The following is a 144,179-nucleotide window of genomic DNA, read 5'->3' as shown; positions in this document are numbered from 1 at the left end:
CTACATAGAACCTTGATTGTGTGAGAAAACTAAGGGTGAACCATATTAGCAAAATCAATATATATTTGAGATGGGGAAGAGCGGTGTTTAAGGAAATATATCTGGTGACGGGAAATTAAAAGTCAATTTTACTCGACAACTAAAATCCCTTGGACACAATATGCGATGCATGTTCTTAAGATAGGTGTTGATAGTCATGCGTCGATGGTCATGTGTTGGAATGATAATGCGTTAACGAATGTATTCGATGACCATACGTCCTGTCACAAGTTTTCTTGCGTTCACGCTAAGTATAACGTGAACGCAAGTTTCTTGGGTGATCCGAGGTCGAACTCAGGGACTTGTAACAAAATGAATGCGGTAATATGCATGCGACGGTTTAAATAAAAGAATGTTGGAGGGGTTGCTAAGTTAATCCTACTCCTACTCCTATCTAACAGACAACGCAATGAGAATATGCATGAGAGGTAGAGCACGACACTCTTGACATGAAACAAATGAATGGAAAAATAGATAAAATGTGGAGATGTATTTATTGCAACCCTTAAGAGTGACCACAAGGGCAACCTTAGTCAACGAAATCCATACAATCATGCTACACACACGTGAACCTAACTCTAGAAGGTATGTGGTGGATCTGCGATAGTGCCGAAAAGCCTATGCCTGCCTAGACCTCCATAACCCGCTCACTAGCTCTCGCCGCATGAGCGTGCTAGCCACATACCACCTAATCCTACTTCCTGGACACATGCAATATCCTATCTGTAGGGTGCATACGCTGTGTGATAGCAAATGGAGCTTATCTCTAAGTTCCCCGTTCTTCCCTATGCGTTCCAATCCGCTTTCTCGAGTCTTAGATTTGGATTTTAGACTAATTTCTCAAGTATGCCTAAATGATGAATAATGCGCTCATAGGACAAGGTAACCGCATGAACTTGGCTGACCTAAGATTATTCCTATCTCTAGTGAACAATGACTTACATTGCTTAATGCGATCAACCACTTACCCTCTCGGGCAGTTAGTTGTTGCTGACTTTACTCATAGACAAGCTTTGCATTAGCCTATAGACAAGCGTTGTCGCAGCTCCACACTAAGCAAATAAGGTTACTCTCACACTCACGCAACGCACACCTCTCGGTAGGTTGCTACATGCTTCATATCCATAATCCACATGACTAAGTATGCGAAACCCAAGTAATCTCACTAAGTGTTGCAATGAAAGTAAAGATGCTAAGCAAAAAAGATGGAGATGGAGTTGAAAGAAATAGAGAAATGCATTGAAAACAAATTGTATTAATTCCTTAATCACAAAATGTCATACAATACAATATAAGAAAAAAACAGGAAAATGAAATGACCGGCTAGAAGCAAAGACTTGCTTCCAGCGGATGTGCGTAAAGGCTGTCGGTGGAGCCATGGATGAGCGGTGGAGCTGACTCTCTTGAGATCTAGCTCCGGTCGAAGGCTCTGGTCATCACTCAGAATGGATGAAGGAGGTGAAGAACTCTCAAGCGTCTTCTTATGTATTTTGTCTGGATCACAGGGAAAACCCTGAGTTGCAGGGGTAATCCCCAGACATGTTGAATTTCTGCTCATCGGCTTCTATTTATAGAGCTTGGATCGCCGACAGCATTAATGGACTACTCTGAGTATGAAATTCGATGCGTTAATCCTTTTCTGAACCTCTGCAGCTAACAGCGTGGTAGGTGAAATATCAACATCATCTTTTGATTCTCACAAGGTAGATGCGTTGATGCGTTCATTCCACTAACCTTGCGTTGATCTCTTTATCATGCGTTATCGCGTAGCAGCAATCATTCAGTGACCGCATTCGCTTAATACTGCAACTCTACATGATGACCACAATCGCTTGATGAATGCAACTCCCATTCGATGGACGCATACGACTAATTACCGCAACATCCATGTGTTGCTTGATGCGTTCGCCTTTGCGATGGAGTGTTTCTCCGCATGTGGTCGTCTATGCGGTGGTCCGGTTTCCATGTTTGCATCCATTTCTTGTATTAGCTACAAAAATAGGACATTGAACGCATAATAACGTATAATAACGGATTAGCCGAGATTCATCATGCTGATCGACGCAAGCTCCTTTTCTCATGAATTCCTATCATGATTGCCGCATATTCTTCTTAACAACCTTCATAATTCTAAGTAAAAGACCTAATATGACATGCATTTCTGCATGTCATCACACCCCTAAACTTAAAATCATGCTTGTCCTCAAGCATGCGTTATACTCAAGAAATTCTAACTCACCTTCTTGCTTTCCTTTACGATGACCAACTTCTCAAAATATAATTTACACACACCTCTGACCATCACCGTAATGCTCTCCTCCCCTTTGGCTGCTTATTCAAAAAGATATTTTCCAAGTTTATTTCCAGCAAGCCTTTGCTCAAAAACCTTTTACTCATTCACCGCAAATTTGTGTTTAGCTTTTGAGAATGCGTTCGTTCAAAACAATTAAAAAATTTGCGATGACTTATTCAAATGCGATGTTGAACCTGGTTACGCCCTTCGTTTTGGCTTATCCTCACGTGTGTCATGCGGGTATCCAACTTTGGTTGCATTCCATATTCAACTCAACTCTTTCCTTGCTTGATTGGGCTTGCGCCCGACGGAGGAGTTGCGCTAATGCGCTGATCTGGTGACTTGCCTTTGTTTTGACTTGCCCTCACGTGTGTCATGCGGACATCCAACTTCGAGCAAGTGCCTTTCACAGCTTAACTCTTATCAACATGGGTTTCCCCATTGCATTGATAGTGGAGTTATTATTCTCAAAAACTCGCTTCACTTTTTTTTTTTTCAAATGATCGCAATGCAATGAACACAATTCTCCGAGACCGCTGCTACCCCCAAACTTAGAGATTGGCAGCATTCTCATTGGAAAGCTAAAAACAAAATTACAAGAATATGGTAATAAATGTTTGAGCAGAGGTTTGCACAAAATAAAATGTAAGATTTTCAAACTTTGAAGAAGTTAAAAAGTATAGAGTGCCTTGCGTTGATTAGTTAGAAGATGCGGTGAATTATACGTACCATCATAGAAACATCGCAAAACAACGCAATCGAGAAAGAAAGAATTTCAAAAGGATAATGCATACAAGATAACAGGAAAAGACCTTAGGTAGAACAATGCATGCAATCATGCGTTGGAATTCACGCGATTGAAGCCATGCGTTGAAGGATGAAAGGAATTCTTCCGTTGTAATGCGAACCGAGGAGACTTATTGTTGCACTACAAGAGCAAATGTACCACACCCAAGGAAGCAACCATATATCCAAAATAACAATGAAAATAAAAATAACCTATACTAAGAAAGCAAGTTAAAGATAGAGTAGAAGGCGTCCCTGGAAAAATTGGAGTGTTGTCACTGCAAGAAGTCTTCCATGCAGGAGATTGCTCTCAACTAATCGGGTCAAGTTGCCTTGACCATTGGAACTTCGGCAATTGTTGGGCGCATGCGGTCGTCATGTGCTTAGTACCTTCAGTTCTTTTGCAAATGATTGCCCTTCTACTTTGGGGTCAACACTGGTTTTCAGCGCATCGCCTACACTTCAATATTGTTTACAACCTGGTCACACAAGCTGCAATACTCCTAAGATAAAAAGTTTGCTTGCAGAGACACAAAACTTAACAAACAATTAGCTGCCAAGTCCCCGGCAACGACACCAAAAACTTAGTGATGCAAAATTAAAAGTCAATTTTACTCCACAACTAAAATCCCTAAGACACAATATGCGATGCATGTTCTTAAGATATACGTTGATAGTCATGTGTCGATGGTCATGCGTTGGAATGATAATGCATTAACGAATGTATGCGATGACCATGTGTCCTGTCACAAGTTTTCTTGCGTTCACATCAAGTATAATGCGTACGCAAGTTTCTCAGGTGATCCGAGGTCAAACTCAGGGACTTGTAGACAAATGAATATGGTAATGTGCATGCAGTGGTTTAAATAAAAAAATATTAGAGGGGTTGCTAAGTTAATCCTACTTCTACTTCTATCTAATAGACAACGCAATGAGAATATGCATGAGAGGTAGAGACACAACACTCTAGACATGAAACAAATGAATGGAAAAATAGATAAAATGCGGAGATGTCTTCATTGCAACCCTTAAGAGTAATCGCAAGGGCAACCTTAGTCAACGCAAGCCATGCAATCATGCTACACACACATGAACCTAACTCTAGGATGCATGCAGTGGATCTGCGATAGTGCCGAGAAGCCTATGCCAGCCTAGACCTTTATAACCCGCTCATTAGCTCTTGTCGCATGAGCCTGCTAGCCGCATACCACCTTATCCTACTTCCTGGACGCATGCAATATCCTATCTGTAGGGCGCATACACTGTGTGATAGCAAACAGAGCTTATCTCTAACTTCCCCGTTCTTGCCTATGCATTCCAATCCGCTCTCTTGAGTCTTAGATTTGGGTTTTAGACTACTATCTCAAGTATGCGTAAATGATGAATGATGCACTTATTGGACAAGGTAACCGCATGAACTTGGCTGACCTAAGATTATTCGTATCTCTAGTGAACAATGACTTACATTGCTTAATGCGACCAACCACTTACCCTCTCGGATAGTTAGTTGTTGCTTACTTTACTCATAGACAAGCTTTGTGTTAGCCTATAGACAGGCATTGCCGTAGCTTCACACTAAGATAATAAGGTTACTCTCACACTCACGCAACGTACACCTCTCGGTGGATTGCTACATGCTTCATATCCATAATCCACATGACTAAGTATGTGATACCCAAACAATCTCACTAAGTGTTGCAATGAAAGTAAAGATGCTAAGCAAAGAAGATGGAAATAGAGTCGAAGGAAACAGAGAAATGCATTGAAAATAAATTGTATTAAATCCTTAATCACAAAATGTCATACAATACAATATAAAAAAAAAAAGGAAAATGAAATGACCGGCTGGAAGCAAAGACTTGCTTCCAACGGATGTGCGTCAAGGCTGCCGGTGGTGCCATGGATGGGCAGTGGAGCTGACTCTCTCGACATCTAGCTCCGGTCGAAAGCTCCGATTGTCACTCGAAATGGATGAAGGAAATGAAGAACTCTCAAGTGTCTTCTCACACATTTTGTCTGGATCGCAGGGAAAACCTTGGGTTGCAGGGGTAATCCCTAGACCAGTTGAATTTCTGCTCATCGGCTTCTATTTATAAAGCTTGGATCGCCGACAGCATTAATGGACTTCTCTGAGTCTGACATTCGGCGCGTTAGTCCTTTTCTGAACCTCTATAGCTAACGGCGTGGTAGGTGAAATGTCACATCATCTTTTGATTTTCCCAAGGTATATGCATTGATGCGTTCATTCCACAACGTTATCGCATAGCCGCAATCATTTAGTGACCGCATTCGCTTAATACCGCAACTCTACACGATGACCGCAATCGCTTGACGAGCGTAACTCTCATACGATGGACGCATACGGCTGATTACCACAACATCCATACGTTGATCGACGCATTCGCCTTTGCAATGGAGTGTTTCTTCATATGCAGTTGTCTATGCGATGGTCCGATTTCCACGTTTGCGTCCACTTCCTGTATTAGCTAAAAAAATAGAACATTGAACGCATAATAACAGGTTAGCCAAGATTCATCATGCTAATCGATGCAAGCTCCTTTTCTCATGAATTCCTAGCATGAATGCCGCATATTCTACTTAATAACCTTTATAATTCTAGGTAAAAGACCTAAAATGACATGCATATTCAGGTAAACTGTGAGTAATCATCAATGAATAAAACAAAGTAGCGATAACCATTGACAGTGGACATAGGAGCGGATCCCCAAATATAGAGTGAATTAAGTCAAAAGAACTATCACTTATAGAACTAGACTGGGAAAAAGACAATGCGGGTTGTTTTGAAAGTTTGCAATTTAAACAGTCAAAAGATACAAACTTGGAGACATTATTCAAATTGTGACTAGATATTGGATGACGCAGTTTTTCAGAAAAGCATGACCGAGACGGAGATGCCACTGATAAATAGCAGAGTCGGTGACAGGGGAAAAAAGAGAACAAACAGGAAGCCAAAGAGATGTGATCTCAAACAATCTTCCCACTTTGCAGCCGTACCAATTGTCTGTCCCGTCCAGAATCCTGAACCTAATATCAAATGGAAGAAAAAGACACGGTTAAACCAAGGTCATATAATTGCTCGATGGAGACAAGATTAAAGAACATATTTGGAACACAATAAGTATTGGAAAGCTGTAACAGAGAAGTGTCAACGGAGCCAACATGAGATATGGTCATACAATTACCATCAATAGCATAAATGAGAGGAAGAGATTTGGTAGGAGTAGGTGCAGTCAGAAGAGAAAAATTAGACGTCATATAGTTGTAACAAGAGAAATCAAGAAGCCATCTATTACTTAGGGAAACCGCAAGCGCAGAGGAATTGGATAATATCACCTATTTAAGCAAGTCTTGTAGGTCACTCAGTTGAAAAGTAGACGGGGAAGGTTTAAAGTTAGCAGAAGAGGTAGCAACAATAGTAGAAGCAGAGATAAGACTGGGTTTAAAAGATCGAGAATTGGAAGTATGTCCCGGTGGTCGCAGTGGTTTTGTAGGATAATTGTTTAGAATATGTCCGCTTTTGTAACAGTATCTGCACTCGACTTTTGGATAGTCAGCAAACTTGTGCCCAGTAAGCTTACAATTTTTACAAAAGGAAGCTCCAGAAGTACCAGACATATGAACGCTAATGAGTACAAACTCCAATTTTCGAGAAGAAGTGATGCTAAGACATTTTTCTTCAAACAAAATTTCCTTAATTGTTGCATTTAGAGACAAAAGGGGACTACGATGGAGCAAAGCAGCATGAATCGACTCATTATCTGGACAAAGCCCCATAAGAACTTTAATAAAGCGTAGGTGATCAGTACTAATTTTAGCTTAATCTAATTGTGTCCAGACTGGCTGAAGTGAAGCCAAGTAGTCATTAACAGATTGCCTCATCTCTTGGGTAAGATTAATTAGAGTGTTGTGCAGTTGATAGTAGTGAGCTAAGCCAATGGACTGAAACCAGGTAGATAGAAGATCCCACAAACTCTTGGCATCATCAAACACATCAAACTGAACGTGAATGGTCGGTATAAATGTATTTCCAAGATAAGTGATGATCTGATGGTTTTTACTGTCCAATCCTCTAATCGATCGATGAATTTAGTATCATCCTTAGTGGATATCTTGACTGGTTAAGAAATATCACCAGTGGCAATGCACCATAATTTACGTCCAATTAGAAAACTCTTCATTTGATTGGCCCAAGTAATGTAATTGATCCCATCAAGAATAGTACTAATGGGGCGAAATACATGATCTTTTTTCATGTGACTTGGCAGCTTGGGAAGAGAAGAAATTAGTTTAACTGTTTGGCTTGACTGAAAATGACTCAGTGGCTTGGCTTTGACGGAATCGGCTCGACTCAGTCAACATAGATTAGCTCAGTCAACATAGATCGACTCAGCTCGGCTCGACAGATCGACTCAGCTTGTCTTAATCGAATTGGCTCGGTTTGGCCTAATTGAATCGGCTCGGCTCGACCTAATCGGATCGGCTTGACTCGCGTAAAATCTAAAGCACATCGTATCTGGAAGATTTGACCAGATCTTGACCGGATATGGAATTTCGGAGCTGGAAGGCTTGACCGGACAGGCGAGCTTCGAGTAGATTGATTACGCAGGCGACGGCGACGGCGATTTGCACAGGGCTTTACTGGACGAACGAAGAGCTTCGAATAGAGGAATCGATCGAGCGAGGAGCTTTGGACAGGTGAGCGGTTTGGAAATAAAGGAGCGTCCATGATGAAATTTTGACCGAAGCGATTTGCGCAGGCGAGGACCTTTGAACATGCGAGCAGTTTGTGCAGGCGATGGATTGACTGGAGCTGGAGTTTCAGATTGCACAGGCGGTAGATTTGACCAGATCTGAAACAGAGGAGCGTCGAAGCTTGACAGACTGGCAGGTAAACTCGCGTCGAAGCTTGATCGAACTGGTGAAACAAAGAGGAGTCGATGCTCAACGAATCTAGAAGTGCACAGAAATGAGCTGACTCGCCAGATTTAAGGAGACGTCCATTAGAAAAATTGAAGCCGGATATCTTTGAAGCGAGGGGGAGTTATGGAAGAAAGAGCTCTGATACCAAGTTGAAGACGTATATTTCAAGTGTATTTCTACAAGGAACTTTATAGGGGTATAAATATTGTACTAGCACCCTAAGAATAGAGCCTAACCATATCCTAAAGACCGTCCAAATAAGATTAAGTACAAGGAGACCTAGTATACATTTACAAAACCAATACGATATATAAGAGATCGAATCATTAATCTTTACAACGGTATTTACTATTTTATGCAATGAGATATATTTGAATTGTTTAGTTGTATTGTTATTAAATAGGTTGTTCAATTTACAAATGTTACTTTTGGTCAAATGATACATAACCTAATAGGTTGGTGTTGAGATTTGTGTTTTAGAACCTCATAATTAATGTGTGATTTGTAAATTATTTAACTACTTCATTCTTAATATTATATTTAGAAATCAAGATTATTAGTGTAATCTTGAATATTGTTTAGTAACATATAGGTGAATCATATTCAATAAAGATTGTAAAGAGTGTATAGAATATGGATAGGATTGTTTTATCCACGTGACACTATGGATGATGACACTTTGTAATTGTTGCAAAGGATTTGGTTTAAATCGTTCATGTGGAGACATTCAAGTAAGGGTATCATATATAATGAATTTGTATAAGATTCAACAGCAAAATTTTTAATCTATTTTTCTCTTACTTTTTTTTTATATAAATTTCTATTTTCTCTTTCAAATTTCTCAGGTTGCATGAATTGGTTGATCATGAGGGGACGTGACCGTTGGAGTCGACCTATCCACAGACCAGCACAATATTTTTTACTTTTTCTTAGGCAAGTTTGCATAGAGAAAAGTTCCTAAATCAACCTTTGAAGATCAAAAATATATTTTTTTTCCAATTTTGCATTCGACAAACTAACAACAAAATAAATCAAGCCTACAACATAAAGTTCTAGATCTGACTACTTTTAGTTATTAACAGTCGGATTCTACTACCATTTGGTTCTTAGTTTCTGAAATTTTATGTATTGATTTCATTCAAATAAGTTCTTATATCCTTGGAAAAAATGTAAAATGTTGAAAGCAGGATTTAAAAAGTCAATGTCGATTGAAATATTGAGATTTTAATTTTATGGTAATGTCGATGTCGATGAATATTTTTGGAAAAATTATAAAAAAAATGAAAAAAAATTAAATTAGCAAGTAAACATTTTTTTTAATTTCTAAACAAGTTAACATGTTTATTATTTATATAATAATTATATAAGTGACATTTTGTTGCTTATATTTTATGTTTCATGAATTTTTCTACAATACATAGGAAATGTCAATTCATCCTTCATGACAATGTTGAATCCATGGAAACATGGTAATATCGATGGAAATATCAACATGTTGATGAAAATTTAATACTATGATTAAAAGTAATTAATAATATGATGATGTAATGTCAAACAAATATCAGTTGAGTTTAAGAATATGATCTTTTAATTTGGTGAAATAGCCATTTCAACGATAACAAAATTAAAAAAAAAAATTGCTTGTTTAATTTAGGATTGGTTTCAAATATAGAAAAATGAGTCAACTTATTTACAAATATAGTAAAATGTCTTTGTCTAGCCCCTGAATGGGAAGAAGTGTTTCTAGCTGCAAGTCATTGATGATCGAGTCACACAACTTGCAAATTCCATGCAGAAACCAAAGAGTACACCAAAGTTGTTCATCGCCAATACTACTGAGGTTGACTTCCTTGAGAAATGCTATCCATTCAGCAATAATGAGGATGCGTACCCCTGCCCTGCTAAGAACAAGTATGTCCGGTTAAATATGAACCCGAGCTTCATCTCGAAAAGCCTCGATGATAGAGTTAGAGGATAAGCCTCATCCTATACTTCCCTCTGACATCTCTATAATTTTTTAATATAGCACATCTTATTCTCAAGATTCTATCGAGTCTTTAAATTTTGTTGAGTCAATTGAGTCTTTCTCTTTATTTTCTTTTCCAAAAACGAAAAAAAATACAAAAAAATATCGAACCATGAAAGAAGAAAGCCATGTCTTTAGATCCCTTGAGTACTTTAAAAGCTTTCTTACCTTAGTGGAATTCAAGAAAGAAATAGGACGAGAAATATAAGAATTTTTGCGTAGCTTGATAGGAAAATAACGTCAAGCAATCAATTGTAAAAATTTGCATATCTTGGAGGAAGCCAAGTAAATTTTTATATTTTTCTTTATTACTTTCTAGCTTAGCTTCTTGTTTCTCTTTTGTAGGTTCCTCCTTGACCTTAGAAGAGAAAGAGGATATGTGAAAAGGTGAACGATGTCAAGAGGGAAGAGAATCTCTAAGGAGTTTTATGGGCTTTTAGGTTTTTTGGAAGAGAGAGAAATTGATAGGAGAAAAGAGAAAAGGTCTATTCTTTTTCAGTAGATTTCTTGTAGAGAGATCGTTCTGTAATCTCTCTGGCCATCCAATTTTATAAAGAATGCTCAATTCTCACAACCACCTCCCTTACACGTAGTGAGTTGAATGAAACTAGGGGAGGGAAGTTATTTCCCTTTCACTAATTCCAAAATTAAAATTAAAAAAAAATAAAAATAATTTAAATTTAAATAAGACTATTATATATATATATAAATTACATGATATAAAACATATAACCTATGGTTTAATATTGTATTAAATACAATATAACCTATATTTTTGCTTCTCTCATCAATGGTATTTAATATAAATCTCATTTATATTAAATTTAATTATATGAATCAAATTCATCCAATTAATATTTGAATCATATTCAAATATTTATTTCCTCTCAAATAAACTTTATCTTATAATGTATCTTATACATTATAGTAATTATATCAAATATAATTAAATTAAATTAATTATATCACATATAATTAATTCCTTTATTGAATTTGAACAATTTAAATTAATCCAAAATTAGTTCTCATTTAATCCCTATTGAGCTACAGAGAGGACGACATGAACCTGTAGCTTGAAGTTCCAATGGTACTTGAATAATTAATTAAAAATAATTAATTAAACTCCTTTAGTTATATTATTCAACATCCATCAACTATCGAGCACTTCATTAAAGACTGACAGTTGCACTCTTCACACTATAGATATATTTATCGTAAACAATCAATAATGTGATGACCCTTTACAAATTGCTCGTAAGTTCAACTAGACCAAAATAGCTATTTTGCCCCTATAATTACATCTAACCCCTTAAGTATCACTGATTCTTTTAATGAACAATAAGTCATAGTCCAACAATGACCAAACCCCTCTCAGGCCAGGAGACGGTGTGGTGCCACATTATTCAAGTCTTGAAATAATCCCTTAAGGGTGCAATTTATCTACTTACCCCGACGTTGGGGAAGAAGTAAATTCCATATTGTGTAGCTGCATTGCCAGCTTCCCCAATAAGATGAATCCCCAAAATGGTAGGCCTATTAAGTCAGCGATCTGGCCACTCTCACCTATACAAGTCAAAGGACTGCCTTCATAGGCAGACGTTCACAACTCACTTAGGTTTCAAGTCATGTCACCTATGGTCATCCTGATGAAATGTAAATCTTTATTATGAACGGCGTTATATAATGAGACTAGTCATTTTATAGTCCAATCTTATATAAACTCCTTTGTATAGAATACCTCCGTTCATATGACTTCACATGAATTATCAGGATCAGATCATTTGTAGCACTTTACACTAATTGTAACATCAACAAAGTGGGTCGTACTTGTAGTGTCACAAGGATAAAATATTCAGCCTTATCCATCTACTATAAACCATTTAGGTTATCACTTAAACATGATCCACCTATATGTTTCTACATACATGTTTAAGCTACAGACAGATGATAACCTTGGATGTTAGTTTATTCGTTTGTGGGTTTAAAGATACTAAATGTCAAATAAAGCATCTTATATTTTATTAAATAAATAAATATTTGTACAATACAATTACAAACTACAGAGCCCTGCGAGATTTAGGGCATCAACCTCAACAATCTCCTACTTGTCCTAACGCTAGTGAGGTGTATAATATAAGAGTCATAATAATATACAAGTAGACAAATCAATAAACTAGAGCATAACACGAGCCCAGTAAAAGATCTCCCACTTGCCTTAGACTATATGTGGTCTGTCCCGTAGACCCATACTCTGTAGATGACCCCGAAACACCTTAGCCGCGAGGGGCCTTTGTAAATGAATTAGCAACGTTGTGCTCCGAAGCTATCTGTGTGACGATCACGTCCCCTCGATGCACAATCTCTCGGATGAGATGATACTTTCGCTCTATATACTTCCCGCGCTTGTGACTCTGAGGCTCTCGGGAATTAGCCACAACACCACTATTAATATAATAAACGGTGATGGGCTTTGACATGTCTGGAACCATTTCTAGATCAATCAAAAATATCCTGAGACACACAACTTCCTTAGCAGCTTCATAAGTCGCTACGTAACCAGCCTCCATGGTGGAGTCAACAATGCACAGTTGCTTGGTGCTCCTCCAGACTACTGCTTCTTCGTTAAGAGTAAACACTGATCCTAATGTGGATTTTTGAGAATCCTTATCACTTTGGAAATCATAGTTCGTGTATCTTGTAAGGATCAAATCCTTAACCATACATGAGCATGTAGTCCCTCATTTTTCGTAGATAATTGAGGATGTTCTTAACGGCGGTCCAGTGATCATATCCTTTATTAGATTAATATCTACTGACTATCCTCACCGCATAGCAGATGTCATGTCTAATACATAACACAGCATACATCAGGCTGCCAACAGTCGATGCATAGAGGATCCATCTTATTTCCTCAACCTCTTGAGGTGTCTTAGGACACTGTTCCTTACACAATATAACTCCATGCCTGAAAGGGAGTAAATTCCTCTTGGAGTTCTACATCGAAAATTTGACAAGTATTTTGTTAATATACGACGCGTAAGACAAGGCTAGCATTTTGTTTTTTTTTTTTTTTTTTTATCTCTAAAGATTTGAATGCCCAAAACAAACTTCTCCTCTCCCAAATCTTTTCACTAGCCAATTCTTAATTTCAGTCAGTAGACCTACATCATTCCTAATGAGTAGGATATCGTCTATATATAGCACTAGAAAAGCTAGTGAGCTGTCGATGATTCTCTTGTAAACACAAGGCTCATCAACATTCTAATCAAAGCCATAAAATTTGATTGCAGTATCAAATCTTCTATTCTAGGATCGAGAAGCTTACTTCAATCCATAAATGGACCGATTAAGCTTGCAAACCTTTTGCTCTTGACCTTGGATTATGAATCCCTCGGGTTGCTCCATATAAATGGTCTCCTCAAGATTACCATTCAGAAAGGCAGTCTTGATGTCTATTTTCTAGATCCTACATCATATATGAGACAATGGATAGGAGGATCCAGATAGACTTCAACATGGCAACCGGTAAGAAAGTCTCCTCATAGTCAACTCCCTAAACTTGGGTATAATCCTTTGCCATAAGTCTAGCCTTGAAGGTTTGTACCTTCCCATCAAAGCCTCATTTTCTTTTGTAGATCCATTTTCAACCTATATGTTTTACGTAAAAAATTTGACAAGTATTTTGTTAATATACGACGCCTAAGAAAAGGCTAGCATTTTGTTTGTTTTTTTTTTATCTCTAGAGATTTGAATGCCCAAAACAAACTTTTCCTCTCCCAAATCTTTCATTTGGAATTGGGTCGCTAGCCAATTCTTAATTTCAGTCAGTAGACCTACATCATTCCTAATGAGTAGGATATCGTCTATATATAGCACTAGCATAGCTAGTGAACTATCGATGATTCTCTTGTAAACACAAGGCTCATCAACATTCTAATCAAAGCCATAAAATTTGATTGCAGTATTAAATCTTCTATTCTAAGATCGGGAAGCTTACTTCAATCCATAAATGGACCGATTAAGCTTGCAAACCTTTTGCTCTTGACCTTGGATTATGAATCCCTCGGGTTGCTCTATATAAATGGTCTCCTCAAGATTACCATTCAGAAAGGCAATCTTGATGTCTATTTTCTAGATCCTATATCATAATATGAGGCAATGGATAGGAGGATCCAGATAGACTTCAACATGGCAATCGGTAAGAAAGTCTCCTCATAGTCAACTCCCTAAACTTGGGTATAATCCTTTGCCACAAGTTTAGCCTTGAAGGTTTGTACCTTCCCATCAAAGCATCATTTTCTTTTGTAGATCCATTTTCAACCAATATGTTTTATCCCATTAGGTTGATCTATAAGATCCCAGATAGAATTGAAGATATAGACTCCATTTAGAGATCCATAGCTTTGATATTCATCTTTCTCAACATCCTCCATTGCCTTATTATAAGACAATGGATCCTCATCATTTTCGTTAGCTACCATAACTAGGATTTTTGTTAAACCCATGTAACGGACAGGCGGTTTCGCAACCTTCCCATTTTTTCCAGGTTTCCTCAACACTTGAGGTGGACATGACCTACTAGATGAACAACCTTCAACTACTCTTGTTGAGGTGTTGGGTTCTTCAATAACTCTTGTTGAAGGTTCAGTAGTTTCCTTGGAAAGTTCATTCAACATAATCATACTACGGGGCTTATGTTCCCTAGTCTGGTCCTCCTTTAGAAATGTAGAATTTGTCGGCACAAACACTTTATTTTCTTTAGGATTGTAAAAATAACCACATCTTGTTCCTTTAGGGTACCTACAGATAGGCACAATTTTAAACAAGGTTCTAGTTTCTTAGGATTTTCTTAAAGCACATGTGCTGGGCAGCCCCAGATCTTGAAATGGCGTAAAATACCTTTACAACCATTCTATAATTTCGAAGGTGTTCTAGTAACACTCTTGGATAAAACACGGTTCAAAATATATGTTGCAGTCTGTACTGCAGAATCCCAAAATGAGTCTGGTAGGGATGCATAATTGATCATAGACCAAATGATGTCGAACAGGGTTTGATTTCTCCTTTATGATACACCATTTTGTGAGGTGTACCAGCTACTGAGAGTCGTGATACAATTACTTGTTCTATCAAATAGTTTTGGAATGTAAGATCCAAAAACTCTCCACCTCGATCAGATTGAAATGTTTTAATCATTTTATTTAATACATTTTCAACTTTGGCCTTAAACTCTTTGAACTTTTCAAATGCTTCAAACTTTTGTTGCATTAAATAAACATACCCATTTCTTGAGTAATCACTAGTAAAAGTGATAAAATATTCAAACCTTCCTCTTTCTTTCACATTCATAGGACCACAGAGGTCTGAATATACAAGCACTAATGATTCTTTGGTCTTATGACCTTTTCCAGTAAAAGATCTTTTAGTCATTTTGCCTTCAAGGCATGACTCACACAAGTAAAAAAATTTCTTCTAACTTACTTAGAAGTCCATTCTTCACCAATCTCTCAATCTTATTCAGATTTATGTGTCCTATTCTTAGGTACCAAAGACGAGCATTTTCTTTAGGAGAAATTTTAAGTCTTTTATTTTGATTTACCGTAGTTTTAAATATTTCAGTGTTAAGAAGGGCTTTAGTTGCTAATGGTCTTAGCACATACAAATTATCTTCAAGATTAGCACAACAAATTAATACTCCATTCTTGTAAAAAAAACACTTTATTTACTTGAAAGTTAAGAGAATATTATTATTCAAGAAGACATTTTACAGAAGTCAGATTCCTTTTCAAGCCTGAAACCACATATACATTATCTAATAGAATATAAGATTTCTATAAGCAGAGTCTAAGCCCTCCCATTGCCATATCTGAGATAACAAGCCTAGTTCCAACACGCATCGTCATCTCCCCAGCTTCCAGTTGCCACTAGAAACTAATTCCCTGAAATGAAAAACAAACATGATTAGTGGCACCTGAATCAATTATCCAGGCTGAATCATCATTTTCTACTAAACAAGTCTCCAATACAAGTAAATCAAATTTACCTTGCATGGCCTTCTTCTTTTCTACCAATTATTTGGGACAGTTCCTCTTCTAATGTCTCTCATGGTTGCAACGGAAATAGATTCCCTTTGCAGCCTTGGTCTTCTTACCCTTCAGGGCAGCAGCTGGTGGGTTAGCGCCCTTTCCACCTTTCTTCTTCTTCCACTTTTTGGTGCCGAAAGAAGAAGGCACAAACTTAGTTATAGAGGACGATCCTTTGTAGAACTTCTTTGAGAATGAGACAATATTTTCCTCTCCTTTTTGTTCCTTTCTTTTCATCAAGGATTGAAAAATCTGAAGCTCATTGAGCAAGGTGGCCAGGTTGTAGTCAATTCTGTTCATAATAACATTGCTACGAAACTGTAGGAAACTTTCAAGTAAAGATTCCAAAATGAAGCTAACGTGACTGGCTTCATCAATGACAGATCTATTCATCTCCACCACGTTGAAGTGGACAATCATATTGATAACATGTTCTCTAACAGATGCCTTCTCTTATATACGGGCATTGAAGATGTGTTTTAAAGCATCATGCCTGAGTGGTGCAGACGGTTGTCCGAACATCCCCCGTAGGGACTCCATGATCTCATAAGCAGTGATCATAGGCTCATGCTTCTTGGCCAAGACTTTAGAAAGGCTAGCCAAGATATACACTCGGGCCTTTTCATTTTCCCTTATCCAGCACTTGTATGCCTCTCGAACATTTCGAACGACATTTTGAGCAGAAATAGGAGGAAAATCCTTCATAAGGACAAAACGCAGGTCATTAATGATCGGTATTATGTTGATTGTGTTTTTCCATGTTGTATAATTTTTGCCGGTAAGTTTGTCGGCAGCGAGTAAGCTAAGCGTCACATAAGTCATAATTTTAGTTTGCTGAAACCATACAATTTATTTATATTAGTAATCTATGCATTAACCCATTTGCAAAAACCCAATCAAATTTAGCAAAATAATCTAATGCACACTAAGTGACATCTATTTCGCAGTGATGTTTCAGTGAGACAAGATAAAAGCCACCATAGGATGATCAGGTATCCTTTCACTGAAATGAGACTATCTCAATCAATAGAAAGAACAACTCCTTTTTACTGTAACTATCAATCACCATCGTTCGGTCCAGAAATTGTTAAACTCACTTAACATTTCTCGTAAGTGTAACCCCTCATTTTAGATTCTAGAGTTCCACCTCAATGAGTCAACCGTAGGAAAAAATAGATTGAGGCAAAAACTAAAGTAATCCTATCAATTTCTGGAGTTTTGAGGTAAAGAATCATGAAAATGCCAAGAGGGACACAAGCAAAGGTGCCTCAAGGACGAGCATGAAACTTTACTACAAACTAATGGGTGAGATCGTGGGATGTGTTGAAACACATCTCGCTCCCACTTACTATAAACACTCTCTTGATTCACCTTGTCATTGACCTATACAAACACCATCCGTAGGGGGACACAAGCAAAGGTGCCTCGAGGCCAAGTATAGATTTCACGGTGTGAACTTTTATAGAGATACATGAAAAGATAAAATGAAATATCATATACCTCTTTTTTTTTTCACTAAGTGTTATACCTAGGGTTATTTATCTTAGGAAAATCCGACTACTGATTTTTAGCTAAGTGTTTGTTTAATTTTCCCAAAAGTAACACTTACTTTGGATGGTTAAACAACTTTCATTAATGTTTATTATACACTTTAATAAACCTCAATCAACCATTGCATGCTTGTAACAAATCCATCTAATTCACCTTTCTAGGTAAGTTCCCAAGTAGGGTTGTTATGTTTCCATCAAATTAAATACCCCAACTTAGACAGAACTGACCTTAGACAAAAGGTCCTTTATAGATAAATTTGTTACAAATTTAATCTTTTAATTAAGAATCAATTTAATCATATTAAACTAATTAAAAAATTAAACTTAATTTCTAATCTTATTAGAAAAGTGAACTTAGGTCTATATGAATCATGTTTTAAAACTCTTTTAAAAAATGATTTTAACCTAAGGTTTGTATGCAATTATGAATTATTTATTTTAATTTCTAAATTCATTTAATTATAGCTTTTATTAAATAAATGAAATAAATTAAAATCATACAATTACATTCATTGACATACTTAGTAAATTATAACAATTATAAATTACCTAAGGTAGTATCATGCTTCAAGCAATTTCATTTAATTAATAACCATATATAACATTTATATAATAAGGTAATGAAATAATTAATAACATCCATCCATCCATACATAAAACTATATATTATAATACTTATAATATAAAGGATGCACGACTATGTTATTAATGCATGCAACATATACTATAACACTATATTATATGATGCATGAGTATGCTATAAAAATTAAATCATGCAACTATATATATTATAACATTTATAATATAAATAATGATGCATGAATAATGTATAACTTATGGTGGGATTTTCACCATATGACATATATTACAACATATATAATATTAAAATAAATCATACATCAAATGCATATTTGCTTGTATTTCCACTCTTGGTTGTAATTGTTCTTCGCGGGCTTTTAGGTTCTCGAGTTAGGGTTTTTCCCTGCTTTGATATGGTTTCACTTTTATTACGCGGATGTTTTTGTGTTGTTTCTGCACTACGCTCGCAAATTTTGATATGGGTTCTCGTTATTTTTACCTGCATCATCGAAAATATTGGAGTATGATATTTGTTAATTGTCGTCTTCAGTTTGATTATTGTTAATTTTATTTAATATTACCTGTTTTGATTTGGTCGGTTAACTGTCATGAGTTTTTTATCAGTGTTCGATTACGAAAAAGACTCATGCCTAAGTAGATTGTGTCAAGAGATTTTGTTGACGATTGTTAATATCAATTGTTTTGTTTGAGCCTTATTTTTCTAATAAATTTGAACTGTTTTGTGTTTATATCTTGTTTTCTCTCTACACAGAGGTGTGGGATTAACAATGTTATGTTTAATTAGTGAAGAAGTCAGGGGTCGGTTGAAGAGAGAAGTTTTTCATTTATCCTTTGGGTTTTCCTTCTCTGTCCCTGTATGATTGGAATGTTATGTTTTGTTTTTGTTTCAAGGGTTGTCTTGCAAATCGGATATTTGGTTTCATTGTGGTTCACTTGACTGTGGTTTTTTCCCCTTTCTCATTCTTACAATTGTCTCAGGTACTTAAAAACTTGGACACAATTAGACACAATATTCTCTCTGTAAATTAGCTATTTCAGATGTGTTAAAATCAATATGGCTTCTTTAAGTGTCAAAACTATTTGAAGGACTAAACTGTCAAATTCCAACCACTTTACGAGAAATTCACAAAAGAGAAAACCTTGTTTAGATCAATCAATTAATAAGGTTATCCATCTACCCACTCATCCTTGTGTAGTCTTGTAGACTTTATATCTCGTTTTTTTGTTTTTAAGACAAATGCAAATATAGACATTAGATCCAATGTATTAGTAAATATAACATAATGTTAAAAAAATTGCAAATATGGTCAAATTTAAATTGATAGACCATATTATTGATAGAGTCTATCAGTCATAGACCATATCACTAGTAAGAGTCTATCAACGATAGAAGTCTATTGCTGATAGACTTGTCTATATTTAAAATTTTTCACTTGGTTATTATTCTTAAAAAGGCTACCAATTGTAATTACCCTTGTTTTTAGTTCTTGATAGATTTTATTTTTCTTCAATTTCTTCCTTTAATTTCTAAAGTTTGGAATTTTTTTGGAGTTGTTTAGAATAGATTCGAAGTGCCTGAATTTTAAGTTATTCTGTTAAGTTCTAATGATTTATGAATATATGCCGTGACTGTGTCCTTTGGAATGAACATTGGACGTAACTTGAAGCTCATGAAGCAAGACAATAGTTACATTGAATTAGAGGAGGATCTTAATCCCTCTTTTTTGTTGTTATGCTTTCAAACGTAGATTCATTTCGGGCTTCTTGAGAGCTTCTGTTGATAATTTCTTGTTTTATTGTTTCTATTTTCAGCCTCAACTAGAGTATAAAAATTACATTATGAGGAAATCCAATAGGTACGAACCATCATGCAGTGTGTGTTCATCTTTCTAGATCTTGTGTACATGTTCTTTATGCCACTCTCGTTTTTTCTTTAAGTTTTAGGACTTTGTAGGTGCTAAAAGCGACGAGTTCAAGGTGGACTACGTTATTCTTGTGGAGGTAGGAGCATAGTGAGCGAGATTTGACTAGGATTACTTCATATGGGATTGATAGGTGTAGTTTTTTTTATTGTTCATAGAAGGGATGAGGGTTGACTGTACAATAGAAAATATGTACATATGGGGTTGATAGTTGTTATACTTTTGAAATTGTTCATATGGGATTGATTATAATGTTAGAATTGTTCATTTGGGGTTTTCCATATCCTTTTAACTTAGAAATGCTTCACAAGGTTGTAATATTGACAATGTTAAAGAAGTGAAATTTTGATAAAGATATTAGTGAAAATTCGGTTGATATATAATATTTAAAATGTGTGTATTATTTATTTGATTGATGATCGAATGTATGTCATATATATACTAAATGTGGTTGTTGGATCAAAATACAAGAGCAATTATAGGTACAAACATCAACATTATAGATTTTTCTAAAAAAATCACAAGCAGGCTTGACATGTTTAACAAGTCAAGAACTCCCATATTCTTGACATTTCTAACATGTCAAATAAGATAAATTTTGACCTTTTTCATTTTCAAGTTAAAAAATTTCTTGACGTTTTTCTCTTGTCAAGAATGCTCATATTCTTCACATTTCAAACATATCGAGTATCAGTGTTTCTTGAAATTTTCTAAATGTCAAGTGCCACTTTTCTTGACGTTTTAAAATCAACATTCTTGACACTGGCTTCCTTGACGTTTTTAAAAAGTCAAGAAAAGTCATTCTTGACATTTAAAAAACGTCAAGAAACACTGTTTTTGTAGTAGTGGATAAAGAAAGCAGTAAATTTTATTACCTGGCTCTCTCCAGGAAGGACAAATTTTTAACATCTGTTGCTCAACGTAACCTATCCCCTTTCAAGGCATATAGAAATTCTTGTATTTCTCTCCTCCCTTCTTAGATGAGTTGATATAGCCCGGTAAGGCTATAAGGCTCTTCATCTTTTGAAGAGAGCTAGACCAGTCCAATTTGGTGTTTTTCATATTAGTAAATAAAAGGGAAAAAGAAAGAATCAAAAGACTCAAGCGACCCAAAAGAGTCGAAATAAAGAAAAGACTCGATAAACTCTTAAGAAAAAGAATAACAAAACTAAAAAATAAATGATATACCACAGGGTGAACGAGATCTTTCAACGTCAAAATCCATCACATGGAGATAGACGGTTTTAGGCTTAGGTTCTTCATTGTCCTCATAAATTGGCTCTAGACATGGCATGCTATCTTCCAGCTCATCTTCAATGTCGACATAGGTTACCTTATCGTGGCTTGCCTCGATAGTGTTATAGGATGTGAGTGGCAGGGATTCGCGTCCTCTCTCAACTAAATTAGAAGATTGAATGATTGAGTCTCTTGAACTCTGAATATCAGTTCCAACCTTAGTCTGAAAACTAAAGCTCTCCTACTAGAGGTTGTGGATCTCCTGCTAAAACATAAGATTGTTATCAGAAAGCTTTCTTATCACATCTTCTAATGACATACCTGAGTCAGTGGTGTGAGCTTGCATCGATATGTTGGACGTGTCAGGGTAAAGATCGTAGTGGCACTGGTCCCATCCTAGGTTTCCATAACCATAGGACTCCTCCAATTTAGGCCGATGGAAATCTTCATCTATATAACTAGGATAGCTTCCCATGGAGTAATCTCATGGCATAAAGCTCCACTGCAAACTTGGGCATGCTTTCTCAGGGTGATTAATCTTATATGCTTGCACCTATTGCGGTTTACCTACAACCAATCGAATAACCAAAGAAGTTAACTCAGAAAGTTGACCTTGAAGGTCACTAACCTCGTCATTAGGTCCGATGCTCCAGTCGATTGTCCCCATCCGTGTTGATGACATCCTACCATGCTTAGAATATTGACACAAAAAGGAAAACAAGTCAAAAGAAAAAGAATGCTCTAACTATAAATTTAACTAACGAAATGTAAATGTTTCCTTGGCAACGGCACCATTTTTTATCACGTCTTTTTGGTGTCGCTCCCAAAAGACTTAAAATCAAAAGAAAATTTATAATACTGAACTACTCCTATCACTATAATGACGTAACAATAGTGGAAAGTGCAGGTCGATCTGCAGGGCAGATCTATTTGTTTTGTTAAGCCAATTTTCTAACTAGAGCGGTAATAGGAGGTTTTGATGTGAAAATGATAAACCTGCAAGAAATTAAAATAAAAGAAGATAAATGTAAATTAAGGATAGGAATTATCTAGTTTCAAGAGCGAAAGAGATCCAATGTAATTTCAATCATCGAAATCCAAGAATTTTGGATTTTAATGCCAGTTGAAAAAGTGAAATCGAATGCATAATCTCAGTTTAAAAAAAAATGAATCCTTAATGTTGACTTTTAACCAACATTGAAGATGGACTACAATGTCGGTTTAAAACCGACATTAAAGGCCTCTCATTTATTTTTATTTTTTTAACTTTATTAAAAAATATCCTCTTCATTTCATATCAAATCTTCTCTCTCATTTCACTTCTCTCTTACCAAACCCTCTCTTATCAAACCCTTTCTTCTCCTTAGCTTGGTCGTGCGAATCACTTCTGATCTTCGTCGTCATCGGTGTTGATTGGATCTCCGTCGTCGTGGGCATTCTTCCAGTGGTGAGTCATCGTCGTGGTTGTGATCCGGTGGTTTTTCATCTTCGTGGACGTTCTTCCGATTGTTCTACTAGTTGTTCTTCCGGTGGGTCAGCTCGCTGTTCGTCCAGCTTGTTCCGGTCATAGAGGCAGGTCACTAGCGTGGATTTATAGATTTAGTTGTGGGTTTTCCCGATCCGGTCGTCTATTTGCCCGATCTACTTGTGGGTCTTCCGATTTGGTCATCAGCATTGTACTTTTGTCAAAACTGCTGTCTCAACTTTGTTCACAAGGTCGGTGCTCATCGGCGTTCCAATCTTCGAGCTCTAGTTCAGATCTCTTCAAGTTTATAGGTTGTTTAAGTCATTTGCTTGGAAAGGTAAAATTTTATTTTCATATGAATTTTCAATTTAGTAATTTAAAGTTATCACATTCATTTTATTTTTATGTTAATAATTAAGCTTATTGAAATTTTGAAATGTTAGAATTAAATTACTTGAAGAATATATGCTTGGTTGGTAGTCTTGCTTGGTGTAGTTTAAGTGTATATCAAAATCTTTTTGTTTCAAGTATATATAAACTAATTTAGTCTTATTTGGTTGATTAGTAAGTTTATCGATTTAAATTAAATCTTTTATTCTAATATGTTTATGCTAATTCAATATGTATGTTCATGTAGAATATATCGAGTGATCCTTCTTATCGGGCGACTTTATGGAAAGAAGCACGAAAAGGAAAAAATAATGAATACTTTGATGAAGACACTCGGGAATGTGCCAATCGAATTGTAAGTTTATATTGTGCAAGGTTTAAGATGACATATACATAATGTCTGAAACTTGTGAAAACATAAATATTGTGTGAAAATTATAATATGTTTTACAGGATAAATTAGCTAAAGTCTATGAAGGTGAAAATGTTTTGACCAAAGCATTGCGTACATATGAACATTGGGGACGTGTTAGAGGAGTGGGTGATTTTTTTTCCCATTCCCAATATTTTAAATCAGTAAAACCAAAGTCCACAATAAGCCAAGAAATTGAAGGAGACTAATGAAAAAAATGTTCGACGTGTTAAAGTGTCAAGAGAAAAGACTCATAGGAAACAATCTCATCAAACCAAATCATCTGTTGGAAGTGTCGCACTTAGCGTATCTGAAGAAGATGATACTGAGAAGATGCCTAAAGAAGATTTGAAGGTAATTTATTTGTTGTGACTTTTAAATTTTAATCATATTGTGCTTAACCATGCATGACATTAGTTCTTTTAAATTTGTTAAGGGGATACCATGCCACTTGGCTATAGGAACTCTAGATAATATTGTTGCAGTAGCCACAACGTTTGATGATGATCAGTCATGCTTAACAGTTAAAGTACTGATTGACATTGTCATGGGAGAAGATTTGCCAATACCAATTCCTGTGATGGGAAAAATAGTCTTTAAATCAAACAATGGGCAACTTCATAACATGGCCTCGTGAATTTGTAATTATTGTTGACAAGAAAAAAGTATGTCTCTTTTTCAGTATATGAGTTTGGTTATTTATTATTTTTCATACTTTGAATTTTTGTAACTTTGGTTATGTTAGGACCATTCGACAATTAAGAGTGACGCCTAATCCTCCAAATATACGAACACCAATGGCACCATTAAACTCTTGAACGGACATGTCATACACAATATGAACAATGTAGACATGATCCATATCAATCTGAACGAGCATATATTTGGAAGAGGCAAATTTCTTTATATAGGCCACGATAATCTTATCCAATATTGCAATATGGTTGAAATTGGTTACATGTGTATTTTGACATACATTGCATAAGTATTACTCATCTAAATTCACAATCTTCATATATATTTTGTTTCATGTTTAAATAATAACTTTTACTTTGTTTAGGCATCTTTGGGATGAATGTGGCCGTGATATTACGAAGAAGTTTTTTATAATTGATCGAGCAAAAATATCGCCACATGTGAAGTCTCTAGATCTTTGATCTAGAAATTTAGCCAACCAACTAGAATTGGCTAATTTGGACCAATTAGTTCTTATTCCTTACAACACAGGATAAGTAAATACAAGTTCTTTAGTTATTTTTAATTTTTATTATACGTGAACTAATATTTCAAAATTGTTGTTTATTATAGTTATCATTGGATATTGATTGGAATCAATCTACAAATTGTGTTTATGTTTTGGACTCTATTCGAAGTAAGATTTAAGAGGATTTTCATGGAGTTATAAATATGTAAGTGTAACTGAACTTTCTTAGCTCTTAATTGAAATATTTATGTTTAACTAATGTTTCCAAATTATTTAGTGGATTGAGAGCATGGCAAACCAAGCACGATCTCCAACACCATCGGTCTTCTCCAAAATGGAAACCTGTAAAGATAAATTTATATTCATTTTTTAACAATTTATGTTCATTCAAACATAAGAATAATTATTTTTAACTTCTTTATATGCAGTGCCCCCATCAATTAGATTCTGTAAGATCCAGGTACTATGTGCAAAAGTATATACACAAAATAGTGCACAATCCTACTACTCCCATTACTAGCCTTGTATGTAAATTATTTATTTTTTATATACTAGCTTTAATTTAATAAATTATGTAAATTTATGTTGAGTTTATCTTTTTTTTTTTCCTTTCTTTTTATAGTTCAATACAAAAAATGCATATACCCAAGGAGAGATTGACGTAATTCAAACCCAATGGACAAGTTTTGTTGGCCAATTTATCTAAGGATGTACTTATTTTTTTTCCCCTTCCAATAGAATGTAAATGCTAGCTCAGAATGAATCTTGACGAGTTTTGAGTAAAATATGCAAGTTTAGAATGAATCCGAAGTACTAATCATTGGTTTGTAGATAGACGAATTATTATCTAACCATTATCTGTTTATTGGAAGATTTATGTATAAATTTTTTTGTTTATGGGGTATTTGGTGTAAGTATTCATGGAAGTACTAATTGATATTTGTGAATGGGAGAAATGATTATTAATATTATAGAGGTGGTCGATAATTATAATTATTGTTCTATGAAAGTGTGTTATCGATATAAAAATGTTGGTTAGTGTGTTTATTTCATATTTATGAGTACTTATAGAATGGATTGAAAATATTAATTCTTGTTTGTTGATAAATTATTATGAAATGTGCTTCATTGCAGGTAACTTAGTATTTAGTTTTGTACTAGAGTATATTGTCCTGTCTATTGTTATATTTCAGGTTTGAGTTCAGTGAATTCATAGGTGGAAGACAAATATTGTTGGCTTGCCATGCAGAATATAACAAGCACGTATTACAATGAATATTTTTTTTATATTTTTTAAGAAAAAACAATGAAGGACATTTCCTGACCCAACACGAGACATATACTGTCGTTTTTAACTTTTTTACTGACATTAAAAATGGATTCGACAACGAAATTTTAAAAAATGGACAATAATTGAAAAAAAAAAGGGACATGGATTCTGAGCTTCAATGTCGGTTTAAAACCGACATTAGAAGGCTTTAATATTGGCTAACAACCGACATTAAAGGGATTTAATGTCGGTTGCCAACCGATATTGAAGATAGTGTTCTTAAAGCCCTTTAATGTCGGTTGCCTTTAATGTCGGATTTAAACCGACATTGTACACCCTTTTCAATGTCGGTTTAAAAGACAACCGACATTAAAGGGCTTTAATAACACTATCTTTAATGTCGGTTTTCAACCAAAATTAAAGCCCATAATTCTTGTAGTGTGAGTTCCACGTGAAAGAGCTTCAATCTTCAAGTAGATCACTACCAAGATCTTCTCTACTATTCTCTTGCAAGGATTGTATGGTGGAAACACTAAACTGAGCTGGATGTATATAACATTTGAAGAGGGTTTGGAGGTTTCTGTAGAATTCTTTTAAGATGTTCTTATAAGCATGAATCCATTATTCAGCTTAGCACTTCAATTTATGAGCTTTTATCATGCAAATTCATGGCTTGCATGAAGGCCAACTCCTACTTCATGGAGAAAATGGAATTGAGTGAATAAGGTGGTTAAAATCATAGTGGAGATTTCCAACTTTTAGAAATATCCATTTTGATTTTGATTTTCAAAAATATTTTTCAAAAATGTTTTCCAAAATCATTTTCTAAATTAAACTTATTTAATTTGATTTATTAGTTTTATAAAAATTAATTTAATTAATTAATTTTTAAATAAAACTAATTAATTAAACCTTTTAATTAATTTTTGTAATTTAATATCTAATATTAAAATTCATAAAAAACCAATTCCATCATAATGAAATTAATATTATACAATTAATATTTAAATCATATTTTAAACATTAATTGTTTCCCCAATTTCGTTTAATTTTGATAAAATTAAACATTTTAATTATATCGAGTAAAATAATTAGAAACCCTAATTGAATTTGAACATTTCAAATTCTAAACACCAATTTCAAATCTTATAAAGATTACTCAATTTACTAATCCAATTACGAGCTGGTAGATGGACATTATGAACCTACAGATCATGGGCTCCAACAATCCGAAACTAATTGGCTAAACACTTTACACTGAATTAACCCTCATTCATTGACTACTGGGTCACTCCACTAAAGCCAGAATTGCACTCCCCTCACTGTAGATATATTATGTCCACTCGATATAACCATGATTAGTTAGTTAACCCTTCACAGGTTGTTCATAATAGCGGTTGGGTCAAATGGTTGTTTTACCCCCGAGATTACCTCTTGTTCCTTAAATCTCACTGATCCTCTAATGAACAATTGGTTTATGATCTGATCAACAAACCGAGTCTCTCTCAGGCCAATGAGAGGGTGGGACTTCTTATTCAAGACCTAGAGTCAGCACTTAAGGGAATAATCTCTCTACTATTCCTGAAAGCGAGTAGGAGTGAATTTCATTTTGCACTCTATGTCCCCAGCTATCTACCCAGTCTCACCCCTGAAATGGAGGTTTATTAAGTCGGCGTTGTTGAGCCAATCCTCACCTATGCAAATCTAAGGATAATCCCGAATAAATAGGAATTCATAGTTAGTTCAGGATTAAGGTCAAGTTACCTAGGTCATCATTTTGAAATAGTCAGTCTTAAACAGTAAATTGCATTATAAAGTAAGAGTAACTAATTTTGTGATTCAATCTTGTGCAAGCTCATTGCACAGGACGCCCCCATTTCTTATGTCATAACATGTATGATTTAGGATCACTTTGTCTGAAACACTTTACAATCCTTGTAATAACTACAGAGTGGGTTACATCCGATAGTGTTACTCGAAGAAGGCACCCAACCTTATTCATATACTATAGACCATTTTGACTCTTTACTCGAACCTGATCCACTTTTATGTCTCCACGAAAAGTTCAAGTATTAATAGTCACGAATCTTTTAGTTTATTGGATTTATTTCTAAAATGAAATAAGCAACTCATATATTCAATGACAGTTTATTGAATTTTTAGAATAAGTTTTTATTATTTACAAACCACGAGTTTTAGGACATAAAACCCAACATTTAAGATAGTCAGTTTTAATAGTAAACGATTGTTATAAAGAAAAATGACTATTTCGAGGTTTGGTCTAATGCAAGCTCATTGCACAGGATGCCCCTACTCACATGTCTCTACACGAATGATTTTTGGATTACAGCATTTCTATCAGTATACAAAATGGGCCACATCTAATAGTGTCATCAGGATGAGGTACCCAATCTCATCTATATACTTATAGATCATTTTAGCTACATACTAAAACTTGATCCATTTTTATGTCACCACATAAAGTTAAAGCAGTCAGGTTATAGCCATGGATTCGTTTATTAGATTTTCATAGAAGGAAGCAATATCAATAGTAATTTATTGAATAAAAAACTCAACAATATTTTTATTGATAAATAGAATATGTTAACAACATTTACGAACTACGAGTTTAGGTCATTCCCAACAATCTCCCACTTTACAATGTTGAGAAATAAATATAGAAAAAAACTAGGGCTTCCAAAATACCCTTTGACATTCTCCCACTTGTCTAGATTATGTTGCTCATAGTCCTAGTCCAACCAGGTGGCCCTCAAACACTTTAGTCGAGAGGGCCTTTGTAAACGGATCAGCAAGGTTATCTTCTGAGCTATCTGCATGACTATCACGTCTCCTCGGTGTACAATCTCTCTGATGAGATGGTACTTTCTTTCGATATATTTTCCATGTTTGTGATTTCTAGGTTCCTTGGAATTAGCAACTGCACCACTATTTTCACAATACAGAGTAATGGGTAGGTGCAGATTTGGAACAGCTTCCAAATCTGTCAGGAACTTGCGAAGCCACACTGTTTCTTTAGTTGCTTCGGATGTAGCTACATATTCCGCTTCTATCGTGGAATCAACTATACAACTTTGTTTAATGACTCTCTAAACTATAGCTCCTCTGTTAAGAGTGAAAACTAATCCAGAGGTAGATTTCCTGGAATCTACGTCAGTCTGAAAATCAAAATCAGTGTATCCTGTTAGAATCAAATCCTTAGGTCTATACACAAGCGTATAGTTCCTCATTCCCCTGAGATACTTGAGGATGTTTTTTACAGTCGTTCAATGACTGTGACTTGGGTTAGATTGGAACCTGTTGACGATTCCGACTACTGATGTATATAGAATTCTTTTCATTTCCTCAACTTCTTGAGGTGTCTTAGGAGACTGCTACTTTGACAGATGAATTCCATGTCTAAAAGGTAACATACCCTTTTTGGAATTTTGCATGTTATATCTTGACACCATTTTGTCAATATAAGATGCCTGAGATAGTGTTAAGGTTCTATTCTTTCGACATCGAAAAATCTGAATCCCAAGAACATATTGAGCATCTCTCAAATCTTTCATTTGGAATTGTGATGTGAACCATCTCTTTACGTCAGCAAAGTAACTTGTCTCATTCCTAATGAGCAAGAACTTATCAACATAAAAGACCAAGAATGCTAAAATTTTGTTGACCATCATTTTGTATACACAAGGTTCGTCAACATTCTGTTCAAAGTCATAAGATTTAATCGTAGTGTCAAATCTTATATTCCAGGATCTAGAAGCTTGCTTCAACCCATAAATGGATTTCTTAAGCTTACAAAACTTTTGTTCTTGACCCTATTTAATGAACCCTTCTGGTTGAGACATAAAAATACTTTCATCAAGATGGCCATTCAAAAAAGCTATCTTGACATCCATTTTTCATATCTCATAGTCATAATATGCAGAAATGGATAAAAGTATTCTTATTGATTTGATCATGGCAACAGTTGAAAAGGTATCTTCATAGTCAACCCCCTCCCTTTGGGAAAAATCTTTTGCTACAAGTCTAGCATTATAGGTTTGTACCTTGCTAGTTTGGTCTCTTTTCCTCTTGTAGATCCATTTACAACCTGTAGGTTTAACCTTATGTGGTTGATCTACAAGATCCCAGACAAAATTGAATTACATGGACTCCATTTCTATTTCCATGGCTTTTATCCATTGTTCCCTATCAATATCTTTCATTATTTTTTTAAAGGTCAATGGATCCTCTAGACCATTATAGAGTATGATGTCTTAAGTTTCTGTTAAACCCATGTAGAGTACAGGTTGATGAACAATCCTCCCACTACGTCGAGGCATTCTCAACTCTTGAGAAGAATGTGATGGAGCAACAACCGTTATTGATGGACTAGCTTCATCAACAACTTTTGTTGATTTATCTGTAGTACCTCTGGTCATTTCTTTCAATATTAGTTTACTGCGAGGTTGATGACTTCTAATATGATCTTCTTCCAAGAATGTAGCACTTGTCGAAACAAATAGTTTATCTTCTTGGGGATCAAAGAACAATCCTCCTTTTGTTTCTTTTAGGTATCCGACAAAGAGGCATAATTTTGAACGTCGTTCCAATTTCTTAGGGTTTTTTACTAACACGTGTGTCGGAAATCCCCAAAATTAAAAGTAACGTAAACTACCTTTACGTTCTTTCCATAACTCATACAGTGTTTCAGAAAAGCTTTTTGAAGGAACCGTGTTCAAAATATATACCGCATTCTGAACTGCATACCCCCAAAAGGATTGAGGTAACTGAGCAAAACTCATGATGGATTGAACCATGTCTGATAAGGTCGGTTTCACCTTTCTACAACACCGTTCTGTTATGGTGTTCCAGGTGCTGTGAGTTGGGATTGAATTCCATGATCTACAAAATAGTCCTGGAATTGTAAATCCATATACTCACTACATCAATCTGATCGAAATGTTCTAATTCTTTTACCTAATAAGTTTTCTGTTTTGGTCTTGAATTCTCTTAACTTTTCAATAGTTTCAGACTTATGACTTATTAAATAAATATAGTCATATCTAGAATAGTCATCAATTAATAGAGTATTCATATCCCCCTCGTGCTCTTACGTTCATCGAACTACAAAGGTCTGAATATATAAGTTCAAGGGGTTTTTTTTGGCACGAAGACCTTTTCCAGTAAAATATCTTTTAGTCATTTTTCCCTCAAGACATAACTCACAAGGAGGTAAACAACTGTCTTCTAGCTTATTTAGATGACCGTTTTTAACTAATCTCTCAATCTTGTCGAGATTTATGTGACCAAGTCTGAGATGCCAAAGATAGGTGTTAAGAGAAATCTTCCGTATTTTATTTTGAGTTTCAGCCGTTTTAAATATCTCTATATTTAAAATGGCTTTTGCTTTAGTTGATTTTAACACATACAAGTTATTCTATGGTTTAGGAGAATAAATATGAACACCTCTTGAAAAAACGAACACTTCATTAATTTCAAAATATACTTTATACATATTTTCAAGTAGACAAGAAATGGAGATTAAGTTTCTTTTCATCTTTAGTACATAATATACATTTCTTAACAAGACAAAAGAATCTCCAAAAAAACAACTTGACATCTCCCACTACTTCTACTGAAATGATTTCCCCTATTCCCACCTTGAAAGTCATTTCATACTATGAGAGTTGTTTCCAAGAACTAGTTTCCTGTAGAAAAGTGCAAACATGGTTAGCAGCTTCTGAATCTAATATCCAGGTCGAGTGACAATTTTTCACTAAACATGTTTCAAAAATAAGTAAATTTGATTTACCTTGGTTTGCCTTTTCCGCTTTCTTCTCAGCCAAATACTTCGGGCAGTTTCGTTTCCAGTGTCCCTCTTCTCCACAATGGAAACATTTTTCTTTGGAAGCCTTGTTTTTCTTTGCAGTGGGTTGTTTATTCCCTTTTCCCTTCTTCTTCATCTGTACATTTTCGTCTTTAGATAAAGAAGGGACAAACTTCTTTTTGTCAGCGGGTTTCGTTCCTGACGAAGAACCCTTTAGAAATTTCTTTTGTCATGAAACAACATTTTCTTCACTTTCTTTCAATTTCATCATTGACTGATAAGTATGTAGTTCATTCAATAAAGTACGCAAATTGTAACTTATCTTATTCATTACGGCATTACTACGAAAACTTAGGTAGCTCTTTGGAAGAGACTCTAATATCATACTGACTTGACTAGTTTCGTCTATAGTAGCCCCATGAGCTTGAGTGACATCAAAATGAACCATCATGTCTTGGGCATGTTCCCGGACATTGGTTCCATCTTTCATTCTCAAGTTATAAAACATATTTTATAGCCTTATGTCGAATAGAAGATGACAGTTTCTCGAACATATCCTATAATGACGCCATAATTTCATCGGCTATGGGCATGGGTTCATGTTTCTTGTTGAGCACATCAGATATGCTTGCTAAGATATAGGCTCTAGCCTTTTCATTCCCCCTCACCCACCTATCATATGCATCTCAAACACTTCGGTTTGCCATCGAACTGGGAATAGGAAGACATTCCTCCGTTAACACAAACCTCAGATCATCAACTACTAATATCGTGTTTAAATTTGAGTTCCAGTTGGAATAAACCTTCTTCGTTAAATTTGTCAGAAGCTAGAAGTTGTATGATTGAGTTTGGCATGCTGAAAAATAAACAAATTCTATTATTAAAGTGCACCTAAATCCAATTTTTAGCAAAAACTAATAAAGTACCCATAGATCTTTATTTATTTGCACGATACTATAGTGATTTAGAATAAGTGTTACCTAAGGCAGCCAAATATCCCTTCACTAAAGCAAGACATTCTTGACTAAATACTGTCTCTAAAATAACTCATATTCTGATAGCCATTTAACTACCGTTTATCGGTCAAGAACACACTAACACTTAGTAATTCTGTAAGTGTGACCCGCCATTTTCAGATCTTATAGAATGGTATGAACATGCCCCCGAATTGGAAGACATTGTGTAAGATGGAACTATAAGACCCTATTTATTTCTGAAGCTTGGGTGGTTCAAAATCCTATATTACAACCCTCCGAAAGGATCGCTGCTATTAACGACTAGCTAATGCCACCTAAAAACGACAGAAGGCACAATATAGAAATCTCACGGTTCAACCTAATGAAGGAGACCGTAGGATACGTTGATACATTTCCTTCCCCCACTTACTATGAACTACTTCCCTCATTCACCTTGTTATTGACCCATGCAAACACTTTCTGAATAGAGCAGTCGAGGTAAAATCGACACGAAGCCGAACATGGATCTCAAGGTGTGAACTCTTGAGGACGTGAGAGTTAAAAATGATATATCATATATTTTGTTAATCTTCAACTAAAGTGTTCTAAATGTTTTGGCCATTCTTTAACTTAGGTTTGTTACGACTAATTTTAAACAACCTAATTTTATTTGTTTATTATCCAAGTGTATTGTTTACATCTGGATTTAAAAACTATGATGACTAGGTTAAAACTAATTTTATACCTCACACCGCTTACACATGCTCATAAAACTGGTTATCAATTCTCATTATTTCAGTCAAAATCCCCAGGTAGGAGATGTTATGTAAACCGTCAACTTAAGTACCCCCAGCCTTAGACAGGATTGTGAACTGATTGAGTTTGTAAAAAAATTATAAGATAACGACCTATTTTAACTATTAAAACAAGTTGTTAACCTAAATGAGCATGTTTTTTATCTTTGTTATGGATTTTAATGTCTAATTCAATTTTTATAACAACTTCCAAAAAATAGACATGCTAAACATCCATAACATACATGGAAGGCATTCAACTTTTAACATAACCTTTATATCAAAACTATTGAAATCTTATACATGTATACTATACATTATAACAATTTTATAACATACTTCAATGTATGTAACATGCTTCCTATGGTGGGATTTTTATTTCCACGTGGCATACTTTATGCATATACAAAAAATATCTAATTATAACATACATAAAATGCATAAATAATTAAACACAAAACTGATATGGTTTTTTATTTTGGCATTTTTCAAGCAAATAAAAGCCTAGCTATTACATAAAATAGCAAAATCGGGTTCAAAAAACTTCTGGACCGCTCAGACCGACTTGAACCGGGCAAAACTCATCGAGTATCAGTAAGCAACCAGCATCGAGTATGCTAATGTGCATCGAGTATGACATCGAGCATCATCAAACATCAAATATTTCATAGAAATACCATCGAGTAAATGTCATCGACCATCAAGTGGGACATCATGCATCGAGTATCGAGTATTTCATGAAGTATCGACTAAATTCAACGATTACCATCAAGCATGGCATCGAGCATCGAGTATTTCATGAAATATCATCGAGTAAATGCATCGAATACCATCGAGTATGGCATCCTGCATCGAGTATTTCATGAAATATCATCGAGAATGCCATCGAGTATCCCATCGAGCATCGAGTATCTGGCAGAAACTCCAATTTCCAATTCCTGCTGCTTCGACCTTCTTCATTTCTTTCTTCAATTACATCCTAATTGCAACTCTAATGACTCCAAACGAATTACAGACTGTTAAACACATATTAAGATCCATCAAACAAGAGCCAATTACAATAGTTAAAACATAATTGAAAAGATTCAAATGCCAAAAAACTAAAAAATCATATCAGTTCACCATTTCCATACAGTTCATGAAGAACGCCCACCAACTCAAATTAACAACAATTGAGTGCGTAAATCATACTCTGATACAATTGTAGAGTATATTAACGTGCATCGAAGAAGAAAAAGAATCAATAAGCACTCTAATTATGCTTAATTTGAGTTTAAAACATGCTTCAAAATAACTTTTACAAAAGAAAGTTTGCTGAATACAATACCTTTGATGAATCCTCTACAGTACCAACTGAGTTCCACATGAAAGGGCTTCAACCTCAAGTAGACCCACCCAAGATCTTCTCTACTATTCTCTTACAATGATTGTGTGGTGGAAACACTAAATTAAGTTAGATGTATATAAGATGTGAAAGGGGTTTGGAGGTTTCTACAGAATTCTTTTAAGAGTTCTTGTAAGCATGAATCCATTATTCAGCTCAACACTTCAATTTATAAAGCTTTCATCATGCAAATTCATGGCTTACATAAAGGTCAGCTCCTACTTCATGGAGAAAACGGAATTGAGTGAATAAGGTGGTTAAAATCATAGTGGAGATTTCCAAATTTTGATTTTGATTTTCAAAAAGATTTTTAAAAAATGATTTCGAAAATCATTTTCTAAATTAAACTTTTTAAATATGATTTATAGTTTTATAAAAATTGATTTAATTAATTAATTTTTAAATAAAACTAATTAATGAAACCTTTTAATTAATTTTGTTAATTTAATATCTAATATTAAATTAATAAAAAAAAACCAATTCCATCATTATGAAATTAATATTATACAATTAATCTTTAAATCATATTTTAAACATTAATCGTTTCTCCAATTTCGTTTAATTTCGATAAAATTAAATATTTTAATTGTATCAAATACAATAAATAGAAATCCTAATTGAATTCGAACATTTCAAATTCTAAACCCTTATTTCAAATCTTATCAAGATTACTCTATTTACTAATCCAAATTACGAGCTAGTAGAGGGACCTTATGAACCTATAGATCATTACTCCAATGACTTGTAATTAATTGGTTGAACTCTTTAAACCGAATTAATCACTATTCGTTAACTACCAAGACATTCCATTATAGCTCGATAGTTACACTCTTCTCACTGTAGATATATTTATGTCCATTTTAACCATAATTGGTAAGTCAATCCTTCATAGGTCGTTTGTATTTACAGCTAGGTCAAAGATTACTGTTTTACCCCTGTAAATACATCTTGCTTCTTAAGCTCCCACTGATCCTCCATTGAATAATTCATTTATAGTCCAACTTATAAATCATAACCCTCTCATTCATGAGAGGGTAAGGCCCCGTTGTTCAAGACAAGGCATCAACGCTTAAAAGAACAACCCATCTACAAACCCTAAATCGAGTAGGAGTGAATTCCATATTACAAAGCTATGTCCCACGCTATCTATCCAATCTTATCCCCAAAATGAGTGGCTTATTTAGCAGTGTTGTTGGACTACTCTCAACTATGCATATCAAAGGATAATCTCGAATAAACAGGAGTTCATAGTTAGCTCAGGATTAAGATCGAGTTACCCTAGGTCATTGAGTTTGAGATAGTCAGTTTTAACAGTAAATGGTTGTTATAAAGAAAAGTGACTATTTTGAGGTCCGGTCTTATGCAAACTCATTGCACAGGATGCTCTCACTCACATATCCCTACATGAATGATTTTTGGATTACATCATTTGTATCAATATATAAAATGGGCCGCATCTAATAATGTCACCAAGATGAGGTACCCAATCTCATCCGTATATTTATAGACCATTTTGGCTATATATTAAAACTTGATCCATTTTTGTATCACCACATAAAATTAAAATATTCATGTTATAGCCATGGATTCATTTATTGGATTTTCATAGAAGGATTTAATATCAATAGTAATTTATTGAATAAAATATTCGACAACATTTTTATTTAAAAATAGAATATTTTAACAACATTTACGAACTGCGAGATTTAGCCATTCCCAATATATTTGATACAAGAGATGTCTCCTTATTTTGAAATATAATCTCTTCTTATTTTATGCGGTCTAAATTTTTTTCTTTTTCAAATATAGATTCATTTTATTTAGAACAATCTTTCGACTTATTCAAATAGTTTATAAAACATATATAAAACAAGTTGAACGCACGGTTAAACTTTACTTAGTTCATGTTAGTTGCAATGTTTCTTAACCAATCAGGAAATTAGTTGCTCATGGTAGAAGATAGAGAGATGGATAAACAAAATATTATAGATGCATTCATATTGATAAAAGAAGTTTTTCAATGTTTTACACAATATAAATAACAGCAGCAGCTGAGAAAAAGAGACAGAAATGGATTATAAAACCATGGGGTGCAATTCCTTGCTCCTTCTGGCTCTGTAAATGACTTCGTCGTAAGATTGTGCTGAAGGTGATGTTTCCTCTTTGTTTTTCTGGAAGAAATCTTGAGCTTTCGCTCAAGGGTTCACGAGGGCTAAAAGGGAAGTGTTTATGAAGTAAGAAATTATGTAGAGTTTCCTCCAATGTCTTCGCTATACTTTTTGGGATGGAAATCTCATTGAGTATTCATAGGCATCAAGGAACACTTATTCCTCCACTAATGATTGTACTAACAGGATGCATTAATTTCCATACCCTAATGTGCCGTCTGCTTCGCATCAAAAGTTCATTGGCTCTTCCATGAAGCTTTCTTGTCAGCTACCAACTTGGTCTCTGATTTGACCTCCACCGCCCATGTATCATGCCACCTTTTATCACATAAGGCTGTATTTTCAACTATGTGATTCCAATGTTGGCGTTAGGAATTCCTTTGTGGTGATACCTTGTGATCGCATAAATAGATTTCCTACACCAAAAAAGCAAGATTTTTATATCATTCGTGGATTGTGAGATTTTGTACACATGTGATCGCATGATATAACTAATTTCATGAATTTCTTACCAAGTTGTCGCATTTCTAAGTTTTTTTCCTAATTGTTTTAGATAAATGAGGTAAAATAACTTGTATTTTTACAAGTTATCAATAGCATACTCTTGATTTATGATTTATTTAAGAAATCTTGGAGTCTCCCATATTTTGAGCATATAGTCACTTTAATTTAGAACCTTTAACTGAAATATGAGTTAATTTGAGTCAACTTGGTTGTCACCTCAAAAGGCCCCACTGGTTAAAGAGTATCTTTCATGATGATTGGTAATGTGCTACAAAGGAAGAGAAAGAGTTATATTTTCCTATTTGAAAATAATTAAGCTCAATGAATTAGAATAGAAGAATATCTTCTAAAGAATAAATAAACTTATAATATGTATGCATGGACATGAGTAAAAAGAGCTACCTTTGTTATGATTAGTCAGGACACCCACGAGAAAAAAGTGGGTATGGTTCAATACAGTAGATGTGTGAAAGCTAATACCCCTAGGTAAAAAAATCCAAGTTTAGAGTACCTTCAAGAATGTTTTTGTAGGCACCTTAGTTTATATATTACCGTCTTGAGTTTTTTTTTTTTTTTTTATTGCTTGATGATTGGTGTATAAGCTAGAGTAGGGAAAAATCTTATGAAACTCAATCAAGTCTAATGTCAGTTCTTGAATTTTAAATTAAATGTGACTCATACGCACACATATGGGGGATGATAAGATTTGGCCTTGAAACAAGATGTACTCGAATATTTCTGCTTATGGATCTAGCATGTAATTCTTACTATTAAGGCTTGAATCATTTGTATGTATTTAAAATCCTCTCTATGATCTTATTCTATTCTTGCTCGAGACTAGCAAAATTTTAAGTTTAGGGTAATAAAATGCACTCAAAATGTACAGTGAGATACCACTCTGAAAGAGCTAAAATTCTAACCTTGTGTCAGGACCTACGGGCCAAGGGACAGTCTCAGGTAGAATGATTTTTAATTTGATTTTACAAGATTTGATGTATTTCTAGTGATTTCCAGGGTTTATATTCAAGATTTAAATTCAGAGTCAAAATGAGCTAAAAAGGACCTAAATATGTACATAGAGGACAAACACTAGCAATGGATCAAAGAAAGTGTAGAAAATATAAGAAAAATATTTTTTTTTTCAAAAAAAAAAACCCCTAAACCAGGGTAGCATCGTGGTGCTAGGACAACACTGCTCTAAACGCAAATACCCGAGAACAAGAAATTTTGACATACTGAGTAGCGTCGCAGCACTGTGTATGAGTGCCACAGCGCTAGGCGAGCACTACTACGATAGAGGAGTGTGTGCGGGGCTTTCACGTGGAGAGTGTCGTGACGCCAACTTTTCCAAAGTGAAAGATTTTTGTCTTCTAGGGAAGTTCTTGTGCACCAAGTTTCGAGGGTTCTCAATCATTCAAGGACAAAAAATACAAAGGAATACACAGAGAATATCAAGAAATTAAAGAGTCTTAAAGTGAATTTTAGTCTTAAACACAATAAAGTGATTGAAGGCTCAATTGGAGGTTGTTCGAAGATTCATGGTGCAAATGAAGGAGTTCGTTGTTGCCGTTGATGCCCTAAATCTCATAGGGTCCTATGGTTTATAATTGTAATGTAAAAACATTTTATTTATGTAATAAAATATTTGATGTTTTATTTCAAAATTAGTTACATTAACCACAAACCAATAAAATAATATTCAGGGTTATCTTATAGCTTAAGCATGTATGTAGAGACATACGGGTAGATCATGTTTCAATGATAACCTAAATGATCTGTAGTAGATGGATAAGGCTAGATACCTTATCTTGATGACACTATGAGTATGACCCATATTATAGATTTTACAAATGTTGTAAAGTGCTACAAATGATCTGATCCTGATCATTCATGTAAAGACCTGTGAGTGGGGATATTCTATGCAAGGAGTTTGTATAAGATCGGACCACGAAATGTTTAGTCTCATTATATAACCCATTCATAATAAAGACTTACATTTCATCAAGATGGCCATAGGTAACATGACCTAAATCCTAAGTGAATTGTGAATTCCTGTCTATGAGGGTGATCCTTTGATTTGTATGAGTGAGAGTGGTCAGATCGCTGACTCAACAAACCTACCATTTTGGGGATTCGTCTAATTGGGGAGCTGAAAATAAAGCTACACGAAAAGGAATTCACTCCTTCCCCGAGGTCGAGGCAAATAGATAAATTGCTCCCTTAAAGGCTAATTCTAGGGTTTGAACAATGTGGCACCACACCCTATCCTGGTCCGAGAGGGGTTTAATCATAGTTGAACTATGACCTATTGTTCATTAGAGGGATTAGTGGTACTTAAGAAGTTAGATGTAATGGGCAAAACGGTAATTTTGGCCCAACTGTACATACGAGCATGTTGTGAAGGGTCGTGATACTGTTGATTGGTTATATCCAATGGACACAAAAATATATCTATACTGCGAAGAGTGTAGCTGTCAGTCTTTAAGGGAGTGGCAGACAGTTAACGGATGGTGATAATTTAATTAAAGAGTTTACTTAATTATTCATGTACGATTGGAGCTTCAAGCTACAGGTCCATGAGGTCCCCTGGGTAGCTTAACGGGATTTAATGAGAATAAGTTTTTGGATGAATTTGAATTGTTCAAATTAATTAAGAAAATTAATCATAAATGATATAATTATTAAATTTTAATTATATGTGATATAATTACTATATGTATTTGATACATTATAATATTAAGTATTTATGAGAGAAAGTAAATATTTGAATATGATTCAAATATTAATTATATGAGTTGGATTCATATGAATCCAATTCATATAATTAAATTTAATGTAAATATGATTTATATTAAAAGTCATTGGTGAGAGAAAATTGAAACTATAAGTTATATTGTAGTTGATATAATATAAAAATTATAGGTTATATGTTATATGTGATATAACATATAGTTATGTATATATGTATAATAAATTGTTATATTAATTAATTAATTTAAATTATTTTTTAAAATTAATTATTTTATATTTGAATTATTGGGAGGGAATTAACTTCCCTCCCCAATTTTCTCTTCACCCACTTATCACGTGGGTGATTGATAGAAGGAGATGGAAATCCTCTTCTTCTCCTTCTTACGCCATTTTTTTTTTTATATACATAATAGTTATATATTTTTTTCTCAAAAAATATCCTCTCTCTTCTCTCAATTACTTTCTTTCCCTTCCTATTTCTAAAATAGTTAAAGCATACTCCTCCAGGGTTCTTGGAGAATACCAAAGTCATTCTCGTGATCGTGCCTAATTGGCCATTTCACATTTCGTCATTTGCACAGAGAAGAAGGATACGTGAAGAAAGTCTTCAAAGGTAAGGGTTTTCTGAAACCCTAATTAATTCTTCTTAATTACTTATCAGCATGTTGTATTGTTTTTAATTAAATATATGATCTATATATTTTTCTGTAAATTTATCAATTCTGAAAAATTGGGTTTGGGATGTTCCATCGTTTCCGCTCAAGGAACCCTTCAAAGGGATTCTTCACTCGTAACAAGTCTTAATCGAAGGATTTCTTCACGATAATGGAGTCCTTCTTTCCCTTATTTTTCTTTATCTTTTCATGGTTGTTGCAATGTATGAAAGTATGATCGTAGCATCACTGTGTGACTAAATATTCTAGTTCTAGAGTTTTGATGAACTTATTTATGAATTTATGGTAATGCAATAGTCTTTTCTGTGGATGTTTGTTTTTTTAATGCTTTTCAATATTATTGTGCTTGAATACATCAATTGGTCTTAGATGTATGTTAGGTTGAATGTCAATTAGAAAAGATTATATATTTAACCAGATCTATAATATTGAATTGTTAGCTTAACCCTTTCATGAAAATAATTAGGTTGTTAATAAAAGTTTATCATGACTACTCTTAATGTCATGCTTCTTCTTGATTTCAAGTAATTAATTATCAATTTTGCTTGCAACAAAATAGATTGTTATTGAAGGTAATGAACTTGAAAATGGTTTCGAGAATTAAGCATATCATTGAGATAATATCCATGGAAACCCTTTTGCATGACTTAATGAAATAATAAGAAATGCAATACCCTAGAACGCCTTTGTCTCTTGAGTTTCAAAGTTATATGTGCTTGCTTTATCTTATTTCAAAAATAAAAAAAAACCATCACCCGAAGTTCAATCTTTAAATAAAATCAATATGATTCTTGAATAGTTAAGGTAATTTGACAACTTTATTTCCTAAGGATGATACTCGGTCTCTTGACCATTTTACTTTACTATAACTTGATAAGATACGGTTGTGCTAACCACAATATGGCACATCAAGTCTCCTTGATGCGAAAGTTGAGGGAAGACCATTGGAAGGCTGAATCCATCCCATAGACGTGATCGAATGCCAAATAACTTCTTCTTTTCCTTTTGTATTCTTGAATTATTTCTATATTTTTGTATTCTATTAACATTGAAAATGTGCTAATTTAACTATCTTAATTCGAGCTCATTCTAGGATTTTAAACATTTGCTCTATGATGTTGTAGGTATTGAGCAATTAAGAGATAGAATTGACCATTAGAGCCGAAATAGGATGAAAACGAACCAAAACGGAGGTCTGATGCATCAACCATGAAGAGAAAAAGCAAAATGATAGATTTTCTCTAAGGTGCCTGACGCAACAGTGCTCGCGTTGTGCTGTGCCTGGTGCAATTTCCAACAGCTCTACCTGGCGCAGCCATACACTTCAACAGTAGTGGCTAACGTGGTGGTGTTGTCTCTAAGCACCACGACGCCAACACTTTATGTATATATGGGGTTAATGCCCTAAATCTCGTAGGGTTATGTAGTTTGTAAACATCTATATGAACAAACGCTTGTGATGTAATAAAATGAGATATTTTCTTCACTATTGTCTATGAAATATAGGATATTTTAGTTGCATTAACCCAAACCAATAAACTAAGATCCCTAGTTATCGTTGTAACTTAAGCATGTATGTGGAGACATATAAGTGGATCGTGTCTTAAGTGATAACCTAAATGGTCTGTAGTATATGGATAAAGGAGGGAAACTTTATCCTTGTGATACTACAGATACAGCCTACTTTGTAGATGTTACAAGTGATCTAAAGTGCTATAGATGGTTTGATCCTGATCATTCATGTAGAGACATGCGAGCGAAGAAGTGTGTATAAGACCGAACCACGAAATGTTTAGTCTCGTTATATAACGCCATTCATGAAAGAGACTTTCATTTCACTAGGATGACCATAGGTAACATGACCTTAATCCTGAGTGAGTTGGGAACTCCTGTCTATGAGGGCGGTTCTTTGATTTGCATGGGTACAAGTGGCCAGATTGTCAACTCAAACCTACCACTTTAGGGATTCATCTGATTGGGGAGCTAGGAACTCAACTACATAAGATGGAATTCACTTCTTCCCTGAAGCAGGGGTAAGTAGATAGATTGCTCCCTTAAGTGCTGATTCTGGGGCTTGAATGATGTGGTGCGACACATTTTCTCATGGCCAGAGAGGTGTTCACTATAGGACTATGATGTATTGTTTATTAGAGGAATCAGTGATATTTTAAGAGTAAAATGTAACCACAAAGGTAAAATGGTAAATTGGCCCAGTTGTACTTACGAGCGATCTATGAAGGGTTATCGTACTGTTGATTGGTTATATCCAATGGACATAGAAATATATTTGTAGTGAGAAGAGTGCAGCTGTCAGTCTTTACTGAAGTGCCCGGTAGTTAACAGATGGTGGATTTCATGATTAAAGAATTAAGTCAGTTACTCACGTACTGTTGGAGCTTCAAGCTACAGGTCCATAAGGTGGTTGCTCAATGGATTCAAGTTGAGGATCAGTTTTTGGGTTAGTCTGAAGTGTTCAAGTTAATAAGAAGGAATTTGATTATATATGATATAATTAAATTGGTTCAATTCTATGTGATATAATTGATTTGATGTATAAGATACATTGATTGGATGAATTTGATATAAATATGATTTATATTAAATACAGGAGAAAAAAATATGGTTTAAAAATTACATATGATGTGATAATAAAACAATAGGTTATAAATATAATATGATAAGTTGGTTATTATATTCATATATAATAATAAAACAATTATATGATAATTGTGGGTGGTTATTTGGTTTTTCCTTTAACCGTGCATGAAGTGGGAGGTTATGTTCAGTTTTTGATAACTGAAGAATAAAATGAAAAGTGTTTTCATTTTACAAATAGATCGCTTCATTTAGTGAATCACTAATCGTTTACTCACGAGAGACTACATGATAGCCCTCTAATGAGAGACTAAACGAACATGTAAAGCGAGAGACTAAACGATCATGTAAAGCAAGAGACTAAACGATCATGTAAACGATTGAGCGAGAGACTAAATGATCGAGCGAGATTTCCTAGACGATTATCTAGGCGATTCTCACGCAAGTGAGATTTACTAAATGATCAAGTACTCTCAATCTATGCGATAGACAGAACTTTTCTCTCACTTACTTGATCATGTATTCGATTGCTTTCTTCCTCCTTCCCTCTACTAAATTCACACAGAGCCCACAGCTCTTGGATTCTCACTCTGAGAATACCAAGGTTGTCGAGTGGTAGTGTCGAAGGGTTCTTGTTCGAGGAGCAGACTGTTCGTGATCTGAACGACAGCGAGAGATTGACTAGACGATTGTGACAACAGTGAGAGATTGCTGTTCAATTGCTTACAAGAGCGAGAGATTGTTGTCCAATTGTCCACAAAATTGAGATATTTATAGAAGAAAAGTTCTTGAAAAGTATATCTCTCAATTCCTTTTGTATTTGATTAAGAAAGCATATTGTAATTTTGTTTAAGATGCATAACTGTTCAGTAAGTTTGTGAATGCCTTTATTCTTTCACAATAGACTTGGAAAGATCTTGCTTCTGCTCACTGGTTCTCTTGAATAAGAGATCCTTCAATATATATATATATATATGTTTTGCTCGATTTTAGGTCATTTGAATAGGGCTTCTAGTTCCCATTCTGATTTTCTCCTCTTCTCTTCTCCTTTCATTCATTTTTCTTATTTCTTGGGCATTGTTTATGATTTTGAAGGTTATCTTAAACCAGTTTCATGGCTAAAGTAAGTTGCTAGCTTAGATTTAGGTAAAACCCATGGATTGATTGCGAGGATCCATATTTCTCTTTAAGTAGCTCTTGAATGTATTAAAATTTTTATGCTTAGATGTATAAAAGGCTTGATCAACCATCATTCATTCTTTTTTAAGCTAGAGAAAGATGTACCTATGCATATTAATCTCATTAGGGCAAAAGTCCAAAGCATGCCTTGTTATTAATTTTAAGTTGTTTAGAATAACTCTTTTTCATATTGCACGACTAGGATAATTCAAGAATATAATTGATTAGTAACTTAGGCTATCCATGTTATCAATTGTCTTACTTGAACCCATTATGCTTAATGCAATTTTTTTCTTGTTATGGATGTTATGAAACCCAAACAACGAAACAATTAGTCTAATTAAGAAATTAATTAAAGTAGATGTGAGGTTTTCATGGACGCTATTGAACCCAATAAATCGTGCATCTATCTTGATTAAGTAATCAGTTGGTAATTAGGGCGCTTGCCTTGGCTATCTAAGCAAGTTGACTAAGTATATTAAATCGAGAGAGATAATCCTTAATAAACCTATGATCAATCAAACATTGGGTGGATCCTAAGTCCTGAGCTAGGCATTTTTACTTTTCTCACACTTTAATTTTCTGCACTTTACTTTTATGCATTTTATTTTCCTCGCATCGACATTAAAACCATTCCACAACCTCTTCGATACCCCTTTAGCTAGAAATCCTAATTAGTTTGAAGCTATATTTGCACTTCCCTGCGAATCAACCCGGACTTGCCACTATTACTACACTTTTGTAGTAGTAGTATAGTTCGGTAATTATAAATTTATTTGATTATTAGGAGTTTGCATGCACGAAAAAATCTCTAATATAACATTTTAATTATGGTTTTATCTATAGATGCCATGTTAGGCTGAATTCTCATAGTTATAGGAGTAGATGAATTCTTTGGCTTAATTGTTGAACACCTTGCTTCTTGAATGTTAATTTGCATTTACACTTTCTAGCATGATCGTTTTTAATGCTTTTGAATATTTTATCAATATTTCAATGATTTTATGATTTGAATCTTGCTTGAGAGAGTAAGCTTTATATTAGATCGTGCATGCTATACTATCGTTTGAAACATTAGCGTAGTATGGAGATTGTTGATAAAGAGTCTTAATACTTTATTTAATTATCTAGTTTCAAGAGATTAGTAATTAGTAATTAAGTGAAAGAAAAGATTGATCTTGAGAGGGACAATCTGTATAAAAAAACTTCTAAATCTAGGTATTGTGGTAATTGGTTTAAGAGTTAAAGCAATTATGATGATAATGCCTTTGATGAAATATATTCTCTAAAACATCTCTTTGTTGATAATCTTCATATTTGATCACTTTTATTGCTTTCTTAGCTTAATTTATTTTAATTTACATCACGATTTAGTCTCTAAATAAAATTGAAATGATCTCTAAACTAGCTAAAAGATTATCAATTTGATTTCATGATGATGATACTCGATCAAGGCCATTTTAACTATTATTACTCGACGTATGTGCTTGCACGTATCAGCCCCCCAAGGTCCTCTTAGCTACTTCCAAGCTACCATATGTGAGTTATCTCTCAGCTTTCTCATGGATCCTCTTAACTATTTCTGACCTCTTTATGGGTCCTTTAAGCTCCCTCTTGAGTTCTCTGACCTACCTCTAAGCTTTTGCATGGATTCTTTGAACCACCTCTCAGTTCCCTCATGGCTCCGGCCCATCCATTCCGATTGATCTTCTAAGGCCATGGGTGGCTAATGGTTGGGTGTGCCCCATTGGCTTTGGTCTATCATCTCAAGCCTTTGTCTCTATCCTTGAACCTCTTATCTCTCTAGACTTTTAGATTCGGCATATCTTTGTAAGCTTATCCATAACATAAATTAATTCATTAATGACATATCTAAAGTAGTCAAAATTATAAAAAACATATCTTGCATTTTTATTTCAATTTATTTTTTCACGATTCACCCATTGTATAGTCATACATAAATCTTGAAAAATAACATTTATTGGATGAGAAATTTGGGTCAATGATAAATTGTCAAATCATTATTTTTAAATTAATGAAAAAAGTTATTTAACTTGGAACCAATTACAGATTAGTATATTTCCATAAATTAACTCAAATAACATTAAATTGGTAAATCAATAAATATCATTTGCCTATTTTATGGCCCCTTTGAGTTCAATTCATTCTTGAATTAGTCCAAAAAAATTCAGTCATATTTGCATGATTATATAAGTTAATTCAATCGAATCGTGTCACGTGCATTGAGTACACATGAATCAATCCAATCAAATTATGCTATGTGTATTTGATTACATAATTTAGTCAAATCAGATTGTGCCATATGGTGATTAGATCAAAATCAAATACGGCCAATCCCATCTAATTTCTAGGGGTAAATATTATGAGCTTGGAGAATTCAGAGAAAACTCCCAGAGACCGACCGATAAATCGAGACCAATGGGCAAGCTAGAAGCTTGATCCAAACAGATGAAAGAAGTCAAAAACTCATTCAAGTCGATCAACAAGTTAGAGGTAGACTCCAGTGAATCAACAAGTTAAAGACAATCCAAGAAGATTAATTTCCTTTGCTTTTAAAAATGCTCTTTAAACCGTGTAAATTGAACCGAAATCATTTTAAGACTTTTCTCTCTTCAATTGTCCTCCCCTAAATTGAATTAAAAAAGAAACTTATGGAAACTCAAGGAACATCGTAGGATGCAAGGCATGGCATCAAGACGCTACTTTTCAAGTTACATAAATACACCTTAGAAAACACAGAGCTGCAAAAAAAAAAAAAATCTCAAATTCATGTCAAAACACATAGGGGGCATCTAGCATACAGAGTTGAGTTGAGTTGATAATTATTATATGGGAAGTTAAATTGTGTTTGGGGTCAGAGTTGTGTTGAGTTAAGTTGGAATGTCTGTGTTTTTGGGTGTTGAGTTGAGTCAGAAAATCCTTATTTAGGATGCAAAATTGAGTTCGGGTACATGGTGCAGCTTTTCTAAACAAAATTGATTTTGTCTTGAATAATGTCAAACTATTTACAGAAATAGCAAAAAAAAACACTGATAGATACTGATAAACTTCTATCAGCATCTATTATCACTTCTAACAGATTTCTATCAATTTCTATCACGAAAATCCCCCATTTTTAAAACTAAAAAATGCTTTGTTTTTTTCCCATTCTTAAAACATAACAAATTCCTGCAGAGTAAACATATACTAAACACAAATTTAATTCCATTCTTTTAACACTTAATTCCATAACATATATGTTTTTTCATTCCTATACACCAAACATATTTCAAACAAATGAAAAAAAAAATTCACGACTACTTAGTTCTCAATCATGAATACCAAAGAAGTTTAAAAATTGAATAACATTTTGTTTTTCCTTCTTGTAAAATGTAACATAATTTCATCATACAACTTGAACAATCAATTGCATAAAAATTTTATCTATATCCCCAAAGACATGTCATATTCCAATAAAATGAACATTTTCTCTAATCCTTAATCCTTAATTTTTAACCCTCAATTAATTTTAACTCAAAACCATAAATGGTAATTTTTTTAGGGAAAAAAACTAATTCTTATCTTGTTTTTTGCCCATTTGTTAAATATAAATTTCAATTTTTATGGTTACTGATTTTTTTTTCTTTTTTGTACAAACGCTTGATTCTTTATATTTTACACTAATGCAACAAAATAATTTTTTTTGTGCAAACTCGTTTTTGCAAACATTTTTTTGTTCAAACATCTTTTATGGTTAGTTTTTATGGTTAAGTCTAATTTGCCACTTGGAAATTAAATAATAATGTCCACAAAAATGTCTATGTACATGTAAAAAAAATGCGTAGCAATGAATAACACTCCATACATAACAAATTGTTCCCATCAATTAAACGAAATTTGGACTATAAAAAGTAGGCTCCAAACTTAAAGCTAATGAACCTCAAACTAATTATTGGAGGAATTGTGCAATTAGTTTAGGCCCAACAAGTAAGATAACAAACTATAGTTAGATTAGAATGAAACTAAATGCAAATAAAATTAAAATCAAATATGCTATGATATACCTTCAAAGGTTCAGAATGAATTAGATCGAAATATTGCATTTAATGTAGATAAATTACTATTATATACATAACCAACAACCTTAAAATATTCTTTAACAGTTGTAGAACATATGAGTTGAACATACACAAAAATTAGGGATATTATTATAGGTTTATTTACATGTTTAAAAAAAATTAGGGTTGTCATTAAGGGTCTCGTTAGAGGTGGTCTTTGTCGGAGTTGGTCGTCTGAGGTGAATATTAGTGTTAGTTGACAGAGGTAGCTATCACCAGAGTTGATCATCGAAGGTGGTCTTTATCAAAGTTGCGTCGAAGGTGGTTGTCGGAGCCTGAGGTTGGTCTTCAAAGTTGATCGTCGGAGTCCCGAGTTGGTCATTGGAGTTGTCCACGCGAAGATGGTCGTCAGAGTTGCTTGTGGAAAGGTGGTCGTCAGAGTTGGTCACACGGAGTTATCGTCGGAAATGATTGTCGGAGCCCAGGTTGATCGTCAGAGTTAGTCATCAGAGTTTTCCATGCGAAGGTGGTCGTCGAACTTGTGCCAAGATGGTCATCAGAGTTGGTCGTCGGAGTTATTGTTGGAGGTAGTTGCCGGATCGCAGATTGGTCATGGGAGTTGCCCGACAAAGGTGGTCGATGGAGTATGTCGTCGGAATGTGGTAGCGGTATTCGTTGATGGTGATTGATGGGTAGAACCATTGAAAACATTAAAGGGTGGAGAGGTGAGGTGAAATGGAAGGATAGTTAGGGTGAGTTGGAGTAACTTAATAACTCAACCGACATTTAAAGTTGGTAGAGTAAATATTGAGTTGATAATTTCTACCAACTCAATTTAACTCATGTTGGTATGTCGAACACCTCAATGAAACACTAATATCAACCGAAAACAAGAGTGTTGAGACGCTAATATCAATGTCTCGACACTATGCTCACGATTAGCATGACTTGGAGTGGTTGTCTCATCCCATTTTGGTATGCTTTTCTTTTTTTCATTCCTTTTTATTCTTCATTTCTACCATTTTTTTTTTCACTTGGCTTCTTTAATTCTTGTTCGAAAGACCCAATTACTTATTATTTCAAGAAAACTAGTTTTCCTCCACATGCTCGAAATCTATAAATTAACCAAATATAAATATAAAGGCATCAACGAAATAGTTTTTAAATGAAATCTAAAGTAAGGTGTAAATTGATAAACTTACAAATGCTTAGAGTATAAATTGATACAATTATAAATTTAGGATAATTGATCCAACCTTCAAAATTTAGAGATATAAATTGATATTTACCCAAAATTTTATATTAACATACAAAGTAAAATAATAATAATAATAATAATCTTCTAAAAAGGCTTTTTTTTCACTTTCTAACTTTTTATATGATGATATTTGAATTTTAGTTTAGGGAGCCTTCCATATACTTATAAGTATGTGGTTGGAATATTCCACTTTTACTATGAAGGGATTGAATCTTTTGTGGAAGCATGTGATTCCTTTGCTAATAATTTTGTTTTAGAATTAAATCACAGAAAAGAACAAAGAGTGGATTAAACATGCAATCTTTAGAGGAGAATTACAGAGAAAAGCAACTTACCTTTGAAGACCTTTCTTCAAGGAACGATACAACAACACTTCTTAATCTTCTCCTTCGCCACGAACCGATCTCCCTTGGAATCATGAATTGGACATCATCAAAAGAGTTTCCTCACTATTCTCTGGCAAAGATAGTTGGTGGGAACCTTTTTGGAAGAAGGGAGAGTTTAAAATATAGAGAATTTTTTATTTCTCTATATTGTTAGAAAATTGAGAAACTTCTTACGAGAGAGTGGGGAAGATTTTTTTTTTTTTTTTTTTTGGTGAAAATGAACATCTCCTTGATTCAAACACTCTACATTATGTAAAGTAGAGAGACGAGAATAAATCCATCTCACCACTCTCCCACTCCTTTGCAGCTTCAGGAAAGTTTTATTTTATTTAATTTAAAATTAAAATTAAATTAAATTAAATTAATTTTAATTAAATAATCATTAATTGATCTAATAAACTATTTTACTTAATTTAATATCATATATTTAATTAAATATACATTTGAATCATATCCAAGTGTATATCTCTCTCATAACGTATTGTTTTAATATAAATTGCATTCACATTAATTTTAATACATGGTTTTAATATGAATCTCATTCATATTATTTATCCTTTGGATCTTATTGAAATGCATTATCCTCTCATGCTATATAGTTGGAGCCTTTTTAAATATAAAAAAAATTTACACTTTATAGCAAAAAATTCTAAAAGTACAAAGCAGTTTTGGAACTTTTTGCTATTATGATGTATTTATATACATTATATTAATTGTATCTTATACAATTAATGCACATTCACTTTATTTAATTTGACCAATTCAAATTCTTCCAAAACTCTTTGACCCTTGTTTTTACTCGTTAAGGAACTAGCAGGGAGACCTAATGAACCTAAAGATTAGAAGCTCCAATGATCCAGGATTAATTAATTAAACTCTTTAATTGAGTTAACCAACATTCATTAACTATGGGTCACTCCACTAAAGACTCATAGTTGCATTCTTTGTACTATAGAATATTTTTGTATCTAAAGATATAACTGTTACAAGAACGTCAATCATTCACGAGTTGTTCAGAATACAGTGGGTTAAATTACCATTTTACCCCTGTAATTACCTCTTGCTCTTTAAGTTTCATTAATCCTCTAATGAACAACCGTTTTATGGTCCTACCATAAACAAAATCCCTCTCTAGTCAATGAGAGAGAGGAGACCCATTGTTCAAGACCTAGAATAAGAACTTAAGGGAATAACTCCTTTACTTTACCCTAAAGTTGGGAAGGAGTGAGTTCTATCTTGTATAGTTATATTCCTAGCTCCCTACTCAGTCTTATCCCTAAAATGGTAGGCTTATTTGTTGGGAATGATGCCCTAAACTCTCGTGTTCTGTAGTTTGTAAATACAGTTATGAACAAATGCTTGTGATGTATAATATATGATATTTTCTTCACGTATTGTCTATGAACATTTGATGTTTTATTTGCTTTACAACAAACTAATAAACTAAAATCTCTAGTTGTTGTTTGTAACTTAAGTATATATGTGGAGACATACAAGTGGATCATGTCTCAAGTGATAATCAAAATGGTCTGGAGTATATGGATATAGGAGGGAAACCTTATCCTGGTAACGCTACGGATGCAGCCCGCTTTGTAAAATAGTTACAAGTGTTATGACTTTCTACAGATGATCTGATCCTGACCAGACTACGAAGTGTTAACATCTCGTTATATAACGTCGTTCATGACAGAGACTTCACTTCACTAGGATGACCATATGTAACATGACCTAAATCCTGAGTGAGTTGGGAGCTCATGCCTTAGATGACGGCCTTTTGATTTGTATGGGTGCGAGTGGCCAGATCATCGATCACCTACCACTTTGGGGATTCATCTGATTTAGGAGTTGGGAACTTAGCTACACAAGATGGAATTCACTCCTTCCCCGAAGTAGGGGTAAGTAGATAGATTGCTCCCTTAAGGGCTGATCCAGGGCTTTAACGATGTAGCGCCACAACCTTCTCATGGCCGAGAGGTGTCCACACATAGTAGGAATATGTTGTATTGTTCATTAGAGGGATCAGTGATACTTAAGGAGTTAGATGTAACTACAGGGGAAAAATGGTAAATTGGCCCAATTGTACTTACGAACATCTGTGAAGGGTTACCATACTGCTGATTGGTTATATTTGATAGACACATAAATATATATGTGGTAAGAAGAGTTCAGCTGTCAGTCTTTAGTGGAATGCCTAGCAGTTAACGGATGGTGAATCTTGTGGCTAAAGAGTTTAGTCAGCTATTCACGTAACATTGGAGCTTCGAGTCATAGGTTCATAAGGTCCCCTTGGTAGCTCAATAGATTCAAGTTGAGAATCAATTTTTGGGTCAGTTTGAAAGGTTCAAATTGACAAGAGGGGGTTTGATTATATATGATATGATAGAAATGGTTAATTATATATGATATGATTGACTTTACATATGAGATATATTTTTTTAAGGAAATTGATATAAACATGATTTATATCTAATGGAGGAGAAAAGAATATGGTTCATATGTTGCATTTGATGTGATATTAAACCATAGGTTAATGAATATAATATGATTATATTTATTATTTTAATTGGACAATTATAGGATAATTGTGCCAGCATTTTCTCTGTAACCGTGTGATAGTGGGAGGTTTCATTCAGTTTTCGTAACTGAAGAATAAAATGAAAATCGTTTTTTATTTTGCAAAGAGATTAGAGAATTCGCCCACGAGTTGTATACTGCCTATCGCATAGCAAACCGAGAGCCTACACGATAGCTCAAGTTTCTACACGATCGTATATGTAACGACCCGACCCTCCTAGGACTCAAGTTAGGCCGTTACTAAATACATGCATGCATGGAACTTAAAACAACATCCTTTTATAGTGAAATAAATGCTAAATAAATGAAGTAAATTCAAAAGACCTTCATTAATTTCAAATATTAAAAACAGACGATAAGATACCCATAAATCATAAATGATAATAAATAGGTCTGAAAACAAATCTTAATAGTAAGTTTCAAACATCAATACTATAAGTTGAAAAACATGAAAAGAAATCTAAATATCATGAGCTGAAGCATAGAACTGGTCCTAGTGGCTCCATCACGGATTTCGCTTGTCAATCATTGGTGCATCTCTATCTTTACCTGAAACAACGACATGAGAAAGAATGACTATTAAATACTCAATAAGTAACCCCACTACTGGGGTCAGGCTAGGCATCTATGCTCTAGATGCCCACTTCTGGTGGAACATATAAACTTCTCTGGTCCTCATTGGACACATACATACATATAAACTTCTCTGGTCCTCATTGGACACATACATACATGAAAAACATATTTTTATCCTACTGTAGTTAAGTATGCCCACTACCTCTAGTAAGTCCCGTAGGACCCACAACCTCTAGTGAATCCTGAAGGAAAGCACCACCTCTAATGAATCCCGAAGGAAACGCAACCTTTGGTGGATCTCGAAGGAAACCACCACCTCTAGTGAATCATGAAGGAAACAAAATCTTTGATGAATCCCGAAGGAAACACAACCTCTGGTGAATCCCGAAGGAAACACAACCTCTGGTGAATCCCGAAGGAAACACAACCTCTGGTGAATCCTGAAGGATAACACCATCTCTAGTGAATCTCGAAGGGAACACTATACCTAGTGGGCATCTAACTAATAAGTGAGGACACTATCACAATCTCAACATTACAAGTATCACAACATGGTTCTATAACATACATACCCATCTCAACATCATAATTCTACGGCATACATATAGATCTCAACATCATAACTCTATAACATACATATACGTCTCAACGTGTTCAGATCAAATACAACCTCATGGAATCAAATATACATCTCACGCTAGCATTCAAGTGTCTATGTGCTCAATTAATCTTTCAGATCCTCATACAAGAACATACATCGGTTATACTATACTATCAGTTTATCATGTTGTCATTCTATCATAATATCCATCTATCATGCTAGCATACATCTAGTGCTTAGCCCGTGGATAGTTTCCAGTAGTAAGATTACTTACTTCAGTCGAAAATCCACAAATAAAATCAGACTACCAAATGAAACAAGCAACTCCAAGTAACGACCCTAAATTAAGAACACAACCAAGCTTTACAATTAGTACCCAGGCTTAATTCCAACAACTCAAATTTCCATGAACCAAACAATCTTACCCACAAATTAATGAAACCACTTCCAACCCTCACTAACAGCACCCTTTTGGCTTCCAAGCTTCTCCTACAATCCCACTTTAAATCCAAACGAAGCATATCAACAATTGAACCACGACACCACGGCTAAAAGATTTAACTGAAAAACAATAGAATACTAACTCACCTAAAACTACCAGATCTGACGAAACCAAAAGACGGTGGCGGCCGCGGATGGAAAATAGAGGGTGTGGATGGAACGGATGAAAAGATCCGGCACTGACTGGACGAACGACGCGCTCGAGCAGACGAACGTGCAGCTGAACGAACGGCGCACTAGAGTGGATGGGCGTATGGCTGATCTGGCGCACGAACGGTCGACTTCAGCATTAGCAGAATCTAGCGCGACGTCAATAGGGAACGGCTGGGTGGATCTGGTGCGAGAAAATTAGCGAGCTTCATGGCTGAAGACGCAAGTAAACCGACGGGCGGTGTTGAGCGGCTGAGGGTGGCGGCGACGAAGGTTTTCATGGGGAGGGGGGGTGGGGGGTCGCACAATCAGTGAGGGGTATGAGGAAAGGAGAAAGTGTTTTCTTTTCTTTTAAAAGAAAACAAGAAATAAAATTAAATTAAATTTTAATTGATTTTTCTTTATTTTATTTTATTTCCTTTTATTCTTTCTTTCTAGATAAATCCAACCATAAATGTATAAATAAAATCTCTTCTTCTTCTTCAAAACCAAAATTCCAAAATTAAAAGTAAATTCTCCAATTTAAAATAATTCTCAATAATCAAAATTGAATTTCCAAAATTCCAAAAATGTCCTCAAATAAAAGAAATACTGAAATTATACTAATAACAAAACTCGGGGTGTTACATTATTCCCCACTTACAAAACTTTCATCTTTGAAAGTTTACTCCTGAAACAGCTCTAGGTACTGGGCTCTCATCTCATCCTCTCGCTCCCAGGTGGCTTCCTTGAACTAATGGTTCTGCCATAAAACTTTCACAAATGTTATCTCTCTTCGGCGCAATGTTTTTACCTCTCTAGCGAGAATCTCTATAGGTTTCTCCTTGTAGCTCAAGTTGTCATTCAACTGCAAGGGCTCAAAGTCAACTACATGGGACAGATCTGTCACATACTTTCTCAGTATCGAAACATGGAAGACATTATGAACTGAAGACAGTGCTAGAGGCAATGTCAATCGGTAAGCTACGGGGCCAATTCGTTCCAAGACCTCGAAAGGTCCAATGAATCTCGAACTCAATTTCCCTTTTCTGCCAAACCTCAGATTACCTTTCATAGGTGCCACTTTTAAGAACATTTTAACACCAGTCTCAGATTCCAGGTCCTTACGTCTCACATCAGCATAGCTCTTCTGTCTACTTTGAGCTGTTTGCATACAAGCCTTGATCTTCTGTATTGCCTCATTCATGATCTGCACTAGTTTAGGTCCTAGCAATTTCCTCTCTCCTACCTCATCCCAACACACAGAAGACCTGCAACTCTTTCTATATAGGGCCTCAAATGGTGACATCCCAATAGTGGACCGATAGCTGTTATTATAAGTAAACTCCATTAGATGCAAGTAAGCATCCCAGCTTTCTGAAAACTCTATGGCACAGGCACACAACATATCTTCCAATATCTGATTCAATCGCTCTGTCTGCCCATCAATCTGTGGGTGGAAAGTTGTACTGAAATCCAACCAAGTCCCTATAGCTGCCTAAAGACTCTTCCAGAAGTTAAACATGAAACGAGGGTCTCTGTCTGACAAGGCACTCCGTTCAATCGCACCACCTTCTTCATGTATATCTGTGCCCACTTATTTACTCAAAAGGTGGGCTTTCCAGGTATAAAATGTGCTAATTTAGTAAGGCTGTCTACCACAACCCAAATCATAGTGAAACCTTTGACTGTCCGTGGCAACCCCACAATGAAGTCCATAGGCACATACTCTCACTTCTATTCTGGCACACTCAAAGGCTATAACAGGCCTATTGGCTTCTGTCTTGGGGCTTTCACCCACTGGCACACCAAGCACTTACTGACGAACTCCGCAATCTCTCTTTTCATATCATTCCACCAATAATAACATTTCAAGTCCTGATACATCTTGGTGCTGCCAGGATAAATCGAGAACAAGGAACTGTGAGCCTCTGACAATAACTCATTCTTAATATCATTATCTGTTGGCACGCACAAATATCCATAATAAAGAAGACCACCTTCTGCTGATACCAAGAATTCACCATCTTGGCCTGACTCCACCCTACAAACTCTCTCCTCCAGATAAGGGTCACAACGCTGCGCATCAATAATTCTCTACCTTAGACTCGGTTGCACTGACAACTACATTAACTGTATCGTGACCTTCCCCACTGCCACTACAATCTCTGCCCGCTCTAGCTTCTTGCACAAATGAGTCTGTCTGCTAACGAGGGCTGCTGAATGAGCCACATTTCTGCTTAGGGTATCTGCCACTACATTTTTCTTTCCTGGGTGGTACAAAATTTCGCAGTCATAATCCTTCACTAGTTCTAACCACCTTCTTGACCTCATGTTCAACTCCTTCTAAGTGAAAAAGTACTTTAAAATTTTGTGGTCGGTGAAGATCTGTATCTTCTCTCCATATAAGTAGTGCCTCTAGATCTTGAGAGCGAAAACCACTGCTGCTAATTCCAAGTCGTGTGTGGGATAATTCTGTTCATGCTTCTTTAATTGACGTGAAGCGTAAGCAACTACTCTACCCTGCTGCATCAATATGCATCCCAAACCCTTATTGGACGTGTCATTGTAAATGAAAAAATCACCTGATCCATCTTGTACTATAAGAACCGGTGCTGAAACCAGTCTCTGCTTGAGATCTTGGATACTACTCTCATAAGCCTCATTCCAAATGAAAAGGGCTCCCTTGCGGGTTAACTGAGTCAATGGGGCGGTTATGCGAGAGAAGTCCTTTACAAATTGTCTATAGTAGCCTGCTAACCCCAGGAAACTGCGCACCTCACTGACTGTGGTTGGACGAGCCCAACTCCTAACCGCCTCAATCTTTGCAAGATCCATAGAGACTCCTTCCTTCGATACTACATGTCCTAGAAAGGACACATGCCTCAACCAAAAGTCACATTTAGAAAACATAGCATACAGCTTATTGGCCCTCAATGTCTCCAAAACTTTTCATAAATGCTCCTCATGTTTGGCCTCTGTCTTGGAATAAACCATGATGTCGACAATAAAACAATCACAAAGGTGCCGAGGAATTCCTTGAACACCCTATTCGTTAGATCCATGAACACAGCTAGGGCATTCGTTAGACTGAACAACATCACTATGAACTCATAATGCACATACCTCGAATGAAAAGTTGTCTTGGGTATATCACTGTTCTTTATTCTCAGCTGATGGTATCCTGACCGAAGATCAATCTTTGAGAACACCGTAGCTCTCTGCAACTAATCGAACAAGTCATTAATCCTGGAGAGTGGATATTTGTTTTTTACGGTCACCTAGTCTAACTCTCTTTAATCAATGAAAAGACATAACGATCCATCCTTCTTTTTCACAAACAAAATGGGTGCACCCCATGGTGACACACTAGGGTGTATGAAACCCTTGTCCAACAACTCCTACAACTGAACCTTAAGTTCCCTTAACTCTGCTAGTGGCATCCTGTATGGAGCTTTCGAAATAAAGGTTGTGCCTGGCTCCAACTCGATAGCAAAATCTATCTCCCACTACGGGGACAGTTTGGGAAGATTCTCTAGAAAAATGTCTAGAAAATCTCTTACTACTGGCTCTAAAGTCAAGGTGACTTCAGCCTCTCTAGTGTCAACTACGCTGGCCATAAAGCTCTAGGCTCCTTGGTGAAACACTCTACTGGCCTTCAATGCTGAAATCACTTTAGGTAAAATCATGATCTCAACCCCTCTAAACTTAAAACTGGCTCCTGTAAGAGGTTTAAAGATGACCTCCTTACAAGAACAATCTATACTGGCATGATTAGCAGCTAATCAATCCATGCCTAGTATCACACCAAAGTCATGCATATATAGAACTATCAAGGTCACATCTAATGCATGATTTGCTATCTCTACCTGACATGCCTTTATCTTTTTAGCTAATATGATCTCTCCTAATGGAGTGGAAATAGACAGTGCAAAGAGCAAAAGTTCTAACTCTAACATGGCATGCCTTACAAATACGAAGGATATAAACGAGTGCGAAGAGCCAAAGTCAAACAAACTAAAGCATGGTGCCCAAAATGGGAAGCGTACCTGTCATAACTGTGCCTGACTTCTCGACCTCGCGTGGTAAAAAACACTCTACCCTGCTGCTGCTGACGACTCGGGCCTCCCTGAAACGAGCTTACGGGATGGCCTCTTGGGTTCAAACACGTTCCTCCTTGGGCATTTCTTTGACATATGCCCCTTCTGACCACATCGAAAACAAACCAAAGAGCTGGCTAGGCAACGTCCTCAGTGATGCCTACCATAAGAAGTACAGATCGGCTTATCTTCCTTGACAGTCACAACTTGAGGGCATGGGCGAAACGAAAAAAACGATCTGATGCTGACTAGACGAACGACGCATGGATTGATTAGCTGATCTGGCGCACGAACAGGGCTGGCAGAATCTAGCGCAACATCAATCGAGAATGGCTGGGTGGATCTGGCGCGAGCGAATCAGTGGGCTTCATGGCTAAAGACGCGATCAAACCGGCGAGTGGCGCTAAATGGCTGAGGGTGGCAGCGGCAAGGGTTTTCAAGGGGGGAGGGGGGGTCGCACAATCAGTGAGGAGTGAGAAGGAAGAAAAGAGTGTTGTCTTTTCTTTTAAAAGAAAAAGAGAAATAAAATAAAATAAAATTTTAATTGATTTTTCTTTATTTTATTTTATTTTCTTTTATACTTTCCTTCTAAACACATTCAACCATAAATGTATAAATAAAATCTCTTCCTCTTCCTCTTCCTCTTCCTCTTCAAAACCAAAATTCCAAAATTAAAAGTAAAATTTTCAATTTAAAGAATTCTCAATAATCAAAATTGAATTTTCAAAACTCCAAAAATGTCCTCAAATAAAAGAAGTTACTAAAATTATACTACTAACAAAACTACGGGTGTTACAGTATACACACGCTATTCTTTCTAAATGATCGCATAGGCTTTACTAAACAATCGTCTAGCTTTTTCCTAAACGATCGCGCGCTCGAGTGTTAACTAAACGATCATCAATCATCTATACGATCGTGGCTATTTGTTAAACGATTGTGTAGTTTCTTCTAAACGATCAAGCATCGTCTATACGATATACATCATCCTTCTCTCACTTGCTTTATCGTGGTATATGATCTTTGTTTCTTCCTTCCCACTACCAAATCCAATAGAGCCCACACCTCCTGGATTCTCAGACCGAGAATACTGAGAGTTCTAAGTGGTGGTGTCCTCCCTGTTGCTGTGTTCGTGTGGAGACCATTCGTGGGTAGATGACCAGGTTATTTAGTGAATGATTGGAGTGGACTTTCCCAGCAAGAGCGAGAAGAGCATTCCTTGGAGAGAACGAGATTTTCTGTGAAGAAGAGTTCTTCAACTGGTACATGTTTCTTGTTCTCTTGTGGTTTAATTGTTCAAAGCATGCCTATAATTAGTTGTTAAAATGCATATCTATATTGTTAGATTGTAAATGCGGTAATTTTATCACAATGAGTTTGAAACGATCCGCTTTCACTCAGAGGTACTCTTGTATGAGAGTTCCTTCATTATTGAGTTGGCGACACGAGCCACTCTCACCCATACAAATCAAAGGACAAGCCCCACAGTCAGAAGTCCATAACTCATTCAGGATTGAGATTTGAAAGGATCGGATTCCACATCAGAAGCATTGTGAACATCTTACATCCCGCAAATTGATTTTTACATAAACAAAACAGTAAATTAAAATAGAATATACGTAGAACAAACATGTAAATAGCATGCTATAGGGAAAGGATAGAACTATTCTTACCTTTGTAGATTCCCAAGTTCCTAAAACGATCCTCTCAATGTTCCAACGAACAACTCCTCCGACGATCTTGAACACAAATGTTTCCTCGAACAATCTTGAACATGACCATGAAAGTAACCTTGTTTGTTATTCTCAAAGATTCCAATAGAAGGATATGTGATATCCAACTATTGGAAGAGGGTGGGGAGGAAAACTTTTCGGGAGAGTAGAGAAGGTTTCTTTTGTGGCTTAGGAAAATTGCACAATGAATGCTTGCAATTCTATTGTGTTCTACGTGTTCCTAAAAGGGCTATAAAGAAGATTTTATATAGAGAAAGGTCAACCCTTCTCTTAGCCTTTTCCAATTTTACCTTGTGCACAATTAATTAAATAAAATTTATTTAATTAATTAGTACATTATTAAATAACTATTTACACATTAAATCCAATTTAACGTGTATATATATTTAATTATCATAAACATCATATTTATAACACCTCTTTATTAATTAGTTAATTCTTTGTGAATCTAATTCACTTGAATTAATTATTTGAATCTCATTCAAATGTTTCTTTCCAACTTAATTTGATTAGATCACAGTCATAATTAATTATATATTAATCTTATTAATATACAATTTCCTCAAATTTATTTGAGCAATTCAAATCATCCCTCTTTAATATTCTTTAGTGAGCTAACAAGGGGACCTGGTGGACCTGTTGATCAGAAACTCCAACGATATGAGATTAATTGGCTAAACTCATTAACCAAGTTAATCAATATTCATTAACCGTGGGTACACTCCACTAAAGACCCACAGCTGCACTCTTCTCACTAAAGATATATTTCTATGTCCACGGATAAAGACCAATAACAGCAAGTTAGTCCTTTATGAGTGTTTGTAATTCCAACTAAGTCAAATTACTGTTTTACTCTTGGGTTACCTCTGACTCTTTAAGTACCAGTGCTCCTCTAATGAACAACCTGTTTATGGTCCAACCAATAAACAGAAATCCTTCTCGAGCCAATGAGAGGGTAGGGCCCTGTGTTCAAGTCCTGGAAACACCACTTAAGGGGACACTCATCTACTTACCCTAAAGACGCAAAGAAGTGAATTCCATCTTGTATTATTATGTTCCCAGCTCCCCACTTGGTCTTGTCCCCAAAATGGTAGGCATATTGAGTCGGCGAACTGGCCACCCTCACCATATAAATCAAAGGACAATCCCTCATGAACAGAAGTTCATAATATACTCAAGATTAAGACTAAGCTGCCTAAGTCATCCTATTGAAATAAGAATCTAACTAGTTAATGGTGCTACATCTAATGGTTACAATTTCGCAGTTCAGTCTTATGTAAACTCATTGTATATGATACCCCCACTCGCATGTCACCTACACGAATGCATTGGACCATTGAGTTCGTATCAAACACAAAGTGAGTTGTATCCATAGTGTCACCAAGATAAGGTACCCAACATTATCCTTATACTATAGACTCTTTAAGTTATATCTTGAACATTGATCCCTGTATGTCTCCACATACAGTTCAAGATTCATAAAGCAGCCTTGAATGTTAGTTTATTGGATTTAGAGTTATTAAGACAAAATAAAAAACAACACAATAACATTTATTGATTTAACATATATCTCTTTATTGATGACGGCCAATTAATAACATTTACTATCTACGAGTTTTATGGCATAAAACCCAACAAGATCGAGTTACATATGGTCATCCTATGAAATATTAATCTCTTCAGTCAATAGTGTTAGATTAATTATTTATTGATTTGGTTTTATATAAACTCTTTGCACAGGATACCCCTACTTGCATGTCTCCACATGAACAGATTGGATCAAATCGTTTGTAACGATTACAAAGTGGGTCATATTCATAGTGTTACCAGGATAAGGTACTCAATCTTATTCATATACTATAGACCATATAGATTATCACTTGAAGATGATCCACCTTATGTCAATCACATACTGTTAAATAAAATAATATTGGATTGAGTTATACAAGTCCAAATATCAAATAAAATAACCTCTTTATTTTATTAAATAATTAATTTATTTATACATTACAAACCACGGAATTTAAGGTATAAATCCAAACATATTATAGGGAAACTTGAAATGAGATATTTGGCATCATAGACAATGATGCTTTGGGTTATACCTACCACATTGTGCAGTGTGCACCAATAGAAACCAAAAAATGGCATAGTCCTCTAGGCGAATAATAAAATAGGCACCTTTGAAATATGCTTCTCAATTTAGATCTCATCTTTATCATTAAATGTCAAAACTCTCACACGTTATAATTGGATTTTTTTTATTGTGACTTAAATAATTACGACATATACTCCCACTGAGAAGTTAGCCATTCGCATTTTTACAAATATATTCATGAACTTAAAAAAAAAAGAAAAAAAAGAAAAAAAAAAAAAAAGAAAAATCGTTTTCACCTGAATATAGCGACGTAGATATGACTCATATTATTTATTATCTACAAATTGATCATTTAACCCTCACTCCATAGTTATTAAACTATATATATAACCACACTCTCATATTAATTTTCCAACGTATATCTGATCATGAACTATCATTATATATAATCTTTAAATTTTTGTTCTATTTCAATTTACTTCTAACAAGTTTAAAGAGTTTCAATTTGGTTCATATAATTTGGATACATGCCACATCTTTTTCTGAGGTGACAAAAGAAAAAATGAGATCTAACCTATAAAGAAAAATACATTTTTGGTACATAGAAAAATTTAACCACCCTACAAGAAAACGTCCATTTCCCGACGCTTAAAATCATTGGAAAATGGCAACAAACGCATTGGGAGATCCACTCCCGACAATGAACTAGTCGTCGGGAGTTTGGTCAGGATATATCCTTGGGGAGAGCATCTCCCGATGCTTCATATACTACGTCGGTATTAAGAACTTCGATGCATTTATAGGCATCGTCGGGAGTTCTAGACATTTTTGTCAAGAGATAGTCATTTTTAAAAAAATTAAAAAATTAAAAAATATTGTTGAGTTCATTTTTGTCTTTTGTCTCTTGAAGTAACTTCACGAGACGTCTTGTGAAGTTACTTCACAAGACAAACTTATAGTAGGTTGGAATGTGAAATTGAAGAAAAACTTTGTCTCGTGAAGTAACTTCACAAGACAAACTTATTACTTTACAAGACGAACGACTTACGTACGAACTCAACTTTACGAGACAAACGACTACTTTTCAACATAAAAAAATATAAGACTACTTTTCAGCATACAACATTAATCGACAATTTTCCATAAAGGTACTAATCCCAACCCACTCCACACAACATTCAAACTTCAATATTAAATTACACAAACACACATAAAAACTCCACAAAACACAATAAAACACATTAAAATCTAGTTGTGTACGAATACTAACCTGAAGTGTCACCCACACAAGATTCTGAGTCGCCTAGATATGTCTCTTGCTCCTAGAATTCGTTTTCTGCCTCATGTTTCCTATTAGTCTAGACAATAATTAAAAACGATCTAATGGCACAGTCAATATTCAAATGCCAGATAAGTATCTTCTTTATTAGTTCTGATCTAAAAGATGATCATCCATTGTGTGACTAAACTAGAACTACAAACATATGTACATATTTTTTAGAGATAAACTGAAACTTTCATGGAGGAAAAAGGAGTATCTTAAAGGCTATAGCATTGAAGTAGCAATGCAATTTTACTCACCAAAATAAGTACTCATCTTTATAATTCATCTCCAGCAGCTCATCCAAGTTAGAGTGAAAATACATCAGATATTATCAAGAAAGTTATTCCAAAGCATTGTAAAATTATTTTTTCATGGATACGAGGATTTCGATATATATTAGAAGTGAGATCTTTAAAGATCACCTCCATTTGTAACTTGGAATACAAAGTTGCTACTGCATGTTCCAAGTAGGCCATACCCTACCGAATTTTGAATGTTTAGTAATGGACAAAAGCAAGAGAAAACAGAAAGTAAAATAATACGAAGAATTCTGAATGTTTGACTCCAAGATAATTGAAATATTTGCTCTTAGTTATTAAATAGAGTAAAAAAGGATGGCGGAGATTAAAAGATATTAATAGCTGAACCGATCCATGATCCACTACGATCACTTTCTCAAAACTGGATCAAATTCTTACCACCTAGGTGCTTAAATTCAGTGGCTCGAATTTCATTGATGGTTTTTGGATCGTGAAATAGTCGTAGTCTCGACATGAACAAAGTAACAAAACCATGAAAAAATTTTCAAAAAAAAAAAAAAAAGAAAAAAAGAGGAGAAGAAACCTACAAAACAGACGATGGATGGCAAACAGTGGACGAAAAGAGGTGGACGATGGCCGAACGGATTTCCAGCAACCTCGATTTGGGGTCTCATGCGTTTGACCTGCTAGGGTTTAAAGAAGAAGAAGACAGATATGAAATCTGTTCAATTTGGGGTAGAACTCCCGACGGACAATGGTGTCCATCAGGAGTTCTCACACAACTCTCGATGCATTAATGATCTCGTCGGGAGTTTGACTAATCTCCCGACAGGAATAGGCAACCTGTCTGGAGTTTAGCCAGTCTTGACAAACCCTCACACCCAACTCCTGACCAATTGTTTTATTTTTTGGGAGTTTTTTTATATCTCCCGACGGTTATGGGAAGCGTCAAGAGATCCTTCATGGAGAATAGTCTTCTATTCCCATCTTCCGACGCCTACTTTTTATGTGTCAGGAGTTCTTACCAACTCCCGACGCCTCACTTACGGCATCAAGAGTTATGGAGCATTTCCGACACCATCCTTACGTAATCGGGAGAGATCCTCTCCTTCAACGGCCGTTTTAGACATCGAGAGAGTCTTTTTTCTTGTAGTGCCAAACTATGACCATCAAATTAAAATTTTTAAAACCTTGACAAAAAAATTTAAAAATAATGTGTGACTTATGTTTCTTTATCATAATCAAAATTAAGACAAAATCATGGTTTCTTAAATTATAGAACGGTCTAATAATTGGATAGAACTATTTTTTGTTGTAGATACTTTATTGTAATTAAAATGGAATGGTTTAAGCCAAAATTCAAATCCTTTCATTGTTCATTCATGTTGCTAAAAGATAGGTTTTTTTAATATTTTGAAGGGAAACCACACAAAATAGAAAAGCTTTCAATTTACCAAACACCCCTCATACCTATTTCTATCAAAATCATTCCTTGTTGGAAGATTGTGATGTGATTAAATGTGACAACCATATTTTTTTCCTATATTAAATTAATTCAATGTACTTTTTTTATTTTACTTTCTAAGTATTAGAAATATTTTTGATATTTCATTAATAGCATAAAATGAAAATGTAAAACTTTTTTGTGTTTCCATTGCCCCTTAGACAGAATTTATGATTAATATTTGATTGGGAAAGAACCTATTGAGAAATCTAGCAATCCTCTATTTACTTTCTATTTAATGATTATCAAATGTAGGTAAATGAGCTAACTTATTTATAAATATAGTAAAATACACTCTAGAGACAAATAGTTATCTATCATTAATACTGATAGTTACCTATCAATGTCTATCACAGATAAACATTGACATTTTGTTATATTTGAAAATATCTTATTCGATTTTTTTATTTGAAATCATTACCATTTTATTTATGATAGATATTTTTATAAAAAAGGTATACATAAAAAGATGATAATTGTGGATTTATGGGTTCTATGAGGTGATTTGTCAGCATCAGGTATCTCTTTATTACAAGAATTATTATTAATTTTATAGTTAGATTATTTAATTGTTATAATTTATTTTTTTTAAGTTACAAAATTCTCCGTCATTATAATATCTCTCAGGTTAGAGTGGGCATAGTTTAGCAATATACTTAACTTATATCTAAGGCTTAAAATATCGATGTCGATGAAAATGTCAAGATTTAAAGTGATATAGAAATATCAATAAAATATTGATGTCAAAGGATATTTTTGAAAAAATTATAGAGATGAAAAATTTTATAAAAAAATGCATTTAAATTAACAAATAGAACATTTCATGTTTCTTAAACAAGTTGACATATTTGTCATTTATATATATTACCATTAATGGCATTTATTACTTAATTTCTTATGTTTCGTGAACATTTTATAATATAATGAAAATTTCAATTCATCCCTTATATCAATATCAAATCTATAAAAATATGAAATTATAGATTAAAACATCGATATGACGATGAAAATCTAATACCATGACTATCAACATGAATTAATAGTCATATATATTTACTTGAAACAATTAAGAGCATTTTCTTTCCAACGAATAAAAATCGAATAAGGTATCATAGAATTTTTAGGTAAAAATCTTTTTGAATATGATAAAATTTATGAATATGCAATAGTTAAACTTGAGGTATTAGATTGTAGCTCATTTTATATACAGTCGTAAATTTGATTTATACGTCTTAAGATTTAGGATTTGTTTGGACTGGCTTTACCTTCTGTAGGGTTGTCATGCTCTATTTATAATGGAGTTCAAGAGTATTTCTTATCCCTATAAGGTTAAATTTCTATTATGTTTACCTATTTGGAAATTGGATACTCAAAGGTTGGATTTGGGTCATTCGAGATGTTCTAAAATAGAAGGCTGATTCGGATTGGCCACTCTCGAGAGACTCATTGGTCGTGAAAGTTTAGTTGGCCTTGACCTCGACCTTCGATCAACCAATTGGGCCAATTGTTTTTCCTCTATTTGGAAGAAACTCTCTCGAGCCCACTTTCTATCGAGTTTGGGTTTGTTTTTAGGATTAGATAACTCTTCTGTTTTTACTTTATCTGGTTGAAAATCATTCCTAACAAATTCAATCAAGCCTATTGTTTTTTCTCTTGGTTCGAGGACATGTTAGTTCAAAATTAATTATTTATGAGAATACTGAATATTCAACGTATACATCATCTTATGTGTGAAGAATGTGCGTTAAAGTCCAAACTTGCCTTTGCACGTGCAAGTTCCTTCAAATTTTAAGAATATTATTTTTATTATTTTGAAGAATTTGAATTTTATCATTTCTAATTAATTTGAATTTGACTGGAATAATTGGAGTTGTAGCTTGTATCTCAGTTGAGTAGTCTAAATTTAATTGGATTTATGGTGTAATTTAATTTTCAAAATTTTGGAGGAGAAATTTTTAATTTAACTCCTCGTAATAGGCATATATACATGAAACCAAAAATTAGGTCTAAAATGTCAAACTACTCAAATTTTCGAAAAAAATGTCAAATGACTTTCTATTTATGTCATAGATAAATAAAGTTACAGTTTTGCCCTTCCTTTTTTTATTTTTTTTTCTTTGATTTCTTCTTCCCAGTTCGTTTCTTCTTCCATAGTTCGACCGATCTGGTCTTTTTTTCCTTCTTCTTTTTCACCTCTTCTTCCCCAGATCGTATCGTCTTCTTCTTTCTCAGATTGTGAGTCGTCTTCTTCTGCAGCACAACTATACTTTCTCTGCATTGCACCACACGAGCAAATCAACAAGACCAACTTCAGGTAGAGCGAACGAGAGCGAAAGGCCAAGAGGGCAAGATTGAGCGAGAGCGAGAGGCCGATTTTAAGAAATCACTTGGAGCTAGAGACCGATATTTCGTCCTATAATCCATTGACCACTTGAGAATTGTGAGAGAGCAAGAGAGCGAGAAGCCGAGAGAGCATTCTACATGCCTGAAGATTTTGTTTTAGTAATTTCATCCAATTTGACGTCAAGAAATGATCATTTGGCATTTTTTTTGAAAATTCAGGTTATTTAACATTTTGGGTCCAATTTTTGGGTCATCCGTACAAATTTTTCTATATACATACCGTGTATTTTCCTCAACAAGCTTAATCTATCTAATCAAACAAATAACTTTTTTATGGTTGAAGATTCAATTACAATTAACTGTAATGTAGTAATCTCGAAAGAAGCGCCCAAACTTATTGGCAACTTAGAACATTACTCCAATCATTTTTAAGGTCTCGTTTGATCGGTATTAGGCTTGTTTGATAACAATTTTAGCATCATTTAATAATAAGTTTTTTTTTTTTTGAAAAATGTAATTTATAAATACTACTTATATTTATGAATTTCTTTTTCACCTCATCTACTTTTTGTAAATGTTTTAAAAAACTAAATTAAATTTTGAACCTAAAAAATTTGTTTATGGGATGTGACTAAAAAACTAAACTAAGTCTTACAACTTATTTAAGAAGGATGAGAATTAAAACAAAGCACAAATTTCAAAAATCTGGCGGTGTGTTTGGAATATATTTTGAAATGTTTAATTTAAAAATTAAGTCATTCTAAAAGAAATTAAAGTATTTGGTAACCATTCAAAATAGTTTTTCAAGTGCGTTTTAATCAATTTTTATCAAAAGTGTTTAAATAATTTTTTCTCAAGTCAATCCAAACAGACTCTAAGAATAAAAACAAAATCATTATGATGGGTTTTTTATTTGCTTTCGAAATCTATATTATTTTCCTCTCAAAATTTTCAATATTGGTTTTCACCCTAAAAAAACTTTACAGAAAATACTTGAATTCTTATTCAAATTTTAAATATGAAGACAAGTTTTTGAAAACAATTTTTTTTTTTTCAAAGCTTGGCTCTAGTTATCTATGTACTTTCAAAATGATATTCTTGGTCTATGTATTTAGAGGTTCATTTTTGTTTAGATAGTAACAACATGTTCATTTGTTTTTATTAAAAGTTAAATGAAAATGAAAAAGAAGAGATCAAAATGGTCTCTTTTTTTTTCTTTTTTTTTAATATGTGAGATGAGAGAATCAAATCCTGGATTCGAGATTGAAAATACTATATCAACTTAAGTATATTTATTTTGGCTCAAAATAATCATTCTCGAAAGTAAACGAAATAAGATGTTAAATTTTATTATTATTTTTTTTAATATTTACTTTTGTTGAAGAAAAAATAAACAAAACAAAATAACATGTGTAGAGAAAAAGGAGTATTTTAAACCAAAAAAAAACATTTGTAAATCTCCTTATTACCTACCACCATGTGATGACTTTTCTTGTACACAAACGATACCAACCAACAAAAGAATATCCAAAACTCCAAAGGATAAAATAGTAATAATGACATAATAAATTCAAAGAGAGAGAGTATAGAAATTTTGAATATTACAATTTTATAAAATCTCTGTTTTTGGTGATCCAAAAAATAAGAAAACAAATCAACGGTGGATAATTAAACAATGACAAAAAAGGAAAAAAAAAATTCTAATCCTCACGAGAAGGACTCCATGGGGTCATATCCATGGGATAACTACCCAACACCCTAAGGAAAGAAGTGAATTCCTGAACCTCCGCCAGTGCGTTCTGAGCCCTAGGCTCCGCCATGGAAGCTTCAAAATCCACATAAAACAGATACTCAAAATGCTTCGCCGTTCCGGCATCGGCGCCGTCCACCACCCTAATCGGGTGGCTCCGGTGCGGCCGCGATTCGATCTTCGTCAAGCTGATATTCCTGAAAGCGAAAGCCGACAGCACCTTGAACAGAACCGACGTCCCCTTCTCATGAGCGAACACGATACTTGTCTTGAACGGCCGATCGGTTCGAGGAATGATCGGTTCCCTCGCTAACATCACAAATCTCGTCACATTACCGGAATCATCCTGGATTCCATTAGCCAAGATATCGAGACCGTAGAGCTCCGCCGCTCTGGCGCTAGCGATTGCCGCCGTATCGCGGAGGTTATTAATCGCAACGAACTCCGCAGCGCCGGCAGTATCATCGACGGCCTCGCGTGTGACGTTAAGGCCGAGTTTGGTGAGAGTGTGTTCGCATTGAGCTAGGGCTTGAGGATGAGAAATGACGCGAGTTAGATACTCTTTTCGGACTCCAGGTAGAGCAAGAAGACAGTGATGAACAGGTAATTGAACTTCTCCAACGATGTGAAGCTTATGACGGAGGAGGAGATCGTAGTTTCTATGAATGGAACCGCCAAGGGAATTCTCAACAGGGAGAACAGCGCGATCGGCGATCCAGAGCTCAACAGATTGGAAGGCGACTTCGAATTGGTCGCAAGGGATGGCGTCGCAGTTAGGGTAAGCTTTACCAGCAGCGGCTTCGGAGTAGGCGCCAGGGACGCCTTGGTAAGCGACGCGGAGGTTGGAGCCGTGCATGGGGGCGGGAGCGAGGTCGGTGATGGTGAGGGGTTTGGGTTGGGGTTTGAGAGCGGTGGAGTCAGAGAGGTTAGTGATGGGGACAAGGTTGAGATTCTCAATGGTGGAGTTGTGGCCATTGACAGAGGAGACTAAGTGATCAGAAGCAGGGGAAGATGGGTCGTCTTGGGAGAGGAGTTGGGATTGGCTGGAGAGGATGGCGCAGGAGCTTTGCCAGTCGGCGCGGGAGGGGCCAACGGCGTTGGGGTAGGTGATGGGGTCGTAGCGGTAGGCGCATTGGATGCGGAAGGAGCGGGAGGTGGGGGTGGGGAAGTGGGAAATGGGTTTGATGAAGTAATAATGGGAAGAGGAAGGGGTGAGGGATTGCAAATGCATGATGGGGATTTGGGGATTTGGGGATTTGGGTTTGTTTGAGAAATGGATGATATGGGTTTGAAGAGAAGCTGTGCTTCTGCTTCTGCTTCTGCTTCTGCTTCTGCTTCTGCTTCTGCTTTAGGTTCCTCTGTGGTGTGCTGGAAATGGAAGAGGGGGGAGCTCTGCCTGATTTGGGAATGGAAGGGGGTTGGTTGGGTTTTTATATATTGTGAAGACTGAAGAGGAAGAAAGTGGATGAAGAGGAAAGAGGAGGGGTAAGTGTTAGGAAGTTTCAGAAAATGGGATTGGAGGATGATGGGTGGGCTTGTGGATGGCTGGCTGGCTTCTTCTTACTCTCTCCTTATGTGGTAGTTTGGTCAAATCTCACACCTACCCCCTTTCTTTCTCTATTTCCTATTCTCTTGCTCTCTATTTTTCCATCTCTTTACCCAATTTCTTCTTCTTCTTACTCTTTTTTTTTACACCCAATTTACCTTTAAAATGCTAATGTGGACGGAAATGCTCAGATTTTTATTTTAGGATTAGTAAGTCTATGTTGATGTCAAATTCATGTACATTTTCAAAAATATAGACAGATTCATAGAGACCTAGACAGTGTTTGAGGCCTAAAATTGAGTTATTAAATTTGAAGTTAATATGTTGGAGTTAGAAAGTACTAATAAAATTTAAAAGGTTTAAATCTTATTTTAGTATTTGAACTCTGAGTTTGATTCTATTTTGGTTCCTAATCTTTCAAAATTGTCTTTTTTAGTCTGTGAACTTTTAAAAGGTATTTATTTTGATCCCTATTATTAAGATTTAACTATTTAAAGATGAATTCTGAAGTAAAATATCGACCACCAATGTGCCAAAATAGTGAATGGTCAAAATTCTGGATACAAAATGACTTTTGTGATCTCCAGTAAAAAATCACTTTATTATCACCTAATTCAAAATTGAAACTCTAGATTTCTTAGCATGGCTAATTTATTTGGTATCCTAATCATGCAAAAATACAAGTTATTTCATCATTATGTTTAAGAGTTAGTGGAATCTTAATAGTAGAGACCAAATTAAGTATTTTTTAAAAGTATAGGTATTAGAATAGATGAGTTTGAAATTTAGGACCAAATAAAATAAGATTCAAATTCAGGACAAAAGTATGATGGAAACCAATATAAAAAAAATGAGAAGATGGAGTTTTTTTTTTTTTTTTTTTTTTTTTTTAATAAATATGCACATTTCAATATTATTTATTATTGAATTGGATGGTTTAATACCAACTTACAAAGTTGGTGGGCCAAATGCCCCTGAATACTCTAATTAATTATTTTCATTTGATAATATGCCATTTAAACTTGTTTCATTTTGTAATTATTTGAAACTTGTTTAATTTTTTTTTTTTTTATTATTGAAAAGTAAGTTTATAAACACAACTATCATACTAACTATAAGTAACAAGTATAAATTTTAGAAATTAAAAAGGTTATATTCTAAATTTAGTTCTAAAATTTTAAGTTTGTGTTTTTTTTTTTAATCCCTAAATCTTAAGAAAAATATCTAATAGATTCTAGAAGTTTCAATTTTGAGTCTGATGAGCCTCTAAATTTTAAATATTATAGATAATAAGTTTTTAAAAATATTTAATTTTATATTTAATAGATATGGGATATATTTGAAATTTTATATAATTAAAATAATTAATTGATATATTGATTTAGTAAATATAAAAGTACGTGAATTAGAAGTTTGAAAATTTAAAGAATTTATTTGTAAAACTCAAGTTCAAAGGGTATATTAATAAAGTAATATCATAGATAAATGAAGGCATCCGAAAGATATGAAATTACGGTTAAGAAACGCTTAACAGAATTGAAAACTATTACCTATTTCGATAGGATGTACCTTTCTACCTCAATCATTGAAGATAAAATTGTTAGAAATAATACTCAAAGTTTCTACCATTTAAAATAGCATCTATTTTGGCTAATTGTTTTAATGACTCATCTCGATATTATCGCAGTCGGGATCGATACCGAGGCCAAAATAAAAATTTTAAAGTGGTCCATTTGAACCATCAATTTTTTGTTTGATGAAAATCTCGACCGACACGGAACTAAGATGAGGAATGAGATGGTCTATGGAATAGAAGTTTTAGATAGTTTCTAGGTAAGATTGGGAATTTCTTTTTGGATATTTAGGAGTTTTTATATTTTTTTGAGCCAAAAGGTAGGTGTGTGATTTTTTTTTTCAAACTAAGGAAAAGGAAATTTTTACGGATAGAAAAAATGTCAAATTATTCACAGAAATAGCAAAAAAAATATTAATAGACACTGATAAGCTTCTATCAACGTCTATTTCTATCACTGATAGACACTGATGACCTCTATAAACCTCTATGAAAGAAGATTAAAATTTTACTATCTTGTGTAATTAGTTTCTTTCATTTTTCTATTTTTGAAAATCCTTCGTAAGAAAACCTATTGTGATCTACTAGAAAACATTTTTTTAGGACAAATGACTATGGTGCTAATATTCGGTACCATACCCTCCTACGATCATGATCTAGTTATATTAGATTCTCAATTGGCTCCCAATATATTCACAATATGAAAAAAGAGATTAGATAGTGAAGAGATGCATCTCCTTTTTCTTCTATCATATAGAAATGTAAGAATAACTAACAAAAAAAAACTTTACTTTTTTTTTTCTCTCAATTTTTGTTCAATTTCAGTTGTCATTCTGGTCGAAATTTCACTAAAAAAGCCAAAAAAGTTGGTGTCTCGAATGTGCTAAAAACTTAAATCTGAAAATTTGAAGTTGTTTGGGAGTCAGTAAAGTTAAACTAGGAAGTCAATTAGTTTTTATTTTGACGACATTAAAGCCCTAACATCTTCTAGTGGCTATTAAAATAAGTTAAAATTTTTGTTTTCATCTCGATATCAATCTTGGCTAAGATAGCACTGAGGTAAATTATTAAAGCAACCGACCAAAAAGGATACTGTATTCAAAAGGTGAAAAACTTTTTTTACTATTTTTTACAACTTCCCCGTAGTACTCCAAAGTTAATTGTGTTTGCTTCAACCCTGATGTGAATGAGGAACAAAACATACTGAAAAGACTCATATTGATTTGTGGAAATAATCTTTATTCTTAAAAATAATTCAAGACAAGTAAGAATAACGTATCATAAGGGATGAAAAAAAAAATATATTGGAGTGTCGCACTATTGGACATAAAGTCAGAAGTTTAAGAATTTGTTAGACAGTTCAAAAACTTAATGAACATAAAATTGAAAGTAAAATTCTATTAGGTACTTTTTAAATTTCATATCTATTTGACTCAAACTTAAAGGTTCAGGACTAAAATTATAATTTAATAAAAAAAAAAAAAAAAAAGCTAAAAACAAACTCATTTAGGTTTAAATGGAGCTTAAATTTCAAAATTTTGAATATTATCTTTTTCTTCATCAATGTCAACTAACCAAGGTTTTGTTCTAAAATATAAATTAAATTATATATATAAAAAAAACATATTCTTCAACTTTGTCCTGTAATTAAAAATATATTATTTGTTTCAAAGTTTCTATATCATCTTTAATCTTTCGTATTTATTTTGAAATTATCCTTAATTACGAAAATATTAGACGAAAAATGAGATTGGAATGGTATAATAGTGCACTAGGACGATATGACGATTTACAATTTTATTTTAGATCACTGTCATTTAGTCTAAAGTTTCAACTCTACTCGACATTCTAAACAATTTTACTCCAATAATAATTTGAAATGTTTATAAATAGAGTTAAAGAGTACTATAACAACTACCAAAAGAATACAAGTACTCTTACTTTTTTTATATATATAAAATTTAGGATAATTGTTTTAAATGAAAAAATTACTAGAAATATTTATAAATATAGTAAAATATCACAGTTTATCGTTGATAGATAGTAATATTTTACTATATTTATAAATAAATTTACTTATTTTTAGATAGTAATATTTTACTATATTTATAAATAAATTTACTTATTTTCTTATATTTAAAAGAATAATATTAAATTTAGGTAGTTGAAAGGTGAGTTTTAATTTGAAAAGTAAAATAAAAAGATAAATTAGGTTAGTGTGAAATCACCGTGAAGCGTTGCAGATTGAATTGAACTTCAACAAAACACAAATGGTTTTTCATTTTTAAAATTTAATTATTATTATTATTTTGAAGTAAAAAAAAAAAAAAAGTTAGGTTGGTTGCTTCTAAATCATAGCTATTTAAGTACAACTTACATTATAAAATAGCTTTTTTTCATTTAATTTTGAATTAATTTTCCAATTAAATCTTTCTGTTAAAATAATAGCACCAATCTTTTAAACTTTTATATCATATTAATAAATATAAATATGTGATTACAAAAATGGAAGTTGAATTGGAGTGCTGCTTTTGATTTCAAAAGGGTTTGTGTATGTTGACTGACTCACTCAATAAAGGTGTTCTATTTTAATATATAAACCTAAACTCCAAGTTGGTTGAAAAATAGAGTTATTTATCAAATATTTTAGGGTTAAGTGGGAGCTAGTTTATTTTATTATTTTATATGACATTTTCCCTTTACTCCAAAGTTTGTGTTATTTTTCTTTTAAACCCTTTCAGGGTATGTGTACATATATATGCTTTATTTTACACCAAAGTAATCAATTGAAAGAGAGTTAAACACAGATTATTTTGATGAGAAATATCATATATGTACACATACCCTGAAATTATACCTAAAATTTAGGTAAAAAGAAAAGGTATTTTTTAAAAAAAAAAAAAGAAAAAGAAAAAAAAAAACATCAATGATTCCTCTTGGTATGATAATCACAAAGACTTCATATCCCTTTATGAAGAGGGGAGGTCATGATCAAGCTTTTCCAAGTTCTTTCACTGTCTTTTCATTTTCCCCATGAAATGATTGTCACTAGATTTTTTTGCTTATTAATTTGTGGTTGTTAATTTAACTAAATACTTCAAATTTGATTGGAAGAATCATGCTATTAAATTTTTATCGACGTGTCAAATATTTTCATCACACGTTTTTATGGGTCCAATATCGATATGAATGGTAAATCAATATTTCTATTATATTGTAGAAAAATCCACGAAACACAACAAATAAACATCTAAATGTCACTAATACTAATACAATAAATTAATAGTAGGGGGATTTTCAAAAATAGAAAAATAAGGAAAACTATTTACATCAAATAGTAAAATTTTGATCTTCTTTGATAGAGCCTGATAGAAATCTATTAGTGTCTATCTGTGATAGAAACTGATAGAAGTTTATCACTCATAGATGTTGATAGAAGTCTATCAGTGTTATTAGTATTTTTTTGCTATTTTTATAAATAGTTTGACGTTTTTTCTATTGTGAAAATTTTCCTTTACTTTATTTGAAAGTAATAAAATATTATTTTACTATTTTAATTTTTTTTTGAATTTTTTTGTTTAAATTTTTTAGAAATATTCATCAAAAATGACATTTTATCAAATTTTTATTAAAAGTTTCATAAAATAAGACTTCGATGTTCCTGTTGACATCAATATCTTGGAAAGAAGAGGCAACATAACAAAATTATATTTTATATTATCTTTCTCTCTAAGGACTAAACCTATATTGTAACTCTTTCTTCACTTAAACTTTTGATTCTATCATCACTCAACTTACAAAACACATAACTTTGTATATTTGGAAAAGAAAATGCCTAAAAGTAGAAAGAAATTAACTTATGGTTCATGCAACTTTGCTTTTGCTTTATCATTCAACAAGATTCATAAGGAGAATGAGAAAATTTTCTAGACCTAAATTTTCAATATTCAACTTATTTTTATGAGTTGAATGGTTACTAGTGAGTCAATTGAGAGTGCTTTGTAAACTTAAACACAAATAATATAAAACAAATACTTTTAGAAATGAAAACATATGTAGACCTTAAATTAAATTTGTTAGTAAAATTTGTTTCTAAGGTTGAGAGTTTCACTATTGAAAATCTTTGAATTCTTTTCGATATAAATCTTTTGAAGTTGATAACACAAATCGTAATTATTTATAGGACTTAATTAGTCCTAATTTTAATAGCTTATTGGGTCAATTTTATGTATATATTTGCGTTTATTTCCTAGAAAATCTACATTTAGAACAAATTGAGAAAATAAAGAGACTATTGGAGAAAATTCAAACAGTTGGACAAAACAGTTCAAAACAAATTGTTGAGAATGCCACATTAAGAAAAATCTAAGGATCTCATACTTCTTAAAAGATAAATGAACTACTTCTTTCATTAGTTGGTTTTGAGACGGAACTCTATACTATCAAATATTGATATAAGAGTCCATAAAGTCATTCGGTTTAATAAAAAAAATTATAATCTAATTAAGAATGAAGAACCTAAAAGAGGTACCATTTTGAGAAGGAAAGAACATGTTGAAGATCCCACATTAGAAACTATGTTTTTCTTCGAGGTCTTGCTCAAAAGTTTTTCATTTTTTAAGTCTTATTTTACCTTATGTTTTGATGGTATCTTAAAACTAAGTTCTTCTCCATATTTATTTAATAAAGTACTTTGATTGGGTTATTCACAAAAAAAATTTTTTTTATACTAATTCACCAAACCTTGAATTTTGCATGTATGAATAACGCTCATGGTCTGTCCCTAGAAAAAGTTGGGTTATTACAGGTCCGTTTGATACTCTTTTTGTTTCTTATTTTTTAAGAAATTGACATGTTTGATAATCATTCTTATTTTTTGTTTCTAAAATTTGAAAAAAATTCCTAAAAATGGGATCAAAATTAAGGAATTACAAAAATAGTTTCTTCTGTTTTGTTTCTATTTTATTTAAAGTAGTTCCTAAAATATATAAAAGTGGAGACTTGGTTAATTGGTGAGAAAGAATACTATAATTATTTTTTAACTCCATAGTCTTTGGATCAAATCTCACTTGAGACTTTTCTATTTTATTTTTCTCTATATTTTTTTTCTATTTCTTTTATTTATATTTAATTTTTTTTTTTATATTTCATTTTTCTCTATACTTTTTTTATATTTCTTTTTTTTATATTTCTTTTTTCTTTCTTTCATCTTACCTTTTTCTCTATATTTTTTAATGTTTCTTTTATTTATATTTATTTTCTTCATTATTTTTTATATCTATATGTTAATTTAATTTTGAATTTTGAATTTTCAAATATTTAGATTTATATATTATTTTGATTTTCAAATTTCAAATTTTCAATAGGGTTATTTTTATATATAGGAAAATGGACCAAAATATATACAAATATAGCAAATTTAATTTTTATTTTTGATTTTTCAAATATTTAGATTTATATACTATTTTGATTTTCAAATTTTAAAATTTCAATAAGGTTGTTTTCAAATATAGGAAAATGAACCAAAATATTTACAAATATAGCCAATTTAATTTTGAATTTTGAATTTTCAAATATTTAGATTTATATATTATTTAGATTTTCAAATTTCAAAATTTCAATAGGATTGTTATCAAATATAGGAAAATGAATCGAAATATTTACAAATATAAAATTTCACTATCTATCACGTAGACTGTGATATTTTGCTATTATTTGTAAATATTTTCAACAATTTTGTCATTTAAAATAATTTTCGTTTTCAATATGTATATATAAATATTTTTTGAATTTTGAATTTAAATTTTGCAATATGCATTATATTTTTTTAATTTATATATTTTTATTTTTCGTACATACGAAACCAATTATAATTCTACAATAATATAAATTTTATTTACTAAGATATTCATTTAGGTTCATTTTTATATTTTTACAACCACGACATTTACATAATAATATAATTGAGTAAGATCTGAGTCTACATCATTTATTATTATTATTTTTTTTTTTTAGAATAGGTGATATTATTAAACATCATTTAAAATTTAAAACAAATGACTTGAGTGGGAAATAATATTGTAAATCAAATTTTAGCAACATATGAATGATAGAAACAATCGTATTATCGATATTAATTTTACATCGGGACTTATGTGTATTCGATAGTTTAAATATTTGATAATTATTTTTTATATTTTAATGCATGCTATATATCTTTTTATTTTATATAATTAGATTATATTTGAACTATAAAATATGGAAAAAAATGTAAGGGAAAAAATACAAGAAACGAGAAACGAGAAATAGTTATCAAACAAGTTCAGTTCTTGTTTCTTTTTTTTCAAGAAACATGAAGTAGGAATAGTTATTAAACATATTCCTGTTTTTTGTTCTAAAAAAAGAGGAAACAGGAAATAAGAAACAGAGAACGAGAAACAAGAAATAGGAAATGAGAACGTTATCAAACGGGTTCTACAAATCTAGATCTTGAGGGTGAAAATCAAGAGCTAAAAGAGCGATTCTATCTCGACGATGAAATCGGGGATTAAATGACTTCTTCTACCTTTCCCTTTGTCTTTATTTTTCTATGGAGTGTACGTATTGCATTTGTTAATCATTCTATTCATTTAAACCAGGAATGTCTAAATTCCTTTAATTCTAAAGTTTTGGTGTAGTCTATAAATGTTGATAAATTTAATTGAATACTTTAGACATTATTAATGTGTTCTACATTGGTAAAATTATTGTTTTAACCTAAAAAGAATTCACCTTTCAAAACCATCACCTCTGTTAATGGTGCTATTTGGAAGGATGATGAATGAGATTACTTAGGGAGTAATCTCTGGACATTGGAACTAAGATGTGACATTGGGTATGAGGAATTTTTTATGGAGTTGTATAAGTTAAGTAGGATTTACCTGAACCATCATGAACTTTGTCTAAGATGTTTATACAATTTTAGATCTAGAATTCTATTGCACGCTCACTTTGCAATAAAATGATGATGTGGTGAATAATGAAATGGTCTTAAGTTGTGCCTTTCTTGGATGATTTAATGTATGAATATGAATGAACGCACGTTTTCTTTATCTAAACCCAAGTATAAGTTCAAATAAAGTTCCTAGTGAGTCTTAGGTCGAACACGGCGATTTATACTAACTATGCATTGAAAATGCAGGATTTATGCGATGAATATTAATTAGTGCATTGAAATGGGTGTTTATATGCCTAAAATTCTACTAACTAACTAGAGTTAACTAATGGTAATGGATCTCGATGGTGAATGGTGGAAAAGTGAGCTGTGATGTGGTGAAAGTGTATGAAAAATGATGATGAAATGAATGATGATGATTGTGATATGGATGGCAGATGCAACCACAAGAAAACAGCTTGAGGTGAAATGAAGGAAAGAGCAGTTAATAAAATAGGGTTAAGAAGACTCACTAATATTCTGTTGAATAACGTATAAGTAGGTGTCCATGTTTTCAACTTTTAGAATGAAAAACTAACTTCTCAATCTTTGAGCCACATTCATCGTATCTCTAAGATGCATGCTCAAGTTGATTTTAAACAAAAGATTTATCTTTATCTCTAAAACTATTTTTCTCTTTGCTTAATGATTTTCACAATCTCCTACATTCTCAAGCAAAAAACTATTCCTACTTAAACCAATTTCTGAATTGATTTAAGTCATAGATTAAGCACACATTAAACAAAAATAGACTTATACTTAAGCATATTTTTTTAAAATGTTTGATCATTCTCCTTAATCCCATATAAAATTTGGCTAATTATAATGAAAAGATAAAAACAGGCAGATATATGAGGATGAATGATAGTCGTATTTGTATTAAGAATTAATGAGTTTTCGATCTTAATAACTTAATACATAACGGAATAGATGAACAAAAAGATAAAATGTAAAGATAGAAATACGACTATCATACATAAAATATCAAGCCTCCGATTGCAATATCTTGCTCCTTTTGGCTTTAATATGGCTGCTTCCCGAGTGATTTTTGTAGTGGCAATTGAACTCTCTTACTTTTCAGAAAAGAACTCTAAGCTTTCATAATTCTTCAGAGAAAAGCTTGAAGAAGTGGTAGTAATGGTAGATTTTATGGTGGAAGATGAGTAGAGTTTCAGTCAAATCCTTCTACTATCTATCCGTTTAAACAATTCTTCGATGGGTCATTTATAGGCGATCAAAGAAAGGTTCTTCACTTCTCTCTAGTGAATTCTCTAACACTTTGCATTTAATTCCATGCCCTGCTGCACCGACTGCTTCACGTCATAAATCCATTGGCTCTGCCACAAATGTCTCTAATCAGCTACCAATTTGCTCTATTGATTTGATTTCCACCACCTACATGTTTGTCTTTTTCTATCTTCATGTTTCATCTCATTGCATGGTATTTTGCATTGCAAAGTTAGGCGCCAAGTTTATTTCTTCTCTGCATTTAAGGTTGCAGCTTATTTCTTTGGTCGATTTTCTCTTTATTTCATTCGAATCCAGCATCCAAAAGTGACAGATTTTATAATTTTCAAAGATTATCAGTTTTGTAGGTACATGATCACAGAGTATGATTATTTGCATGGATTTCTTGTCAAGTTGATGTGTTTTCCTCTTAATTTTCCTAATTGTTCTAAATAAAAAAAGGTGAAATAACTTGTATTTCTACAAGTTATCAAATTCCTACTTTTTTAAAGAGGGAGGATGCATGTAGGCCTCCTATCTATTAATCAATGAGCCTTAAATCGATGTACGGTAAAAGTAGTTGATTAGGAAGTGACATAAGAAAACCCTAATTAATGCTCATACCAGCCAAGCTTTCCATACAACTTAGCACAAGAATTCTATCCCCTTCCCCTTATCCATCCCATGATAATTTATTTGGTCATGCATCATCACTAAGCCCTGATAGCACCATAAAAGTGTTGTTTTTCCTACCTTAATTCTAGTTCGCTCATAGATTTTATGTGTTTAGTATGTTATTTTGTAGAAATTGAGCAACCAAGAGGTAGAATGGACCATTGGAGTCAAAACGGGACAAAAATGGATCAAATCGGAGCTCTATAGCATCAACCGTAAAGAAATGGGTAAAATGTCCATATTAGGCGTTACACCTGGTGATTGAAGGCAGAAGCAACATATCTTGGGAGCGTCATGACGCTCTAAGCATTGACTGACAAGGATGAACGTGCACACGCAAAGGTGCAGCGCAGAGCACAACAACGCTCAAAGGCCTGCACTACGACAAACATCAAGAGCGTCACAACACTGTCCCTAGGTGTTGTGACGCCTACCCCTTTCTATATATATATTTTTTTTTTATCGAATTAGGGCATTCCATGCTCGATTTGGACACCTCCAACTTGATTTTCTCTATATTTTCTTCTTCCTAGCCATAACTTCTTGTAGTGTTTTATTTATTTACATTTGGGCTTCATCTTGGCACAATATGTGTGGCTAAGCTTAGAGTTAGGTTGAAGTTCATTTTGATTTGATTGTGAGAACTTGTAACCAACGATTTGCTGGTGTAATTCTCAAAATTCTTGATATATTTTACTATCTATGCTTAGAATTTATCGTGGCTTGATCACCCATAGTCTTTTCTTTGCTTTGCTAGAGATAAATATGTCTATATGTTAATCTCATTAGGACACAAATTAAAGTATGCTTGTGAGTGAATTGTAGGTTATTTATTATAATCCATTTGCTACATTGCATAACTAGTTGTTCAAGAACCAATGGTCACAGGATTGTCCATTTGCTAACGAACTTGGCTAGATTACCTAGGCTTAATGCGGTGTTAGAACATAGGGCGTTAACTTTAATCTATAGTCAAGCTTAACGAGCCAAGAGTATAATTGAGCATACAAACAATCTTTAGAGTTTCAATGAGCAATCTATCACATGAATGAATACCTAAATGTCTAAGCTAGACTTTTAATCTACTCAAGACATCTCTTTTAATTACGCATTTATATTCAATTGCAAACCAAAACTCACAACCCCTCTCCCACTACACGAATTCATCAGTTAGCTTAAACATCTCAAGATTTCCTGTGGAGACGACATGTTCCCACTAGTTGCAAGCTCTTGAAAACGGTTTACAAATTTACTTTGTTTGGAGTCCTAACAACCTCCAACAAGCCCTTTAACGAATAAGACTCTCGTACGATCTATGATAATTCCTATTTTGGCATAAACAATTTTGAACAAGATGGCCAAGGTCCATCATCCTCTATATACGGGAGGGACATTTTTGTCTCAATAGGGTTCAAAGAGAACACTTTTCAGGATTTTTTTTTAATTAAACCCCAAAACCTAAAATCATCGTCTGAAGATGATTTTTTATGAGGTGGATTCAACCTATAAAACCATAATAAAGTATGAAGGACTCAATTTCAAGTTCTATTACATCACATAAAATCACAATAATGTATTTATAAGAATAGCTAGAGTCTACGTTTTTCTCTTAAAATTAGGAGATGGATCTTTCCTTATCCTACATAAGTCAAGATTAAATTTAAAGTCTTTCTACACTAATAGTCTAATTAAATAGGCTAAATTATAATAATGTCTTAAATTCATCATTTTATTCATGAATAGTCTAATGAGTTACAATATTACATAAAAGTTAAAGCTCAAAAGTCCATAACACCCTCATTAATTTCTAATCATTTTTATTTAAAAAAATAGAAAATTCGTAATGAGACAAATGTGAAAAAATATATATATATATATGGAAATCATTTCCTTATTGAGTTAATTTCGAATTTGACTTTGGATGTGTTATTATCCATTTTAATTGGAATGCATTTGATGTGGAAAAATACATATTTATATTTTTTTAGTTGTAGGAGATTTAGTTTATTTTTTCCTTCACCTCGAAATTTCATTTATTTTCATCTCTGATTGTGTGTCATTATTTGTGTGGTTTTTTACATTATTTTCTTTTTCATTTCCACGTTTTTATGTTGTTCGAGTCTCGTACATTTATATCTACATTTTTACCATTTTTTCATTTTTTTCTTCAGATTTTATAGTTTTTCGAAAATATATATCATGGTTTTTTTTGGTTGATATATAAACTGAAAAATGAAAATATACATCTCATATATTATACAATATATACGATTGTATATTATAAAAACTATCATGTTCGTACACTTAAGAAATATATAGTAGTTTATTTCTTGAAATTATAAATATATATCAAGTATAAAATGTAGTATTGCATAAGATGGTATCTGGTACTATCATATTCGTGCACTTAAGAAATATACCATTATATTTTTTTTCCAGAAAAATATATCGTTGTATATTGCAACATATGAATGTGTGTATACGAAGCTTATTTCAAATATATATGATGTTTACATCTAGAACAAGTACAGATTTTAGATAAGTTACGTAATATATGTACCATATTAAGATATATATTTCACGTATTTTGTCATAGATATACCCATAAATAGTTATTTTGCAAATATATATACCATATTATATAATAATAATAATACTAACAAATGATAAATTAGAGCGTAAAATAAGATAGATGACGTCCTTGTATTATTTGAAACAAATTCGTATATATTTGGAATTGAAAAAAAAAATGTAGAAATAAACTTTGTATATATATCATGTCCTACATTCTTAGAATATATAAACATCGAGCAGATCTGTCTCGAAAAATATGTTGATGTGTCCTCGAGATGACATTCAAAACTTCTAACTTTATTTTTTAGAATCCATGTGCAAAGAATAGTTGAATTGGAATTTGGAAGACAATAATGGAAGAGGGTTTTGTTTGGATGGGTTGATTTTTTCATTAAAATTTTGGGTTTATTTGATTTTAGACATTTATGAGTTACTTTTTAATTTTTTTTTCTTGATTTTTCATTTAACAATGACTATGACATTTGTAGTTTTTAATTTAATAAGTTAATTTGTTTTGACTAAATTATATGTAATTAATATTGTTATTTGATAATAAAAAAATTTATAATTATTAATATAAGTTTTGCAATATTATAAGGACAAAAACGTAAAATGTCATACTTTTTGTCCAAATACCGAAAGCTAAATAGAGGATAAGAGTGCTTACTCCACTAATAGATTTGAAAAAAAAAATTGACAATATATAGAATGAGAGAATCGAACATCTGACTTCGAAGTTGATAAAATATAAACATTATGTTAGTTGAGTTAGGCTGAATTTGACTTTTTTTTTTTTTTTTTTTTATATAATAATTTGAAAAGCTTTTTAAATGTGAAGTTTTAAAATAATAGAAATATTTTTTTGAAACAAAACCATAAATTATAAATACTTTTTCTTGACAATATATATATTTATAGCATAGGATAAAACAAAATGTTTTATCATTAGAAAGTGGATATGAAAAGGGACCAAATGCCCTTTATCATTTCTCACTCCAACTAGTGTGGGGTCGCCTACATGAACATGGCCTTCCCTAAGGGTAGGGTCCTCTTTTGGTTTTTTCTTTCAAAAGGATCATATCTTTATCTAAAACAAAAATGATAATAATCATAATGTGAATGTGAAGAATAGATAAATCCCAAAATTGAAACATTTTTCCTTCTTCAAAACGAGATCACGTTCGAGATATAATCATTACATCAAAGCAAGTATAGCTCAACTGACATACAAATGTATTAATCAAGAGATTTATGGTTCGAATACGTGTATTCTTCATTGTACTAAAAAAAAAAATATAACCATTACAATATTCATCTCTACTTTACAAAGGGTTGTTTTCAAATAAACAAAAATTAGCTAACTTATTTATAAATATAGCAAAATGCTACTGTCTATCAATGTTATTTATAAATATATCAGTGTCATCTATAGATGTCTATCGTGTTCTATCACTAATAGAAAGTGATATGTTGTTATATTTATAAATATTTTCAACATTTTTACTATTTAAAACAATTAGTACCCTACTACCAAACTATTTGGAAGGAAAAATAACCAAAAATGAAACCTAATTTGAAAGAAATTTCCTAGTAATTTAACAAAGTTATATGGCTGACTCCAATAGCTTTTCATAAAAAATATAAAGAGAAAAAACAATTTTATATATTCAAAATGAATAGCCAAAAAAAAACATCTCAATGTAAAGAAGGTTTCTAAAAAAAAATAAAAAAAATTTTGTGTACAAGTCAATGAGGAAGGAAATTTCATTACCAATAATTTAAATAAGAAATATTTTCACTATGAAAGTCCATAGAAAGTGTAACAAAATTTCCTTAAGTTTCAAAAAGTTTCCATCCAAAAACCAAAATCATATGAATATAAGATGATTCCAATAGAAATAGTAAAGAAAGCAAGGACTTGTGTTGTAATTAATGTTTAAAAACTTTTGTATAGGACAACTAAGAGAATCCACCCACATGCAATAGAAATAATTAATAAAGGAACTTTAAAAAATAATTTGAGAAATTGCTTTGTATGTTTTGAGTTTCAAAACTTATTTCATTTTCATTTCTTAGCTTCTCAATATTCTATTTCAATTCAGCTAACTTTGTATTAAAAACTATTTGTCTTTGTTATATATTATTAATACAAACCAAATCAAGACACTTATTTTTGTTCATTTAATTATTGAGCTAACGCTTTATGTAATAGGTTATTTTTAAATATACCAAAATGAGCCAACTTATTTACAAATATAACAAAATATCATTATCTACCAATCATTGAAATTGATAGATATTCTTTATAACTATCGATCATATATTAGTGATAATAGCATATATGGTAGACAATGACATTTTGTTATATTTGAAAATACTTTAAGTAATTTTATTATTTAAAACAATTATCCTCGTGTAATTAGCAAATGTGTCAAAAAAATTTTGTTTTAAATGTAAATTCTCCAGCATCTTCTTGCGTCGAATTTTATTTTCTCACTCTCGCCATGAAAGTAAATCGAAATTAATAAACTTGCTAATTGTATGGCTTGATTTTGAACTTTGAATGATCAATAGATTGACAAATCCTCTGTTAGATTGTTCCTTTTTCTTTTTTGTCCAAATTTTTTGTTTCTTGTTTCTTAAAAATGTTAAGTATTTAAAACGTGGCAAAAATGGTGCATTTTACACAAACTTCAATAGAACTCTAAAGATCAAATGACGGGAATAGACTATTCAAACGTTAGAAGACAAAACGAAATAAAATAAGTAAAGTTTGAGTATCAATTATGAATCAAACTAAAGAAAAATATAGTTAAAATACAACTTAATCCTTATACTTTGGGACCAATACCATTTTAATACTTATACTTTCATCCATATTTAGTTTCTAAATTCTTAACCAATCATAAAATTAATCCTTGTTATTTTGAAGTTAATTTTTATCAAGTTTTATAAAATAATAATTCTAATAATTTTAATTCATAAAAAATATATCATTTGAATATGTTTATAAAGTTTATAGATGAAAGACCTAAACTAATTTTTTTAAGAATTAACTAAAAATTAACAGTAGAGACATAATTTAACTGAGAAATTTCTTAGCAATTTAGGGAAGTTTGCTTGAGTACTTCAAAAGCATTAATAGAAAAGGCAACAAAAAAATTATAAATTTTTCTCTCTTTTTTTTCAGTTGAAAATACATAGACAACTAAAAATAGACCTAACAAATCTCCCAAATTCACATTTCATATGTTTGAGGGAAAAAAAAAGTAGCTCTTAGTTTATGGTGTTCAAAATATCTACTCATCTCGAGATTTGAAATTTCGAAAATCATTTTTCAAATTTTAGGAATTAAAATGTTAGTTTTGAAATTTTAAAGACTAATAAATATCAACGTTATATTTTAGAGATTAAAAATATATTTTTTAAAGATTTTTTTAATAAATATTAACATATATTAAGTTTAATAATATAGAGAAATTTGAACTTCTAAATTATTAATTAGTTTATGACTTAATGAGTTGAAATATGCTCAAATTATTTAAATACAGATTATATATTAAATTCATAAATGCGTATGAAACATGTGCATTGTATTGGCTTATTTAAAATGTTTAGGAAAATGACAAGTTTTTTTTTCTCTTTTTGTCATTTTTTGTAGGATTGATTATGTATGTAATTTGACTTGATAGAAAGCTATGTTGTAACTTGTCAAAATATACGTATACAATTTTGTAAGTATGAGATGATATATCGGACTTAGTTTTACATATGTATTTTAATTTTATTTAGGTTAAATTATAAAAATACTTTTGTACTTTGTTTCAAAAATATCGTTTGAACTCTCAAAAGTTTCAATAATACCCTTAATTTTTTTAAAAAAAATATATTAAAAAATTCATCACAGTTAGTTTTTATTGGAAACTGTTAGTATTTTATTTTTAAAAATACCCTTAAAATTTCATCCTTGAATTTTCCAAAATCTCAAAAACCTATATAGTCAATCTCAGTTTTTCCATTTAATATTTTTATTTTTCGCACTAATCTTTTCAACAACCAAATACAAACCGAAACTTCAAGTTAGAACATGAAATCCCAAAAAATATCACAAAATCCCAAAAATTGAAATCTCCCCTCAAAACTCAACAAAACGACCAAATACAAAAAGGACCCACAAAAAAATATCAACTCTATTTTCTTAACTAATTACAATAAATAGGGTCATTTGAATAACAAAATGGATCAACAAAATCTTCATCATATAGTTATTCATATGTTTTCTTTCTTTTCTTTCCCACTAGTTGTCCTCAAAATTATGATCATAATTTCAATGTGTGTCTCTAATTTCTAATATATCTCGTTTTTTATGTATTAAACTCAAACGACATATTAATACACACTCGACTACTAATGTACAAACTCATTAAAACATTTAAGTCCCAAAATTTCTTGTTGACTCCATTCTTCTCTTTCTTTTTGTCTATATACCTTAATTAAATGTGGTAGATTTTTTTTTAGATAAACAAGGGCCAAACCAATTAACATGAAGCAATAAAATCAGTAATAAGAAGAGAATCAAGGGAAGGGAGAAATGAAGAAAGAAAGGGAGATGAAAAAAATAAAGAAAAAATAGACAATGCTATGTCATAAATTGAAGCAAAGGAAGAGAGAAAATAGAAGAAAGAAGTCGTGACGTTGTGTAAATAAATAGTAAGGACAGTTAACCTTTTTTTTTTTTTTTTTTGAAAGATTAAGATACTAATACAACTTTTTGAAAGTTCAAATGTATTTTTACAATAAGGTACTATCGGTTTCTGTTTATATACTAATTATAAGAGTATTTTTAAATTTTATTTAAATTTAAGGGTATTGTTGAAACTTTTAAAAGTTTACGATATAAAACAAGGTACTAGCAATTTCTATTTAAAATTAATGGTAAGGGTATTTAAATATTTGAAAATTCAAAGATATTTTTGACACAAAATACAAAGTTCAAAAGTATATTTTTTATAACGCTTAGCCCTTTGTTTATATCTTTGAAAAAAAGTATATATCTTTTTTCTTCGAACAATTTTCAAATAAAACATGAGTGGATTTAATTCTCTTTAATTTGTCTTCTTCCCAAATTTAATAAATGTGTGTTCAGGACACTTTTTGTTTTCATTTAGGCCACGTTTATGCAAATACAAATATTATCGGTTAATGAAAATATTCCTTCTCATTTCTATTTATTGTATTTAGTATACTTAGTAATGAGAATCAACCATGGCTCCACACTAAAAAAAATGTAATCTTGTTACACCCAAAAAAATCGTCAATCTCATTTCCATTGATGATTAAGTAGAACACACAACATCTTTATTAATAACTTTCCTTCATCGGCCCTTTCTCTCATATTTTCGTACTTATATCCATATCCATAATTAATAGCAATAATTTGTGACTATATCAATGTCTATAATAAGAAAGTTAGCATTTTTTTCCTTTCTTCCTCTATTTCTCTCCAGATCTATACTCATATCCATATCAATAATCAATATCTATATTGATATTGATATCCATAATTAAAAGGTGAGCAATTTTTTCATTTATATTTTATCTTTGCTTAGACCATATTTACGAGAACGATAATTCAATAAGCGTTTTTGTTTTTGTGCGTGATTTTTTTACCCTTTTTTACAATTTGTATGGAAAAAAAAATCCATATATATGCTCTTTTTTTTTCAGATCCAACTATACATGATTATTTATAGATTTTGTTTGAAAATTGTTATATTTTTAAATCTATATATATCAAGATTATGTGGCTTTTCATATTGAAATTTGAATTAACTAGGTGTAATTTTAGATAATTAATATTTTATTATAAATATTATAATAATAAATAGATTTCAATTACTTAGTGTCCTAAAAGTCATTTGTCATCCTTCATGTTATCCATATGCCTTGTAATTATTCATATTTGGTGTCCAGGTAAGTCCACATCCTACTTGTCACTTTGCCTACAAATAGTGGTATTTAGTGGATCTTAAAATCACACATACATTGGTGAGAATTCCATCTCAAAATTCCATTAATTTTCATATTATCCAATTTTATAATTTTAGTTATTTTATGTTTTTAGTTATTTTATTTTATATTATATTATATATATTTAATATTATTTTATAAATATATTATTATATTATATTTTCTCTATATCCGTTTTTCCGTCGTGCTCCTCAATTTTACAACACGTTATCAGCCCGAGCTCCTATCGTTTTCTCTGCTAAAGGTAGGTCCTAAAGATATGTCGGTTTTTTCCTCTTCGTTATATTTAATAAATTTAATATTATTTTGCATATTCAATATCTATTAAATTTCTAACATAAATACAATATTTTAGGATAGTACTGTCATGACAAATTTCACAAAATTAGAATTTGTCGTCCTTGATATTAACGACAATAATTATTTGTCATGGGTATTTGATACTGAGATCCACCTAGATGCTATGGATCTTGGGGAAGCTATTAAATAAGGAAATATGACATCCAGTCAGGGCAAAGCAAAAACTATGATTTTTCTTTGTCATCATCTCCACGAGAGATTGAAAATAGGGTATCTATAAAAATGTTAGGATTAGTGTCCTAATTCTCCCAGAGTCTCGTAGTTTGTAAACTTTATACACATTATTATTAATAAAATAAGAGTTATTTTATTTACATTTACTCATATCCAATAAACAAAGATCCGTGGTTATTGTATGTAAACTTAAGCATGTATATGAGATATACAAGTGAATCATGCCTTAAGTAATAACCTAAAAGGTCTGTAGTATAAGGATTAAGGAGGGATACCTTATCTTGGTGACACTACGGATACGGCCCGCTTTGTAGAGGTTTACAAGTATTGTGAACTACTACAGATGGTCTAATCCTGACCATTCATGTGCAGACATGCGAGCGGGGGTGTCCTATACAAAGAGTTTGTATAAGACCGGACCACGAGATGATTCGTCTCTTTATATAATGTCGTTGATACTTGAGACTTACATCTCATTTAAACGACCATAGGTGACATGACCTTAATCCTTAGTGTTTTGGGAACTCCTGCCTAGGAGGGCGGTCCTTTGATTAGTATGGGTGAAAGTGGCCAAATTGCCAACTCAACAAGCCTATCTTTTTAGGGATTTGTCTGATTGGAGAGCTAGAAACTCAGTTACACAAGACGAAATTCACTCCTTCCCCAAAGCAAGGGTAAATAGATAGATTGCTCCCTTAAGGGCTGATTCCAGATCTTGAACATAATGGACACACCCTCTCTTTGGAAGAGAGGACTCAGTCATAGTAGGACTATGACTTATGTTCATTAGAGGAATCAGGGGTACTTAATGAGTTAGATGTAACTACAGGGGCAAAATGGTAAAAATGGCTCAACTGTACTTACGAGCGATCTGTGAAGGGTTATCGCATTGTTGATTAGTTAACATGGACACAAAATATATTTGTAGTGAAGAGAATGCAACTGTCGATCTTTAGTGGAGTGTCTGACAAAAGAATGGTAGATCTCGTGACTAAAGAGTTTAGTCAGCTATTCACGTACTGTTGAAGCTTCAAGCTATAGGTCCATAAGGTCTTCTTGGTAGCTCAATGGATTCAAGTTGAGAATCAGTTCTTGGGGTTGATTTGAAATGTTCAAATTAACAAAAGGAAATTCAATTATATATGATATAATTGGTATGATGTATGAGATACATCAAGTGGAGGATTAATGTAAATATGATTTACATTAAGTACCATAAAATAGAAAAAGAACTATAGTTTGTATGTTTCATGAGATGAAATATTAAAACTATAGGCTATAAATATAATATGCTAAGTTGGTTATCATATTTATTTATAATAATATTAATTATTTGATAATTAAATCTTTTTCTCTAATAATCGATTGGATGGGAGGTTATTGGTAGTTTTATGATAACCACGAGATAAAAGGAAAAATATTTTCCTAATTTTAGAGAGTTACTTCATTCGGAAAGTTTCTCACGGACAAGGCTATCAAGTGAAAATATTTCACTAAGCGATAGCTTATAGAGAAACTAAACCATCGTGAAGTTTGACTATGCGATAGTTCATCAACTGATCGTAGCTAAACAATAGTGTGGCTTTGTCTATACGATAGGTTGCCTTTTACTACACAATTGAGCATATCATCTATACGATAGATAACTTCCTATCTCCCACTTGCTTGATCGTCTACACGATTGTTTTCCTCCAGTCTCTTTCTCTAACCAAGATCATGTAGAGCCCATAACTCCTGGATTGTCACACCGAGAATATCAAGGTAACAATTGTGGTGGTGTCCTCACTCAACTCGATTGGTTTCAAGGAGCCGTTGGCCTTTCGTTGTGTTCGTGCTGTTGATTGTGTTGTGCACCAGTCGTTGTGTTCGAGTGTTGCTGTTCTTAGACGCATTGAATTGATTGAGGGAGTTTGAAGAATGGTTCTTCAAAGGTACGCATACTCTATCCTTTGATTCCTCCTAAAGCATGCTGTAATTTCTTGTTGTGCATGATCTGTTAATTTCCATTCTTGTACTGTAATTGTTTATGTTCAATTCGAATGGAATTTGGAATGTTCCTTCCGCTGCTCATGGAAATCCTCATGCTTGATTTCCTTCAATTGATATCAGAGCCAGGTTATTTTGATATTCCAAATTTCACTTCTATTTTGAACATTCTTTTACAGTCGTGGTGGGTTTTCTGCATTGCATTTAAAGGTGAAATGTATTTGTAGATGTGTTGATGAATGTTTACGGGTAAATTGCCTTTGTTTAAAGCTTTCTTTTCGATTACAAAGTATTAATTTGTATGGACCCTTGCATTTTTTGGCATAATTAACAAGCAATCAATTATGTATTCAAAGTGTTTCAGTTTGTTGAGTCGTTCTTGCTGGAGTTTTGAAGCACGGAGATGTGGTTCTCATCGAGGAAGAAGACCAAAGGTTGGTCGTATCATGTAGCCTCAGATAAACGATCGTTGGGATTTCACTAAACGATCGTGTAGAAAATTTCTGTGCGATCGTGTAGCATTTACTAAACGATCATTTAGAGGGTAAAGCGTTTACTCTATCGCGTAGCGTTGGTTGCTCGATCGCATGGACGCTGGAGGTAAACGATCGCATAGAGAATTTGATGCTCATCATTTAATAAAAGGCATGTGCACTAAACGATCGTGTAGCTAGCATGCTTTATCGCAGTCACTGACTAAATAATCACCCGGTATACGATACCTTGGCGCTTGCTTAGCACTAAATGATCGTGTAGTTAACATGCTTCAAAGCATGCTGTAATTTCTTGTTGTGCATGACCTGTTAGTTTCTATTCTTGTACTGTAATTGTTTATGTTCAATTCGAATGGAATTTGGAATGATCCTTCCGCTACTCATGGAAATCCTCATGCTTGATTTCCTTCAAAAAGATCCTCGTATCTTGTGAAAAAATTTGAAAGAGATGTATGATCATCAAAAAACCGTTATTCTTATTAAAGCTCGTTATGAGTGGATGCACTTGAGGCTACAAGATTTTAAATCACTAAGGGATTATAACTCCGCATTGTTGTTATGTCAAGAGAAAATTATTGATGTTGATATGTTAGAGAAGACATTTTCTACATTTCATGTCTCGAATATGCTTCTACAGCAGCAATATCGAGAGAAAGATTTTAAATAGTATTCTGAATTAATTTCATGTTTTCTCATGGCTAAACAAAAAAACGAGTTATTAATGAAGAACCACGAATCTCGACCAACTGGAACAACACCATTCCCTGAAATAAATATTGTGAATGTTAATAATCTTGGTCATGGTCAAGGTCATGACCGTGGTAGAGAAAGAAATAATTATTATTTTCATGGTGGTCATTCTAATCATTTAAATTTTAAAAGAACCACAGAAAATGATAACCACAAAGGAAAAGCTCCACAAGATAAAAGTTCAAAGAGTGTTGAAAATAAATGCTTCCGATGCGGAATGACTGGACATTGGTCACGTATCTGTCGTACGTCAAAACACTTAGTTGACCTCTATCAAGCCTCCTTGAAGGAAAAAGGAAAAAATGTGGAAGCAAATTTTACATACTAGGATAATGATATATTTGACCCATCTCATATGACAAATTTGGATGTGGCAGACTTCTTTGAATCTCCTGAAGAGAAGATTGGTGTAGTTGATGGAACATCAAGTGTTTCTTTTGATTTTGAGAATATCTAGACTTAATGTTGTTTTTTTTTTTTTCATTATCTATCTTCATATTTTTTTTTAAGTGTTGTTTTTTTATTGTAATTATTTTCTTTTAATGAAGAAACATGGATCATTTTCATATGTTGGGTGTTTAAAAAATGAGCAAAGAAAATCTATGTCTGACAGACAGTACAACTACACACAATACTTACAAATAAAAAAATACTTTTTTAAATTGACAATGTTGAAAGCAAAAGTAAATACAATATCAAGTTCTGCAAACTTGATCGAAGGTTTTCGAAAAGCAAATATTATTTTGCCTATAGGAACAAAATTTACAATTGATAATGCATTGTTCTCTAGTCAATCAAAGAGAAATCTTCTAAGTTTTAAAGATATGCATTGCAATGATTATCATATTGAGACTGATAGTATGAATAATGTGGAATATCTATATATCATATCCACTGTCTCAAATGAAAAATGTATATTGGAAGAGTTGTGTGCTTGATCTTCTGGATTATATTATACTCATATACGAATAATTGAAACATATGCAACAATGAACCTGAAGTTCATGAATCCAGACATATTTACAATTTGGCATGACCGATTGTCATCTAGGATCTATAATGATGACGAGAATTATTGAGAATTCAAAAGGATACCCATTGAAAGACCAGAAGATTCTTCAATCTAATGAATTATCATGTGATGCTTACTCTCAAGGAAAATTGATAATTAGACCATTAAAGTGGTGACTGAATCACCTGCATTTTTAGAACGAAATCATGGTGATATACATGGACCTGTTAACCCACCAAGTGGACCATTTAGATATTTTATGGTATTAATAGATGCATTCAGTAGATGGTCACACGTGTGCTTATTATCAAGTCGAAATCTTGCATTTGCAAGATTACTTGGTCAAATAATTAAGTTAAGAGCACAATTTCTTGATTATACAATTAAGACCATTCGTCTTGATAATGATGGTAAATTTACATCTCAGGCTTTTGATAACTATTGTATGTCAATTGGGATAAGTGTTGAACCTCCTATAGCTCATGTTCATACACAAAATGGTTTAGCATAATCATTTATAAGATGTTTGCAATTAATTGCAAGACCCTTACTTATGAGAGCTAAGCTTCCTTCATCTGTATGAGAACATGCTATTTTGCATGCAGCGTCACTTGTACACATCAGGCCAATAGCTTATCATAAGTACTCGCCATTACAATTAGTTTATGATCATGAGTCAAATATTTCCCATTTGAGAATTTTTTGGTGTGTAATATATGTTCCAATTACTCCACCACAACGCACTAAGATGAGTCCTCAAAGGAGGTTGAGAATATATGTTCGATATGATTCCCCATCAATTATTAAATATCTCGAACCCCTGAAGAGTGATGTATTTACTGCACGATTTGCTGATTGTCATTTTAATGAGACAAATTTTCCAACATTAGGGGGAGGAATTAAGAAATTGGAAAAATAAATTACATGGAATGCATCATTATTGTATCCTTTAGGTCCTCGTATAGATCAATGTGAACTTGAGGTTAAGAAAATAATTCATTTGAAAATTATAGCAAATCAATTACCAGAATGAAAATAAAGTAATTAAGTCACATATGTCAGCTGCAAATGTTCCATAAAAAAATGATATCCCAACACAACAAGTTGTCACTAATGAGTCTGGAACACGCCAAAAGCGTGGTAGACCAGCGGGTTTCAAAGATAAAAATCCTCAAAAACAAAAAATAATTGATAGTAAAAAATACTTGGTTGGGGATGTAAATACCCATAAAGAAATTCTCTACATGACTAGTGAGGAAGGTGAAATACCTAAAGATAATAATGAGATTTCAATAATGAAAAAGACTTGGAAAAAGATGGAATCGAACTAATGTAATTATTGACAACATTTTTGCATATAATGTTGCTCTTGATATTATATCTAAAAATGAGGATTCTAAACTAAAATTTTTTGAAGAATATCGACATAGAAAAGATTGGCTTTAGTGGAAAGAAACAATCGAGGCAGAATTAAACTCACTTTCAAAATGTCATGTTTTTGGACTAGTAGTACGAACATCAGAAGGTGTTAAACCTGCGGGATGCAAATGGGTATCTGTGAGGAAAAGAAATGAAAAAAATGAGGTCACAAAATATAAAGCAAGACTAGTTGCACAAGGTTCTTCACAAAGACTTGGTATTGATTTTGAGTAGATTTATTCTCCGGTGGTGGATGCAATTACAATAAGATATTTAATTGGCTTAACTATGTATACAAGTCTGGATATGTATCTTATGGATGTAGTCACAACATATTTATATGTATCTCTTGATAATGATATTTATATGAAAATTCCATAAGGATTTAAGGTACCTGAAACATATATATCAAATTCCTAGGAATGGTATTTAATAAAGTTACAGAGATTACTATATGGAGTGAAACAATCAGGACGAATATAGTACAATCGCCTGAGTGGACATTTATTGAAAGAAGGATATCAAAATAATCCAATATGTCCGTGTATTTTTATAAAGGAACCACAATCAAGATTTGTTATTATAATGGTATATGTTGATGATTGAATATAATTGGAACTCCAGAAGAGCTTTCAAAGGCAATAGAACATCTTAAGAAAGAATTTGAGATGAAAGATCTCGAAAAAACAAAATTTTGCCTTGATTCGAAAATTGAGCATTTAGCAAATGGAATATTTATTCATCAGTCAACTTATACAAGAAAAATTTTGAAAAGATTTTATATGGACAAAGCACATCCATTAAATATTCCAATGGAAGTCCATTCATTGGATATAAAGAAAGATATATTTTGACCTTGAGAAGATAACGAAGAACTTCTTGGTCCTAAAGTACCATATCTTAGTGCGATTGATGTACTTATATATCTTGCTAATAATACAAGACCAGATATTGCATTTGTAGTAAATTTATTAGCAAGATATAGTTCTTTTTCAACAAAAAGACATGAGAACGAAATTAAGCATATAGTCCGTTATCTCTGAGGATCAATCGATATGGGTTTTTTTTATTCAAATAAATCAAATTTTGATCTAGTTGGTTATGAAAATTATGGATATTTATCTGATCCACACAAAGCTAGATCTCAAACATGTATCTGTTCACATGTGGAAAAACTGCTATATCACGGAGATCGATGAAACATACCATAACAGCCACTTCCTCAAATCATGCTGAAATTATTGTAATTCATGAGGCTAGTCAAGAATATGTACGACTAAGGTCAATGACTCAGACATTCGTGAAACGTGTGACTTGTCTTCTAATAAAAATCTTCCAACAATATTATACGAAGACAATATAGCTTGCATAGCCCAAATCAAATGAGGATATATTAAAGAAGATAGAACAAAGCATATTTCACCAAAGCTTTTCAACACTCATGATCTTGAAGAAAATGGCGACATTACTGTACAACAAATTTGTTCGAAAGATAACCTGGTAGACTTATTCACAAAAGCATTACCAACTGCAACTTTTGAAAAATCGATGCACAACATTAGAATGCGGCGACTCAGAGATCTCGAGTGATATTTTCATGAGGTGGAGTAAATATATTGTATTCTTTTAGAAGTATATATTTTATGAAATATGTACTATTTTTCCTTCACTAGGGTTTTTTCCCATTGGATTTTTTCTAATAAGATTTTGACGAGACATATTTCATATATATATATAGATATCTAAGGGGGAGTATTATGAATATTATAATAATAAATAGATGTCCATTGCTTAGTGTTCCAAAAGCCATGTGTCACCCTTCATGGTGTCCATGTGTTTTGTAATTATTCATGTTGGTGTCCACGTAAGTCCACATCCTACTTGTCACTTTGCCTATAAATAGTGGCATTATCTTAAAATCATACATACATTGGTGAGAATTCCACTTCAAAATTCTACTAATTTTCATATTATCCAATTTTATAATTTTAGTTATTTTATGTTTTTAGTTATTTTATTTTATATTATATTTTATATATTTAATATTATTATATTATATTTTCTCTATATCGGTGTTCCTGTCTGCTCCTCAATTTCACAACATATTTTATTTTTTTTTAGAATTTTTCATTTTTTAAATTTTAATTTAAGTATCAACTTTTTAAGTATAAAAATTTGAATAAATATATAAAAATTAAAAAAAATTAAGCAAGCAAAAAAATAAAATAAAGGGTATTTCAATTCTTAGTCATATTATTTAGTTACTATATTTCAATTAATTGAAAATATAAAAGGGCATTCTGGTAAGAATTCATATTTCATTACATTTTCATATTAAAGTAAATATGTAACGACCCAGCTCCCTAGGACTTATACTAGGTCGTTACCACATGCATACATATATTTCACATCAACACATTTTCACGATTTGGTAAAAGTCAATTAAATACTATGAATTAAATAACTTTATTAAAGTAAATAACTAAAATTTATTTAATAGTGTACCCTTACAAACATAAAACAAAACTAGAAATTCTCATGAAAAGTTCAAAAGTACAAATACCAAGATTTCAAGTTCAAACATCAAGACTAGAAATTTTAAAATATAAAATCCTAAAAATATGAGCAGAAGCATATGACTAGTCGCAGTGGCTCGATCACGGATTTCGCTTGTTATTCGTCGGCATGCTCTTACCCTTACCTGAAAAATAAACATGAGAAAAAAATGAGTATAAAATACTCAGTAAATAACCCCACTACCAGGGTCAAGCTAAGCATCAATGTCCTCTAGATGTCACTCTCTAGTGGGATGTGCATAAACCTCTACTTTCTATGGGATGACTAACTAGTGCGTAGTTGAACCCATTCTACCATAGATTAGGTGCACCTACAAACCTCTAGTGAATCCTGAAGGACACACAAACCTCTAATGAAATCCCGAAGGAGATCACCACCTCTGGTGAATCCCAAAGGAAACACGAACCTCTAGTGAAATCCCGAACAAGATCACCACCTCTAGTGAATCCCAAAGGAAATACAAACCTCTGGTGAATCCCGAGGGAAACACAAATCTCTAATGCAATCCCGAAGGAGATCACCACCTCTGGTGAATCCTGAAGGAAACACAAACCTCTGGTGAAATCTCAAAAGAGATCACCACCTCTGGTGGATATCTAATTATGGGTAGGGGTAACTATCACTATCATAAACATAACGTTCATCATAAAACATAGTCCCACAAATATGTAAATACATATCACCATGCTCAATGTTCATTTAGCAAATCATATAAACAAAATAATTTAATTCAAGATTGCACTCATAACATGCTTCAAACATAATCAAGTTCAGCTTATACATCCTCATGCATCTCATGCAAATGATTTTAGAATTCTCAAAATTAATCTTAAATTTATCGTCTGCCACATAGCTAGTTCCATAAATAAGATTACTTATCTCAAATTTGGTGACGAATAATTAGTCCATGAAGTTAATCTTCTTAAAACCTTTGGAAGACTTGAATCAATCCTATAACATAAATTGTCAAATTTAATTTAGCAGGCCTAAAATCATGAATCCAAAATTTTAAATTAATCCTTTGGGATCTAAATCTAATTAACCAAATTGGTCAAATTGTCTCAATTCAACTTATCGAAATTGTGGCTTTGTTCAAAGTCAGCTCCAAAGTTCACTTTCTTTGTCCAAAGTTCAATTTCTTATTTAGATAATAATGTTTACCTTTGAAGCTTCTTTTTAAATTAAAAATCCACAAATTGGTTGGTGGTATGAACACTGCAAAAGAAAAAAGAGGTAAAAAGAACAAACAAACAAAAAATAAGAAAGAAATATTTCTTTATCCAACAACCATAAAATGGACTGTGTAATATCTTCCAAACCCAAAAGTATTAAAAGTAATATCATTAATCACATTAAAAATAATAAATCATAATATATATATTTTTTAAAAAAGTTAATATTTTAGTTTCTAGGAAAAATTAAATTACATTTTGGTCCTAATCAAACTTTTAAATTTGTTTTTATTTTTCTTTTTAAACTTTTTAAATATCATTTTAGTCATTAAAACTCTTTTTTTTTATTAAAAAAAAACTATTTTAGTCCCTTGCCTTCTAAAATATCTATTATACTATTAAATTCTTTTTTAAAAAAACGTCATCTTAATCTTTATCTTTCTTTTCTTTTTAATAAATTAATGACAGTTTTGAATATACATACTCGCATGTTAATATGAGCATAATTTTATTGTATATATATATATATAAAACAACAACAAAAATGATTATTGTAAAAATTTAAACTAAAATACATATTTTGTTAGAGTTTAATAGGAGATTCACTAATTTTAATAATAGCAAGTTTTTTACCATTTAAGTTTGATTAACACAGAAGTTTACTATGGAATAACTTGGTCAAAAAACTCACAAGTTTTTAATAAAAACAACTGGCTCGATTGTTGTTTTTCTTCAAAACTTAATCTTATTAAATTTTTTATTATGATTAAAATTAAAATTAATTGAAAGCATACAGAAAAAGAATTATGAATTTTCAAATAAAAACTTGTCAAGACCCAACACATTTTTAAGTTTAAGGTTAAAATTGCAACATTCATCCGTATTTTGGAATGTAATTTAATGAAGCTGGAAGTTTAAAAACTAAAAGTTATACAAAACTGTTCTTTAATCCGAAAATATATTTTTCTATATAGCATTCTCCATTTTCCTTAATAAGGTGGTTTGGGAATAGTTAGTTTGTATTGTTATATTCACTTATTGCTTTTATATATATGAGAGATTTTCACAAATAGAAAAATAAGAGAAATTATTTACACAAAATAGCAAAATTTTGACCTTCTTTGATAGAGGCTAATAGAAGTCTATCAATGTCTATCAGTGAGAGAAACTAATAGAATCTATCACTAATAGACGCCGATAAAAGTTTATCCATATCTATCCATGTTTTCTTTGCTATTTTTGTAAATAATTTGACATTTTTTCTATCGATAAAAATCTTCCCATATATAAATGTCCTATTTACTCTCTTTCTTATAAGTAAAAAGTTGTTTAAGTTGGAAAACTCAAAATTAAACTACTATTAAGGTTTGAAATATCAATTTCGACAGAAATATCAAGGTCTTAATTTTACAAAAATTTCGATAGAAATATTGATAAATGTCGATTTCGGTGAATATTATTAAAAACAAAAGATTTTTTAAAAAATTAAATTAATATATTAACATTTTATGATTTTTAAACAAGTTAACACGTCTATTATATATATTATATTTTCATTAGTGATATTTTGTTGTTTATTTTTTTTATGTTTCATGGATTTTTCTATGATATAAAGAAAATAGCAATTCACCCTTCAAATCGATGTTAAATTCATGAAAAAGTAAAAATATCAATAAAAATATTAACACGTCGATGAACATTTAAACTATGACCAGTGTATTTAAATTAACTTAAGGTTAGATGAATTTTAAAAAAAAAAATGTCAACCAAAATGTTTCATAGTCCAATGACAAAAAAGATATTTTAATGAAATAATAAATGGAGAATTTACTCACAAAACACGTGCATTAATTAAAATGGCCTCGTTGTTGGAGTTGGTTTAGTCATTGAAGAACACCTTTGACCCTTTGACCATTTCTACCTTTGCTACGTCAATTCCATGGCCATTCCTTTGAAGGGTATGGATGTCTTTTTATTCTTCTTTTTATGGAAAAATTATTATTATCATTATTTTTTTTTTTTTTAGTTTTCAAGTTTGGAAGGATATGTGTATTTGGTTCCTGAATTTTAGAAAATGTACATTTTTAGTCTCCAAATTTATAAAAATAGGCCTATTTGATTCCTAAGTTTTCGAAATATAATTTTTTAGTTCCAAGTTTATAATTTTTATAAATAATTATATGACATTTAGAATTAGAAAAAAAAATAGTTTTAGAGAGGATGTGATTTTTAAAAATTATTCTTTTAGTTTAAAATGTAATATAATTATTCAACGTAATGGTATAAAGTTATTTGAGTGGCTTTTTAAACTTATTTTTAAAAATTTAGGACTAAAAAAGTACATTTAAAAACTCAGGGACCAAATTAGTCTTTCTTATAAACTCTATAACTAAAAAGATACATTTTTAAAATCTATGGATCAAACACACATATTCTTCAAAACTTAAGGACCAAAAAGATAATTTTTCTTTTTTTATTCTTCACTCATAGACTGACACGGATTAATCGATCCAACCCAAACCATCGAACTTATCAAAATATATACACACCCATATCGAACCAATGGACATGTATAGTTCAAACTGGATAAACCAAATAAATGGTTTGTTTCGATTCTTCAACTTTGGTACACACAACAGTTTAATCTATTGTTCTTACTTTGAATTTAACATATCATAATATGATGTTTATATAACAACAATTTTGTAATAGTTTTCCCCATAAAAAACAATTGTTTCTTAATTCATTTAACAATTTGTAACAATTTTTTATATAAAAAAATTGATTTAAAATTGTTTATTAATTGTAAAATTAGTTTTAAGGTTAAGAAATACTTTCAATACTTCAAGTTTCATAGTAGCAACAATTTAGTGAATGTTTGAGAATAAATTAGAAATTATTAAAATCACTTTATTTCATGTTCAACACTACTCTAAAACACACATTTAACCCCTCAAAATTAATTTAATATTTATGTTTTTACTTTTAAATGCAAATTTCATATCATCAAAATTGATTTTGAATTAAAATTATTTTTTAAAATGATTTTAAAACTAATAAAAATAATTTTAACTATTTCAGAATCACTCGCAAACATACTCTTATTCTATTGTTTTATTTTTTAACTTTAATAAAAAGCAATTCAATCCTTATTAATCAATTTAATCCTCGTACTTCAAAATTATAGCAATTTAAAAGCCCATTTCGATTGACTTTCTAAATGTTTATAAAAAATTTACACTTATAAACATTTATTTAAATACTTAGAAAGACAATCCAAGTTAATATATGCAAATCAGTAAATTGGTTAAGAACCTATTACGCCATAAATTATATAGGACTAAATCATTACAAAATAAAAATTTATATTTAATTGGATAGATAATTTTTTTAAGGGTTGGACTTGGATTGTTGCAAATTCAAAATACAAATTAAATCATTATACTAAAATCCAAAAACTAGACACCATTAGGTTACAATTTTTCTTTTTTGTTTTTGTTTTTTTATTTTATTTTTTTTTTAATTAAGCCTATAGACATTAGACCACTTCTAAATTTCTTTGTTATCTAATTTTTATCAAGGAATTAAAAATTAAGCCAAATTTTGAAAATTAAAAAAAATAATTTTTAAAAATTTATTTTTGAAATTTAAAATTTAACTAAGAATTCAACAATTGTACTTGAGAAATATACAAATCATTATAAAAATGGAAAGAAAATGCTTAATTTTTTAAAACCGAAATGATTACTCAACGGGCCTAAATTGTCAGAAAATTAAAATTGATACTAAATGATTGTAACTAAAGTTGATGGGCTAAATTCGACTAAATTGTTACTGTTATCAAAGTTAATATTTGAAGACATTGAGTTTTTGTGGCTTGGGTTGCAGTCATTATTGTGAAGTTGGCTAAAAGATGTGGTTACACTTTCATGCGAAGGTCGAAACTGAGTTCATCTCTCTGACCAATTCAAGCAACTAAAAAATGACTAAGAATCAATCAATATTGATAGGATCTGAAGAGTTGAAACAATAACAATAACAATAATAATAATAATGAAACAAGCTAAGATTGAAGTTCCTTATAAACCAGAGTGTTCAGTTCTCACAAATAAATAAGAAATGAAACTGGAAATCCCTAAACTAATTAAAGAAAGAAAGAAAGAAAGAAAGAGGCTAATTAAAAATAAATGGGAAGAAGAAACATATACATGACCTGACCTGACCTGACCTGACCTGGATGGACTCCCAAAACTTGCACAAAATGCATGAAAATCCGGTCTAGTCTGTGGATAATTTTTCTAGTGACTCAAAACTAGTACATACATCATTGTATAATCTAAATTACAAGTTACAACACATCCAGATCACTCTGGATCCACAAAAAATGTACATGGCTATCTCCTAATAAACGAACCTATTCCGCTAATGTGTTTCGTGTAAGAAAATACTCCCACCAACCTCCCCGAGCACAACAAAAGAGAACTATTGACCATGTGAAAAGGAGAGCTGTGGGGACTTACATCTGGAATCAGATTGCAGAATTACACCACCATGGCATTGCTGTCCGAATGATGACCGATATGAAACAATGCTTTCCCATACAATCCTTGAATGCCTGGTCATTTAGAATCCAACCCATTTAACCCATCTGAAAACTCGACCAACCCTGAATGGAAGCTTGTAGTCTTTTGTAACAGCAGGCTCCCTCCTGGCAGTCTCAGGATCAGACCACACATATACACCACGTTCCTGTCGACTGCCAGGCACAGTATTATCGAGGATAATGGCGACCAGGAATGCAATCACCATGTGTAATGAGAATAATGTGTTGAGAATGAAATTCAGCTGCAAAACAATAATAGGGGATCAGACACAAACAATAAATAAAGCTAAGATGTTTGCAGTTGTTAATAATTCATTCAGCACAATTTATGGTAACCAAAACATGAAGAGTTACGCTGAAAGGGAAAATGCACAAGGATGAACTCAAAGGTTGCAGCTGTCTGTTAAGATCTCAGATTCCTTATCCATTTTAAATAATATACCTAAGCTAATGAAGGAAAAGTTGGAACTTACACATGAAGCTGCTATAGAAATGATCTAGATGTTTAATTCCCACCACCTAATCAAATGTTGGAGCTTTGTGATGGAGAAAGAAACAGTATATCCCAATATTGGCACCAAAAAAGTAAAAAGGCCTCGGCTATTTTCATAAACTTTAAGAGTAAGGTATTGTGTGTGAGAGAGAGAGAGAGAGACATACCCCTCCCGATTTACTGTTGAAAGGTCCATGGGAAGCCACAATATATGGCTGAAAATAACTTGGAACAGACAAGTTGGAGCCTGGGGAGATACCGTACTGTTGAAAGTAGGCTGGTACCGAAAGCGAGAAAAATAATGATAATCCAACAATGATAATATTCCGAGAGCTTCCTGCTTCACTATATCGAAGATTTGACAAGCCTAGTGCTGTAAGCATTGCCCACATAAAGCAAAGAAGAGCAGCAACCATGACGTCGGGAATGGAAGCAATGAGGCCCCCAACTTTACCTGCAAGGCCGAAATGTTATCATAGAAAATTAAATTGAATAAAACAAAAACAGAGGCCAAAGATATCACGATAATCCATTGTTTGACGTCAGTATTCCAGTTTCAAGAATCCCTAAAGTACAACCGACAAATGTCCCCCTAGAACAGATGAAGTTACTTTCCACCCAAAAACAAAGCTATTATCATAAGATTCATGGAGATTGACTTCAGGATATACTAAAAGAACATAACTGTCATAACATGATAATAAGATAACCAATCACGGGTCACCACTAATTTGTGATGCATTGCTTAAATAATGAAGTATAACCGTGTAAGCAATAAGACAGCCCAGGTTTTTCAAGGGAGTCGCGAGATGCCTTCCCCTTAAGTCAAAGATACTAAATACTAAAAAAGGCCTAGCCTCCCTCACTATCTGCCTCCATTTTCTAATCACTACTCTCTAACAAACTAGCAAATTAACCCCATCAATCTTCAATTCCAACAAACCGACCCATAAACTAACAAATCCTCTTGGTGTGAACACTTAATCTGCTGAACTAGGAAATTTTGGGTTACAAAATTTTCTTGTCTTTTTCTTTTTTTGTTTGTTTGTTCTTTTTATATAAGAAACCATGAATGATGCTATTCGAAAAGTCGAAGGAACAGCCTAAGGGCTGGGAGTAGAGCGAACCCCAGACCAAAAACTAAAAGAGTAAACGATGCTATTTGAAAAGTCGAAGGAACAGCCTAAGGGCTGGGATAAAGCGAACCCCAGACCAAAAACTAAAAGAGTGAACTTGAAGAACCAGAAACTATCCAACACTGTGAGAACTTTTTCATTATCTACCTTCCACAGATTTTGCTATCTCTAGTACTAATTTAGGTTGTAAATCAGGGGTAATTGGACCTACATTCTACTACCAAATAGAATAGATAAAAGTGATATGACAGAAAAGGGAAACAAACGGACACAACAACTTGATCAAGCTAGCTCAACCAATTCATTCAAAGATTGACAATGGGTCCAATATAATCCTAAGTTTGAAGAAAAAATAACTCATCCTACATTTAAAGAAAAAGGAGCACTAAGCACATAATAAATAACTCTGCAAGAAATTGAGAGCGTTTCAAACATCCTGATAAAACTGGATCCTAAATTCAGTTATATTTATAATAAAAAAATACATAAATGCATGCGCCCAATATGAATTTACTCACCAACAAGAGATAACACTATCAAAATGCATGCACCCAGTTCAACTGCTCTGCGGCTTCCCATTTTTGTAACAGCTATTGTGTGAACATTTTCAGTAAGTGTTGTAGACCCAGTTCCTGTACCCCATAGACCAGCCAAAATGCTAGAAAGACCTTCTAGTCCAATTCCTCGACTAAGAATACCAGGTGATGGGGGTCTGGATGCCACCAATAACGAGGCTGCATGATACGAACCAACCTGAGTGGTTTAGGAATAAATTAGAGTTGCAACTTAGATACTAAATGAAGTTAAGCATAAAAAAAAAAAAAAAAAAAAAAAAAAAAAAAGTTGCACCGGAAGATCAAGTGTGAAAAATGTATACACATTAATAGGAGTAATAAATACATATTATGTAGATGTGTACAGCATACACTATTAACATAAATAAAGAATTATGTCCTACAAAATAAGCTCTACAATCCAAGTTGTCAGGTACTGTTTAAAATGATTTGACAATCAATCAGAACCTGCGGATGAAAAACCATGGTGAAAAGCACCAAACTATCCTGTCCTCTCCACTAATTAAACACTTTTTATGAGACTAGATAAACACATAAAGTGCAGGTAATTTGAGGCATATGAGAATTTAATAGTTCATTTTGTTTACTTCATTTTTCAATCCATTAATTATAACTTTTTTCTAATGAGAAACAGAATACTATACATACATTCATACATACATACATACTATATATAAGTTGTGCAGGGAAGATGAGACATCATCCTCTCAGTCCCTACAAACAAGGGAAATTTAGAATTTCCATTAATCAAAAAGAGAGCAATTAAAAGGGCATGGGAAAAAAGAACTTCATTTCAAAGCTAGATAACAAGTCCTACCAAAATAGCTTGACCGTACTCTATCCATCAAAAACTCAGTTTTTTTTCAGCCATGGTCCCTACTCCCTAACAAGTTAGATTGAGCAATTTATCCAGGAAAAAAGAACAAAACAAAACAAAACAAAACAAGAAACAAGACAAGACAAAAACAAAAACAAGGTATATTTTGCATAGTTGGAGCCCCTTTCTATAGGGGGTGGTGTTTTTGTGGGCTGAGTTTTTTTGTATGCTTGTATATTCTTTCATTTTTTTTCCTCAATGAAAGCTGTTAATTTTATATTTTTTTTAAAAAAAAGGACAAGACAAAAACAAAAACAAGCTACATTGATTAAAAGAAGCCATAAAAGCTCAACTGTACTGACAAAACAATGCCAGACCATTAATCATAAAAGAAAAGTTTTTCCCGCCATGAAGTCTACGACATCTACAACCAAAAAGAATTGGACAATGGACTGCCAAAATTTACCACAAAATTACAGCTGAAGAAATGATGCCTACAACCTTATCCTTCACACTTAAATGATCAAAGATATGAGAGGATACAAAGGAATCTGTATCTCTCTTTTAAATTCTGTCACAGGAATTAATCATGGGGCTAGGGGCACGAGTAACTATTCACCATTCTTCACAGATTGGACTTTTAAACCTGGAATTTTCTTCAGCTAGTTTTTTTTTTCCCCATCATTTGCAGTTAGACTTACCTCACCGTGACAGAAGCATTACTGAGCTAAATCTTCTAAGATTTCATGGTTTTTCATATTACTTTGCAACCATCTACTAGACCATCATGTTTAAGCCTTAAGGGTAGCAGGGTTGTGTTCAATTGTGAGAGCAATGGTGCTCTTAGTGACTGGGCCAAATGGTCTAACTTTGGCCTATTTAGGAGAAGTGGGAGGTAATCAAGGAGAGGATCTATTTAGATTCTTTCTGAAGTTCCACGAGAATCAATCATAGATCCAATTAGGAATGAGATTTACATCTGTTAGAATCTCAAAAAGCAATTTACCTAGCATCATTTTTACTAATCAGGGTATACATTTGTCATCAGAAGCTAGATAGTAGATCAGGTTTTTATAGCCAACGTGACAAGTGAGGATTATAGGGTCCATAATAGGGATCAATTTTTTAATCGATTTTGAAAATATGCTTGATCGTGTAACTTTAAATGGAGAGCATAGATTTCGAACTGTGGTTCTTCAGCAAATTTTTCCATATCTTGCTTAGTCACCAGTAAGCCTAGTAACAAGATTCTTACACTGCAGGATCATACAAAGACTTTATCTCCTTCCATTTTTGTTGTGGTTATTGATGATTTACTGGACTTATCTCTAGAGCAGATGTATAGAGGTTTAGCTGTTCTGGAATGGACAATTTTTCATATTATTGAACTTGCTAATGATGACATTTTGTTTCTATTACGAGAGGAAAGCTTCATTTGTGAACCATGACAAGATTTCGCATCTCTGTTAAATTTAAACCATCTCTCGCTTTAGGGACAATACAGAAAACAATTGTGTGGTTAGCATTAATTATTATGACTCAAGAAAGCTCAAGGATGACCCCGTATGACGTGTTGTGGTGTTTTCCTTGTTCCCCACGATGCCTTTCGGGTTCTCTTTCTTCTTTTCTTTTTCTTTCTGTTTTTTCAACAAGAGATTACAACTTAATGGAGAATTATGAAATAATATAAAGGGCATACAAAAAATCAGTCTAACAAAGGGAGCTCAAAAAGGCTCAAACAACTACAAAGAAGGGCTTCAATCCAAAAGGAAAAGGCCTAACTTGTAATTACAAGCCACCGACGCCCAAACTCGAGTATTAGATCTAAATACCTCGCATAACTCATCCACAAGACCCACTCCCTCTTAAAAATCTATGGTTTCTCTCAAGCCAAATCCCCCAAATTATTACAAAATGACAAGTTGAACAAAAAATTACCCTTCTCCCTAAAGGGGGGAGGAAGATTATGTATTTAGGGTGTGCACTTTCTTCTTTGGAGATGTGAGTTCGTTAGATTTGTTTGGAATTACTTCTTCTAGACATTTGAGTTCTCACTAGCTTGACACTATTGATATGATTGGGGAGTTCTTTTTTTTTTTTTTTTTTTTTGAATAATAACAACTTTTACTGAGAAAGATGAAAGAATGCACGGGCATACAAAAACCAAGTCCACAAAAAAGAGGGACTCCCTCTACAAGAAGGACTCCAACTATACAAAATTATGTCTAAAGGATAGTTACAAAAAGCCATTGAAATTAAAGCCCTGGTCGCTCATTAGATTTTATGGTTCCCTTTGAGCTTCGATTTTGAAGATCTATTGAAACTATTTCTTAGGAAAATAGGAACTCTTTTGTATAGTCGGATCTCCTTATTTGAGGTGGACTTTCTGTTGTGGGTTTGGTTTATTGTATGCCTTCATACAACACCCGCCCCCCCCCCCCAACACAATGAAAGTGGTGGTTATTTGAGGTGGAATTCCTTTTGGCGGTTTTTTTCCTTGGCTTTTCTGTGAATAGTTTGTCAACGAAGAATTTAACCTTCCGTAAAGAGGAAAAAATGAACTCACTAGAGGGAGACAGGTTCAACACGCAACAAAGGAAAGAGTTGCAACAAAAGCCCCTAAGAGGGTCAGGGTTCCAAAGGCAAATGTCCCTTCACCATGGTCTAATCTCAAACTCCCATATCAATGATACGAGAGCCATGACATTTGTTGTTTCCCTATCGAACAACGGACAATGGAAACTCAGTGATAGAGAGACAGAACTGCTAGAAAGAACAAAGACATTGACTACCAAACGATTTTTCTTAGAGGTCAAGTGACATAAATAGAGAAATCTAAAGCAAAGAAGTTATCCTCCACTTACTTGTTCTCTAAAAAAATATGTTTCTTTCACATCACCCACAAAACATTGAACCGGATGAAACAAAAAGGGAGCTCATTGGATATTTCTTTCCATGGGTTTCTGTAAGTGCGTTTGACCCCCCTTGACATCCACCAAGATTCTAAGAAGGATGAGGATCGTACTTGCTCGCTATAATCCCATACCACAGGGTAATAGACCTGAGTGAAACTGCCAAAGCCATTAGGCCAAAAGAGCTCTGTTACAAGCCCCTAAATTACCTAATTCTAAACTCCCAAGGTTCACCAACTTCCCCACCACCTCCCAACTCTCAAAATGGCCACCTTTCCCCTCATCAACCCCTTCCCTAAAAAAGAATCCCTCATAAGCTTATCTAGGTTCTTACACATAGAGCAAAGAGCTCAAAAGAGGGAGAAAAAGTAAAAGAGGACCCAAATTAAGACCGAGCAAATGAGGGTCAATCTTCCACCTTTGGAGAAAAAAAATTATCTTCCAAGATGCAAATCTTTTATGAACCTTATCTATGATAGATTCCAAAACAAGACCTTTTTTAGGTTATGACCAAGACCAAAATAAGAGGAGGAAAGGATCCAAACTTACAACCCACAAGTGGAGCCCATATGACTAATTCGTCCTCAGCAAGATTGAAGGCTTACATTTATCAATTAGTCCTTAACAAGAATTTAACTATTTTCTTTCTTCATTTAGGATACTCTCATTTGTGCATTCTAAGGTAGAGAAAACTCATCATGAGTAACTTTTAGCAAGAGAGAATCCAAGAGGGAGGTTCATCGCGTCTTGTTAGATCAAGATGGTAGGTCATTTCCAAGCACAAGCTGAGGGTAAGTTGGATGTAAGGAATTAGGTGAATAAGAAATTTGTTCTGCCAAACTATGTAGCTTTCATGCTTCACTTTAGCATTTGACACCGCATGGCAAAAGATTATTGCAAGTACAATCACTACTAGTACGTGGGATAGGCACGTTCAAGAATCCTGGGAAAAGTTATATCTCAATCATCTGCAATTAAGTCAGGTTATCAAGCTCTTGGTGGAAAATGTGGCACCTATATATATGAAAAGTCAACTTTCATTGAAACCAAGTCCATAAAAGGGAGTCCAATTACAAAAAAAATGACTTCATACTTCAATCAAGAAGAATGAGACATAGAGAATAATTACAAAGAAAAGAAAATTGGTCGACACCCAAAGAAAAACCTAGAACCTGACTAGGGACCAAATGTCATAAGGACCCCTTTCAATTCCTCTAAGGTTCTATTATTCCTCTCCCCTCAAAGACCCAAACATAGCACAAAGCCTAACTTATTATGAAAATCTTCCTTTCTCGTTAAACAGTAGATGGAGAAAAACCCTCAATTATCCCCCTACAATCTTTATGTCTAATTAACTGGGAACCAAACACACCAGAAAGAAATTTCACAATGGAGAAGGGGAGGCCCTTGAAACGAAATAAGCTCAAAAGAACAAACCAAGCAAAAGCACAATTCCAAAGAATATAATCCAATTCATCCTCTACCCTCTGACGAAGAATGTAGCAAAATAGGCCAACTAAAGAGACCATCTTTCTCTTAAGCCAATAAAGAGTACGCCATGAATGGATTAGGTGCTATCAGTCGGTTTGTTGGAAGCAGCTGATTTCTTCTTTTGGTTTGGGAATTTTGTCAATCCTTCTTAGTTGGCTCTTCATAATTTCAAGTTCAATCTTTGAGAGATGTTGTCATGGAAGCTTTTCTTATTTTATTTCGGGTTTGTTCGAGTTAAAGTCATTTGGAATATGTGTTCATCTTGGGATATGTGTTCAATTGGAATGTTTTTAATTTTTCCTCAAAATTTTAGTCTTTATGATGGAATTTGATTCTGACCTTGTATTGGCAAGTTTGTAGTTTTTATTTTGTTTCCTCTGATGTACTTTGAGCATTAGACTCTTTCATTATATCAATGAATAGTCTTGTTTCCGTTAAAAAAAAAAAAAAAAAACTCTTCCATGGATTACATTCCAAACAAAGAACTTCACCTTCTTTGGAACTTTCTACCTTCCACAATGAAGAAAAAATGGATTCACTAGAGGGACAAGGGGTCCAACAAATGGCAAAAAATATGAACAGCAAGAGAAGCCACGACGGGGTCAAGAGTCCAAAAGAAAATATCCCTCCTTCCCGACATAAACTCAAACCCTCCAATCCAAGATAAGGTCATGACATATGTTGTTTCCCTATCAGACAAAAACTGGCAGAACCCAAGCAATAGAGAGGGAAAGCTCCTTGACAGACCCAAGATATCAATCAAAATAGTTGGCTTTTAGATCATTGGTAAACCTCTCTCCACTAGAACCCCTCCCTCCAAATCATGAACTCAATTCTGCCTAGTAGTAATAATTTCCATTTTAGGAGACCTCATTAGAACTGGAACATGAAACCTTGGGTTTATCCACATTATCAATCCAATTACACAATGTTTGTTTTTCCTCCAACACCAGCTAGCAACTATTGTACTTGGATCCTTAAGCCATCAATTTGCTTGTCTTGTAAATTTTTTTCATCGCCTCTTCGATTACATAGCCCCTCCCTTCAACTTCCATGTTCTTTACAAAGTTCTGGAAGTCTAAAATACTAAGAAAAACATGTATATTTTTTCCATTGGTTGCCTCACGGATCAACGGCATGGAGCCAATTTTCATTTAGCGATCTTCATTTTTTGTTGGTTAAATTATGCAAAATGCCCCTAAACTAGGGTAGGTTTCAATCAGCTAAGCTTTTAGAATTTTAAATGTTTACCGTTAAACTCAAAATTTGTTTCAAAGTTACCCTTCCATTAAAATGACGACTGTAATGTGACATAGCAGTGACTTGTAAAATATGTAACATGTGGTAAGTGCCAATTTTTAATTATGCTCTTGAATTTTAGGGTAGGCTTCAATATACCCTTATCATTTAAATTTAAATCAACCATTTCAATAGCTTCCTCATGTGGTGATTAGTTGAAAAATGGAGATTACACTGGGTCATACTTGCATTGAGCTGTAAAAAAAAAAGTAAAGGGTTTTCATCATGTTTGAAATAGTCCAACTAAAGAACGCAACAGATTTAGAAGATTAAGTTTTTTTTTCTCTTTTAAAAAAATAGAAGATAAAGTTTTAGATGGCATTGAACAACGGGAGAAGTCCTGCATGGTGAGAAACGTCATAAATTGGTAAAAATCAATAATCTCATTGAATATGAAAAGCTAAACACTAGAAGATTCGAATGAGAAATTTTTATATTTGTTTTTGGAATTTGGCTATGAATTCAAATATTTTGGTATGAAAGATAAAAGAAAAACAATGAAAAGAAATTTCAAGCAAACAAGCATAATTTGCAAAATCCAAATGATTATCAAGCAGTTTTTTTTTCCTTTCTGGTTTTAAGAGCCATAAAGGTATTAAAATTCAGGTGGAAGCTCTGTTTTCTTAATATTGTTTCATTGAGTTTACCTTCGTTTCTTCCATGGCCCACAGCCAAATTTCAAAGTTAAATATTGCTTTGCAAAATATGAGCTAGAAAGAAAAAGAAAAGAGAGAATTATTATCTGAGTGGAGTGGACCTTTTTTATTCAAAAGCCGAGAGAAAAGACCTTTCAATTATTGAAATGGATATTAGATTAGCCATCAAAGGAGATCTTATGAATTTATACCTTCTGGAGGAGAGGAACTTAATTCAAAAAAGCAAATTGAATTGGTTAAAGTTGGGTGATGAAAATACCAGCTTTTTCCATAGATTTCTTTCAGCAAAAAAGAGGAAGAATATGATTACTGAATTAGTTTCAAGCAACGGGTCAACAATTCAATCCTACCAAGCGATTGAATCAGAAATAATATGTTATTTCGCTTCTTTGTATTTGAAAATTCCAGGTTCTCGAGTCATTCCTTCTGATATTACTTGGAACCATGTGTCAACTGCTCAAAATTCAGCTTTAATGGCCCATTTTCGAAGCGAGGAGATCCTTCTAGCAATTAAATCTCTTGGTAAAAACAAAGCTCCTGGGCCGGATGGTTTTACAGTAGAGTTTTTCATTGAATTTTGGCAGAATTTCAGGGCTGTCTTTCAGAAATTGTTTGAGGAATTTCACTCTAATGGAAAGCTGAATGCTTGTATCAAGGAAAATTTTATTTGCCTAATTCCTAAGAAGGCTAATTCGTCACAAGTTAAACACTTTAGACCTATAAGTCTAACTACCTACACTTACAAGATTATTTCTGAAGTACTTGCAGAGAGGATTAAAAAGATAATGCCAAGCATCATTTCTAGTACAGAAAGTGCATTCATTGGAGGAAGACAAATTCTAGATCTCGTTCTAATTGCAAATGAAGCAGTTGAAGACTATAGAGCAAGCAAGAAGAAGGGGTGGAGTCTAAAGTTAGATCTTGAGAAGGTTTTTGATCGGGTTGATTGGAGTTTTCTAGAATGGATCCTTAATCTATTGGGCTTTCATCCAAAATGGATAGATTGGATCAATGGGTGCATTCAAAACCCAAAATTCTCAGTTTATATCAATGGAAGACCTAGAGGACGTATTCAAGCTTCAAGGGGAATTAGACAAGGAGATCCATTATCTCCGTTTCTTTTCCTAGTGAGGTGCTAAGTGCATTGGTTAAAAGAGCCGATGACAGTGGACTGTATGAAGGGTTTTTGGTTGGCAAAGACAAGGTGCACTTGTCAATTTTGTAATTCGTGGATGATACTCTTCTCTTTTGCAAGTATGACAAAGCCATGTTAGATATTTTTATTTAAACAATAGGTTTATTTGAATGGTGTTCAGGACAGCAAATTAATCGGGAGAAGTCAGCACTTTATGGAGTTAATATTGATGAGGATTCTTTGATCTCTACTTCTAATAGGCTAAATTGTAAAGTTGGCAAGCTGCCTTTCACTTATCTCGGCCTACCTCTTGGTGGATACCCGAAACAACACTCTTTTTGGCAGCCTATTATTGATAAGATTCATTGTAAACTCGATAGATGGAAAAGGTATAACTTGTTTATAGGAGGTCGTTTAACTCTATGTAATGCGGTTTTGGCCAATCTTCCCACTTACTACATGTCCTTATTTCTAATGCCTTGCTCGGTGATTTCTAAATTGGAGAGAATTTTACGTAATTTTTTCTGAGAAGGTCATAAAGGCAGCAAGCTGAATCATTTCGTAAAATGGGAGTTAGCTTCCAAATCTCTAATTGATGGAGGCCTTGGGATTGGTAATCTGAAAAACAGAAATACAGCTTTTTTATTTAAATGGAATTGGATGTTTCTTAAGGAACAAGACTCCCTATGGTGCAAAGTTGTTAAAAGTATTCACAGAGTTGACCCACATCTTTGGCACACATCAGGCAAATATGGTTTAAGCTTGAGAAGTTCTTGGATCAGCATCTCAAGAATATGGAGTGAATTCGGATACCTCGCTAAATTTAAGCTAGGCAATGGAAGGTATATTTTCTTTTGGACAGATTCATGGTGTACAGAAATATCTTTTAAAGACTGTTTTCCTAAGCTGTTCCGAATTGCTTCTTCTCCAAAAGGCAGTGTCAATGATCATTGGGACCCAGTTATTGGTTTTTGGAACCTCTCACTTCGAAGGAAACTAAAGGAAGAGGAGATCATTGAAGTTCAACAACTGCTAAGCAAGATTGAGAGTAGAAGAATTTCTCATTTACAGGATTCCAGATTGTGGTCTTTGGATGCATCAGGAAGGTACACGGTTAAATCTTTGTCAAAATATTTGATTGCTTCTTCTCCCATTGATAAGGCATGTTAAAAGCTCTTTGGAAATCAAAGAGTCCTAAAAGAATTAATATTTTGGCGTGGATTCTTCTATATGGTTCCCTCAATTGCTCATCCACATTGCAAGACAAGCTACAGAACAAACTTATCTCGTCCTCAATTTGTCCTCTTTGCTTAGCTAATAGGGAAGAAATGCAGCACCTGTTTTTTGATTGTTCCCTCTCGAGTAATTGTTGGTAGAAATTATTTTCTTGCTTCGGTGTGCAATGGGTTTTTGTGAATTCAGTTAAGGACAACATTCTTCATTTGTTGGTTGGTCCTTCTCTTGCCTATAGAGCTCAGATACTATGGGCAAATGCAGTTAAAACTTTGGTTTCTGAGATTTGGTTTGAACATAACCAGAGAGTTTTCTATGATAAATTTATAGATTGGCCTGACAAATGGGGTCAGCCCGACTACTAGCTTCTACTTGGAGTTCACAATCCAAGCATTTTGAAGATTATTCTATCCAGGATATTTGTCTTAATTGGAATTTACGTTTTTATTCTCTATGTAATCAAGTCAAGTGATTTAGTTTGTTCGTACTCTCTGAATTCTTGTATCTCCTATTGGATATGATGAGGGTGCTATGGGAGTGGCAACATAGTTGAGATGTCCAGGTGCACCTACTGATCCTCAGTTTTCAATTCTTGTTTGCTTTGGTTTGATATTTTGTCTCATTATGAACTATTGCTCTTTTCATTATATCAATAAAAAGTTTCGTATCCATTTCAAAAAAAAGAAAGGGGTCAAGAGACAAAGCTTTGTAAGAGGGATATGTTTTGAAAGATCTCATTGAAGTGTTGGGTTGGTAGAAAGCCTGGGTCTATTGAACATAAGAGGATTAAAAAAAACAACCAACTAGTGAATAAGTAAGACAATTTTGAACTCAAAGATAAGGAATTTATCAAGAAACAATGATCCCTAGGTTCTTATGTTAGTTTCTTTGTTTAGAAACACAATGAAATCTACTTTTCCAAATTCATCTAACACGAACAATTTAGTTTGGTTAGCATGTTTGTGTCCGACACTTGGACACTGACCCTGTCTGGATACGTATCAAATACTTGTTAACACAATAGATACGTGTACACACTAGTTGTACATAATCAATATAGATTCAAACATTTGTTACACACGTAATAAAATCCTTGTTAAGTATTCTAGATAGATACATAATTATTAAATCATTAATCAACCCAAAAACTTAAGTCAATGAGTTATGGTAAATTTTAATATATCAATATTTCAATACTTTCCCTCACTAATGGACTTGAAACTTTATATAGAAAGCCCAACAAGTGAAAGTCAATATTAATTGGGGAGGAAATGACATTTATAAGGGTTTGGAGAAAAGATCTCCTACTCTAGTACAAAGTTAAATCCTCAATCAACCCAAAAACTTGAGTTGATGGATTATGGGAAATTAACTATGCCCAGAATTCACCAATAATAATATAGGACAAAAGCTTTCCAAAAAATTAAAATAAAAATAAGAGTGCAATATATCAAACTGATTTCTTTAGCATAAAAATGCGTAAACTTATTGACTCTGAATTTTCTTCTTGTATAGAAGTGATATCTAAACTAAAAAATGCATTCTTTAATAAAATGTGTCATTGTCGTGTTTGTGTCCTAGATTTTCAGAAAATGATGTTTCACTATGCATGTGTGTGGCGTATGTGTCTTCTTGCTTCTTAGGTGTTTGACAAAACCCAAAATCAAGATTTAATTGGAGGGAGATGCACCCATTTAATGGGTTTTTGGACATGAACCCATACGATTCAATTCCTTTTCAAATAAAGAGCCTTAACGATTTTACTCTTCAACATCTTTTGTTAATTACATTCTTTTTAAGGGGCAACAAATGGGGTCATCAAGAAGTCAGATTTATTAGAGGGTCAAATAACGATTCTGTATTAAGTCTTACTAGTGATGACTTGAAGTTCAATTTCCAATTGTTAATTGGCATGAAAAGGTATCTGATAAAGATTTTAAAGAAGCTATATATTATATTTTAAAGGAACCTAATTCACCTTCAAATAAGTCATTAGATGAGTCTTCTTCTTCCCCTCCCATCAACACAATAGATTAAAAAGAAAAAAAATATATTCCCTTTAAAAGGCATGTGCCATTGAAATCTATGAGATAATTTCTTGAGGTTAGGGTTTTAACCATCCTTTTGTTCTTTTCCCCTTGGACTCCATTTGTCATTGGCTGGTCGAAGTGATTGATGCCGTATGTTTTGCTCATCAGTTTTCAGTTATTGGGTGAAGTTGCTGCTTTTTGTGGTTTTCTTTAGAGTTGCGTTTGGCGTTGATAGGGATTTTTGTTGTTTGTGATCTTCTTTTGCCTTGTGAACTGTGGTGTATGAGCTTTTCTCCTTGGCAATTTTTCTTCCTTTTCTGGTGTGTTGTTTCAAGCTGGTTTGAGAAGCTTCTCAGTTCCCACTAAAGTTCTGCTGTTCTTCATGCTTTATCTTCTAGTTTTGCAGTTATTATTTCCAGTTGGCTGTTCTTTGGCCCTTTATTTATTTATTTTGGTTTGTTTGGCTTCTTTTCAGGTTCTTGTAATTTTTTTCTCTTTTTTTTCCCTTTTGGTGTATGCTTTTCCTTTCTCATGTTTTTCCTTTCAGGAGTTTGTATCTTTAAAGTTCTTTTGTTCATTTCATATATCAATAAAAAGTTTGTCTCTTGTTCAAGAAAATACATAATATAAGCATGCATGCATATATATCTGCATAAGCATATCTAAACAAAAAGAACGGTGTTGCTAGAAAGATTATCTAACTGATGAAGATCAAAGGAAGAAAGCTAGAAACAAGAGACTACTAACCGAATCCACAGATGAAATGACAGACACAACACACATAATAATTGCTGTTTTCCAGTGGAAGACAGGAGTGCCCCACTGTAACGGATATGGAAATCTAAACCATGGTGAAGATTTGAGTGCATGAGAAGTATCAACTCTACAATGCTTCATCCTTGAAACATGCTTTCTGCAGTGTTCAGATATTATATTTGAGGCAGGTACATTTGTATCACAACCTTTGTAACTATAAACTCCAGCTTCAGTCAGCAAAAATGCCAAAGCCCACGTGATAACAATTCCAAGTGGAACCTGGCAGTGAAATATACGATCGTGATCAATCCCATGCATGTTAGAAGACAACCTTAAAGAAGATTATCAGGCAACTAGAAGTTTTAAACGTCAAAAATGTCATAAAATTGTAACTCCTCACTTACTGCATATATTAGAAAAATCCGATGGCCAAGAATAGATATCTTCCGGAGGTACTGTGAAATTCATGGAAATTGTATTAGTACTTCGTTTGTAATTTGTCTGAAAACAGTGACATGACAACTCCTCACTTATCACATAATGTTTGCCTCTGTTATTTCATTGAAACAGTAAAATATAGCTCGAAGAAAAATAAAACAATGTAGATGCACGTACTAGAGAAAATATAATAACCAACAGTATCTGCACGACACCAATCTCAAGGCAGGCACCAACTAGTGGAAAACCATAACTATAAAACGAAAGTCCAACAGCAGCAATGGTTGGGGCCACAACTACAGGATGGATCAGCCTGTAAAAGATAAATCAATTACTTACTGGTATAATGTGCGAACAGAAAGTTGTTGGAAGTCAACAACATCATACCTCAAAAGCAGTGACATCAGTCCACTATATCCAAGTATTGCTTGAAAAGCTGAAGCTATGATAATTCCACCTTGTAACTCCTTCATTATATGCTTAAAATTCTGCAAACATCAACAAAAATGATAATAATAAAACACATCTGATACAACTAAATATAGTACAAAAGCTCTTACAATGAGGGATTTCTTGAATTTAGAGCAAGTAAAGATAAATATATATATATATATGTATGTATATATTAGGAGTGACTAGATTAAAAAAATACTGCATTATTCAGTTTGCTTAATGAATAAGATGTCGCATTCATGGCTAACAAAAAAAAAGTCCAGTAGGAAGCTAGGACTTCCAATTTCTTCGTCAATATTTAAGGTACAGATCCAAAATTTTCTTCCTTCAAACAACTAATCTCTTCTAAGCATGACATATAAAGTAGATAAAAGTGAAGGACAAAAAGTAGACTGAAGTTATGACCAATGATACTCTGATATATACCAGACTAAAATTCAGAACAGGGGAAGGGCGCAACAATATTAGTGAAGGTGAGGTGGCGAGAGAATTAGTCAAATGTATGCTTATGTAGCCATAACCATCATTAAAGGCCTTCATCTAAGTATATACATCAAGTACAATGAAGCAAAATAAATGAATAGAATGCAAAGGAAAAGTAGAGCTCGTCCTTTTGATAGACAGAACCATGACACAAAATGCAGGAGTTGCTAATTTTCATAATCCACACTGCAATAAAAAAAGAAAAAAAAAACTGAGCAGAAGAGAAGCATACGTTCCCGTTAAGTCCTTGAAACTCTGGGGAATTGATAATTGCCAATGCCGGAGCCAGGAAAACAAATGATGGACCCTGTATCAATGGTAACCTTGAACCGAAAAACGTATGCAAAAGGGTGGTGATGCCCGACACAAAGAGCACCGTCGATACCACATTTGAAGTATCCTCCTATAAACCAATAACTCCAATCAGATCAAGTAATTTTGCACAAATTCCACACTAGAAGTCTACAAATGAGAATAAAAAGTTTCAAACAAGTAACTTTAATCTACTTACGTAAGTGCCACCCATAGCAGGAACAATAACAAGCGGAATAAGAACCAACGAACCCAACATCGAAATATAATGCTGAAACCCATATAGACCGATCGGGACTGAAATTTTGAGCACCGACAAACAAAATCGTATCAGCCATAACCCCCCATTGCAAAACTTATCAATTACATACCCTACAGTAAAACTAATAGAGTGTTCTTATCTGCATAAAAAAAAGAGTGCAAACTCACCAAGACCAGGCGTATCTCTGAGTTCGTACTTCATGTGCGAGTGTCTACCCACAAATCCATCATCATCCCCAACCTGCGGCAGAACATCCACCACATCCTCATTTCTAGCGGGCCGCCGGGGTTGGTTCGCCGGCTCCGAAGTCGGAGGCGGAGGCAGCGCCTGACCATTCTGAGCAGGTCCAGAACCACCCTTCGGTAACCCATCAGAATCCCTTCTCCTCTTCACCGTCTGATCTTTCTCCTTCTCCAACTGCGGCTGAGCCGCCTTCACACTCTCCCGCTCTCCATTAACAGCAGAACTCCCCCGTAGACGGCCAGCTTCAAGATCCGGGTGAGCATCGGACTCCTTGGGCCTCGGAGGAAGAGTAACATGGCCGGAATCAGTGGCATTGGTCTCGCCGGAGAACTTGGGACGAAAGCCGGTGCGTTTAGCCCAAGAAGCAGGTGGTATTGAGGATGGCTCCGGTGCAGGCGGCCAAGGGCCGGGACGGGGGCGGGATTTGGGGTCGGAAGTAGACATTGGAGAGAGGAAGTGGAATGTTAGTGAGGCATAGCTTGAAATAGAAGCAGATCGGAGGTGGGAAAGTGGGTAAGGGAGTGAAGAGAGTTGAGAGAGTAGAAGAAATGGAGGTGTCTCTCAGTTGAGCTTCGTTAATGGCTGCTCTTCTAGAGAGAGAAAGAAGAGAGAGAGAGAGAGTGTGAGTGAGTGCAGACTTGAGAGAGAGAGAGAAGAAGAGAGAATGAGTGGGAGAGAGTGAAGGAAACGCCAAAGAGAGACAACTCAGGAAGCGGTGGAGGAGCTCAAACCGCGTTTTTTTTTTCTTTTTTTTTTCTTTTTTTCAAATCTCATTTTGAGTCTAATCGATATTTTCGTTATACTATAAAAAAAATAATAATAATAAGTGACGAAAATGTTGAATATAATATAAATAATAAATATGTTAATTTATTTAAAAATATAAAATGTTATTATTAATTAAATTTACCTTTTGTATGGTTTGTTTTTTATAAATCTTTTTAGAAATAACTCATTAATATCGATATTTTTATCAATATGTCTATAAAATTAAGATTTATACCTATGTGTATATAACAGTTCTCGTATATATTCATTACCGCTTAGTTATATTTAATCTGATATTTTGAATATTCATAGTTCATGTAGTCACATATTTTATTTTGAATTATGTACTTTTAATTTGTGACTTTAGGTATTTGATAAAAAAAAATGAATCTAAAGATTATTTAATTGATTAAAACTTTGTCCCATCAAAAAAAAAAAAAAGTTAGAAGCTTTATATTCGAATTTTAGAATTTGAGAGTCTTTTCAAAGCTCTTGCTTATCTTCTTTTTGGTTTGAAATTGATTTCTTATCGTTTGGAATCTCTTAATTGGAAATTTTTGATATACAAATGAGGTTTCGATTTTTATTAATTATATTCTCGATCTCTATCTCTCCATAACTATTGAAGGTTTTCTTTTAGTCAACATCAAAAGTAATCATGTTGCTTATGACTTACAATAAATATTTTGATTTTCGGCCATTGGTTCGAAAGCCACTTTCCATGAGCATATTGTGTTTTTGTTTGATGATTGATTGGTTTCTTAAACTCTTTTATCGTTTGGCTCTATTGTTCTAAAATTTTAGAGCAAAGAAATTGTGCAAACTTCTAAATTCCTAAGTAGAGATGTCCATTTACCTATCTCGAAAGAGGCAAGGAATCTCCAATTGGACGGAGAATGGGGAGGAAACGAGGAGAAATTTCTCTCTATCGATTAAATAGGGACAATGACAGAGATTATATTCCCAGTTTCTACTCTCGCCCCAGATGTCTATATATATACTTTACATAAAATATAAACTCACATTCTATCATATAGAATGTGAGTTCATATAAATGTATATATTTGAGTGTGTGTGTATACAAGAGAAAATATTATATAAAATATATAAAATACTATACTTTTTTCTTTTTAACATTTAAGACGGTTACTTGTAATATTTAAGTTGAAGTGGTAAATTTGTGATATTTAAATTTTACAATTTAGATATCATGAGATTAAATATTTTAATTACATATTTGCATATAAAATAACATCGTTATTAGGAATTTTATAGCAATTTTTAATAAACGTAGTATTGAAAATGACCCATTGAATTTATAAATTTGTATCAAGGTCGAGAAAAAATTATGAATAAATTAAAAAAATAAATGAAAATTTTTTTCTATATGAAAGAACTCGATCTCTACAGATTCTTTATTAAAAATTCTAACGAGGATGGAGATTGAAATAGAGACGAAAATGGAGAGAAGGAAGCCTGAGCCTCGTGGACATCTCTATTTGAGTGGAAGAGAGTTTTGAATTTGGTGGGGGATTTAACATACTTTTTCTTTTGTTGTACTCTCATGACCGTTATTTTAGTCTTTTTAATTATTGGAAAGGGTCATTTTGGTCTTTTATGCCCACAATCCTGACACAAGTTCTAAGTACTCTTCAATGCAAAGTTTTTGCAATTTTTTGTGGTCTTTTTTTTAAAAAAAACACTGTAACATTTGATTGAATTTATAATTGAAAAATGGGATAGAATTTAAGAGAATGGGTGGACAAAATTGTCATTTTCTTAAAGTACAAAAAAGAAATAGTAATTTGAAAGGTGAGAACAAATTTGAGAATGATTTGAAAACCGTTCAAATCATTCAAAATTACTTTTAATTATCAAAATTTAATTTAATCTTGAATATTGTATTTCTAATTGTAATTATTATATTGTTAAAAATGATTTAAAATGATTAAATACATGTTTCGAAGTTATTTTAAAAAATGACAAAACTATTTTGAATAATTTCATAATCACTCACAGACATGTCAATAATATAAATAACAATTATTGATAGTATGAACAGTATGCCAGTTGAGCTACACTCTCGTTGGCAAAATTATAACAATTTAAGTCTAGACTTTAAATAAGTAATTATTTAGGTATAACAATTTAGTCCTATTAGGAAAAACTATTATTAAGACTCGATTAAATTCCTCACTCACATAGATCAATACATTAATTAAAGATCAATTTCATTTATAAACAATAATGGTTAGGTTGTCATGTAATAAAATTTGACACTTAATTTTGATGAGATCTATCATTGTAGAGACTTAAATTGTTACAAAATTAAAATTATATGATTAGATTGGTGCATATTAAAGTTTTAAGATTAAATTATTACAATTTTAAAAAATTAAATTATTTAAAATAATAAAACTGTTGAAAATATTTATAAATATAATAAAATATTACCGTTTATCTACGATAGACTACGATATACTACTATATGTGTTTAGTGTCAGATACAATAATAATCTATCGCAGTTTATGACAGATAAACAATGGTCTGATTCATCTTATTATATGTGAAAACAACGCTTTTAAAAATAAATTAAATATAAATCATTCCAAATTTAAACCAAAATGAATCTAATCCAATTGTATGTAGTATATATTAGTAGTTACGAGGTTAGTAGTTCGAATTCCTTTGACAACGGCTGTTTTATTAACTAACAAAAATAAATAAAAATCGAAACTTCAAAATTTAATACAAAATACACTTAAATAAAATGAAAATTCCACTTTAAAAGTGTGGAAACAAAAATATCTACCCACATAAACATAAAATACATGAAGTAAAATATACAATTTTTAATTATTATTATGGAAAACTATTTTTCGAGGTTTAATATATATATATATATATATATATATAAATAAATACATGTCAGATCCGCAGAGACAGAGAGACAGACGGCTTTTTTTATGGATAACGTTTTAGATTTTTATTATTTATTGCTAATTATTCGAAAATGCATAATTTATGTTTTGTCCCTTTGATTTCTCTATCTTCTACAACTGAAATCAAATCTGTTGTGTCTTTAATTTTTTTATTTTTTTTTCTTTTTACAGAAATATTGTAATTAATGTGTGGGTTCGAAAAATCGAACCTCTAATCTTAAAATCGATAGTCCGAGTATTATGTCAATTGAACTATAATCATGTTGACAAAAAAAGTGTTTAATATCCACTAAACTTCCATAATGAACTCTGAAATATTTTAGCCTAAAATAAGTATTCAATTTTGTACCTTGTTTAAAAAAAAATACTTTTGAACTTCTAAAATTTTTAATAATATCCCTAGATTTTGAAAAAAAAAATTAAAAATACTTTTGACATTAGTTTTTAACGAAAATGGTTAAATTTTCGTTTAAAAAATATCGCTAAATTTTTAAACAATTAAAAAATACATCTACTATTAGTATATGGACAAAAACCACTAGTTCTCATATAAAACAATATTACTAAACTTTCAAAAGTTGCATATTAAGTTATTAACTATAAACCTTTTAAAACATAATATTCCTTTAATATATGGATGTAACCGTCAATATGTACCACTTCACCTCTCTCTTCCATTTCCTTCCTCCTCTTATTCAATATCTGTAACGATCTGATTTTCTAAGATCACTAACTGAAGTCATTACTACAAGAATGTAATTCCAAATCCAAACCCAAATGACCATGTGTAAAATAAAATTTTCCAAAATAAAGATTTTTAAATCCCGATAAAGCAATTTAAATCCTTAAGTCATGGGTTTGGGATCCTATAATTTCATTAACTACAATGGGAAACAATATAAGCCAAAATTGCTAATTAATAGATTTAAACTAAAACATTAAATGGGGCAACTGAGGTGTTGAGTTGAGTTTTGAAGTCTATAGTCAATATGTCGAAGTTAGAAAGTTTTTGTTTCGGATGCAGAATTGTTTAGTCTGGAGTTAGAAAACATTAGAGAGAGGGAGATGAAGTTCATGGATAAATGTGCCAACTTTAATTATGAACACGGTTGAAGTTGGTTGAATTGAGTTATTTAACATCGACTCATGAAGTTGATGGACCAAACATCCCCGACATATCTTGAAAACGTGAAACTTAGTGAAAGCAATGCCATTGGCACGTTATTGCCCTTAGTTGAAACACATTAAAAGAAAATTGTGAGTATTTGAAATATTCAATGATAATTTCACTACTAGAATCAGACTATACAATTACATGCAAATATGAGTTGAAAAATTAAGTTGGTCTTAAAAGATTTTTGCACTAATATCTTAGTTAAGTAATTTTAGTTTTTAGATTAAATCAAATTAAGAGAACTTGTTGGTAAAATTAGATTTAAAGTGGATTTCATTATTTTATTTAAGTTTTCAGTTTTTGGGTTAGAGATTTTTTTGTTAAGTCTCAAATTCATAATTTTGAGAATTTAATATCTTGCACTATATCTTGGTTAAGTAATTTTGGTTTTCAGATTAAGAGAGATTATTGGCTGAAATCTAATGTGGGTAAATTGAATTTAAAGTAGATTTAAATTAAAATATTCAAGTTCTCAAATTTTTGGATTAGAGATTTTAAAATTAAATCTCAAATTCATAACTTGAGAATTTAATATTTTTCTTCAGATTGTTGAGATAACTAACTTCGTGTAGTAATGATCTCGCTCTCACCTGAAAACGTTGTGTTGGACACCTAGAGAATGCTTTGAACGGCTTCAATGGTGCATGATGACATCCAACAACATGAAGCTACACGACAACGACTGAATAGTGACAACAGAGGCAAGGTGCAAGTGATCTTTGAAGGGAATCGAATTCCCGTAGAAGCGAGATCGCGTTGCATTTTGTTTTTCAGTTTTTAAGGAACAAGAACAACAAATAAATAGAAATAATAATGGATAAACATTATAAGAAGCATGCTTTAAAATAAGAAACAAAGGGATAAAGCAACAAATCTTTGTTGAATCCCAAACTTCTCAATAAATCCTCTTGTTTTGATCACGAACACCTCTTCGTGATCAAGGATACCACCGTAAGAAAAACCTTGTTATTCTCTAAGAATCAAAGGGTAGAAGAGTAGTCTCTATCGCCTTGGAGGAGAAAGAATAATAAAAAATGGTTGAGAGAAAAAAATTGGAGAGAAAATCTAGATTGGAGGCTAGGTTTTTTCACAATAAAATTTCATCCCCTAAATTGCTCATAAAGAAATATTTATATGGAGAAGGGTTTACAAACCCTTTTCCAAGTCTTTCCTACCCTTATGCCCAATCAATTAAATAACATTTATTCAATTAATTAACATATCAATTAAATAACCACATATATAAAATACAATTTCATATATATAACTAATTAATTAATAAATAAACATCACATGTTTACTCTCAAAGTTAATTAATTAATGCTTCATGAATCTAATTCATAAGAATTTAATATTTGAATCTTATTCAAATATTTCTCTTTTAATTATAGATCACATCTATAATTAACCATATCATATTAATCTTATTAATCTGTTATTCCATCAATTGACTTGAACAATTCAAATCATTCTTCTTATCTATCCTTTAGTGAGCTAATAAAGGGACCTTATGGACATACAGATTATAAGCTCCAATGATATGAGATTAATTAATTAAACTCTTTAATTAAATTAATCAATCTTTATTAACTACCGATCACTCCAATAAAGACCGATAGTTGTACTCTTTGCACGGTAGATATATTTCCGTATCCACGGATATAACCAATCAATAGTTAGTCAATCCTTCACAAATCGCTCATAACTATAGTTGGGTCAAATCACCGTTTTACCCCTATGGACTAGACAATCGCTTAACACGAGAAAGGTAAACAATTTACCATACGATTTACTCCGCGATTGTTTAGTCAGTAACTAAGCGATGAAGCTTGCTGAGCTAAACGATTGTCTAGTACGCGCGCGTTAAACTACACCCAAGTATCCTTAGCGATCATTTATCCTATTGTCTACACGACCCGATCAACGCTTGGTCGTCTTCTTTCTCGAAGAGCAGTAGCCCTTGCTATGAAGCTTCTTCACAAACGACTCAAAACTCAAATTAACTTTGAATACAGACTCGATAGCAAATTATAATGCCAAAAAATGCAGGGGCCTTTACAATTAACTTGAAATGTAAAAGAAATTAACAAATTAAGATTTCATCCCAAAAAACTCCATCGATCAATACATCCATAAACAAATTAACAATTAAAACAGAGAGTAGACATGCTTTTACCCACCGAGAATGTATATGCAATTCTTTACATCAATGAATTTGGAATATTAGAAACCTGGCTCTGATACCAATTGAAGGAACTCTTATACAAGAGTACATATGAACGAAAGTGGATCTTTCCAATTCATTGTGACAAAATTTTCACATATACATTCACACATACAAATTTGCATTAAACAACTAAATTACCCGCATGTTTTAAGATAAACAAGAGAACGAGGAACTTAGCAGTTGAAGACTCTCTTCACAGCAAATCTCGCTTTCTCCACGAACGGCCTCTTTGCGCTCTCACTAGAACAGCAAGCTATCATTCAACAACACCCCAGTCGTCTACCACGAACAACAAGAGAAGGGGACAACACCACCACTTGGAGCCGTTAGTATTTTCGGAGTGAGAATCCAAAGAGTGGGCTCGGATCGGATTTGGTAGAGGGGAGGAGGAAAAACAAATTGTATATAACAATCAAGCAAGTTGGAGAAGACAACGACTATTGTATAGTCAAGATGCTCGATTGTTTAGGCGAGGTGCACGATCATGTAGGAAAAGTTAGGCGATCGTCTGTATGATCGTTTAGTAAAGATTGCGATCGTTTAGTTAAATGTAAGCGATTGTTTAGAGAAGCGCGTCACAGGTGTAAGCGATTGTTTAGAGAAACGCGTCACAGGTGTAAGCGATCGTCTAGTAAACTGATGCTATCGTATAGGCTCTAGATTACTAAGCGATCGAATGCAAAACACACTGTGAGCTAATTTCAATCTCTTTCAATCTACTTACAAAATGAAAACAATTTTCATTTTATTATTCTGTTAAAAAACCGAATTGAACTTCCCACTATCGTATGGTTATGGAGAAAACGCCGAGTAATTATCCCATAACTGTGCAAATAATAAAATAATAAATATAATCATATTATATTCATAACCTATAGTTTGATATCATATATCAACCATAGTGTTTTCTTTTCCACTTGATATAAATCATATTTATATCCAATTTTCTCCATATTAATGTATCTCATATATTTAGTCAATCATATAATATATAATTAACCAGTTCAATTATATCATATATATAATCGGACTCCCTCTTATCAATTTGAACATTTCAAACTGACCCAAAAAACTGATTCTCAACTTGGATCCAAGCTACCAAGTGGACCTTATGAACCTATGGCTCGAATCTCCAACGATATGCGAATAGCTACTAAACTCTTTAACCACGAGATCTACTATCCGTTAACTGCCAGACATTCCACTAAAGACCGACAGTTGAACTTTTCTTGCCACGGATATATTTATATGTCCATCGAATATAACCAATCATGAGTACGATAACCTTTCACAGATGCTCGTAAGTACAGCTGGGCCAATTTATCGTTTTGCCCCTATAGTTACATCTTACTCCTTAAGTACCATTGATCCCTCTAATAAACAATACAACATAGTCCTACTATGTGTGAACACCTCTCTGGCCATGAGAAGGTATGTGACACCACATCGTTCAAGCCCTAGGATCAGCCCTTAAGGGAGTAATCTATCTACTTACCCCTGCTTCGAGGAAGGAGTGAATTCTATCTTGTGTAGCTAAGTTCCCAGCTCCCAAATCAGACGAATCCCCAAAGTGGTAGGTTTGATTCGGCAACCTGGCCATTTGCACCCATGCGAATTAAAGAACCGCCCTCAAGGCCATGAGTTCCTAACTCACTTAGGATTGAGTCATGTTACTTATGGTCATCCTAATGAAGTGAAGTCTCTGTCATGGACGACATTATATAACGAGACGTTAACACTTCGTGGTCAGGTCTTATACAAACTCTTTTGACTAGGATGCCCCCGCTCGCACGTCTCCACATGAATGATCAGGATCTGACCATTTGTAGCAAGTCACAACACTTATAACTTGTTCCACAAAGCGGGCCGCATCCGTAGCGTTACAGGATAAGGTTTCCTTCTTATATCCATATACTACAGACCATTTTGGTTATCTCTTAAGACATGATCCACTTGTATGTCACCACATACATGCTTAAGTTACATAAAGACAACCATGGATTTTAGTTTATTGGTTTGTGGTAAAGCAAATAAAACATCCAATATGCAAAGTCAAGAAGTGAAGTAAATATCATATATTATACATCACAAGCGTTCACACAAACTGTTTACAAACTACAGGACACGAGACTTTAGGGAATCATCCCCAACAACACGATTAACGCATAATGCATATTCTTCGGATTAACGCATGATCAGCGAATGACCATCAATGCATATCCATTAACGCAAACAAATTAAAATTTTCCTCCCATCAAGTTTTTGGCAGGTGTGATAGCTTGTAGAAATGCAATCTATTGCAGCCTTTTACTTAGAATTATGAGGGTTGATGAGCAGAGCATACGTTAATATTACTAATGTGGAATAATGAACTTGCGTTGATCAATACTAAAAATCCCCGCTAACCCTATATCATGTATTATTTTGTAGATGTCGTAGGAGTGATTGCATGCGTTGATCCCAAACCATCACAAAGTTGATTGCGTGCGTTGATCTTAATGAAGACAAGTTGGCACATGAAATGCCGCAACTACAGAGTGATAGCCATGATAGAAGGATATCACAAAGTGGGTGGAATGCATTGATATTTCAGAAGAAACAATCACGAACGCATACCTCGAGAGTATCAAAGAGATAAGATTATGATGACATTCTCACTGTTGGGATTGGTGTCCCAATTCTCCCAAAGTCTCGTAGTTTGTAATCTATACACATTGTTATGAATAAAATAAGACTTTTTTATCTGGCATTTATTCATATCCAATAAACAAAGCTCCATGGTTATTGTATGAAAACTTAAACATGTATATGAGATATATAAGTGGATCATGCCTTAAGTGATAACCTAAATAAGTCTGTAGTATAAGGATTGAGGAGGGATTCCTGATCCTGGTGACAAAACGGATACAACCCACTTTGTAGAGGTTTGCAACTGTTGTGAACTACTACATATGGTAGATCCTGACCATTTATGTGGAGACATGTAAGTGGGGGTGTCCTATACAAAGAGTCTGTATAAGATCAAACCACGATATGACAAGTTTCTGTATATAACGTCGTTGATACTGGAGACTTACATCTCACCTAAATGACCATAGGTGATATGACCTCAATCCTGAGTGTTTTGGGAACTCTGCCTTTGAGGGAGGTCCTTTGATTAGTATGGGTGAGAGTGGCCAGATTGCCAACTCAACATGCCTACCCTTTTGGGGACTTGTCTGATTTGGGAGCTGAAAACTCAGTTACACAAGATGAAATTCACTCCTTCCCTGAACCAGGGGTAAGTAGATAGATTGCTCCCTTAAAGGCTGATTCCGGGGATTGAACATAGTGGCCACAGCTTCTCTTTGGAAGAGAGGATTCAGTCATAGTAGGACTATGACTTATGTTCATTAGAGGGATCAGTGGTACTTAAGGAGTTAGATGTAATTACAGGGGCATAATGGTTATTGGGCCAGCTATACTTACGAGTGATTTGTGAAGGATTATCGTATTGTTGATTGGTTGATATGGATGTTGGGTTTTATGTCCTAAAACTCGTGGTATGTAAACGATGGAGCTTATTCTAAAAATCCAATAAACCTAAAAGTCACTTGACTATTGGATGAGTACTTAAACTTTATGTGGAGACATCAAGGTGGATCAGGTTCGATTAAATAGTCAAAACGATCTATAGTACATAGAGACATAGGGGTGAGACTGGATAGATAGCTGGGGACATAAGGTGCAAGAGGAAATTCACTCCTACCCGCTTTAGGGATAGTAGAGAGATTGTTCCCTTAAGTGCTGATTCTAGGGCTTGAACAAAGGATCCACCCTCTCATTTGGCATGAGAGGGACTCGGTTTTGTGATTGGATCACAAAACAATTGTTCATTGGGGGATCAGTGGGGACTTAAGGAACAAGAGGTAATTTCGGGGGAAAAACAGAGATTTGACCGAACCGTTATTATGAACAACCTGTGAAGGGTTAACTTACTAATCATGGTTATATCGAGTGGACATAGTATATCTATAGTGAGGAGAGTTCAACTATGGGCTTTAGTGGAGTGACCCATTAGTTAACGAATGGGGGTAGATCGGTCTAATGAGTTTAACCGATTAATCTCGGATCGTTGGAGCCCATGATCTATAGGTCCATGAGGTCCCCCTACTAGCTCGGAAATGGATTAGCTCTAGAGTAGTGTGATAAGTTAATTTGAAACGTTCAAATTAGAATCAAACGAAATTGAAGAAAATATATATAAATATGATTTAAATATATGAAGATGAATTTGTGTAAAAATTAATTTAATATTGGATATTAAATTAATTAGAATTATTTAAATTGTTTAAATAATTATTTATTAATTTTATTAGAAAATTAATTTGTAAAATTAATAAATTTTGATTTTAGAAATAAAATATGATTTTAAAATCAAAATGGATTTTTGGAAATTGAAAAATTACATAAAACTTGAAAATTCATCTTCAATTAACTTACAAGGAACCCACCTTCTCCTTTGGTTTACTCCAAGCATAAGCTGCATCCTATGCAACACATCTCTTTGCATGATAGTCTGCAATATATTGAAGAGATTGGAGTGAAGAAAGAGAAGAGAATCGACTAAATTTTTGCTGAAAATTTTGGATGAAGAAGGTGCTCTTCAATGGGTTTTGTTCAGTGAGCTTTCTCCATGTTCCCTCTGATTCCAGCTTATTTTGAATCCCACAACTCAATCTAGAGCACCAAGAGAATACTAGGGAAAATCTTGTGATGGTCTAAACAAGAATTCGGAGGATTTTACAGTTAAAAATGGAGATTTCGTTGGTCCGGCCAAGGTATGTTCATGAAACCCATTATACTCTGTTTTTAGCCTGTTTCTTTTCAATCAGAATTAATGAATTAGAATGCTTATGGATCTTGATTTCTTCGGCTGCGTGCTGGTGTCGATCCAACAAAGGAACATAATATATCTGTAGTAAGTAGAGTTCAGCTGTCGGTATTTAGTGGAGTGCCTGTGATGCTTGGTTTTATGAAGTGGAAATATGAATGATATGTGATGATGAAATTGCGTTGTGCACTTAAGTTTTCCCAGCAGAATCCAAGTGTAAATTCCTCTGAGTTTCCTGGTAAGTCCAAGGTCGAACACAGGGACTTGTGAAAACAGATTGTGTTGGTAATTTTTGTGAAGAACTTTGCGATAACCGGATAAATAAATAAATTGTTGGGTTTGTTGTTTGCATTGATGAAAAATAAATAAATGCGACGGAGTTTGAAAAGAGTTGATAAATGGGAGATGCGATGAATATGCGGTGAACGGGTTGAGAAAGGTTTCGGCTAACACTTCCTAGAATGCGTTTATGCTTTGCGATCATGCAACATGCATACAATAGTAAACCATCTCTCAACGCGAATGCTACAACTTCTAATATTAGAACGCATGCGATATATGCGATAAGTTTATAGGACCTACACATAAGCCTCTATTCTTATTTATGCGATGATAGGATAACACATGCAAATAAGGCGACCACATAATATCATTCCTATCTCTAGGATGCATGGGATACAAGTTGACAAACAGAGCTTATCTCTAAGTCCATATCTCTTGTTCATGCAAGTCTAATCTTGCTCTTTCGAGTCCAAATTCTAACCTAGCTCTCTCGAGTCATTAGGTTCTTTCTTTAGACTCTTTCTCTCTCGAGTAACTCTAAAGGGTATTTTGCACAGTATAAAACAAGACAATCGCAAGCAATGAACTTCCTAGGTCATGTTAGCTTAGTTCTTCTCAACCCATTCGACTAGTTTAGCTACTCATGCATATTACGAGAGTGAACAGATATAGAAATAGAACTTCCATTGTATAAGTATGAAGATGAAGTACAAAATAACAATGCAAGTATAGAATAAAGAGCCTGTTAGTAATCTCTTGTTGCCAGGGGTTTACACTGTTTTTCTACTCGTGCTCAAAATGATAATCTCGCTCTCGCGAGAGTCGGCCCGCTCTCTACTCCTACGCCTCAAGGTTCTCTCTCGAGTTGCCCTGAGCAATCTCCGGTGTCACCACTCTTCTCTTGCTCCACCTTAAAATGAAAAGGAAAACTATGGACAGCGACGTGAACTTGTGGAACAAAAGATTGTAAAAACGGTGAACCCTTTCTTTGAAGAATGCCCTTGGTATTTATTGAGCATCCATGGTGAAAGGCGGCTTCTCTCTCATGGTTGTACAGATGGGACAACTTTAATTCTTGACTGATGGGCCGAATAATTGCCACCGAAAATCTGAATGTACTTTGTGACCGTTATCGGCTGTCAACTTAATTTGGATTCGACTGTCATCAACTTTCTGTCCCATCGCGCTTAATTGGCCTTTCACCCAGATGCGCCCACCATATTGCGCTGACCAAGTTGCGGCGATCCTTCTCGGGCGAATGTTTACGAGCACGATCATCGCAAAGCCTTGCGGTGAAGTTGCGCTCGACCAATGATTTCCTATGATCGCAATTCTTGCATTGCGTCAACGCATATTCTGCACAAAAAATACAAAAATCAACTGTTCTAATGCGCTGATTGCATGCGACCGCAATATTATGAAAACGATGCTTAATGAACGCAAGTTAACATATTTCATCAACGCAATCCAACATTATTTAAGAACTTAGCATTACGATAACGTGCATTTCTACCCGTTATCACACCCCCAAATTTAAACAATGCTTGTCCTTAAACATAAGCTAAAGATTCTTTTAGCCAGTCAACCACAATGTTCTTTTCCTAGATTTCTCAAGAATACTCCGTTCAAACCCTATATACCAGAATTTCCTTAAGTCTTATTCAAGTCTCTTCTTAAAATATTTCTAAGACTTAGGGACTGCAAGCCTACCTTTCAAAAGAACTTTACTAAATTCCATAACATTGCATGATTTATTTCAAAAAGAAAATTTTCTACCGGGGTGTCAAATGATTTTATCCTTGCACAAAAATTTTCTTTATTGATATATATTTTTTCTGATCTTGCGCTGATCCAAGTGCCTTGCCTTCGTTCTGGCTTATCCCCATTTGTGTCATGCGGACATCCAGCTTCGAGCAATGCACTCTTTCTCAGACTAAACTCATACCTATTTGACAGTGAAGTTGCAGTCATTTATTTATGCGTTGATCCCGGTGACTTACTTTCGTTTTAGCTTGCCCCCACGTATGTCATGTGGACATCCAACTACGGGTAAGTGCCTTTCACAACTTAACTCTTATGAACATGAGTTTCCCATTGCGTTGACAATGGAGTTGTTATTCTCTCTTTTTTTTTTTTTTTTTTTTTTTTTTTTGTAGAAATAGCAAGGTCGAAAATAAAAATAAATACCTCACCCTCAAATTTAAAATGCGGCAATGTTCTCATTGCCAGAAGATTAAAAGAAGTCATGCGATGTTCTTAGAATGCGTTGTAAAGAGAGTTTGAAAGAAAGCTAGCAAACCCCTAACTTCTAGAAATATTTTACAAGGTGACTATCTTAATATTAAGTTGACTCTAGTATATACGAAAGAAATAGAAGCATATTTTTCATCATTGAAATCATACTTGGCAAAGAGACATTATGTGGTAACTTATTAAATTTATCTATGTCAAATGATTGCGATGATCAAAGAAGATGCGGTGATAAAACTTAGAAAACTAAAATGCAAATGCAATGTGATAGCGCAAAATTTGAAATAAAGATAAGGAAGAATACACCCCCAAATTTTGCGTTGTCGTCTGCATTATGTATTGACGCATCCATCTTTGCGGTGATCTCTCTTCTGTGGATTGTGGTGATGGAGTAAGATAAGAGGCTTCCTCGCGTAACATATCCGCAATCCAGTGCCTTGATCGTTGCAAAAAGAACAAAGAGAGGGTCAAATTATTTTAAACAAAACAAAACTCGTTATCACAATCTCCATTTTTTTTTTTTTTGGATGTAGAAATAGAAATAGAAATAAATATAATAGAATAAGGATAGATAAAGGAAAAGATATGGTGAAAATTCCGAGTAGTGGAGAAGAATTGAAGAGTTGATGCTTCCCAGAACTTGCGTCCCTGATAGATTGCGATCATTTGATAACACAGGGACCACCTACTTCATTCTTTATTCAAAGTTCTTCAGTTCCACAGATTCGACTTGGCGATGCTAGCCTTCTCCATGATATGCCTTTACTTGCTGCCCATTGACTTTGAATATGTTGGTTCCGTCATCATTTGATAATTCAACCGCGCCATGCGAAAATACTTGTCTAATTATGAATGGTCCAGACCAACGTGACTTTAGTTTTCTCGGGAAGAGCCGCAAACGTGAGTTGAAGAGTAAGACCTTTTGCCCAACTTAGAGATCATGCCAGCGTTTGGTGCGCTCTTTATAAATCTTCGCATTTTCATATGCGTTGTTCCTCCATTCTTCTAGCTCGACCAGTTGCATTTTTCGTGCTTCTCCTACTTTCTTCAAATCAAAATTCAGCTTCCTTACCGCCCATAGTGCCTTATATTCTAGCTCCAAATGCAAATGACATGCCTTGCCAAATACCAACACATACGAGAACATACCTATTGGTGTTTTAAATGCAGTCCGGTATGCCCACAATGCATCGTCAAGCTCTGTTGCCCAATCCTTCCGTGTAGGCCTTACTACCTTCTCAAGTATCAACTTAATTTCTCGATTGGACACTTCAGCCTAACCATTCGTTTGCGGATGGTATGCGGTGGCCACTTTGTGGAGGATATTGTACTTGCGCAGTAGCTCCTTGATATTGTGATTTACAAAGTGGGATCCTTCATCACTTATGATGGCACAAGGAGTGCCAAAACGAGTGAAAATATTTCTCTTCAGGAACTGGGAGACTACCACCGCATCACTTGCGGCGCATGCTATTGCCTCTACCCACTTGGAGACATAATCGATGGCCAATAAAATGTAATGCTTACCATTCGAAGGAGGGAATGGCCCCATGAAATCAATCCCCCATACGTCGCATAACTTAAGCTTCAAGATAGTGTTCATTGGCATTGCATTTTTCCATGAAATGTTATCTGTGGTTGGCACCAATCACATTTCATTGCGTAGTCAACTGCATCCTTGAATAATGTAGGCCAAAAGAATCCACTTTGCAAAACTTTGGTTGTAGTGCGCTGCCCTTCAAAGTGCCCATCATATGGTGAGTCGTGGCATTGTGACAATATGCATTGTTGAGCAACATTTGGTACGCATAATCGAATAATCTGGTCTACACCTCTTTTATACAGATTTGGCTCATCTAAATAATAGTGTCTGCATTCATTCTTGAGCTTCTTCTATTGGTGGTAGGTGTAATCTTCAGAAAATTGCTCACAAACCAAATAGTTGACTATGTCTACATACTAGGGCATTTCTTCTATGTGGAACAGCTGCTCATCTGGGAATACGACACTCACCTCAGACTCATTGGGGTCAACCCCGGATTTTCAAGTCTAGACAAGTGATCCACAACTTGATTCTCTGTCCCTTTTCGGTCAATTATTTCTATATCAAATTCTTGAAGGAGGAGAACCCATCTGATCAACCTTGACTTTGCGTTCTTCTTTGTCATTAAGTATTTGATCGCCGAATGATCAGTGTGAATGAGTACCTTTGTCCCCAACAGATATGCCCGAAAATTTTCCAACGCAAAAATCACCGTCAGGTGTTCTTTCTCTGTGGTGGTATAATTTGTTTGAGCAGGGTTTAATGTCTTACTCGCATATGCGATGGGGTGCAAATTTGTTTTTCTCTTTTGCGCTAAAGCTGCTCCTATTGCATACCCGCTTGCGTCACACATGATTTCAAATGGCAGTGTCCAATCTGGCTCAATCAATACGGGTGCGGTAATCAATGCATCTTTCAAAACTTTGAATGCGTTGAGGTAGTTGTTGTCAAACTCAAATTTTCTGTCAGCCTCTAACAACGCACTCAATGGTCATGCTATCTTAGAAAAGTCCTTGACTAATCGTTTGTAAAATCTAGCGTGCCCTAAGAAGCTTCGCACAGCCTTCACGCTGGTTGGAGCTGGATGTTTTTCAATTGCTTCAATCTTTGCTTTGTCCACCTCCAATCCACCCCGGGAGACCTTATGTCCCAACACTATGCCCCCATTCACCATGAAATGACATTTTTCCCAATTGAGCACCATATTCGTCTCTTCAAAATCTTCTCTAAGTTGGCTAGGCAGACTTCATAAGTGTTCCCATAAACGGAGAAGTCATCCATAAATATTTCCACAGAGTCCTTGAGATAATCTGAAAAGATAGCCATCATGCACATTTGAAACGTGCTTGGTGCATTGTAGAGGCCAAACGGCATGCGGCGAAAAACAAATGTCCCATATGGGCAGGTGAATGTGGTATTGTCTTAATCTTCTAGATCTATCATAATTTGATTGTATTCGACATAACCATCTAGGAAGTAGTAAAAATCATTTCCAGCTAGACGGTCTAGCATTTGATCAATGAATGGCAGAGGGAAATGATCTTTCTTTGTGGCCACATTCAATTTTTGGTAGTCCATGCATATGCGTCATCCAACGCTGGTTCTTTGAGGTATTAATTCATTCCTTTCATTCGAGACTACCGTCATTCTGCCTTTCTTTGGCACACACTGCACGGGGCTAACCTACGTGCTATCTGCTATGGGATAGATAATGCCCACATCTAGCCATTTGATAATCTTCTTCTTGACGACCTCCTTCATCGCAGGGTTGAGTTTGCATTGATGTTCAATTGTTGCTTTGTGGTCATCTTCAAGACGAATGCGGTGCATGCAGTACGTAGGGCTAATTCCTCTGATGTCGACGAGCATCCAGCCATTTGCTCGCACATGCTTCCTGAGAATGCACATCAACGCATTCTCCTGATCTTCGTTGAGCGCAGAGGAAATGATAACTGGTAGCTTTTCATTCTGCCCAAAAAATGCGTACTTTAGATGGGTTGGTAGGGTCTTCAATTCAAGTGTTGGTGGCTCCACTAGAGAAGGTTGCATTATTTTTCTTTCTTCTGTTGGCTCTACTTCTTGCTTTGCGATCATTTCTTCTTCCTTGTTTGTTTTTGTTATGATCGCATTGCAGGCAACAACGGATGTGCTGGCATCCTCTTCTACTTTCATCAAACTTTTCTTCTTCAATTAAATTCTGGTCATCATCAGAGTCATGTAGGTCTTCTTCATCCGGAAACTTTATGGCACGAATTATATTAAACTTGAGCTTCTGTCCATTGATACTTAAAGTGATTTCTCCTTTATGCACATCAATTTGAGCACAACCCATTAATAGAAAAGGTCGTCCCAGAATGATGGGCACATCTTTGTTGGCTTCATAGTCTAAAATGATGAAGTCAGCTGGTAGGATAAATTTGTCAATAGTTATCAGCACATCCTTCACCTTTCCTTCTGGATGAACTAGAGATCTGTTGCCTAGTTGGAGAGTCACTGATGTGGGCACAAGTTACCCCATATTAGCTGTCTAAAGTTTGACAGAGGCATCAAATTTTTGCTGGTTCCCAAGTCACACAGGGCTTGCCCTATGTAGAGTCCTCCTATGGAGCAAGGAATGGTAAAGCTCCCAGGATCGCTCATCTTCGGTGGAATTATGGATTTGGAACTTTGCGTTAATTCCACTGTGGCAAATTTTCTAGCTCCCCTCTTCTTAGTTACTATATCCTTCAGAAACTTGGCATAGGCAAGCATCTCCTCAATCGTTTCACTGAAAAGAATATTAACATGTAATTGCTTTAGCATAGATAAGAAGCGTTGGTACTGTACCTCTTCGTTCTTTTTCTTCCTTAGTCTCTATGGGAAAGGTGGAAACTGAACTTTCACGATTCCCGTTTCAGTTGGCTTTGAGGTCGACGCAACCTCCGGTTCTACTGCTTCATTTTCTCTTTCTTCTTCTTGCGTCACCGCAATCTCAGGTTCAGCCGCAACGAAAGTTGTTCTACTAAGCTCCTTCTTTTCTCCCTCTACAGTCTTCCCATTGCACAATGTCACAACCTGACATTGCTCTTTACCTGACCCCCTCGAGTTGCGTGGAAGTTCAGTTGAACTTGGCAGAGCCCCTTGCGGTCTACTCTTCAGCTCACTCACAATCTGGCTCATCTGTAATTCAAGATTGCGGATGGACGTGGCCTGACTTTGAAGCACAGTCTCGTTTTTCTCTATGTATTGCTTCAATAGGCTCTCTAAAGAAGAGGATTACAGTGGTTTTTGTGAGCTACTTGCTTGATTGCTCGTTTGACCATTGTTGTGTGGAAAGAATCCTTGTGGCTCTTTTTTCTATGCCATAGGTTGGAAATTTTGTTGTTGATTCTTCCAAACAAAATTGGGGTGGTTCCTCCACCCGGGGTTGTAGGTATTCGAAAAAGGGTTATTCTTTACAAAGTATACAGATTGTGGATTTTGCGGGCAATCTTCCATCGCATGCCCATCACCACAAGTCGTACACCTTACGGTGTTTTGACTGATTGCGTTGATTTGCCCAGTTTGCGGTATTGGGCTACTGATCGTAATTCCTTGGATTAAATTCATCATTGCGGTCATCTGATTTTGCAGTGAAGTAATAGCACCGTTATTTGCGTCAGTGTCTTTGAGTCTCAATCTCTGGTCGCTCTCTCTCCAATTTCATGGTTCTTAGAGATGCGATCTAAGATATTCTTCACCTCATCATATGTTTTATCAAGTAGACCACTAGCGGCTGCCGCATTGGCAGAAGTCTGCGAAGCGGGATTCAAACCATGATAGAAAATCTCCATTTGAAAGTAGTTTGGCAACCCATTATGTGGACAGTCCTGAATCAACCTCTTAAACCTCACCCAAGCATCGCTGAGCGATTCATTCATGTCTTGTTCAAAATTTTTAATAAGTTTTCTTCGTCTGGTGTTATCGGTAGGTGTAAAATACTTCTTCATAAATTTCTCCACTACCTGTTCCTAAGAAGTAATCTCTCTCGGGTTGAGAGAATATGCCCATTTTCTAGCCTGATCATAGATAGAAAATGGGAACAACGTTAGTCGAACTTCTTCCGTAGAGATGTTCGGGAACATAAATTTATTGCAGATTTCAATAAAACTTCGGAGGTGGGCATGCGGATCTTCGCCACACCTTCCTCCGAATTGATCTGTAGTCTGGATCATTTGCAGCATCACCGGTTTCATTTCGAATCTGCTTCTGTCGAGGGTAGGCCTCATGATTCCTGGAGAGAAATCATAGAGGTTTGGTGATGCATAGTCCCTATGGGCCTATTGCGATCGTTTGCCTACAGAATTGGATTCACCATGACATTATTATCATTTGGTGCTCCATTTCCAGGCTGCTTTGCCATCTCTTCTTTATCGGATTGTGGTTGCTATTGGCGGTTTCTCAGTCTTCTTCTAAATGTCCTCTCAATCTCTGGGTCGTAATTCGCCAGATATTGAGAGTCTGCAAAGAAATCAGAAAAATTACCGTTAGCACTCTATTTTGCTGAAATCCCCGGCAACGGCGCCAAAAACTTGATGCTTGATTTTATGAAGTGGAAATATGGATGATATGCGATGATGAAATTGTGTTGTGCACTCAAGTTTCCCCAGCGGAATCCAAGTGTAAATTCCTCTGAGTTTCCTGGTAAGTCCAAGGTCGACCACAGGGACTTGTGAAAACAGATTACGTTGGTAATTTTTGTGAAGAACTTTGCGGTAACCGGATAAATAAATAAATTGTTGGGTTTGTTGTTTGCATTGATGAAAAATAAATAAATGCGGCGGAGTTTGAAAAGAGTTGATAAATGGGAGATGCGATGAATATGCGGTGAACAGGTTGAGAAGGGTTTCGGCTAACACTTCCTAGAATGCGTTCATGCTTTGCGATCATGCAACATGCATACAATAGTAAACCATCTCTCGACGCGAATGCTACGGCTTCTAATATTAGAACGCATGTGATATATGCGATAAGTCTATAGGACCAACACATAAGCATCTATTCTTATTTATGCGATGACAGGATAACACACATACAAATAAGGCGACCACATAATATCATCCCTATCTCTAGGATGCATGTGATGCAAGTTGACAAACAGAGCTTATGTCTAAGTCCTTATCTCTTGTTTATGCAAGTCTAATCTTGCTCTTTCGAGTCCAGATTCTAACCTAGCTCTCTCGATTCATCAGGTTCTTTCTTTAGACTCTCTCTCGAGTAACTCTAAAGGGTATTTTGCACAGCATAAAACAAGACAATCGCAAGCAATGAACTTCCTAGGTCATGTTAGCTTAGTTCTTTTCAACCCATTCAACTAGTTTAGCTACTCATGCATATTAAGAGAGTGAACAGATGTAGAAATAGAACTTCCATTGTATAAATATGAAGATGTACAAAATAACAATGCAAGTATAGAATAAAGAGTTTGGTAGTAATCTCTTGCTGCCAGACGTTTACACTGTTTTTCTACTCGTGCTCAAAATGATAATCTCACTCTCGCGAGAGTCGGCCCACTCTCTGCTCCTACGCCTCAAGGTTCTCTCTCGAGTTTCCTTGAGCGATCTCCGGCGCCACCACTCTTCTCTTGCTTCGCCTTAATGAAAAGGAAAACTATGGACAATGGTGTGAACTTGTGGAACAAAAGATTGTAAAAACAGTGAACCCCTTCTCTGAAGAATGCCCTTGGTATTTATAGAGCATCCACGGTGAAAGGCAGCTTCTCTCTCATGGTTGTACAAATGGGAAAACTTTAATTCCTGACTGATGCGCCGAATAATTGTCACCGAAAAGCTGAATGTACTTTGTGACTGTTATCGACTGTCAACTTAATTTGGATTCGACTGTCATCAGCTTTCTGTTCTATCGCGCTTAATTGGCCTTTCACCCAGATGCACCCACCATATTGCGTTGACCAAGTTGTGGCGATCCTTCTCGGGCGAATGTTTACGAGCACGATCATCGCAAAGCCTTGCGGTGAAGTTGCACTCGACT

At 33.6% G+C, this 144,179-nt stretch overlaps 3 protein-coding genes, 1 long non-coding RNA gene and 1 pseudogene across 4 annotated transcripts; 1 reads left to right on the top strand and 4 right to left on the bottom strand.

The window, feature by feature from the left end:
• Positions 1–53,627: 53,627 nt before the first annotated feature.
• Positions 53,628–55,499, bottom strand: LOC150034304 (uncharacterized). The gene is made up of 3 exons (XR_016531136.1): positions 55,088–55,499; positions 54,925–54,999; positions 53,628–53,871 (listed from the first exon to the last, which is right to left on the bottom strand). It is a non-coding gene; the product is annotated as an uncharacterized LOC150034304 (long non-coding RNA).
• A 384-nt stretch (positions 55,500–55,883) lies between these two features.
• On the bottom strand, positions 55,884–57,463 carry LOC150034303 (uncharacterized). The gene is made up of 4 exons (XM_090316398.1): positions 57,275–57,463; positions 56,939–57,208; positions 56,079–56,627; positions 55,884–55,997 (listed from the first exon to the last, which is right to left on the bottom strand). Exons 1-4 carry the CDS (start codon positions 57,461–57,463, stop codon positions 55,884–55,886), a joined length of 1,122 nt encoding a protein of 373 aa, XP_090172524.1.
• Positions 57,464–70,075: 12,612 nt separating this feature from the next.
• Positions 70,076–72,078, bottom strand: LOC150034302 (arogenate dehydratase/prephenate dehydratase 6, chloroplastic-like). The gene has a single exon (XM_090316882.1). It carries the CDS (start codon positions 71,470–71,472, stop codon positions 70,192–70,194), a length of 1,281 nt encoding a protein of 426 aa, XP_090173008.1. The 5' UTR covers positions 71,473–72,078; the 3' UTR covers positions 70,076–70,191.
• Positions 72,079–91,206: 19,128 nt separating this feature from the next.
• LOC150034301 (uncharacterized) lies at positions 91,207–96,050 on the top strand (annotated as a pseudogene).
• Positions 96,051–104,825: 8,775 nt separating this feature from the next.
• Positions 104,826–122,900, bottom strand: NAT12 (nucleobase-ascorbate transporter 12). The gene is made up of 10 exons (XM_039039010.2): positions 122,035–122,900; positions 121,805–121,902; positions 121,526–121,696; positions 120,745–120,845; positions 120,535–120,670; positions 120,324–120,374; positions 119,911–120,198; positions 107,534–107,768; positions 106,047–106,333; positions 104,826–105,628 (listed from the first exon to the last, which is right to left on the bottom strand). Exons 1-10 carry the CDS (start codon positions 122,552–122,554, stop codon positions 105,407–105,409), a joined length of 2,109 nt encoding a protein of 702 aa, XP_038894938.1. The 5' UTR covers positions 122,555–122,900; the 3' UTR covers positions 104,826–105,406.
• Between the last annotated feature and the right edge of the window lie 21,279 nt (positions 122,901–144,179).

The sequence above is a fragment of the Benincasa hispida genome, chromosome 8 (assembly GCF_027475165.1).
Source record: "Benincasa hispida cultivar pf3 chromosome 8, pf3_genome.v1.1, whole genome shotgun sequence".
NCBI lineage: Eukaryota > Viridiplantae > Streptophyta > Magnoliopsida > Cucurbitales > Cucurbitaceae > Benincasa > Benincasa hispida.
Note: the sequence above shows the minus strand (reverse complement) of the source record. Positions and strands in the feature narration are given on the sequence as shown.

What these genes read in the sequence shown, in the direction of transcription:
- LOC150034303 (XM_090316398.1), bottom strand. Translation starts at nt 57,463, where the DNA reads ATGAGGTCAAGAAGGTGGTTAGAACTAGTGAAGGATTATGACTGCGAA. An exon ending in AGTTCGTCAGTAAGTGCTTG is followed by an intron (nt 56,628 to 56,938) that starts GTGTGCCAGTGG and finishes AAGAGTCTTTAG; the next exon opens with GCAGCTATAGGGACTTGGTT. An exon ending in TGCCTCTAGCACTGTCTTCA is followed by an intron (nt 55,998 to 56,078) that starts GTTCATAATGTC and finishes GAGCCCTTGCAG; the next exon opens with TTGAATGACAACTTGAGCTA.
- LOC150034302 (XM_090316882.1), bottom strand. Translation starts at nt 71,472, where the DNA reads ATGCATTTGCAATCCCTCACCCCTTCCTCTTCCCATTATTACTTCATC.
- NAT12 (XM_039039010.2), bottom strand. Translation starts at nt 122,554, where the DNA reads ATGTCTACTTCCGACCCCAAATCCCGCCCCCGTCCCGGCCCTTGGCCG. An exon ending in TTCAAGGACTTAACGGGAAC is followed by an intron (nt 120,846 to 121,525) that starts GTATGCTTCTCT and finishes TGATGTTTGCAG; the next exon opens with AATTTTAAGCATATAATGAA. An exon ending in GATAGTGTTATCTCTTGTTG is followed by an intron (nt 106,334 to 107,533) that starts GTGAGTAAATTC and finishes TCGGCCTTGCAG; the next exon opens with GTAAAGTTGGGGGCCTCATT.